The sequence below is a fragment of the Ptychodera flava genome, chromosome 20 (assembly GCF_041260155.1).
Source record: "Ptychodera flava strain L36383 chromosome 20, AS_Pfla_20210202, whole genome shotgun sequence".
Lineage (NCBI taxonomy): Eukaryota > Metazoa > Hemichordata > Enteropneusta > Ptychoderidae > Ptychodera > Ptychodera flava.
In genome coordinates this window covers 19,168,844-19,295,279 of record NC_091947.1, presented here as the reverse complement: position 1 = coordinate 19,295,279, position 126,436 = coordinate 19,168,844, and the positions used below count along the sequence as shown (strand labels likewise).

The 126,436-nt window shown below is 38.9% G+C and overlaps 5 protein-coding genes and 9 non-coding genes across 18 annotated transcripts; 5 read left to right on the top strand and 9 right to left on the bottom strand.

Annotated features, from left to right (window-relative positions):
• Positions 1-8,453: 8,453 nt before the first annotated feature.
• LOC139120235 (coiled-coil domain-containing protein 149-B-like) lies at positions 8,454-36,178 on the top strand. Its single transcript, XM_070684460.1, has 11 exons — positions 8,454-8,580; positions 10,845-11,009; positions 15,778-15,831; positions 18,821-18,925; positions 23,133-23,249; positions 24,669-24,841; positions 27,565-27,637; positions 28,142-28,226; positions 29,354-29,498; positions 32,071-32,162; positions 32,355-36,178. Exons 1-11 carry the CDS (start codon positions 8,524-8,526, stop codon positions 33,404-33,406), a joined length of 2,118 nt encoding a protein of 705 aa, XP_070540561.1. The 5' UTR covers positions 8,454-8,523; the 3' UTR covers positions 33,407-36,178.
• Positions 36,179-40,988: 4,810 nt separating this feature from the next.
• Trnah-gug (transfer RNA histidin (anticodon GUG)) lies at positions 40,989-41,060 on the bottom strand. Its single transcript has one exon. It is a non-coding gene; the product is annotated as a tRNA-His (tRNA).
• A 3,996-nt stretch (positions 41,061-45,056) lies between these two features.
• Trnah-gug (transfer RNA histidin (anticodon GUG)) lies at positions 45,057-45,128 on the top strand. Its single transcript has one exon. It is a non-coding gene; the product is annotated as a tRNA-His (tRNA).
• A 1,004-nt stretch (positions 45,129-46,132) lies between these two features.
• On the bottom strand, positions 46,133-46,204 carry Trnah-gug (transfer RNA histidin (anticodon GUG)). The gene has a single exon. It is a non-coding gene; the product is annotated as a tRNA-His (tRNA).
• Positions 46,205-47,740: 1,536 nt separating this feature from the next.
• Positions 47,741-47,812, bottom strand: Trnah-gug (transfer RNA histidin (anticodon GUG)). The gene has a single exon. It is a non-coding gene; the product is annotated as a tRNA-His (tRNA).
• A 1,353-nt stretch (positions 47,813-49,165) lies between these two features.
• Trnah-gug (transfer RNA histidin (anticodon GUG)) lies at positions 49,166-49,237 on the bottom strand. Its single transcript has one exon. It is a non-coding gene; the product is annotated as a tRNA-His (tRNA).
• Positions 49,238-55,980: 6,743 nt separating this feature from the next.
• Positions 55,981-58,328, top strand: LOC139120763 (uncharacterized). Its single transcript, XM_070685315.1, has 2 exons — positions 55,981-56,583; positions 58,245-58,328. The coding sequence occupies exons 1-2, from the start codon at positions 55,981-55,983 to the stop codon at positions 58,326-58,328; spliced, it is 687 nt and encodes a 228-aa protein (XP_070541416.1).
• A 1,915-nt stretch (positions 58,329-60,243) lies between these two features.
• Positions 60,244-61,308, top strand: LOC139120759 (uncharacterized). Its single transcript, XM_070685312.1, has one exon. The coding sequence runs from the start codon at positions 60,244-60,246 to the stop codon at positions 61,306-61,308; it is 1,065 nt and encodes a 354-aa protein (XP_070541413.1).
• Positions 61,309-63,773: 2,465 nt separating this feature from the next.
• Trnah-gug (transfer RNA histidin (anticodon GUG)) lies at positions 63,774-63,845 on the bottom strand. The gene has a single exon. It is a non-coding gene; the product is annotated as a tRNA-His (tRNA).
• A 1,591-nt stretch (positions 63,846-65,436) lies between these two features.
• Positions 65,437-65,508, bottom strand: Trnah-gug (transfer RNA histidin (anticodon GUG)). The gene has a single exon. It is a non-coding gene; the product is annotated as a tRNA-His (tRNA).
• A 1,667-nt stretch (positions 65,509-67,175) lies between these two features.
• On the bottom strand, positions 67,176-67,247 carry Trnah-gug (transfer RNA histidin (anticodon GUG)). Its single transcript has one exon. It is a non-coding gene; the product is annotated as a tRNA-His (tRNA).
• Positions 67,248-68,732: 1,485 nt separating this feature from the next.
• On the bottom strand, positions 68,733-68,804 carry Trnah-gug (transfer RNA histidin (anticodon GUG)). The gene has a single exon. It is a non-coding gene; the product is annotated as a tRNA-His (tRNA).
• A 27,820-nt stretch (positions 68,805-96,624) lies between these two features.
• On the top strand, positions 96,625-112,400 carry LOC139120234 (uncharacterized). Of its 5 annotated transcripts, XM_070684458.1 has the most exons (9): positions 96,625-96,744; positions 100,456-100,516; positions 102,851-103,004; positions 103,544-103,639; positions 104,471-104,544; positions 108,975-109,124; positions 109,634-109,832; positions 110,298-110,495; positions 111,097-112,400. In XM_070684458.1, the coding sequence occupies exons 2-9, from the start codon at positions 100,502-100,504 to the stop codon at positions 111,282-111,284; spliced, it is 1,074 nt and encodes a 357-aa protein (XP_070540559.1). In that variant the 5' UTR covers positions 96,625-96,744; positions 100,456-100,501; the 3' UTR covers positions 111,285-112,400. The 5 variants fall into 5 exon arrangements, with proteins under 5 accessions (XP_070540559.1, XP_070540558.1, XP_070540560.1 ...); XM_070684457.1 differs by lacking the exon at positions 96,625-96,744 and having other exon boundaries at positions 100,310-100,516; XM_070684459.1 differs by lacking the exon at positions 96,625-96,744 and having other exon boundaries at positions 100,317-100,516; positions 110,301-110,495.
• Positions 112,401-114,404: 2,004 nt separating this feature from the next.
• On the bottom strand, positions 114,405-125,994 carry LOC139120233 (dual specificity protein phosphatase 1-like). The gene is given in 4 exon segments (XM_070684454.1): positions 114,405-116,865; positions 117,320-117,388; positions 117,391-117,675; positions 125,389-125,994. Coding segments are annotated over 4 exon segments (1,170 nt in total). The 5' UTR covers positions 125,789-125,994; the 3' UTR covers positions 114,405-116,449.
• Between the last annotated feature and the right edge of the window lie 442 nt (positions 125,995-126,436).

The window sequence follows — 126,436 nt, the reverse complement described above, 5'->3', positions numbered from 1 at the left end:
TGGACAAAGGAAAAAATCATCAAGCCCACTTGAGACTGCTTAAAGACTCTTCAAAACGCTCTTTAAATTGTGTTACAAGAGGTGGCACTTTATCATGTCATGTACCATAAGTGGATGTAAACAAACATTTAAACACTGTTGTGTGTGTGAGAGAGTATTTAAAGGCCGGTAGAGCGTCGGTAGGGACGACCCGTCCATTCAGTCCAAATGTGGCCGAGCACACAGACTTAACCCCGCTCGTATGCCTTTTCATCCTCCCTATTTACCTACGTGTAACCATTCCCCCCCCCCGCCCCCGTCCATGAAACAAGTCTAATCTCATGGGAGGTAAAATTGCTGTATCTATTTTGCAACGATACCGCTCCCAGCGATGCGAAGTATAAGATGACGCTTGAACGCTACGCAGGTGTGCCCTGTCTGTCTATTTCAACAAGCCTGACACCGATTTTGCCCCAGCGGCTTTTAATGCAGGGGTCAGGCGGCGAGGATCGTACAACAACAAAACTTTTTTTTTATGGGCACACTCGAGTGGAACCCCTGAGTACGATGACAAAGAAAATTCAATCGAGGAGCATTGTATAACACATAGATCAACATGTTGAAAGGGCCCTACTAGCTTTGAAGTGAGTGCCGGACAAAAAAGACGCTGTGAATTAGTTTACATAGCGCTATTAGCGGCATTGTCAACTTGGTTTACATTGCTAATGAACTGCTATGGTCTTGCTTCCTCCGCCATTGTCCATATAATCACATTTAGACGGGGGATGTGTCCACTATTTTTTCCCGAGCGAACGAGATTTAAAAAAAAAATTCGGGGTTGACTTTGAAGTAGAGTAAGGCATTTGATCAATTGCCGCAATCTTCGATTGTCTATCTTTATTTGATGAAGGCTTAAGCCAACGATCCAACCACTTGACAACACCACCCACAGGTACTCGAAGTACTCAAGTATTAGTGTAATTGCTTGTTAAGTGTCGCACTTAAAAACCACAATCCCCAGCACAATAATCAACCCAATAAAATTAGTTGGTTACCCGTTGACAAGGACATTTGATCAAGGCATACGATCCCTCTCTCTCTCTCTCTCTCTCTCTCTCTCTCTCTCTCTCTCTCTCTCTCTCTCTCTCTCTCTCTCTCTCTCTCTCTCAAGGACATTTGATCAAGGCATACGATCCCCCCCCTCTCTCTCTCTCTCTCTCTCTCTCTCTCTCCTCTCTCTCTCTCTCTCTCTCTCTCTCCATCTCTCCTCTCTCTCTCTCTCTCTGGCTTTCTCTTTCACGTTAGAGCAAAATACAGCGGACAAATCGTATGGCGACCCCCCCATACCAACATACGTGTGAAAGAAACGGCTCAATATATCGCAGAAAATTAACTCTCAAATAATTTGCATAAAGATAGCTGTTGCTGATTTCAGTGTTTGTTAAGCTCTCATGGTTGTAACGATTGCCACCGATCACCAAGATCATTATCACCGTTTTGAATTCTAATCGGAAATTTTTATTGAAAAAGTTGCGATATAGATAAGAGGCACGATCAGGAACGTTTGCAGCATCCGAATTAATACATAGACTGCGACCATCTTTGGCGAAAAGAGAATGCCTCATGCAATCCATACCAAAAGTTTACGAGTTGATTTTGTCTCCATTTCCTTATATACGATGCATGTGGCCATCGAAGGACAGAAGAGGGAAGTTTTACTCGGGATCGTAGCCTCGGAGTTGACAAGGCCAATGATTAAAGGGGACCAAACATATAGATTTAGAAAGCACGCTGTTTGCTCTCGCTTTCTTAATCTTACAGAGGAAGCAACATCGGGTTTCTGCGTCTTGGTCTTGACTACATCAAGCAGAAAAAAATATATAATGCGTTTTTACAGGAAAATGTACGGCTTGGAGCTTCAACTCCAATGCATCTAATACAGTCTAAATGGTGACCTCTTCTGTATGCCAAAATGTAATCGTGCGTGTTCAGCTACTCGTGTCGACCTCTCCGTGGGCTAATGATGTTTAATATGGCCACGTTTTTATCGGATTTCACGTTTGTCTGACCACCGCAAGTTTTCGCCCAGAATGTGTGCCCCCCCCCCCCCCCAAACAACGGGCGTATAAGGAAGAGGGTTCGTTCGCCGGGACAGAAAAAGTACACCGTACCCCTTTTTGCGAATACCGCGCTGAAATTTACACGTACGTAATGAACAGATTGCATAGTTTCTCAGGATAATCGATACGGCATAATTGCCAGCAATTTTCGGATTTGGTGATTCAAACGCTCGGTGGGTGGGGTAAATTATAGACCAGGAACAATTTCAAATTCTCGCCGGATTTGTTACATTATACGTCAACGGGCAATGAGAAACGGCCACTGAACACCCCCGGCTTTTGCCCTCATTGTTCCTTCTAAGTGCTCCATGCATGTTTTGGGTTTCATCCATTGGGGCTTTTGCGAGGCAACGCGCTAAAAGGGCATCCGGTTTAACACCTGCCAGTCAAGGCTGTCGAATTTTTATCGACTGCGCTGCAAAGTTGCGAACAAAGCAAGACAAAACGCGAGATAAGCCGCCCGAAAGAAAAGATTCGTCCCAGAAGCCGCTGCAAGACTTCGTCGAAGTGTGAATAAAGATGACTTTCTCGGTGCTCATTAATCGGTAACCGATATAGAGTCGCCGTCTTCGTGGAGAGACAGCGACCCTCATCAGAGTGTCGTGAATGCGTATCGCTGTCGCTGAAAAATGGCAGAAAACGATGGACGCTCTGCAAAACCCAAGGAATCGATACTCCATCGCCGTATATGTTTACCCGGTGCACGTGCGCTAAAATGAAAATGGTGACTTAACAGTCTCCTTTCCGATAACATTCTCAGCGAACAATCTGGACAGTCCGTCAATCTAAGTAGTCCGTGCACCGCGCGGGGTAAATCGCCGCTGGACGCCATAGCAACGAAAACTTTCCTAATTGATTATTTTCTTGACATTCGATCTAAAACGTGACCTCCCAGAAGCCTTGATATTCCCGAAGTCTCGTCCTCACCAACGATCGGACAACGTTTACGATAGATTAGTCTATTATTACTGCACTTCCCCGGGCTAGAGAGAATCTAATACACCCCTTTGCAAATATTTGTATGAAGAATTACTATAAACAACCGCCGAGGTATGTGTGGCAGACTTTCAAATTTACACATATGTCCACAAAAGTCTGGAGTGAAACTGGATTTGGAGTTACTAAAATAAACATTGACACTGTATTTTTACAGTTAAGCTAATCGAATTAACACAAAAGCTGTAAGCGGGAAATAGCAACCAAATGAGGAACTTTGTGATATTTGTAGATGGCAAAATTATCTTAAGCAAATCTTTGTAAATTTGGCGCTCATTGTGCCCGAGTTGTTGCAGTGAAGTTAGTTCCCACTTGGCAAACTTCTTCATTTTACTCTAAGGGTTCAAACACACAAACTTCTGTCCAATACGCAAACATTACGAAGGCTCGCCAAGGGAACAATGTAATACATTCCTAGCAAAAATAAACAGGCATCGTGTTTTTGATAAAATCTTTATTTAAGAATATCAAATTGACATCTATGGAGAGCCTTAGGCCCAGCGTCTTAGAGTCTGCAGTTCTTTCCTTGATCGAATCATCTTCGAAATTCCGAGGTATAAATAGTAACTTCTCATCTTAATACAATTTCTCTTCCGCTCCTAATAGTCTAGATCAATTTATAATATGCCAAGATGAATTAAATCAAAGTTCCGTTTCGCATTCGCTGCTTGCGTGTTAATAACGCCCGGCTCGCGTAGACTCGAAGAGAACTTTGTTGTGAAATAGCCGTGCGACACGAGTGGTGAGAGCGCCCCCACCGGGTGTCCCATGTCACATAGTATGAAAGGAGAACAGCATGACCTCTGGCTTCAGTATCTGGGCGCAGTGCACTAGACGCCGGTCGCCAATCTATGCCCCATGTCCATGAACGGACTATTTAGTTCCAATACCATATAGATACGAGCCACTCATCTAGGAAATCTTTCCTCCCTATCGTCAATGTCCATCTGCTTCCCTTTGAAGAGCACGTTTGTGCCGGAGTTCTGCAATGGAAAGGCTGCAATGGATAAGAGCAAATGCCCTGGGAGCTGTCAAAGCATCAGTTACACTCAATAAGCTACCTGGACATTCGCCTCCGAATAACTCACTGGATGCCCGTAGCGTTGTTGTTTTATAGGAGAATGCACTGCCATTTGTGATGCCTAGTCGCAAACTTCCACTGCTCACACGAAGTGTATTTCAATGATGAAGTTTATCAACCATGACACTTTCTGGGTCTGCTTCCTTCAGAAAGAGAGGGGCTCGTCGGACCTGACCCCGTGCGACTTTCTTGTTCACAAACAATGCATTGCATGCTCGATATCTAGATGCATCACGTCGACATAGCAGTAACGTTTAAATTTAATGATGTGCATTATGAAAAACGTGGTTTGGCTTTTCATCAATCGCCAAAGTACCTTGGATGCAGTGCTCACACCACAGTCACTCGTGAGCTATTCAGCTCTTGGACTATTCGCCCCATAGACGGGTGTACATACGCGAGAAAAAAAAACTTATGTACACTCGTCTATTGGGCGAATAGTCCCAGAGCTGAATAGCTCACGAGTGACTGTGCTTACACTAGTCGTATGGGCCCCCAATGAAACCTTTGAGCGTAGTTCCGACGTTCCCCTGCCTTTAACTATGCATACCGAACTATCCAACAGCTGCTCAGAACTATTACTGTTGGCTATAGCATACTAGTACTTCTTGTTGATGATGCGATGATGATGGTAGTGGTTGTGGTCATGGTGATGATGATGATGATGACGATGACGATGACGACGACGATGATGATGGATGACGACGACGATGATGATGATGATGATGATGTTGCTGTTGTTGTTGTTTTTGTTGTTGTTGATTATGATGATGATGATGATGATGATGATGATGATGATGATGATAATGATGATGGTGACATATCATTTAAACTTCGGGCAGCAATGGGGTCTGTCAACTACACATACCAACGCTAGCGGTAAATCTCCGAGAATTTCAGCGCGACTTGAATAAACTGACTAGGTTTTGCATAGTAATTAATATAATAGAGCGAGAAAATGATGAACACACTCCGTGAACAAAATATAGTTACAAAGTATATTTGCAAGGTTTTGTACAAAGGTCTCAAGAACTATTTCCATTTATCCCGATCTTATATACATGCAAATATTAAATTTTGATAACTTTTTTGTTCTTAGAGTTATTCAAAGATATGTTTAAATGAACAATATGTGGTATAGCATTACGGTCTGCATATTAATTTAAAATCTTAAGTCTGGAATTAAACTTTGATCTATATCAGTGGTCATTATTGGTACATACTAGTACATATATATGCTGTTTTGACAATAGCATCGGTGCATGGACAAAAGCTTTTTGCCGAAAACCCTGCTTTTCTCCCAGAGCTAGTATATACAAAAGGGGACAATTATCATGTCCGTCCCCAGGGATTGGGTGGGGATAGGGGTGTCTTGGTCTCAGCACATTTCTTGTTGCTATTGTTAATTTTATACGTTGGAGTATGATATGTATTGCCAATAAAGATTTATACTATCAACCTAAAGTGTCTTGGTCTTATAGTACGGGTTTTGAAAGATTTCTTGTTAAAATTGTTCTCTTCACTGTATCATAGGCCCTATCACTGTGTTGCCTCTATTATCTGGTGTGTTTGATTGTCTAACGCTCCAAAGCAAGCAAGGGTAAATTACTAATCTGTGGAGGCAGTCACTAGATTATCACCGGATTAACTTTGACAAAGTCAACAGCGAACGCACCAGGAACGATATAACAGAGTACTGTTATACCCTTGCTGGTTTAGTTCGTTGTTGACTTTGTCAAAGTTAACACGGTGATAATCTGGTGACAGCGTCCACATATTAGTGATTTACACGTGCTTGCTTTGGCCACGGTCCCTCCACAGGGGAGGGAGTGGAGGGACCGTGCTTTGGCGCATTAGGCAATCACACTTATGATAAAACAGCATAAGATTATCGCAGTACAAATACATGACACTATGCATGCAGTCATAGCCCGTTAGAATAAGATTGCCAAGGGACAAATACATGACACAGTGAAGAAGAAAACAAAATCTTTGCAAAACCAGTGCTAACAAAAGACCAAGGCACCAAAAGATTGGCAGTATAAATCTTTATTGGCAGTGCATATCATACTCCAACGTATGAAACTAAACGAAAGCAACAAGAAACCCGTGCTGAGAAAAAGACACACCTACCCCCACCCCTGGGGACGGACATGACAAGTGTTCCCTCTGTATATGCAGTCAAGAACACTAGAGAACACGGGGTTTATGATACAGTGCACTATGTCTCAGAGGATTGTGCCCCTGCGAATTTCATCGATTACACCACCGTCTTCATTACACCACCGTCTTCATCAGAGTATATCTCTGGCTCTACGTCATGTTATTGTTCCTTGCAGTATCCAAATGATGCAAAATCTTTATCTCTTACCCTACTTTACTCTTCTTTCCTACGTGCATCCACTGATGAAACTGCTTTATCTCAACTTTTCTCTCCTCTCCGCACAGTTTGGGTGAGTTTTTGGTGTACCGAAACTAGGGAGAGGTCAAGACATCCTTCGGTCGACTGATTCGAACAATATTGTCTGTACTCTGGGTACTGTAGTTTCCCTTGGCAAAATAATGCATTTTAGAGTACTGTCCTCCACCAAAAGTGCCAGAATGTGAAGTCATGTAAAGGTCGCGTGAAAAGTGGCGATAGCACAGACCTAGTAATCCTTTTTTCGGGGCACGGCACGGAGAAACCAGAGAGAAAGAAAAGTGCCTTCCTTCAGGACACTACTACGGCCATGTCCCGAGTATCAAGCAAAAGTTTTCAATCAACATCACAGCTATCTAACAGCATAAGTTGAATCTTGAACAATGCCGGGTCTCTGCTCGACATCTAGCTTGCACGGTGGGCTTGTCTTACCTTAGCCAAAGTCGTGCCCACTCTTCCGCCTTTATACACGTAGACTCGCCAAGACACTTGTATTCAAACTGAAAAAGTGATAAAGAAAGAGCCCGGAGAATCACATATATTTTAACGAAATACTTTTGTACGCGAAAACACAGGTTTTTTTTGTACTTGTTAAATATGTTTTGAAAGTCAAGTAATTGCCTCCGATCCTCAATGATTAAAAAAAACCATGCCCCTCACAGATTTCTAAAATCAGATGAACCCCTTCCCGTTTTGCCAGCCTTCCCAATAAGTAACGCCTTCTCATATTATTCTCCTTGTCAAATTCGTTTGACGTGGACAAAACTGTTGTTCAGCGGAGCTCGACAGAGAAGTTAAGATCAAGTGCTCCCTTGCTAACCGCATGGCAACAGCTGTGAGTGGAAACTACATGTATACATCTGAAGACGTCTGACCTTCTTGTAAGATTGACTTCAGCAGCACAGGAACTTAAACCAACCGAAACCAAAACAATCAAATTTAAAAGAGATATACTAAATCCAGACATGTAGATCGACCATTGCTCTCCACAACTTTACGGTCAGACGTCACTTGGTCATGATCGACAGTAAATTTGCTGTGCATAAAGTGGAAAAAGTTTGTCCCTGCAAACTGCCATTTGACATGTATTCCTTATTAAAGGTAAAATGTCCGTCGGGGACAGACATTTTTAATCTCAATTTTTCCAATACATGCCCTTCTTCAGGTCTACCTCAGTGTGTCGGGCCCATTTTAAAGTTCCTGGAGTAAGAAAAAAATGTCACCGTTAGTTCTTTGAAAATCTCAAATTTTACTTCCCAATAGAGTTAGCACAGGTACGGTAGCCATTTTGAATATCAAATATCAGTAAAAGTTACGTAATGTGTTTATCAAATACAACATTTTCACGGTGACCCCTGACTTTTATTCTTGATTTCGTAAAGAGAATGGTTGAAAGTTTCATTGAGATAAGTTTGAGCAAAAGTTTGTCTTTCACTTTCGTGGTGCATACTACTTTAATGGCGGGATGTATCCTAAGGCAGACTTATAATAAGGAATTATATTAACGATTTTATGAACCTTTCTAGTTTATTCTGCCAACCCTTGGTGTATTCCGATCTGTCTTTCAGTTCTTCGAGACTGAGCAGCAGCATTGGAGTTGCTGTACGATAGGTATTATTGAATTGTGGGTAAAATGTCTGACCCTCCAAGTTGTTGTACTTTATAACCCTATTCACATTCACACGTACATCGAAATCACGAAACTTCGGGAAAAGCTTATCGAGGTGCTTGGAAAAGGAAGCGGGAACTGTCTTGATTAGAGGTCTTCAAGCAAATGTCTGTTGGAGTATGAATTTATCTAACAGCCAAGTGCATACACGAGTATGATTTATTTACTGATAACTTAAGTAGCCTTACCTGTCGGCCATCTTGATCGAATCATGTAGACGATTGCGAAGGCTTCAGGAGCGCTACAGACAAGCTTTAAAATGTCAAAACAGCTCAACGTAAGAAGTGACAGGGATTGGCAGACACTTTGCGCTGAGGTAATGTGGTCAGAAATCATCCACGAATTTATAAGTTAATGCCTTACGATAATTTCCTTTGATAATTTTGTCGAACTGTGTGTACATCTGCTACACTGCAGTCTGCACAGGTACCCTCATTGTGCTTATACGGTGTGTACAACTATGAATTGCTCTCGCATTTAAAGCCCTGGTACGTCGCTGCGGCGACTTTATGCGGCTATTTATTGTAAAGGGGGGTTTCTGGAAAACTGTGATTATTGGTACCAATATGTTAATTATCGAACATGTCTAGATTTTTTCATCTTTGGTTATCCGGCCAATATTTCATAACCCCCGTCTGGTTTTTGCGAGTGCCCAAAATATTTTATCCCATCCTGCAAAAGCACCAAGCAAGGGTGGGCATTGTTGTGGCGAGGTGAGGGCAATGTGGCCAACTAACTTAGGCCACTTTTTAATTAATGAAGGTGACAACCCTTATAGGTGGTGATTGAATCCGAGCATGGAGGTAAAAACAAGCCAGTGTATCGTGTATGATACTACATGTATTTGCGACATACACAGTACATACGGTGGTATTTTTAAGACTATCGATCTGAGGATAGAGGTAGCTCCATGATCTGAGCATGGAGCTAAAGGTCCACAGTGTACCTGTTTGCTTGTTGAAGTTCATTTTCTTCGGATGGAATAATCTACGTTAATTCAAGGTCACTTGACCAAACATAAGGTTTCCCCCAAAAGTAATAAATGGTAACCCTGAAAAATTGATAATTCAATAAGAATATACACATTTTATGTAAATTTGCATTCCACAATATAGATTTATCTTTCAATACAGTCCCACAATTTGACCCCCAAATGTGCAGTGGCTTCACTTTTCTCATTGAAACAGTCAAACCATAGCATTCCATGTTGTATAGTTGGTCACATAGAGGGACTGTGAGTTGGTGTATGAATTTGCACCTCACCCCACTTAAATTTTATTGATATTAATTTTATTAATGACAGTGAGTGAGCTGTTTCCTGCAGAATCAGATTAGTGATACTTGACAAATGCCAGAGTACAACCATAGACAGTAGAGAAACTCTACTGTCTATGGTACAACAGAATTGCAAATCATGAAGTGATAAAAAAGGAAGATTGGAACTTGACTAGTGAAGATGGAAAGGCTGACATCATGTAGTAAAGAATCAAGTGCATATGGTCACAGTCCCTCTGTTTGTTGTTCGTTAAATTTTAGACACAGATAATACATCGGTGTCACAGGTATTATTCTGATAATTTTTTTGTTAGTGGGCAAAAGCTTGATTTACAAGGAATTTTTAGCTGGTATAGAAGAATGATACTTTCACACTTGAGTAAAATATGCATACCCTTGAATGAAAGGAGTCCAGACACTTTGCACCAAAATCAGGTCACCCCGCACAAGGTATATCCAAAACCATCACATACCAAAACATCTTACCCATGTACTACTTCGTCCCTGCCCTGCGCCCAAGTACCACTTCATACCCAAAACTACTTTGCCCCAAGTAGCACCTCGTACAAAAACCACTTCAACCCAAGTATGAGTTCATCCCAAAACCACCACGGGTCATATTGTATGTGTTTACATGTAACTTGGATGCATTACTGTATGAAGGCATTTAGGTGGAATGGAAGACTGCTCGCTCAAGACAGATAGGGCTTGTAAAAGCTACAACTGCTGCCTCCAGGATCTCAGTTTCCCGAAATTTGTACAATTTCAAGACTTTGGTTGCAGGGCCTGGAACAGGTTGCTGATGAAATAATCTCAGACATTGGTGGTTTATCTGAAGCTTTACTGGTTGCTTACAGTTTGGGATGAAGTTGAGTTTGGGAACAAAATCGTTTTCGGAAAAAGTAACTCTTGGGGTATTCGGTAAAGAGATTTTTCTACGAGGTTGTTTTGGTACTACATGTTGCTGGTTTTGGTGCACATTGGTATGAGACGAGATGGTATAGACTGGTGCGACTTTGCTTTGGTGTGAAGTGTCTTGAAATAAGAATGAAATAACAATTGCCCAAAGAATTCATGTAAGTGTTTAATGCATCAAGTGGATACATATGAGCTGTGCTGACAACCCTATTTCCCTGTAAATGTGTCCGGGGAGACACAGAAAGTCTGTAGGAGTGGACAAGACAAACTAATCTAGAAGGTGATGAAGGGGATGCCTGGACTGACCAGATTCACCACAAAGTGCAGAATGAGATACTGACATGATGCACAATGACGTATTTATTTTGTCTGATTACTGTCTTCCAGTTCAACATATGCAAGAGGAGACTCAAGAGCAAAGAGGAGGGACTCCTTATTCTGTCGAAAGAGCTGGATACCATCAGGCGAGAACGAGATGAGTACAAACTGATGGCAGAGCAGCTAAGAGAGAAATACCATGGACAGAAAAGGAAATACGAAGAAAGAGAGAGGGTAGGTGGTCAAAGCAGTTCTCATGGATGTTCCATTCATATTCATTGTCTGCACATTTGTAGTGTTAGATTTGAATATGTTGAATCGAAAGGGTTTTTTGATTGTTCATTCGTACCAGCAAACTGAAAGAACAGTCAGTGAAATGGGCAAATCTAATATCATCAGCAATGATAAAAATGTTGTAAGATACAATTTCAATTTTTGCAAAAAAAAGTGCACTCAGATCCACTTTTGGCTCATTGTTTCTGCCCAACAACTATCGTGCATAAATTGATCAAAAATTCCCCTTCCAACATGTCCAATATTTTGAGTGTGTTTTATCACTGTACAGTAGTTTAAAGGCAGAGAAGATGGGACTAGAGTATAAAAGGGATATAAGGAGAGCAAATCGTACATCTTATGAGTCAGTCTAAGGCAATTTCTGCTTTCACAGTAAATGAAGTAATTTACATATGATGTTTACAGCTGTAAGATGTTTGGCTACCACAATACTACAAACAGCTGCATATCCATATGCTTCTGTAACATTAGAGATTCGATTTGCTGATAGACTTCAATTTCCCATTAAAATGTGAAGCATAACCATTGAGCTGAAAGTTTACATTTTCACAAAGAGAGAATCACAGTGACACCCACCCACACATGCCCACCCCCTACACAGACATACCTAAATTGAGCAGTGCTGTTTCAAAGGTTAATAAGGGACATAGGGCGATAATGGTTTTGAAACTTTCCCGTGTCCCAAATGTGATTCCTTTGAAATGATATAGTGTAGCTAGAGCAGGCCCCAAACAGGCAATCCTGGTTGCCTTTGTGGGTCGATCACAATTTATTATAAAAGCACCCCAGAGTGTTACATATTTTTTATACAAAAATTTTCATCCAGAACTATGTGGGTGAATTTGACCTTTTCAAGAGAAGCTGTTCTCTTTTGTTTTCGTTAGTGTGTTTGAAATCCTTTGCATGAAACTTTGGTTATAATGGCTGCAAATGTAACCTACCGGTATATTTTATGAGGGACGTTTTTCCTGTGAGAGTAATTGCAAAAGCACATTGAAAATTCTGAAGAATTTGCAGATGTATGCAATTTCAGTAAGGCACTCTGCATACTTTCTCGGTATTTTGTGTGTGAACCTTGTAATACCTGTTGAAAAGTGACGATACTGTTTTTAGCATTTTGTTCTAAACAAAATTCATTTTCACATCCTTTCTGTGAATAATGTTGAAAAATCATCATATTAGCCATGCCAGTGCAGTGTAGTGTGTGTATTCTGGTCTAGACTAAAATTTAGTTGTCAGCAATAAAATTGACATTGTGTACAAACATGCCGTAGTCATATGTTGAACACTGGACACTCTGATATGATTTTTTGAGTGAAAAACAATATTTCACAGATAAACAGTGCATCAAAAATTACGGTAGTTGTGCTTTAATCTTTAAACAGTGTCTGGTGAGACTTTTGCCAAATCGCTAGATGCTTCGTGTGGCCTGTTCCAATCTGAATAGAGGTCAACAGGAAATGAAGGATTACGTTCAATAGATTAAAATAAATTAAAACTCCTCTTCATTAATTGGAGTGAATTCTGCCAAAATTTTTGTGAAACCTTGATATTTTCGTAGCTAAACCTATTTATAACCAAAAAAAATATGAAATGATGTCATTGTGCAATGCATGAAAGATTAATGCATATAGCATCAATGTTAGAGCTTAGCAAATTCATGTGGTTCTTCACAAAACAAAATCAGACTTTTAGCAGATTTCGTACTTGGTTATTTAAAACAACAAAAAGAGCATATGGGCTCGGCAGGATGTTACAAAAACTTGAGTCGTTGGTGTGGCAGCAGAGTGCCAAGGAAAATTGAAGAAACAAAAAGATTTTTTGCCACACCATACCGACAAAGGAAATACAACCATGTATTAAGTTTTCTGTTTGCCCTTGTGGGGACTGAGTTACAGTCCTGCTGATTTCTGTGTGTGAAAACAGTACGGTATGTTTTTGAGACAATTTGTGCAGCTGTTGGCCCTGAAGATGCTGTGATCGGTCACTGACAAAAGGATATTAGGGGTCATGTAAGCTAGCCCTCATTGTGTATACAGTTCTTTCAGTGTTACCCTTGTGCGATGTTTCTTTAGGAGTACTGTTACAATAGTCATATTGATGCAAGTTAAAATACTCAGAGTTTATTGAATAGTCTGGGAAATGAAAAAAAATACTCTTGCCTGTCTGTAGGAATTTATTTTTATATCGCATATGAGATGCAGTTGTAAAATTTCTGTAAAAAAATATGAAACTCAGGTTTGTTTGTCAGTGATTAATTTATTTGATGATAATATATTTTCAAATCTTAGGGCGTAAACAATAACATTTGCACGATTGCATGGTTGCCGGTACGTACCCTGCTTCTAGATTTACAAGCCTTTCACATGCAGCTGTCAAAATGACTAATACGGAATATATTCACTGGAAAATAAAATTCAAACATGGAGAGATGTTGGATTTGAAACAAATTCCTTCGCTCATCATTCCAGCTCTCTGGATTTAATCCAGTCTGGAATTTGGAATGTTGATGACCATATCATTTGTTGAATTTTCGGCCAATCAGTTCTCAGCTCTGTAATATATTTCCATTGACTGAGAGATTTATAGACTCCAGTGAAGTGGCGACTCTTTTCACAGTTTCAATGAGTTTCCCAGTGAAGATGAATTTAAGAGGTGTGCATGGTTTCTCCATCATTCCATTGTTTTCTTAAATCAACTTTCGCCCAACTTTGACGTTTAGCAATATTGTGGAATGCCGCCTGACATGGGATGACTTTTTTTATCTCAAGCGTGCCTTCGTGGTTCCAGTGTGTTGAAAGTCGGTATTGTCTCTGAAGTATATTTTATTGTGAATCAATAGTATATGGTCATCAATTGTTGATTCGAGGGTGCATGTTTTTTTATCTCACCCATCTGTCAGCAAATTTACTTGGTAAACTTGAAGTTCAATGGAAAGCAAAAAGGTGCACCTCTGTAATCCTCTTGTCACCCAATGCAAACACCATCCCTGGGATATTTAAAAACATTCCTTCAATCCTTATCCTGCCAAGTTCGTCTGTCACTGTCAGGTCAAGTTAGTTGAAACCAGGGAGGCATTACTCGTCCCATGCGTTGCATTTTAACAAAAACTTGAAAATTTGAAGGCCCCTGAAAACACAGATACTGTAAGCATGATTTTTACTGACTTGACCCGCTATGACATGCATGGTACAACATACAGAATTTTGTTAGGTGTCAGAAATTTTTACATTTATCGATACATTAATATCCTGGTACATGTATTTGTACGAGGTTGTGTGGCTATCATCTTTAAATTTCTTCATTCATGCAGAAAAATTTCCTCAGTAACTACCATATTTTGAAAAATTTTTTTATCATGAAACAGTGAAACATTAAAAATGCCTTACATGTAAATATTTATACTTTCCTAACATGATTCGTCAGTCTAGTCTCTGTGTTGTAGTTAAGTTTGAGGAATGTAAATTGGGAATCATGGTTTGTCATTAGATTCCTCGTATAATTATTTAAAAAATTTACCATCTACAGGAGAGGGTAAAATTACTTTGCAAATGTCAGTCAGCTAGACAGTTATTTATAGAGCAAGCTGTTTAGGTTATACCGTGACGCGTACTCAAGCCGGTCGAAGGGCTGGGTATAGTTCATCACTCCGCATTCATAAATACTGCACTCAACAGATGTGGTCCACACAGCGCCAATAAAAGCAGTAGAGCTGGTGTTGATTGGGTTGGAATTGGTTCAGTTTATGGGAACGCCATTGATATACCATCTGTTTTTGGGTCTTGACTTACATTTCCGCTGATGTGCATTTTTATGTCAGATACTGGATACGGCCGTGTGAGTATGTTCAAATGACGTGCATGTAGTCAGTGTAATAGTGGTCAGCCAGTGGAGAAAAAAGTTCACAGATATGTGGCTTATTTTGATACCTCCAAATTTTTTTCAGAGCACTCCTCAAATGTCCCAGCAATAATTCCAGTGTTTTTTGTTTTCTTAAGTGAAATGCTGATCCTAAATGTATCGTGCATTTTTTGCACAGTGCTCAAGCATTAGATAGTCGTCCCCTTCATGACGTATTGCAAGACTGAAGAAGACAGTGTCCCCGTTGAACAATACCACAAATCAGCATAATGCTAGGGAGTTCACTTGTTACAAAAAGCTATGGGAGGGCCCCCTAAGAAAACTGTTCTCCCTACATGTTGTTAAAGTCAGTGTATCAGACATGTGATATAAGGGGAGAACCATTTGACTTGGGGGGGGGGCTTTTGAAAAAAGAACTTTGTCAACAGGTGAAGGAGAAAAAAAATAATTTGATCTTGTCAAAAAACATTGTTCTAGCAGATTTGCATTGCTGCTGTATACAGAGAAAAATAATTTAATGCAAGACTGACTGTAGGAAAAAAAACATTTAGTGTCACTGTGATTGAAAAAAAACTTAAATTTACTGCCATACCAATTTCTTTCACTCTAACCCCATCCCCCAATATCAAAGGGTTTCCCCCTAAGAAGACGATGTCCTACCCCATGATCCCATGGATGAATTGAGACATTGACAGAGAATTAAAAAAATTATTTATTTATTTATTTGATATTATAACCAGTGAGTACAGATTCTATGCGGATAAGTTGCATCAGAAACATTGTAGACAGAGCTAGAGGGATGACACCAGGAAGAAAAGGTTAATGAATTTAAATGCTTTCTCAACAGGCATTGGGCTTGTGGTCACCAGATAACGATCATGTAGCTGAAAGGAGAAGTCAGGTAGGTGAAGTTTCAAACCAGTGCATCTCTGTACAATTCATACCTAAATGCTTTCTTGCCAATCAAAGCTGTTTGTCATCATTTGTGAAAATCAGAACAGTGTGTAATCATGTGTTAAAACAAAAGGAAATAAAAAAAGAACTTTGTTTGTGTATTGCTGTACAATGTATATAAGAATTTGAAATAAAAACTTTTAGTTTCACTTGTAACTTCTAGCACATATAAAACTGTCACTTCTAAGGTGAATTTGAGTTTTCAAATTGACATCCTAAACATATTTTTAACCCTTTGACCGCTGTAATTTTTTGCCGCCAAAATTTTATTGCAACATTTTACCAATTTTTATGAATTTTTCTGTATTTTTTTTATAATTTTGGACCAAATGGACATCGCATTTTATTGGCTACAGTTTTTTCTCAAAATTTTGGCAAAAATCTGGGAAAAATTGGCTGGGGTTTATTTTATAATGGGGACAAAAATAAACTTTGGTGCTCAAAGGGTTTTAATCAAACATCGCTATGTAAGCCTACAGCTTGAAAGAAACCATCGTGACACAGAAAAAGACAAAATTTAAAACACAAGAAATGATTAATGAAAATGGCATTGCTTTAATTTCCTTCTTTGCTTGCAGTGAAAAACAAAATGTTAAAAGAATTACTACCAACACTAAATATATTGTCACTGGGTAGTTTTCATTACAGCAAAGGCCATCTGTTTTTAAAAAAAATATCAGATCACAAAAGGAAATTGAAAAATAGATTTATGTGTGTTAATTACTATCAACAATGAATGCTTTTTGTACAGAAAAAACATGCCATATTGAATAGTTGTATGGCACTAACAGTTTCTATTTTAAAACTGTGACAGGAGTCAGAGCCATATTAATCCTCTTTCTACCAGGCTCCACAGAACAGATCATAGAAATAAATACCACTTGGGGGAAAGAGGATTAAACAGCATTATGCATGTTTGATAAGTTTGCCAGTTGTCCTCGTCTTGTCAAATAGGACAAAATTGCACCGTGGCATGATGTCAGATCTGTATAATTTTCAGCACATGGAGACCAAAAACTGACAGAAATTATAAAACATCTTCGTTTAGATAAATTTTTTGTCAGAATTTTCAAACACATGCTTCGTAGGGCATTTCACTTGCATGAGCAAGTTTTCTTACATATATATCACCATGCTGAAAGTGCCAAGTGTTGGACTGTGATGAATTTATAAGAATACTCCCATGAATGGTTTTTACGATGATAAATGATAGCAAGAGATGAATGAAATGTTTCTCTGTGACGTCTTACATGCGTCTTGGCGACCAGTTTATCACCGTGCGTTGAGCCGTCATCCGTAAATGTAGTCTGTCTTCTGTGAATAAGTTAAATGTTATCGCCGGCAGAGCGTAGAGTAATTGGTCTGGCATACTCTTGATGTGGTAATGACTGGTATATTGTATCACTGTGGCTTCTCAGCCCTTTCCTCCCCTTGTTACTGAGTGTAGCGTTCCAACTCTGCTGTACAAAACAGTTGGGTTGTACCAAACTTTGGCAACAAAAAGGTATGAACCATATAACTTGATGATTTTTGTGTTATCAGGCTGAGGCAGTGTGCTATAACAGTCCTACTGACATTTAGCAATCAAATAAATTACCACCCAGACATGTCGACATCAACTCCAAACATCTCCTAGGCCTGTGAGCCAGTTTGCTCTGGTTGAGTGTTGTGCATAGAACAAAATTTAATGGTGAATTCTGAAGACTAAGACCCATTTTGTTTTTATGTACGGGACAAATGTGCCGTCTTTGCCAATATTTTACAAATTTTTTCTTCAATGTGGGGTTCTTTTATAATATTTGGCTAAGGAAACCATTTTTAAAATGTCAATCGACCAAAAAGCTCGCCTCCTCAATTTCCAAAATAGCAACTGTAATAGCTAATTGAATTTGTAAATATACAGTATGAATTTCTGTTACATTCCAAAAATTATTTCTCTACTGTACTCCGTCTATGGTGTGGAAACAGAGTTCTAGACTACCATTATACACCACAGTCTGTTTATTCAAAGATAAAATTAAAATATTCATGTGTTAATAAAATTACCAAAACGATGCCAACAGCTAATGTTGCATACGTTCCCATCAAAGCATATAACTACAAAAAATCTTGGAACACAGTAATGTTTCTGTAGATTTCTACACACAGTTATTTTTAATGTTATCGTGGATCAAACAAAAAAAATCATCTAATTGACAATTAAAGAAATTCCAAGATGCAAGTAAGTGACCTTTTGTGTCCATGTTTCACTGAATAACGGTAATTTTATCCGTTTGAATCCTGCAAGTGAAATGCTGATTCATGTATGTCAAGATAATTCCTAAAAATAGAGGTTTTCACAATTTTGAACAAACATGTTCAGGGTCAGAATATCATCACTTGCAAATATAACATTTTTGTGTCTTCTCTTTAGGTTTTTCTTTGAATATCATTACTACATCTATTTTTAACCATTTTAGATTATTTTTATATGCCATTCATTCTGCTTTCACTGCTTGGTAAAAACAAATCTATGTACAATTCACTTTTATATTTAATTATCTGAATTTAAACATACCCCTGTACAAAAATTTCATACCGATTTCCGTTCATCCAGGCCCAATCAACCATACAAAGATTAGTGGGTCAAGTGCCTTTGCAAATTTGATAGCTGAATATATTTAAATAAAATATATCCAAACAGAAATCACATATATGTACCCATCAGTATTGCCACTTGGTTAGTTATTATTTATCAATATGAAATCTTGATTATTTATTATTAAATTCATTTTTTTATATTTTTAGTTTATTATTTGTGAAACTTTGCCTTCTCATTCGCCTGGTATTGTAGGTTACCAAAAGCGACAACTTTCCCTTTTAGAATTTCAGAGCGAAGCAGTGGTTTTGATTCAGAGGTTACAAAATGGACAATTTTATTTTTTTTAACGTTTCAGAGCCTTGCGCAGTTACTTTGCGAAGCCAGAGAACGGAACAAGAAACTTCATCTGGAAGCTGATGAACTGAAACAGAGCTTGGCAGAGGCACACGGAGACATCAAGGTACATGTAAACCGTAAAACTGTATGTTGCACACAGCGTGTCTTTCAAGATTTGTAAAAATAGCAATTCCTGGAATAAAACCACAACACTGGTGGTTCTTATCTAAACACAAAAAGGTAATCATCAAATTAAATCTGGACAAACTCTGATACTGTGAACTTTTATGTTTCCTGTATTAGTTTGAACTCCATTAACAACTTTACAGTCGTGAGACTTACATGTAAGTACGTGCCTCGAAATTGAAAGACTTCAATGTTTGCTCAGACTTTCTGTAAGGAAACTTTAAATCGTTCTTTTTTGAAATCAAGAATGGAAATCAGTAGCAGATTTTGGTGCCAGAGAAATAAATTGCCCAATATTTACTGACTTGAGAAATTCAAAATGGCCACCATCCCTGTGTTAACCCTCTAGGGAAAAATTAAATTTTCTATTTTCGCGAAACTAAGTCAGTGAAAACTTTAGTCACTTCATGGGCTACAAAATGAGCCCCCACAAGTGGTAGGTCAAAAGAATGTTGTAAAAGTTTGAGAGTCGGAACATCTGTCCCAGAGGCACACTCTACCATAAACAATCCCAATTTATTCACTAATTTCCAGGAAAAGATATTTATTTACAGAAAACCATAAATCAGTAAGTTTTCTTCATTAGTCTGAACTCCATCAATAGCTTTACAGTCCTTAGATGTACATGTACATGTACATGTAAAAACAATCCCAACTTAGCCACTGATTTCCTGGAAAAGATATTTATGTGCTGGTCGCATACGGAAATTTTCATTTAACCCTTTTCCTCTCAAGTCCATATTTCACCACCAGGTCAAGAATGTTAAAATTAATGAAACAACATATTCCATATGGTGTATTTTAACATAATACTGTACATTTGAAGGCTGTTGATAACATAAATACTGTAAACTTGATTTTTTTGACTAAAGGTGCTATAACAGACCAAACCAAGTAGGTTAAAATACGTCATGTTTTGGCTCAATACCGCTTTTTACTGACTTGGCTAATGGGGAAGTGAGGAAAAGGGTTAAGGAGTTTCTCAACTGTTTCACAAAAGGGTTTGAGCAAACAAGGTATCGAGATTTGACATGAAATAATTTCACCCGATGCGTATCATATATCACTTTTGATCGATAAATCTGAAATCATTGCATGACAACAGACATGACCAAAAAATTTGGTGAAAGTTACCCAGAAATCAGGAGGCTTACTTGTGGTTTATACTGAAGTTCTAAGAGTTGGTGAAAGAGCACAAGTAGAGCTTGACTTATGAGAGGGTTGGCAGGGGCAGACAGCAGAATGTCAAAATATTGAAAAACAGGCAGGTCTTATTTGCGTGTCTGTACTACTTAACTCCAAGATAAATCCTGGATGTTGAACAAACATGGAGGAGATACAATTGAAAAAGATCGGAAACATCGGGCATCCATCGTCTATTTGTTTTTTATTTTAAAATATCAGTCAATAGGCAGGCCTTGTTATAATCCCTGGAATGCCAGTGCTGAGACAAGGACACGTCAAACCCTGCCTTGTCATTTGTCACTGTTTATTCCCCGATTCATGTTTGTTGAATGCGATTAATCGGTAGACCCCACTCTGTGTTGACATAATGACTTTATAGCATTGATTATTTGAGATTGAATAGTTTCCATTTGGGGACCCGGAGTCAGTGGACTGAACTGAATTAGATGTCAAAGACACAGGAGTCAATTAGTGTGCGTTGTCATTGTTAACTGAGAAAGATTGATTCCCGCTTGCGTTTACTGGTGACATCAGTCAATATTTGCGGTGCGGTTATTGGCAGGGGTATGAAAAGGATGTTTACTCCAGTAGTCTCAGTTACTGATGTGTTGTTTTTCGGGCAATTATGAATTAGGACCACTGAGTGGGATAATGAGGATGATGACAAACGCTGATTGTTTCAATTGTGGTATGTACACGTCAGAGAGATTGATTTTGGACGCTGGTGCTCAGTGACTAGCGAAGGCCTCCGATGACAAGGTTGCCCCTTCCCTGTTTATTATCTTTGAAGACGGTAATGGCAGCACTGTTGCAAACAGATTCTTAAGGTTCCCGATTGAATTACCTCCGGCCCGATTGGTTTTCAGCCGGCCATATGGTGTGAATCAGCCGTAACCGTGTTTGGCCTGCCATCTGGCCGTCGTGGCACAAACAAAATCCGGGGATATTTCTGTGAAGGGTTCATGGAGCTGCGATGTTGTAGTTTTCACAGCTGGCGTCACAGTTTACGCCCCTGCCGATGCTGTTGTCAACTGTTTTGTCTTTCTGTAATTGGATAAATAAATACAAGTGAAGTTGTCAATGTACTGGTCTGTGTACAAGTTCATGGAACATTCAACATGGCTTGCTGTGCTACAAATCTAATAATAATATTTATTTCTTTTTTTTAAAAATATGCCTTCTGTGTAAAAAGACATCTCAGGACACTTGCAATATAACCACAAAAGGTTAGAAGAAAGGAATCACTGTTAACCCTTTGAGTGCCAAAGTCAATTTTTGTCACCTTCATAAAATTTACCCCAGTCAATTTTTTTTAGAGTTTTGCCAAAATTTTGATAAAAAATGTAGCCAATGAAATTTAATGTCCATTTGGTCCAAAATTATCAAAAAATTACAGAAAAATTCATAAAAATTGGTAAAATGTTGCACTCAAATTTTAGTGGGAAAAAATTACAGCATTCAAAGGGTTAAAAATGGCAATAGACATGAATACTCTGAAAAAAGTTTGAGTTAAGACAAGACATTGAAATTATTTGAACTATTGAGTTTTTAGCAGAAGCCTATTCCACAGCCAGGGATCACAAATAGCAAAATCTAGATCCATATGAAATATGGCAAATGTAATGCAAACAGTTTGTGCAAACTGAATACACCCTTGATAGTCAATAAAAAGTGTGACTGGTAACATGAAAGCTTAAAATCTCCTTTAACCCTTTTCCTGCCAGACAGTATCACTTCCCTATCAGCCAAGTCAGTAAAAAGCGGTATTGAGCCAAAACATGACGTATTTTCACCCACTTGGCTTGGTCCGTTATAGCATCTTTAGTCCAGACAAATCAAGTTTACAGTATTTATGTTTTCAACAGCTTTCAAATGTACAGTATTATGTTAAAATACACCATATGGAATATGTTGTGTTTCATTAATTTTAACATTCTTGACCTTGTGGTGAAATATGGACTTGACAGGAAAAGGGTTAACCCTTTCGCTGCCATCACTTCTCCATCTGCCGAAACTGTCCTGTTTTCAGGGGCCTTCAAATATTCAAGTTTTTGTTAAAATGCACTATTTTGGACATGTTGTGCTCCACTTATTTTAACCAACTTGACCCGATGGTGAAATATGAACTTGACAGGACAAGGGTTAAGCAAGCAGCACCATGTCATCTAAAACCTTGTATGTTAAGAATACAATGGCGAACTCTGTTGATGTATGAAACTTAGAATATCAGAGAGACTATATTTAAATATATTGCATAATTTGCATTGACTTCAAATTATGCAATATATTTAAGTATAGTCTGATATTCTAAGTTTCGATAGAAGATAATATACAGTGTTGTGATTAAATTGCAATTTTTGTTGGCCAAAAAGTACACAATACACTACTGTCTACCAAACCAGGGTGTTGTTTATGTATCTGAACAGTTAAACACCTTGAATACTTAATTACTCAGTGTGGTGTTTAGTAGTGGTTATTTTAGGGTCATTTGTTAACAGATGTTACTAGCGACAAAAAAGGTGCAGTCGTGTCATTTCTATGATATTTGTATGTTCTTGGTCCTATTTTCCTGTCGTCAATTATCATTCAGTGACGATCTGACAAGGCTGGGTGACAGTGATAAACTTTATTGATTAATGGCCATGTTATTGATTGTAATAGTGGTGATGATTGTGGTTATGATGATGATGGCAATTATGATGATGATGGCAATTGTGATGAGGATAGTGGTTGCGTAATGACAGTGATGAGGATAGTGGTGGTGGTTATGTAATGATGATAATGGTTATCGTGATGAAGATGTTTATGTTTCTGTGATGATGATGATGCTGATGATGCTGATGATGCTGATGATGATGATGATGATGATGATGATGATGATGATGATGATGATGATGATGATGATAATGATAATGGCAACAATGATGCAATATTTCCCATGGCTATTTTCTCATGTTTAGTTACTGAGGGAGAACATCGCCAGACAAAGGGTTGGAGACGAGGGCATCGGAGGGAGAAACTTTCCAGCACACGAAAGAGCAGAGCTTGTCAAACAGATAGAAGAGTTAAGGCAACAGGTAACAATCATTCCTTTTTGTCCTCTCACCTGTCTACCCCCTTTCCTAGCCCTTTGTAGTGGTCCCACTTCACCAGACAAAAAAGAAAGAAATTGGATATTTTTGTTTATGAAACAGTTGCAGGCTGTTCTCCACACAAAGATGTTCCAATGTGAAACCAGTGGAGTTCTCTGTTTCAAAATAGTAAGGAAAGTAGAGGTCTGATAGTTTCTTCATCATATTTGTGAAAATGCAGCATCATCATAATTTGGTTTAATTTACTGAAATATTGTAGACGTGCCCAGTATTCCAGAACCTTACATCCAGTCACTTTTGTAAATAAGTTCATTTTGTGTCTCAAAATGTTGTCACAGTGAAAGTCAATGAAATTCAGTGATTAGGCATTGCAATACATCCATGTGTGTACATACGTGTTTTGCCAGTCAAATACTGGAGATGCCAGTATGAACAAAGAGGAGAGCAAGAAAATACATATTTGATACACAGCTCTCATCAGACTTAATGACAAAAGTCTCTCTTGCAATTTAGAAACTTAACTTGTTATCATGTGACAAGTCATCGCTGATCGATATCGCAAATTGAAAAGTTCAGTCAGTTTTATGTTTTATGTAAGTTTTGCACTGTAGAAATAAGAAAAATTCAACCTTCAGAGGTCTCTCTTTACTTATTTCATTTCCAAAATTTCTGTTCTCTGCTGATGATTATGATTGGATTGTGGCCAAAATTAAGGACATTTAAACAGATCGTATATGACGGTGTGATGATAACCATGGCAAGGGGTTTGTTCAACTCTGTGGTACAGTTGTGTTATTGTTCACTAATGGCAACATGCCAATAGAAGTACCAGTGCACCATTATCCAGGAAACACCTGAGCCAACACTAATCCTTCAACACACCTATATAAAAAGTTTTCCATTCCATAGCACCGCCCGCATTTCTTACCTCTCAATCACATAAGCAGTGTCTTTCATGACCTATAGTGCCCTCCTACTTTTGATTGCCATGTCCAACAGCCCCCCCCCCCCACCCATTTGCACCCCATGATGACATTGTCTACCAGCTGGTCGGCAACATGACCATACCTACTGGCCATAGCAGTTAGGTCAAGAGCACATCACATTGTCATCAATTCTTCTTCACTATGTAGACTATGATTATACATCTGTTTTTTACCCATCGTGCTTCCAAAAATATCAGAAACTCAACTCTATAATGAGTGCTAGATGCTACATTAACTGGGATTGAAGAATTAAATTGCCAAATCAAATGGGAATTAGCCCAAGACAAACTAGACCTACAAGTTCAAGGAAATTTGAGCACACAAGCACATTTATGATTCAGTGAAATTACAAGTAGAAAAGGTAACCTGATAGGAGTAAAGGAATACAACTTTTTTGATTTTGTAATTTTTTTTGAAGGCGGTATCATTAGAAAGAGAGCTCACTGGTAAACTAGATGATGAAGAAGAGATTCTGTTGGAGAAAGAGCATTTCCGACTGAAAGCAGAGAGACTCAACCAGGAACTCAATTACATTCTAGGCGGGGATGAGAAGAGGATTGTCGACATTGATGCTCTATCCATGGAAAAAGAGTGAGTCACTTTCTTGTAATCCCTTTCCTACTAGTTCATACTTCGTTATGAAGTCAAGATTTTATTCTGAAATCGGTTAAGCCTAACATGTCTTCAATAATGTACTACAACAAATGAGATTGACTTTAGACTCAGTGTTCGCGGTGACTTTTTTCTCATCGCGTACGGCATACGCATTAGTCTGCTAAAATTGCGTAATGGTTGGCTTTGAGTGCGTAATTTCACTTCCGCACTCGATTGATGAAAAAACTGACAGCAAAATACAATGTGCCGTTGAATAAACCTACACTACATATTCGGATTGTACGATGTAACATTATTTTAATGAAAACAGTTTAACGAACAACTTGAACAATGTTGAAACGTAACAGCGAAGGGTATACATGCGACCGTTCCGAAGAGCTCTACCGATGAATCATTTTTTTCACGGACTCGTAGAGCAAAGTTGAAAGAAAACAGATTTGTCTGCTTCGACGCCATGCTGCATATGTGCTTGATCAAAATTTGGGAACAGCGAGACGCGATGATCGTGCACGGTTGGTATTTTATATTTATATAATTTGTCGCAACATTTCTGTCAATCACTCACTTTGTGTCATAAGTTTCAGAAACTATCGCTCGCCTGAAAATTAGCAACGTAATTCATAGGCACAGCTCCGGGGCACAGCTGACATGATAACGTGCCTAACGTGATAACGTGTGAACTACGGCGCCGACTTTTCAGACAACGCCCAGAGAATCCGAAACTTTCCACACAAAATGAGTGATTGACAGAAATGTGTTGCAACAAATTTCGTCTGGTTATAGCCTAAGCTCAGTCGTGGGGAGCGCTTTCGGTGTTATCCTTTGCGTATAGAAAACGCATAACAATGAACTAAATGCGTAGAGAGTCAATTTCAATGCGTAAATACGCACGATTTTTGCGTAAACGCGAACTCTGAGACTTGTGTAAACCTACATAATGAGGATATTTGCGGCCTCATCCTGGAGAGACATGACTGAACAATGGTGATTTTTCTCGGCGTGATAGTTATGGTGTGGTATCACAGCAGTGTGCGTGGCTGTTATCACAAATACCATTGCCCTGCACTAATACATTTTAATTTCATACGAAAGATTTGACCTGGAAGGGGTTAAAACTTTTAACAATTTGACTGCAGAAATTTGACAGTTAAACTGCTGGCCACTACTTCTCAATTAATCAGTTCCAGAGACCAGCTCTGGAACTGTTAGTTTTTGCTCACTTTCCTTCTTTCTTTCTTTCTTTCTTTCTCTATTTCCGGTATTACTACCATAGAACATGCTATGTACACAAATTTTACCTTAAATACCCAGAATGCATTGCAACACGCTTCTGACGTCATCGCTCAGCTCGGACGGGTTTTACGGGCATTTCCTGTTTGTTTATTTATTTATTTTTATTTTGCATTGCTCAACTATCATATTGCGTTCAGCTATTAATAATTCTAGCTTTCTTTCACTTTGTTTTTTGTTACTTTTTGATTATATTTGATTATTATTATATTGATTATATATTTCTCTAAATACTCGCCGTACGTGGCTATACTGTTTCGCCCGAATGCTCATGGGTTGAATGAGATAACAATGGGAGCGGATACGATCGCTTCGCTCGCATAGAGAGAGAAAAGTAGGCTTTCCGTAAGTTTACAAGCGCGGCTGGGCACATCGTGTACCTAGGCGAGGTGGGTGTGCTCGAAAACGAAGATCAATGAAAAATTTGGATTCAAAATCGGCTGTTTTGGTGGAGAGACTGCCCGCCGTATTTCTGAGGAGCCACCAGCGGTTTTTCCTATATCAGTCTGCGGGGCTGTGGTGGGAGGCCGTTATACGCCGGTAACACAAAGCCCTGCCATGCAGAGCTAGGCATTCATAGTGAACTGTCTGTCACCGCACCGGCATGCGTTGGCTGCACGTAAAAGCAACTCAACTTTCCAAGATCAAACGGTCAGTGTCACCGCACCGGCATGTGTTGGCTGCACGTAAAAGCAACTCAACTTTCCAAGATCAAACGGTCAGTATCTTGTGAAAACAGCGACATAGCAATTCAAATTGTTTTAGTCTGTGCTTTTAATCAAATGAAAATGCATGTGGCCTCGGTTTTCAATTTCAACGGCCTAGGTCTAATGTTTCCTCTCGTCTAATCATCGTCGTAAACCACGCGCCTCTTTACGGCAACAACTCAGCGCTACCCGTCAAGCGATTGATTTTTGCGTAGGTCAGCGGAGCAAAAATTATTGCTCTGGCTCGCGAGAATGTCGTCTGATATACATTTCCGTGCGTTGTCGCCCCCGTATGTATCTGTTGCGTTTTTACCGTACATGTAGGCATTTGTAATCTGTGTACTGTAATTCCCCGGACTGCCTTGCTTTTAGTTGTATTATGGTGTTTACTGCTATCAGCCCTAACTATAGGTACGTGCTTGAATATTAAAATCCAAAGCACTCTTTCATTCTGCACCTATCTTTGTCACACATTCTCTTGTTTCTTCCGCTGCTCTGGTCTCTGGAACTTCGCTTTTGCTTGCAAATGCTTTCTAGTTTACAATCGAATTTTTACAGCAGTGTAAATTCAGTTGGTTTTTTGTGTGCAGAAAAAATGAGACCGTCGTTCACCTGCATAGTTTGACCATTTTGTAGCAATTTTGATTCAGAAAGGAGGACAAAATTGTGGTGCTGATTGCTATTGTTTTCCTCTCCTTGCAGATACTTGAAAGAAAGGCTCAAACAATGCCAAGAGGAAAGAGATCTTGCAAACCAAATGCTCACCAAATACAAGGTAAAAATATGTTAATGCATTTTGTAAACAAAAGTGTGTGTACAGATACCACAGAGGGCGCTGTTTATGACTGCCACTTTCGTGTTGAGATTGATGTTGTTCTCCAAATGTGTGGACGGGTAGCCGTATCATCATACAAAGTAAATCCTGCCTCAGAACCAACTGAGTAGCAGTGATATTGAATTGTGTAAGATAACTAGTCGGATTGTTCATGAAGTGTTGTTGATAATTTAGAGAACTTATCTTGATATTTTTAGGGCAAGTCAAAGACCTCATACTTAAAATTTCTTTGAAGAGGAGTTTTTTTATCAAAGCTCAGGACTCCCAGATTATAAAATTTTCAAATTTGCAATAACTGACTTTCTCTTATACTTTCAATAATGTCTTGATGATCTCATCTGCCGATGAAAACTGTCGCTGATATCTGCCAATTATGAAGAATGCCTTTGATGTACCCATAGTGTACCCATCACATTGTATGTCACCTCTCACTTTTCTTCCCAGAATGCACTAGACAAAAGACGAGGAAAGGGAACGTTGAAGTTGGGAGGAAACAGGACAGGCGGAGTGGTCATATCACAGAAACAAGGTATTCTTTGCAATCACCATGATTACATAGCCTTTCATAACCTCTTTCAAGTACAAAAAAACAGCCATATTCACTGGAGTAAAACCAAGCTGAAGTACACAGGGGGTGATATCCTCACTCTGTTAATAGTCCAACTATTGCTTTCAGTTGGAGTAAGATAATAGAAATGGGGTGGGGGTTGAGGGTTTATATGTTTCTCTACTTTCATCATCATCTAAACCCCTGTGTATAGGGGTATCTCTGGTAAGTTACCAGAAAGTTAGGCCTGAAAGGATGGAATGGTGTGATTGTAGGTCAATACCAACCTCTTCACAGTTACTTTACTTTTCTAGATATTCACAAATTTAGATTGTTAAGATACTCAGAGTATAGTTACCATTGACAACTTTCTTGATTTTTATTTGGACATTGAGTTCTTCTTGAACCTTTCTTTGGTCAAAGTTCATCTGTTGCAGCTGAGTCAACTTGGTTCAAACCTATAAAGCGTAGCATGTCCCATGAAACATATTTTACCAGACTTGACTATATGGAAATCCTCTAAAAACATGATATTTGCTGATTTATACTGCTTAAACATACACATTAATGATAATTGTCACTGACTGGACCTGGTAGTAATAGTATACATCACAGTGGTCTTCAGAGCACCTGGTTTTGTAAGCCAAGTTTGAACCCATTGACCTTGCAGCAGAGGCGGATTTATTCAGTACATCAAGTTAGGTAATTACTTAGCAACTTAGCTGAGCAGTTTGCTGTGTGCCCTGGCATTTACCTACAAAGTGAAAATAATTGTCTGAAGCTGCTCCTGATATGCGCATACTGGAACAGATCGTTTTCAACTAGCACCCTGTTCATGGAGAATTTTGAACGGGGAATAAAATATTGACGAGTGTTAAAACACAATTAGTTGTAGTCATAATTTAAATACCAAAAGTAAGACGGGACATAAAATGACTACAACCGATCAACAACAGGCTTATTAAGGTAAACTTCAGAGCATAAAGCAAACTGGTCAGCTAAGTTGCTAAGTAATTTCCTAATACGTCTCAGCTGTAAAGGGAACGATGATACACAGAAGACTTTCCAAGTTTTACCTTCACAATACTTGTCTTGTAATCCTCTCATAGTTCAGCAACTGTTGGCAGAGGGTAAAGGCACGGGCATTGCGGCAACTCCCTCCTCTGTGGCGGATTTACAAGCCTTGGCATCAGCTCTGCTTGAAACCATCAGTGACAAAACCTTGGCCTTGAATCATCAGAGAAACACCAACAAGTAAGTGAAGGAGTAATGCTTACCTGAAGGTAATATTGTTGATCTTTGAAATCTGCTGAATTAAATATGTTACTCAAGTGAGTGTGAAATTTACAAAAAGGTTTTAGTTTCCAAGCATGCTATTGGTGAGCCTTTGTCACATTTACTTGTCTCGTCACAAATTCTGCAACCCGGTTTGACAGTAGCCTAATTAATTAGTAACCGTTAGTTCTTTCCGTCATCTTTTCGTCGCATTATAAAGTCCTTCAGTGAGATGACTGTGAATAACCCCACGATGTCAACATTGCTCAATGAGGCTCCGAATGAAAATAAATGACTTTGAAGTCTGTCAGTATAACCTGACAATGAAATGCACAAACGTATGTTCTGTTTTTATATCACACTGTTTTTCAAAATATTTCAGAAATCAGTGGCTGATTGAATTTTGTCTTTGTATAAAATCTGTGACTTTATACTCATGAAATTGCAAAAAGATTTCAAAATTTGTAAAACATTAAATGTGTAGTTAGTCAAGCAACACATGTGAAGTGAAGTAGGGGGGGATAGAACAATACCAACTGAGTGTGTAATCACTGTTGAAGCAACTATATCATTGGTAACTGTTTAGTGATGTCAAATTCTCCACTGAAGAGTACTGGGTCTGTACTCCCCTGGAAAGTTATGGAAAGTCACTTAAATTGAAAGCCTCCTGGAAAGTCCTGGAAAACTCCTTCAAAATAAAGCTGAATCTTGGAAAGTCCTGGAAAATTGATATACTACCCTAATTTTATATTAAAACAATAATTTGTAAAATGATATATAAAATGACGCAATGCAAAAATGACATTAGGAAATAGTATTTTAGAGCTCACAAAATTGCTGAAAAGGTTCTTAAAAATCCTTAAATTTTTTGCTCACGTGTTGACACACGTGAGCATATGTCGCAGCGATGTCTGACTGTGTGTCTGTCTCTCCGTCTGTCTGTCTGTCTGTCTGTCTGTGTGCTCAATATCTCAAAACCGGCTCATCAGATCAGAATCAAATCTGGTACATAGATTCAGTTTGCAAATGGCAAGAACTGATTAGTTTTTGGTGGATGTGGCTTCCTTACTTTTTGCTCATTTGCATAATTAATGATTTTAGAAAAACGGGATATACATTGAGAACGACTGAACACAATATGATGAGATTTGCTACAAATGTTGATCACATCAAGATAAATCAGCTGTGAAAGTTATTAAGGGGTGACGTGAAAGATAGTTACTAATTTGCATATTTAATGAAATTTCCTAATTATGGGTATATATCTGAATTTACTCGATCAAAATTGACGAAACTTGGTATCCATATTGAAGATACTATGATTTAACATTATTGAAAGTCATTAAGCATTTTTACTTCATCCAAATCGTAATTTGCATATTGAATGGCCTTTCAAAATTAAGGATATATGTTTGAAGTTACATAACCAAAATTGATGAAACTTGCTATGTACATTAAAGATACTATGATAGATCATTATTAAATGTCATTAAGCATTTTTACTTTAACCAATTCCTAATTTGCATATTTAATGAACTTTCCTAATTAGGAGTATTTATCTGAATTTACAAGACCAAAGTTGACGAAACTGGTCATGTACAATAAAGATACTATGAAAGAACATCATTGAAAGTCATTAAGCATTTGAACTTTAGCCAATTCCTTATTTGCATATTTAATGAACTTTCATAATCAGGGATATTTATCTATATTGACTGGACCAAAGTTGATGAAACTTGCTATGTACATTAAAGATACTATGATACGACGTTATTGAAAGTCAGTAAGTATTTTTACTTCATGCAGCTCCTAATTTGCATAATTTAATGAATTTTTGAAATTAGGGATATATATTTGAATTTACATGACCAAAATTGATGAAACTTGCTATGTACATTAAATATACCATTATGTAGGCTAACCTTATTGAAAGGCATTAAGCATTTTTGCTTTGGCCAATTCCTAATTTGTGTATTTAATGAGCTTTCCTCATTAGGGATATATAATTGGATTTATTTGATCAAAGTTGGGATAACATGCTATGTACATTGATGATTATACCAGGTTATACCAATATTGGAAGTCATTTCGCACTTAAGTTTTCATGTCAGCTAATTTATAGTTTGCATATCTAATGAGCTTTCAAAGTTTGGAATATTTAGTTTGAAGGACTTGACAAGAGGCAATTACACTTGCTATATAAAGAGGTGATACAGTTACAGCAGTCAAAGAAATTAATTATTTCTATTTCAGGTAATTGCGTATTTGAATACTTAATGACCTATAGAGTTAATCTGTGGTGAATATTGTTCATTATGTTGATCATAATACTTTCAATGATGTGGCAAAGGTTCAAATTTACACATAACTGCAATATATAATGAAACACGTGAGCATTTACAGTTCATATCTGGTTAATGTCTTTGAGTTTATGAACCCTGAGAGTAGCTACATCAGCATTCAGTGTCTGCAGTTTCCTGACATTCAGGAGTTTGTTTGTTTGGGTTTGCATCCATTGCTGGTCTAATTTACCACTTCTTACCTTTGTCAGAATCCTTGGCAAGAGAGTGGCAGAGTTGGAGAAAAAGCTGAAAACTCTGGAAGTGTCTGGATTCTGGAATCTTCCACCAAATCTCTTAAGAGGTAAGGAGGAATTGAACAACGAGAGGAATGGGATCAATCTTCGTTGGCGTATTGCTGTAGAAGTCTGGAAATTACTATATATTTTCTGTTGATTGTGTCACCTTCATAATGCTGCACACAGATACAACATCTAACTGCATCTGTCAACTGCAGTGTCACAGTCACATTACATAATCTCCTTTTAATTTGCAGGCAAAGTGCTTGAATCTGTGATGGCAGAAGACGCTGAAATGAAATCTGGCATCAAAGCCCTGACTCCGAAGCAAGCACCGAGCTCAGATGACAACGCAACACCACCTAGTAGCACCCATGCCTCCCCAACCCATCAAACCAAGAGTAGTGACTCGGAGAGCCTGATTTCAGTCGACCTAGATCTCTTGTCTCCCCAAGACGACACTTCAAGCATGTCTGATGTTACAGACTCCCATCAGAGCGATAGGTCAGAGAAACAGCTGGCGTCAACCGACCTCGAGGAGCTTCTCCACGCTACTCTTTCGGAGACTCATCACCTTGAAGAACTCAACGGCTTCAAAAATGGCGTCCCAGAGAGTGTCCCTCTGAGAGATGGTGATATCACGGATGACCAGGGAAAAGGGCAGTCTGTGAGTGAGCCCTTGGGTGCTCACGATGATGGGGAAAGTGATACAGAACCAACAGGTGAATCTTCAGTGCAGGCATCTATGGAAGCCAGCGATCATGAAAGAAAAGAGGACACGTGTGTGATGAACGGACCAGATGATACTGACATTATAGTGGCAGAGGAAAGACCCGGATCAAATCCGTTTGAGGACGAGTCAGGTCCTAATCCATTTGAAGAAGAATCCGGATTGAATCCGTTTGATGAAGAGCCAGGATCGAATCCGTTTGAGGAGGAACCAGAGTCACTTGAGGTCACCCCGACCTCAAACCCATTTGAGGAGACCCCAGGTGCTAATCCTTTCGACGAACCACCAGGTTCAAATCCGTTTGACGAAGCACCGCAGTCGGACACTGATGGAGACACGGAGAGTGCAGAGCTACTTGGAGAAATCTGTGATGTGAGTGGAAGCCAAGAGAGTGATAAAGCAGTCAGTGAGTTCATCGAGGACATATTTGAGGACGTCGCCAGCAAGCTATCAGTGCATCAGGCCAATGCAGCAGCTTCCAGTTCAGTTGACAATAAAGAGCCATCAGGGCCCAGTTCTGCACTACTTAACAAAAAGGCCCCTCCACCTCCTCCTCCGCCACGAGATGTGGAGGTTTAGCTCTCAAAGAGCTTCCATTGGAATCAGCCGTACAGGACAAAGTACTGCCAAACAATCAGTAACCACAGATGTAATGAAAAATTTGTTTTCTGAAATATTTACACATCTGGGACTAATTGCAATAGACATAGGCCCTGAGGCTATGTGCAACCTGACATGCTCCAAAACCCAGGCTCCCATTGGCTGATGCTATCCAGACTCAATAGCTGATTGGCTATTAAGCAGGTGTACCCATTATATAAAATCCACTTATGCGGTTAGCCAGTGTGGTTTGTCTTTTGTAGCATGTTAAACCAGTATTTTGTTTTTAAAATGTTTTAAAAGTGATCTTTATCAAAATTCCTTTCAGAAAAGTACATTTCTTTTAAGCGATACCTTACATTCTTGTACAGTATGCCACATATTTTTAGCGCTGGTGATATTTATTATATTTATTGTCAAAATATTTATATTTTAATGACATCTCTATCGCAGGTTATGAAACAGCAAAGGTGTAGTGCCACTCAGAGGGAAAAGAGAAATTTGTAAATTTCAGAGTTATATCCAGATATATATTATTGTCATGAGATTCACTGATAAACTCTCTCCCAGGCCTGCTTTACAGCATGGCTTTTGATCTTTGGCGTACACTTTCACTATTGTACTCTCTATAGTCTGATTAAAGTAGATCGTGCCTCAGAGACAGATATTCGGACTCTCAAACTTTTACAATTCTTTTCTGATCTACCACTTGTGGGGGCTCATTTTGAAGCTCTTGGAGAAAGAAAAACTTTCATCAGCTCAGTTTTCGGAAAATTGAAAATTTTATTTTTCCTCCATAGAATTAACACAGGGATGGCGGCCATTTTGAATTTCAAATATCGGTAAATCTTGGGTAATTGCTTTCTCTAGTACTAAAATTTTCACGGTGACCCCTGATTTTTATTCTCAATTTTGAAAGAGAACAGTTGAAAGATTCCTTGAGGAAAGTTTGAGCAAAAGTTTAAGTATTTCACTTTTGAGGCGCATACTACCTTGAGCGAGACCCGCAGACAGTGCTCAGCAGAAAATGCTGGCTGTCAAGGCCAGCTCGCTGAGCCTCCATGTAAACCAAGCTCAAGGGCCATGTTGCATAGCCATACGCAAGGACTGTAAGAGAGTCTAGATATGATACTCTTGGGTTGTACTATCAGCACATTGAGTTTACTTTGTGTCAACTAGAAGTAAAGTCTTGCTCCTAAAACTTTTCAAATGTACTACCTTACATTCCAGGAGTCTGTTTTCCTTTGATGAATTTATCTCTATGTACCTTGGATTCTTCTATTACAAAAGTTGTTTATTCTATCCAAGCCTAAACTTTTTTTTAGGGAGGGGGTTAAAATCTTGTCATTCCTTCCTTGATGAAAAATAGTGGTCATGAGTTTTCATGTGAGAGACTTTGAATACTCTCAATTATTCATATGAACCAGGGTTACTGTCTATGTTAGCTTAGCTAGATGCATCACAAAACTATTTTTTTTAGATTTCGACTCCATGTAACTTCCCAAGGATGAAGTAACATGTAGAACCATCCGTAATCCACAGAGCTGTTCTCTGCAGGCTGTCTACTCAAAATCCAGTGTTCAGCCTGGTGTCTGCAGGGTGATGTACACCCTCAATAGACTTCCCGCTGCTGAGTACAGCATCTGTGTCAGTCCTTTTCGCTCCTTCGTGTTGCTGAGAATGTTCATTTTTTTAATAATTTTTTTTTTAATGTCAACCATAATTTCTTGTTCGACTCTCCAAAGCATGTTGAGATACACAGTATTCTGCTTGTTCATGTGTAGACAGCATTGTTATTGTTGACGAGTGAATTCTGGGCCGTACTAGAATCCAAACGTAAACAGGGACAGTTCATTTTACACATATAGATACCATGTTGACAAGCTAAATAGTGGACATATCAATATGCTTTGGGAAGAAGAACAAGAACTTGCAAGTGACATACGAAATAAAAATAATTAAATAAAAGTCATCAAAAGTTAGAGTTAATAGCCCTTTAAAGACTTACACATCAGCACAATTATTGCTAATGTTAAGTGCAACAAAGGAAATAGCTTAAAAATGGAAACTGGTATGGCAGATTACTGTAGTAGATATGGTGTAGTTCTCAAGTAGTGTACACTCCCATGCCAGTTTTCCAGCTTAAATGACTTCTAATGAAGACCATTCATGGCTGTAGTGAAGATGCTGCATGATACAGATTCATTGTGTTTCATTGTGTTAGACGCACATAGAGGGTTGTAATCTGCTTTTTTGAAGACCTTCAGTTAAGACCTTCAGTTGAGTTAAACTGTTCATTCATTCTAGGAAGTTAAAACAAAGCAAATACTGGTTTATAACGATACCTTTTTTAGTATCTAGCTCCCTGGAACAGGGTGAATTAAACTTGAATTCAGTACAACATTGTATGAAAGTACTTCCAAACTTTATGAGTTCAAAAGTATTTATAGATAAAGTAGAAAAGTATTTTTTTTTCAAAATGTCTAGAAAATGGTATTCAACATATAATCTGGACATTGTCAACAACAGTGTCAAGTCCATTGAACATGCATTTACTGAAACCGGTAGCATTAGCTGAAATTATAAGTAATATTTATTGGCAACTGAAACTAATATTTAATGTACAAGAAGTGTTATACTGTAGTTTCTAAGATACCCCAGAAACAAAAGAGCAAAGGTATAGGTAGAATGTAAGAAATCATTTATTTTTTTTTTCCAATTATTTTCCATATACTGGAATACATTAATTTTGTGTTTTATGATTTTAACCAATCTGCATATCCTCCATCATTGTTTTGTTTGACAGCATGAAAAATTATTTGATGTGGTATAGTTCTTATATCATTGATGGACAAACAGGTTGCTCCCAGAAGAAAAGTATTTTCCCTTTTTCAGCCTTTGCTTTTTTCTGTAACAGACAAGGTCACGTCCATGCTGTCAGATGTACCGAGGAAGCCACACAATTGCCTGCCCAAGGTTTTGTGTTCATGCTATAATTTTCATGGTCAACTTGATTCACCCAGCACCCCTTTACCATGGGGAGAGTGTTCAGGCAATGTACACCCTCCAGTCAGTTCACGGCTGAACTTTCCAGTGAGAAATGTCGCTGTGGTTTCCTTGTCCGAGATCTTTATCAGAGGTATAGCAATACTCATTGTTGTCAAACCAGTCCGGCTTGAATCTTAATCATGCAATTAAAAGAATGCAAAGTATGGAAAAAAAAGGGTTGAAGAAAGGAAACGCCTGTTGATACACAAGCATTTGAGGGTTAGTATAATGAAATAAATGTCATCTCTCGTGGGAGTTCGATTATTCCTAAATTACCATTTCATTGTAGGTTTGACATCAATGAATGACACAGTTCCTTCCCTGTGCATGCCCAACCAGTCAGTGTTCTGCACTTTTCCTCTTTAAAAAGTAGTAGAGGTAATAGCATACAGAAGAGTCATCATGATTGACTTGAATACATTTTCCAATCACTGTGTCTTGGAGATTTTGCAATAAGACCAGTATTGTTAGCTGTAATCGACAGGGTTTAAAAAAGAAATTGACACATTTGCCTCTTTTTTTTCTTTTCTCACAAGTCCATCGTACTAATGATAAACAGGTACCCACTGTAGAACATCCAATCTCCACTACATCATTAACTCTTTGAGCGCCAAAGTCAATTTTGGTCACCTTTATAAAATATAACCCAGTCAATTTTTTTCATATTTTTGCCAAAATTTTGATGAGAAACTGTAGCCAATGAAAAGTGATGTCCATTGGGTCTAAAATTAACAAAAAATTTCAGAAAAATTCATAAAAATTGGTAATATGTTGCATTAAAATTTGGTTGGAAAAATTACTGTCTCAAAGGGTTAAACACCTTGTGTAGCTGTCATGTATACTCATCAGAGTGCTTTGTCTCTAATAATGAAGTTTTAATCCCATCATTCATTTGCAGAAAATCTTGTATTTTAGCACTGTATTTTTTGATTGGTTGACAAGTCGTTATACATCATACTTAACCAATACCTTACAGGAGGAATACTGCAATACCTTACAGGAGGAATACTGCAATATTCAGAACTTTTTAAATCAGAAACAGTGAGGGGATTTTTGTTTAACAGTGCGCTACGGTAGTTCAGATGTACATTTCCCACATAAGAACTCCCCTTTAGCCTTCCTTTATCAATGCGGTAGCTGTTAGCCTTCAGGGTCAAAAATATGATGTACATAGATGTAAAGAAAAATGTCAGGGTCATAGTCTACTTTTCTGTTTCAGATAATTATGTACATAGATAATATAAGAGTCGTAGGTCAGAGGTTGGAGGTTACTGTGTCATAGATTTTAGTGTAGATAGACCTTCAACGTTTCTTTTGAAACATTTTTTAACTCCATGTGTGTTAGCTTTGTTGGTTCGATTGCTTGATAAAGAGTCATCTCAGTGCCTCCAGTGTGTGATCACAGGTACCCTGTGAGCCATATCACCCCTGTTTCTCTGTACAGAGTTCCAACTTTGTCAGAGACAACTCTACGGTTGTGCCAATATTTGGTGACTCGGAGGAAAGGGTGGTGAAAAGCATGCATAATCAAAGAGTTGAAGTGTCTTCTATTTGGATGAATTTACCTACCCTCATCACAACCCTTATGCTGCACCTTTTACCCTGTGTCCCCCCGACTTGACATCCCTACCGACATAGAGTGTGACCTTTGTACTTAGAAGTCAAGGGTCAGAGGTCAAATGCGATTACAGTCAATCTGTTCTACAGTCACTAGAACAACCAGAATGGGATATCAAAGGTTAAAAGAAGAAGTGTTCACAAAGAATTTACAATCGAAATTACAAAATTCATGGTGATTAAGTTCAGAGGAAGAGGGTACGTTGATGGTATGTCCATGCTTTGTAAGGGGCGACGTCAAAAGATCGATGTTTGAAAAAAAACTTAATTGCTTAAGTTTGGGGGTGGGGGGTTTTGGCCAAATTAATTTCTGTGCAGTCAAAAACGATTTAACGTCTTTATGGCAAATTTTACGATTTCAAGGCTGATTTCTGTACGCTAAACCGATCCAGTCACCTGTATTTTTGTTACTTTATAATGGTTTTCAATTTTTATTTAATTCAATGGTACATTGGTACGTCGTTTTGAAAGAATTAGTACAGGGTATGAGTCCGCAATGTTTTTCAATTTTAGGTCAGTTAAGTTAGAAGGGGGGGGGGGGGGGGTCTGAGCCAAACTTAAGCAATTAAGTTAGATTTATTATATTGAACTTTTGATGTTGCCCCTAACCCAGTCAGAAATGTAAAACTGGTATTTGAACAATGACATACTGAAAATCAATGTGCACCCGATATGGTGCAAACTTGAAAATAAATAACAATTTAAAAAAAATAATTATGTTAATGTTAGCTCATGTGTAACCATTGTTCAGAAACAATAATTGGGATATTCCCATGTAATTCCATTGTAACAGAGATCCACACCAGACACAGTGGAATAGTCTGTTGAGCAAATAAAACCATACAACAAATCATGCCTGCTTGTGCGTGTGTTTATGAAAGCCCCTGAAATCCGTACAATTTGAAATTTCCTGCTTAATAGCATGTGTACTCGTCTCTGACTCGTCAACGCAGCCTACAAGCCCTAAAGCCAGTGTTGTGGCTGTGGTCAAATGAATTCATGTCGCTGCCTACCTATTTGAGATGCAAGCTGAATGGCAGCTATTTAAACATGCTTCGCGGACTTGACCAAAGATAGTGTAGATGATACACAGAATCGTGAATGGAAGTGCTAGAGGAAAAATTGAGGGTGCAAGTTTTCAGTTTGAGAGAGTGACACGAAAGAACAAAACCAGAATGTAAATCGATCGGTTACATAAAGATTTATCATCCCTATATGCCGAACGTCAGTCAAGGATAACAAGTTTATACAGCAACTTAGCAAGGGAAGTGTGCCAGATTACTTAACACACTAAAGAACAGATTAATTTAATAATAGTTATTGTTTTCAAAGAAAACGAAATGATATTGCCACGTGGAATGGTCAATGTCAATGGAACTAATCCCAGCACCGATGGATTGAAAACTGGGTCGTTGTCGCAATACGATTTAAATTGCAATGATGTGTTGTTTTGATTTTCGTCACAAAATTACAAAAATAAAGCTTGAAAATCTTGTTTCATAGATAGAATCACAGCCGCTTGTGGTTCGATACACTGCGAAAGCCAGAAGTGTACATGTCTAATATTGATGACTCGTATGTTCTGTAGTGGCTGGGGCGCTATCATAAAATACACAACAGAGGTAGAATCAGGTGACGGTCCCTCCACCACAAATTGTTGACAGCAACGATAGACACAAGCAAAATGTAACATTAAGTATTTCTTATTCTCTGCATCGCTTTATCTCGATATGAAATACAAAACCTTGAATGTGAAATATGCAGGTAAGCTGTGATAAATGAAAGTTGTTCTTCCGACAAACCGTAGATATATATGTTATTGATGTTTCAGGTGACTTTGAAAATCGTAAAGTCCCTTTAAAGGTATACAGCCACCTGTAATCTAAATATGCCCATATATGGTCAAAGGGGCCTTCCTTGGTATTCAAAATGCCCATGTGAGGGCGCTGTTTTTAAAAAGCGGCCACCCGCTTAAAATCTGTGATTGTTTAGATTTTCTCTTTCCATGGTAACTGTGGCAAAATTGGAACAGGTGACAGTATACCTTTAATCTCCTGTTTCCGATATCTTGCGACAGGAAATGTATTAACTTTTGAGGATAAAAGAAAGAGACTTCAAAACACGTCGACGCAAACACTTTGAACGTTTCTGACACTGAAAGCCAAGCTGATGTCTCACTTCATGCTGACCTGACGCATGTCGATCTCAGGTTGTTTTAATAATTAATAACTATCCAAATTAAGCGTTTTAATTTCAAACACTTGATCTACTGAGTAGCTCACTCCCTTACCCACTCCCTAATCGTAGACTTCTGCAAAGAACTTTGAAAAGTTGGCAAGCCTTGCTTTAAGATCTAAAGACGAACGTCATCGATTCTGGATAATTGTCCAACAACGACTACCTGTAGACACGGAAGCTAATCTGAACCGTTCAGTTACGAGCACGATCTGAAATGGTTGTGAGCCAATTTAAAAGATTTTGTTTGCTCAATCAACTATCAAGTTTCAGAATCTTCGAAAATAATTGTCAACTTTTTGAATACCATACAGTCAATATAACGACTGTGCTCCGAGAGAGAGAGGGGGAGGGAGGGAGGGAGAAAGGAAGCGTCAAGTGCCTTTCCCGCCAATTAGTATTCATCGAGGAGAGTTTTAACGGCAACTTGAGTAGTTGCCCATGACTCATGTCGACATTACATTTCTGGAAGGGCATTCCTTGGAGAGAAACCATCAACTCTCCAGATTTAGAGAAAATGAAAAAAATGGAGGCAAACTGTTTATTACTGATAAAAACTGACCCGTTTATTTTTCTATATTCGTCAAATGGTAGCAATGTCCGTTCTTGACAAATGTGATATAAAAAGTCGTCAGCCTTGCCGTCCTATTACACCTGTTAATGCCGAGACCAGGATTCGAACCTGGGTTATTGCGGCCACAACGCAATGTCCTAACCACTAGACGATCATGGCGAGTTAACTGGCTGACTTACCGAATGAGAGTCTAATTATGTATTTTAACTACCGCTATAAATGTTGATACCTGAAGCACGATTGATTGCAACACACAACAACAGGATTTTTAACACATTCTCCCTAATTTTCTCCCTAAATTTCTCCCTAATTTTCCTAAAATCACATCCAAAATCGTCACAGGTCCTCAGTCGCTATTGATAAAATGGGTTTTGGCCGGAAATGGTGGTGAAGGGGTAAAGGATCGTCGATAGTCGTCAAAGTCTAAACGCATTCCCGTTGCTTTTTCTATGGAAACATAATCATGCAAACAAATCAAAAGGGACGCATTTCTTCAGCTTCTCAGTCAGTTTGATACTTTTTTGCCCAGTTGCAGTGGGTGTGATTTTCAGTACATTGCTTCACAGTCCCTCTATCCAAGAGGGACTGTGATTGCTATAACCTATTTCCCAAACCAAAAACTCCATCAAATTTAATTTTTATGCACTTTCAGTACTTTACATGGTAATATTCTGTGTGTGAAGTGCAGTCTCCTACATGTTCTAGATCGATTTGAAATGCCTAGCATTCAATTTGTCAACACAGACCTTATGCATGTAATGTTCTATGTTACTGTTGACAACTGAATAATTCATCTGTGCAAAGGACTTATTCACCCGGCTAATTGTACACAATGCTGTAAATGCGTCACGTTGGCTAGCTTGATACTCTCGATTTCGACAAAAAGAAGGAAAGAAAGAAAATGTACATGTTTTCTGATACAAAAATGACGAAAAAGTTATATAGCTTTTTGCCAGTATAACACGTCGATAATTCTCTGTGGGAGCGAAGGACAGTTGCCAAAGTTTGCATACTGCATCGTCGTTCCAGAGGTATCAACAACATAGGTCAAAGCTCACGCTCCCTTCGGTCATGTCAATATGATGTCATCATCAAGATGGATTCATCATCATGATTTATCGACAACTACTTGTAAGACGTTGACACGTGTGGGAACAGGCCTGAAGCGTCTACAATGGACTTTGTCCCATGTCCGATAAATATACACCTTCCAATAGGGAGTTATATCCTTTTGATGTACGCTATGAATACTAATTTTTTGCAGTTTATGTTATTGTTTTTTTGCCAGTTTTTATCTCGGATAAATGTTTCTGGAAACATGCCGTTTACAAAAACAAAGTGAATCCGCCTTTGATTCCCACAGTGATTGTAGGTGGTCCCCTTTCATTCGGCTCTGACATTCAAATTGAACAGAGCAGAACCTACCAGGAGTCAATTGTCTTTCCCAAACGATACTTTACTCATCACTCATGCCCTCTATCCACATTTCTTTCAAGGTGTCCGATTCTTTCAGACTCTAGGTTGTTTTAGGATATATGGCCAAGCGTTTTGCTGCAGATTGTTAGGCCTTACTACCAACTATAGAGGGGGAAATACCTTTAAAGGGGGGAACACACACACCCGGCCGTAAATTAACATTTTGAAAGTCTGACCGTCCTTTGCTCCAGGAAACTTTTAACTTTCCCCTCTCTAAGTCAAGAACTAAGTCACCATGTATTTTTCATAAAAAGGAATAATTTTACATTGATAGTTTAAATTCCTGAGCAAACCAAATTTTTGTCAGTTAGATTTAACGATTTCTACAGAAAACGAGGCGTTGAGAGACTCAATGTCTGTGGATTACTTCGTCGATCTGATTACAAAATAGGCTGGAAATTCAATATTGTCTACACATTCCAGAAGTCCACAAAATTTAATAGGTAAGGGGGCGTTCATTTTTAAAGAGGAAGGGGAAGTGGTGGAAATCAGGGGGGGGGTCACTTTTACAAAACATTGGGAGTCAAATTTCGACGGTTTGGCGGGGTCAAATTTTACAAGGGTTTGTACTGAATTAGGACAAAAACAACAGATTTGACCAAAAAGTATATATGAAACAGAACATGAAAATGACTTTATTTTGTCTGATCAGGATAACAAGTAGAAAAGAGCACTTTTGTTCACAAAAATAAAATTTTACAAGTTGACCAAATAAGTGTCATGGCAATGTTCACGATATAACTTTTATAATTAACACTTTGAAAAAATGGGAGGAAATAGCTCCATTTTTGAAAATATGGTGTTATATGGAGTGTTTGCAAAGATGTTTGGACTTTGTAATTACATCTGAACAAACAGGATTAACAAATATACACAACAACACCAATGGGACAAGGGCTTTCAGTTATTCTGATGAAACACTTTGACTGCCAAGTTCACTGAGGTAAACTGCATCTTTCGTACGACTCGGGTCTGATGAGTCACTTTGACTGATTGATGACAAGCCATTCTATTTTCTGTCAACTGTTCATTCACCGGTCGGAGGACAGTGGTGTAGCGCCTGTGTATCAGTGTGAGATCAATGGGACCTTGTAAATGCTCCTATTTGTTGTCTCCAAGTATAACGTTGGAGGGGAGGAGGGTGTATTACAAAATGTAAAAAAAGGGCTTCACACAAAATACTTTGAAAAAATATACTGCGGACGTTTTTCTTTTATTTTCTTTAGAGTAGCTTGTTTGATAGCAAAAATGCGAGTTAAGACAGAACGAGTTATATTGTATGTGATTGTAGTCGAGAAAACAAAATAGGAAAGTTAACCAGGTTTTACATACTGCACTTTGAAAACAACATACTGCAGACATTTCTATAATGATGCAGTTTCATCTGTGCAGACAATTATATTCTTGTAGCTTAATACTTTGTATTGCACCAGAGAATTATCTCTCTATCCAGAACTTTCAACAACTATCCAGCCGTCTTTTAAACGCATGCGCAGAGGTGATAATCAACACCATTGATAAGACGGTGCAGTACAAAGTATTTAGCCACAAGAATGCGGGCATTTCTGTTTCATTTTCTTCAGAGTAACTGTTATTAGATGTGTAGCGTCAGAAACCAATGGTTTGGTAATGGGAAATGATGAATTAATGAGGATCACCTATGAAAAAAGAAAATTAATGGAAGTGGAAAAAATACAAATTTTGATATGTTGGTGGCCATTTCGAATATTTAATGAGGCCACATGACCATAATCTGCATATTTTTGGGACAAGTGCTTTATGATGATTCTAAAAATATATAGTTATGGAGGACAGTTTGATTATTTCAGAAGTCAGACGTCATGCCACGTGGTAATTCCAAATGCCAACTCCGACCCAGCCGGGGTCTTGGGGTACTGAGGGTTAATCAATCTAATCAGATGAATGATTTTTTTTGGGGGGGGGGGCAAGTTTTACAGCTGATGAATTCGGGGAGGGTCATATTGTAGAAAAATAATTTTGGACGGAGGGATCGCTTTAAAAGTTTGCATTTCATTGATCGAACCCCCCCCCCCCCATCCCGCTCCCAAGTTGAAATTTTTAGATTTTGCGGGTCGAAATGTGTCGGGGTGTACCTTTAAACACAGACAACTATCAGCCTCTCTCTGCCCTCTTCTTTCAAGCCTGGACCTTCGGTTCCACCCTGACCCCATTCCGCGGGCCGCAGTATGGATCCAGTTGGTTAGTTGCCTGACCTTGGCTCCAGGTCTGCCCTTCACTTCTCTGCTTGACTGAGGGGGCGCTCTCCAATATAGTTATCACTGTAGTTATCACTGTGTTACAATGATGCAAGCAAGTAAAAGTGGACCACATCATTTCAGTCCAAACTTTACACACAGACCCTGCAGGGCTATTTCTTGCCGCTTCCTGTTAGGTTTCTACATTTTAAGTCTCACAAATGAAGCTCACGTGAGCAGAGGCCAAAGGTTATTTGGAATGGGTTCAAAATGAGGTCAATGATGATGCAATATTTAACTCTGCACATAAAAAGTGAAATTCGATAGAGTACCAGCACATTTTAAATCTATATTGTAATTTTCATTTTATTGTACAAATTATGAATTTTATTTAACCGTGCTTTTCTTAGTACTATATATATCCATATACTACGCGTGCCCTGCATGGTCAGCCAGGTATCTCGCCGTGATCGTCTAGTGGTTAGGACATTGCGTTGTGGCCGCAATAACCCAGGTTCGAATCCTGGTCTCGGCATTACCCCTCAGGAGTAATGGGACGGCAAGGCTGGCGTTTTTTTTGTTTCATCTTTTTTACCTACTAAATTGTACTGGAACGACAACAGCTGATATATTTTTAATTATCTGTTTCTTTTTTTGGTGATTACTGTTATCTAATTACATTACAAAAAGTAAGAACAATCGGTCGATTGCGAGGATTGAAAAACTCTCGGAGTATCTCACTCACAAAAATGTTGATACCAATAGCACCAGTAAAGATGTAGGCATAGAAACATTAAAGTTGCAATTCTCTTCACTTTATTTTCATTGTATTTTTGCATCATTTGCCCTAATTTTATCTGTCGGTTGCGAAATTATCGCCTGAGTATCAGAATCTCCTTCAGAAAGATATATATAACCAAAGAGAGTAGTAAAAAATGTAATCTGTGTAATTTAGAAACATCAGCCCAAATCTTCGAACTGCAGATAACTAAAACTGGTCCGATTTCACTGCATTGTAATCCTCAATTACAATGTATGAATACAGCATGGGCATAAGTACATAGATCTTAAATTTGAAAGCTAGGTAAATATATAAGTTTATTGCTGTTTCTTCATGAGCTTGCCGAAGAAGATTTGGTAACGATGTTAAATTTGTCATAATTTGCTAGACAGTGTGACTCGAGAACAACTATTTCTCGGCGAAATAGGTGGCCTAAAAGCATGAAACAAGAAACAGAAGAAGAGGCTTTTTTTCCCGACAAGATGTTAAAAAATTTAGAAGGCTTTAGATTTTCATATTTACAAAGATGACATATATGAATCTACAAAAGTTTGTGAGTTCGGTCAAAGTCAAGTCTACCTATCTTAAGGCGTGCATTAAATTTTGATCAGATATGATTTGTCTCAACAGGTCGCGGTGTCGTGCACGTCCTTCCCATTTTATGTTCTCGTCCGAACATCTACGAAAGATAGCGACCATATGTAATAAAAACTCAAATAAAAAGTCGACTTTGCCGTCCCATTACACCTGAGGGGTAATGCCGAGACCAGGATTCGAACCTGGGTTATTGCGGCCACAACGCAATGTCCTAACCACTAGACGATCACGGCGAGCTATTCAGCCGACGCGCTGAAAGACGTGCGCGCAAACATTAAGTACAAAATACAATAGAATTATTGATCGAATATTGACTTTCGGTTTCGCTTTATGCTCTCTGAAACACTGAACGGGACTGTCCCATTTCGGCATAGTTAGAAACGCTATTTTGTTTGGGTTTTTTGTCCTCTATGTTGCAACCTGTCGTTCCCGCCGAACTGCCGAATTGCGTTTGTAGTACTTTTTTTACGAAAATTTCAGTTTGTTGTTTTCTTTTCTTATATGTCAGTTTTCTAGGTTCCTTGTCGGCGATACGCCCATTCCTTTTCGTTTCCCTATAAAACTACTCAGTGAATCTGTACAATTCATTGGTACGTAAATCTTCCGACGCGTTGCAGGTCAACCCTCGACCTCCTTGTATAAGGAGTGTCTACATGTTCGGCACCGTTCGTATTGTGTGCTCTGTTCTCAGGCTGGAACAGCGTGACTCCAGCGGCTACGATCATATAAATGACGTAATTGTGAACGGTGCAAAAACAACTCGAAAACGAAACAGATTTGAAGATATCACTGTCAATCGGTGTAAAAGAATATATATATCTGCTTTCAAGGCCATTTGCGAAAGTCCTGTTTTATCCCAATCATATGAACTTTACCGTCTTGTGCGAGAGGTTAAGTGTCGTAAATGGCTACTTATTGGCAGCCCTCAAGTTTTGATTCTTCGTGAAATCAACGCACAATTTCAAAAAACACAAAACTAACCTTCCGCCCTTAAAAAACGACGTATTTGAATTGGTAAATTCAACGGAACTTTGCATAAATACATTGAATATTTTTAATTAGTCAACCTAATCATTCTTGGTCTACTCAGAGCATGTTGAAATATCTAGTATTTTGTTTGGAAATGCAGGGGATAAAAACGTTGAGAAATGGCGAAAGCATCGATTCTATATCCGCGCGGTTGCTGGGATGTTAGATACCCTGGACTATATAGTCATTCATCAAACGAAGTTCGCTGAATGTAGTATAAAATAAAAGTTAACATTACGAAGTGAAATTATATATAGGTTAAGGATGGTTATGTTCTACTCAGCAATACCTTTTTAAATGAAGAACGTATGTGTTTCAGATATTTTCAAGATTTTCAATCGGCAGGTATGATATAACTCACGATGCTGGTGCAAAGTCAAACTTCTTAGTCCATTTTAGGATAAAACGGCCAGTCAAAACTTTATCTGAATGTACGACATCTTCCCCCAAGCTAAACTACTTACGGTCAAAAGGAGACCGGCACCAGTCGCTTGGCATTTCTCGGTAGCAGTTACTGGATTGGCCATTGCGTTACCCCATCACGATCTACGCAAAGCAACATAATTCCGGATCCTTCAATTTACTACGTTTTGATATTTCTATGCCCAGATGAGGACTTGGAGCAAATCTAGGTCAAAAAATTAAACTGACATAGTTCGAGACAAATTTTTACTTGAATTTTGACCTGGGTGCGCGCGACGATACGACGAATTAGAATGTGTAGAAATGAAAATTTATAATGCCGAGACCAGGAACCGAACCTGGGTTATTGCGGCCACAACACAATGTCCTAACCACTAGACGATCTCGGCGTAGCTTAAATGACAGCAACCAACTTTTCCGTAGGTGAATTCGTCATAAAAGTACTTCACTGCGTACAGCTACACAAATTCACAAAAACAGTGTAATTTTACTTTCACTTTTAAAACCAATCGATGACGGAAGAAGCAGTGTACTTTTTAATGCCATGGTAACAGTGAACTCCATGATCACATCGACTCTGTCATGAACATATGACAGAGATACATTCAACTCCATTTTTTAGCTAACAGGTCGGGATCCGAAATTTTATTTGAACTCATTAATCGCACCGTTCAGTAATGGATAGAATTTCAGAACTTCCTTCCTTTATAACGAAAGCTGAACATTTCTACATTCAGTCCCTCTTAAAGTTTGCATTGAGAGATATCGATTGAAGATTTTTGGCATATAATTTACGCAAACTTACAAATAAAAAAAAGAAGAGTTTCAGTAGTGAGCTGCTGAAAGAGAAATAATTGAAAATTGTTCCCAGGTATACTAGAGAAATACTAGTTAGCGGGCGTTCAAACATGGTCGTCGAGGGTTTACCATACCGTGGAAATACAGAGATCGTTTCTGAAGCGAGTTCGAGGTAGAATGTTGCGGTGTTGCGAGTTCGTTAAACATATTTTGCTTTCATTAACATTTCTGTCCCGCAACTATTTTCAGAGCTTCTATTTATCTCAGATTTTTGCTGTAATTGACGGTACTTTATTTCAGGAAAATAAGATCGCTGCAGGCAAAATATTAAGAGTTTTGTAGTCCCATCAGGCCCCACACCTATTAGTACTATGCAGAGTAATTCAAACCTGGGTACGGCTTATTGTGGCCACAAAATAATGTCCTAAACACTGGGCGATCTTGGCGATATTATCCGCCAATTATATATATATAATAGTACTACCTTCTTTACTCTACGTAAAGCAAATCGCACAGCTTGTTTGTTTAAAGTTCACGTCTTCTGAGATTGCATCATCCTTCGCAGTGACTGATGCAACACCTATTGTACTTTCCCTTTGAACTCAGTTTGACTTTTGACCCTAGTGAGAACTGAGTACAAGACGGTCTGAGTCGACCTACTCCTAAACAAAACCTTGACCTTGTAGTGATAAACAAGGCATTAAGATAGGTGTAGCGATTTGATGTTTTTTCAGTATTTAAATGGTCCAATTTGTGTATACCGCCTTTCTACTGAAAATGTGCGTCCGTTTCTCATACACTGTATTCAAGTTGTCCAAAGTTTTTCATTTCTAAATTTTTCCTAGTCAACTGAAGTTCGGTCAAGAAATTAAGATCAAGAAATCCATTCGCACTAAAGTTCACACCAACAGTAACAGGTAAGAGAGGAGAAAAGAAACAAAATTTGCCAAGACCAGGATTCGAACCTGGGTAATTGCGGCCACAACGCAATGTCCTCGCCACTAGACGATCTCGGCGTACCAATGTGTTCCCTGTGCACTCATTGGAACTTCTAGTACTACTTAATCTGCAGTGCGCAGGTCATGTAATTTCACTCAAGTAGTATTGGAAATAGTGGTATTAGCACACTGTGGATTACCAAGCAATGTGTGAAACAATTTCAGCGTTTAAACTGTCATTACGTTCATTCCTAAGTTCGAGGATAGGAAATTCTGTTATCTCAGGGTTTCCATATGGCGAACGAGTTTTGTTTTTTATTCCCTTGTCGCTCTAAACTACCCCTACAATTAAGTTTTAGCTCCTGTTCCGATTCTATTCACGGACACGTCTGTAATCAGAAGAATCTCTTCTATCTAAATTGGCAAGTGTTTGACGACTTTGCTGCAATGCCATGCAGTCAAATAAATATTAGGGGTCAGACAAAGTATTAGATTTTTTCATTACCCGGCCTCAGCTAGTCAAGATTGGGTCACTTTTATCAGAGCCAATCATTTTAAATGCAGGTGCTCCGAACGGATGTGTCCTTTCTCGAATGTTGTACTCTCTCATGACACATTGACACGACTATTTCATCCAATGACAAAAGTACTCTGATTTTTAAGTTTGCAGATGACACGACTGTTACTGGTCTCACTTTTCAATAACGATGAAACTGCATACCTAAAACTGGCGGATATGCTTGCCCATTGGTGTACGCTCAATAACTAGGATTTGAATATTGACAAATTACAAGAGATGGTATTAGACTTTTGAAAGAATAGATCCGAGCACACTCCATCAAGTATCCATGACAAAGCTACAGAAATAGATCACCTTTCAAACTCCTGGGCACAGTTCGTTCACAAGACTTGAAGTGGGAAAATAATATTGACCACATTAACGAAGAAAACACAACGACGCTTTGACTTCCTTCGACGTTTTAAAAAAAAAATCTTTGGGGTCAACAAAAATGCCGATCTGTAATCTACAGCTTTCCAACATTTTCAATCGCGGTTTGGTATGGAAGCACTACTCAGAGAGATCACTCAACTATAAATTATGCAAAATGGTCAAGATTACATCGTATATCATTGACACTGAACTTCCATCTGTCGATTCACTTCTTAATTCAATTGTCACCAGAAAGTCAGACTCTATTATAAAGGATATGTAAAGCATCAAGCATGCGAATTCTTCAGTTGATCCCGTCTAGTAGCCGATATAAACACAAAAAGGAAAAAAAAAGCAATCGTCTCAAAGACTTTTTTATTTCCTTTTTCCCTTTATTTCTTATGGGCCTACATGAATATTACATATTGCAAGGTGTTGTCCATGCTTGTGTTCATAAAGACACCTCTTATGTACAGTCGTTATTTGCGGACAACGCAAATGTAAACTCATCATATAATCCTCTGTACAAGTGGAAATCATGAGTCATTAAAAATTCACACTGCTGCGTCAGTATCATTATCGATTTATGGTTTTGTTTATGATTTCTTGACCTATTGGTCACCATAGGCGAAAGGTAACAGGTATATGTATTACATATATAGAAATCTTAACGTCAAGGTGAATGGCCTTTGTAACAGTAGAATTTTTTGCATTTTTGGACACCGTGGTGCTAAGCACCAAAGGTGTCCTTTGTCGCCACAATGTCTGTGTCCGTCTGTCCGTCCGTCCGTCTGTCCGTCCGTCTGTCCGTCCGTCCGTCTGTCCGTCCGTCCGTAGACAGATTTTGTTCCACTCATAACTTAAGAACCCTTTGGTCCAATATCATGCAATTTGGTATTTGGTATTATCATGATGAGACTTAGATCTGATTAGATTTTGGTGGGTGTGGCTTATTAATTAATTGCTCATTTGCATATTTTAGTGTGGTCAGAACCAGTAAGGCCTTTCACGATGCTGAAGTTAGACACGGTTTCGGATTCAGTTTCGGATTCGAGAGACTGAAAGAAATTTTATATTTTCAGCCAATTGTTACACTGTGGAATACTGGATTTTCCTTACTTTCCCTGGACCTTTTTCAGCTAAAATAATATCTAATCACACTAGACGAAGTGAAAATAAGATCACAATAAAACAATGCATATATTTCATGGTATAAATTGTGTGCATATATTCACAAGTAAAATGGTTAAAAAATAGAAATTACAGAAAGCTTCAAAGCACTCTAATTTAAAATTTAAAGGAAGTGTCGAGCAAGGAAAACAATATTAACAAAAACATACTTTACATGTTGTATTAATTTGATGTTTTGATTGATGTTGTTTAACATAAATTGCATTTGGAATGTACCATACTAAACTCTCGGACTAAACTATCAGTTAATATGTTGCGTAATAAAGATAGCATTGAATGCATTTCTTTGAATTGTGCGTAGTACTGTTAGCTTGAATAGTCTGAACTGCATAATGCCCATAATTGAGATGGACAGCTCATAAGTTGTAACTTTTGACTGATTTTTCAGCAGTTTTGTCTTGTGTAGTCATGCATTACAGTTCCTTGCTCTACTGCCTAAAGTGTTTTGATTTTTTAAACTTTATAAATTATGATTATATATGAAACATTTATGTCATGAAATACATGCTACATTTATGTGATAAAATACATGCTATTTGTGCAGTAATTTCATCTAGTTTAAATATCTCCTTGTGTATCAGTAGTTATTATATTCTTCGAAAAAATAATAACATAAGCTGGAAATATAAAACAGTTATTCGAATCCGAAACCGAATCCGAAACCGAATCCGAAACTGAGTCCAACTTCAACATCGTTGGCTTTTCAACCTCGTGCATCGAGCAGCCATACTTTCTGTGTGTCGCTACGAGATTCAGTTCCTGCTACGTCTATCTACAGTCACACCACAGGCTACCCAGACAGAATGAATAAGCTTATTATTGAGTTTTTCTCACTGTTTTCTCTATCAGTTCCTCTCCTTTTCTTCATCACAGTCCCTCTATGGATATAGGGACTGTGTCTTTATGCTCTGAATGATCGGAGTAAATAAAATAAACGGTTATATAATCTAACCTAGCCTCTTATAAACCCTCTATTCATTTTACACCCATTACAAGGACGTTTATCTCTCATATACACATCTTGTAATTAATTAGTCAACACAACTTATTATGCTAATCCGTGGACTTATCAAGAGTTGGTCAACACCGCAAAGATAGAGATGTAAATGAAAAAGTACCTTTCCTATCTTTCGCGATGTTGACCAACCCGTAAAATCCCTGATAAGTCCACGGATTAGCATAATAAGTTGTGTTGACTAATTAATTACAAGATGTGTATATGAGAGATAAACGTCCTTGTAATGGGTGTAAAATGAATAAAGGGTTTATAAGAGGCTAGGTTAGATTATATAACCGTTTATTTTATTTACTCCAATCAGTCAAAGCATGAAGACACAGTCCCTATATCCATAGAGGGACTGTGATGAAGAAAAGGAGAGGAACTGATAGAGAAAACAGTGAGAAAAACTCAATAATCAGCTTATTAATACTGTCTGGGTAGCCTGTGGTACGACATTCGGTAAGAGGTTTATTTTTGTATCCGTATTTAGAGCATGTGTTAACTTTGCGTGTACCGATAATATCTGTGAGTGAATGAGAGGTGAGATTGTGAGAAGCTGTGTGCGGAAAGAAACGGCCTCGAAGGTTATCCAAAGCACGTCACTGATAAGTCGTGTTAAAACTGATAAGTCGTGTTAAAACGTGTGGCAACATCTCACCACACATCGAGTATACAGTATGGGCCCTAGTTATGGTCTAGTTTAAAAAGAGTATCTAAATTTACGAGGGATCGACTGTAACAGTGTTTTCAATATTCACGGAGTTCATTCGAAAAATGTTATTAGTCGCATGATGACGACGCCATTGTTTTACAATTAGGGCTTGGGCGTGCATTAAAAACAACCGTTCCCCTGATTTCTACCACACTTCGATTGAAATGATTCTTATAGTGGAAACTGAAAGTTCAACCCCGATTTGCGAGAATGTTTGGTTGTTTTTGGGCATCGTTACTTTTGTGGAGTACGAGTCGGGGGCCCCTGTAAGGTTGTGCCGTCACGGACATAGCGGAGTAAGCGAAATGTGGTGTTTACATGGTTCAAACTAGGATATATTTTCATTTTAACATACCGAGTCTGAAAACAAATGACCCTCCTGGTTTCACTTTAGTAGATAACTATATCTTGTATTTTCACTGATATCGTGAAACTTGCCAAAATGTCTCGATAGAACTTGTAGACCACGCTGTATTCCCGGCGTTTGTTATGCCCAATCAGATTGAGCGTTCTTCCGCACGCTTTCCAATACATTCGGCATTACATAGTACAAGATATCGTAAGACGTAATCGTTGCTATGATTGGCGGAAGCATTTTCATGCCCTTCGGCATGTCGATAGGGGCCATGAGGTAAATTTTCTCAGTAGAGGTCACGCAATATCAAGAGAAATACGAGCGTGCGGAAGTGGGGCAAAGAATATGTAAAGACATTTAACACTTCTAAATAAACAACAATTATCAAACGTTTATAACCCATGTGTTGCAAAATGTAACTGGCGCATTTTTCTTTCCGACCATTGTACGGCGGTGCACGGACAGTGGGCTATCGCCACCGGAAATATTCACAATATAGCAAGGCATTTCTGTGTTCAAGATATGACGGTCGATGAATTTCATTCGGTTGTAAAACGAATTTTAAAATTACCCCTCTGTGTCATAATGTGGCGTTCAAATTATGGCTAAACATTTCTGTTTAAAATGTTGAAAAATGAAGTGTAGTCCACAGTTTGTTTCAACATATGCATATTTATTACTGGTATGTTATTTCATTTCAATAATTTAGCCCATCTTTAGTGTGTATTTTTTTATTTCTTTAGTCCATATTTGTTTAGCAGTGTTCTAAAATTCTTGAACAATTTGCAAATTATTCTAATGATATTTCAGATGCATATATTTGTGGTGATGATAACATAGTTGGTACTTTGTAAAAAGATTGAGAATTTTGTGCAGTCCAGCTGCAATTGAAACAACTGATAATGGTGTATTAGTTTCCTATTGGATTTATATGTCAGAATTGCACAAATCTGTGCTGAATTAGAATAATGTCACTGATCAAGAATCGCATCTGATTTCAGTTTTACAGTGGCTATTAGGAGAATGGTGTTCGCAGAGGAAATGCATAATGTGCTTTGAATGTAAAATCAAAATATTTAATATGAAATTAAATCATTTTAGTGAATCATAGCTAGACAACCTATCTCTGACATATTTTTCTTTCTTTTGCAGTACTGGTATTCACTGTGTCTTTACTGCAGCTGCTAATTTAAAAAAAGAGCCAAAATAAATCAGAATACACACACTTAGTACACAGACATTTGACAACAACATCCAACAGTGACATTGACAATACATACTAACAAGCAGAGCTTGTTAGTTCTAGAATATACAAAATATTATCTCACATAGTGAGTGTCTGAATGTTATTCTGAATTGTATTCCAAAGCACATTCTGAAAGTACTCTTCTGAAATATCCAATAACAGTACCTTCTGAATACTTTCTAGAAATACTGAGCTTTTCATAGTTCACCTATGCACGTATTTTGAACTATCATTGATAGTGAAGGCATTGACAATAAACATTTAATATTTACGTGCATTATATATTTAATTGAACTTGACATTTTAGAAATACACTGACAAATATGAAAACAAAAAAGAAAAGTCAAAAAGCATCAAACCTTGCAAAGAAATTATACATGGAGAGCCGAAGGTCTTCCCCAAAAAGCCAATATGAGATTGTCTCAATCAGAGGTGATGGCAATTGTCTATATCGTGCTATAAGTTATGGGATCTACAATACTGAAGATTACCACATACAAATCAGACTTGGTGTTATTGATTATTTAACTACACATTGGGATGATTATAAAGATGTAATCAAAGTTGAATATGCAAGGTGGCATATCCAAACGAAAGAGGAATATGCACACTATATGAGCAGACATGAACCAGGTTTAGCTACATATTCAGGTCATATTGAGTTGACTGCAGCTGCTATTGTGTATAATGTATGTATGCAAGTACATCTTGACCCTGCAAATAACCCCATAGACACTGTTGGCAATATCAATGGACCATTAATTATCCATCTTGTTTATAGAAATGCCATGCCAGACAGTGGACATGATTTTCTGAAACCCATTTCAAGTTCCATCACAGTTCCTACATGTAGACAGCAGTGCAAGAGAGAATGGATTCAAAAAAGAGGGCTGATCCAAATTTCAAACAAAATGAGAAAGAAACCGATTTAATTAGAAAGAAAGAAAACGATGTGATGAAGAAAACAAAGCACAAGAGCAACAGGCAGATTTATTTCGAAAAAGAGCCAAGCGGATAGATGAAACTTACAAAGCTAATGAACAACAGAAAGACTTAATTCGAAAGAAAACAATTCGCAGAGATAAACAATGTAAAGCAAAAGAACAACAAAATCAGGCCATTTACAAGAAAACAATACGTTTGGATAAACAATATAAAGCAAAAGAACAACAGAAAGATGTAATTCGAAAGAAAGCAGTGCGTTTGGATAAACAATACAAAGCAACAGAACAACAGAAAGATGTAATTCGAAAGAAAGCAGTGCGTACAGATACACAATATAAAGCAACAGAACAACAGAGAGATGTAATTCGTAAGAAAACTGTGCGCTTAGATAAAAAATATAAAACAACAGAACAACAGAATCAGGCCATGTACAAGATAACAATGCGTTTGGATAAACAATACAAAGCAAAAGAACAACAGAAAGATGTAATTCGAAAGAAAGCAGTGCGTACAGATAAACAATACAAAGCAACAGAACAACAGAGAGATGTAATTCGTAAGAAAACTGTGCGCTTAGATAAAAAATATAAAACAACAGAACAACAGAATCAGGCCATGTACAAGATAACAATGCGTTTGGATAAACAATATAAAGCAACAGAACAACAGAAAGATATTATTCGAAAGAAAGCAGTGCGTAGAGATAAACAATACAAAGCAACAGAACAGCAGAAAGATGTAATTCGAAAGAGAGCAGTGCGTTTAGATAAAGGATATAAAACAAAAGAACAACAGAAAGACGTTATTCGAAAGAAAAACAGACGTTTAGATGAGGCATACATTTGTACAGAGAAAATCAGAAACGCTTTATTCAAGAAAGATAGACGAATTGATGCCCACTACAAACAAAAAGAAAGACTGAAAAATAAAATTTCAAAGTCAAAGAAGCGATTAAATGTATTTCATAGACTAAAAGAGAAAGCAGCAAATGCTACCACAATGAGAAAATCCAGACTGAACATTGCATATCGTGAAAAGGAAAAGGTAAGAAACACCATTGCTATGATGCAAAGACGGACCAATGAAAATTACAGAGCAAAAGAACGTTTACATGACAACAGGCAAAACAGAACCAAAGACACTGTACACAACTGAATGTGCAAGAACTTATAGAATATTTCCACAATAGTATTTCTGATGGACCTCACCATTAGTGTGCATGTTGTAGTCAGCTCTGGTACAGAAAAACTTTGATTAATCACAACAATATCAAAGACACTCTGCCACTTATAACTAGACTCAGGATAACACATGATGATAATGATGTGCAATGGCTTTGCTCAACATGTTATTCATATTTGAAAAAGGGCAACATTCCTCCATGTGCAGTGCATAACAACATGTCATTTCCAACTTTACCAAAAGAGCTTGCACTTCATCCATTAGAAGAAAGACTAGTTGCATTACGTATTCCATTTATGCAGTTGAGAGAGCTACCTCGAGGACAACAGACTTCATTACGAGGGAATGTTGTAAACGTACCATGTGATATATCTACAACTGTTAACACATTGCCACGCCCATTAGATGCATCACAAACAATACCACTAAAGCTAAAAAGAAAACGAAGTTACAAACATGCATATCAAGTGCAAAATATTAGACCACAGAAAGTTGTTGATGCTGCACAGTGGCTAGTACAAAATTCTTGTCTGTACAAGTCTGAAAATGTCACTATCTCACCCCACACAAATCATTTTGGTGTAGTTAAAGATAAACAGCAAGAATGGAAAGAATTTTTACCTCAAGACAACTCTGATAAACAAATTGCAACTGATGATACACAATGCACAGATGAATCTAACAGATCAGATAGTCATACAGGTATAAATCAAAATGACTCGGATCATTCAGTAACACATACTGCCACAACTGATAAGATTATCACATATACGACAGATAATGCTGACAGTGAACTGAACATAAACAAAGCACAAATTACAAGTAATAGGGATCAGAACCACCAGAATCTATTACATGTAACAACAAATACCGAAAATGACACAAATAAAACAAGTAACACAAAAGACTGTCCTAATTTGCCAGAGCAAACAAATGTAACATCTGACACAGAATCTGATGATGAGTGGACAGAAGTGACAAACATAGATGACCGTGCTACAGGAAATCTTGATACATTACTTACACCTGAAACAACTGATATTGACAATGATGGTGCATACTGCTATGCTCCAGGAGAACGCAATAAACCGATGGGTTTGTTTCAAGATAAATATTCTGAAGAGTTGTCATTTCCTACAATATTTGCTGGCCAACCTAGACCAAAGACAAAAGTACCTGTACATTACAGTACACTATGTAAATGGGAACTAAGACATTCAGACAGGAGAGTTGCTAAATCAGTGCCGAACATTTTCTTCAAACTTAAGAAATTACAAGTAAAGCAAATACAAGACAAAGCTACATTATCTCTACGTAAATGTAAATTTGAAGGCAAACAATTGAAAGCTGCTTCTTTCCAATCTCATGAGCAAGTACAAAATGTGTTGCATCTTGATGAAGGTTACAAAATTTTGAGAACTGTCCGAGGATCACCACCATATTGGGAAAAAGCAAAAGAGATTTATTTGCAATGATTCGTCAGCTAGGACTACCCACATTTTTCCTCTCATTTTCTGCTGCAGAAACTCGATGGCATCATTTACTACGAATACTTGGACAAACTGTGCATCACAAATTATACACTGATGAAGAGATTAGTCAAATGACTTGGAAAGACAAATGTGAATTGATTCAGTCTGATCCTGTGACTTGTGCAAGACATTTTGACTATTCTGTACAACGATTTCTTCATGATTTCTTAGAGAGTTCTCTTCATCCTATTGGTGAAATAGCAGATAGCTTTTATCGAGTTGAGTTTCAACAGAGAGGATTACCACATATTCACATGCTGGTATGGATCAAAGATGCTCCACAGTATGATAAAGATGATAATGATACAATCACTGACTTCATTGACAGATACATCTCTTGTCAAAATTTAATGAATTCTGATGATGAGACACTGCAAAATCTGATCAACCTGCAACTACATAGACATGCCAAAACCTGCAAAAAGAAGGGACAATGTGTCTGTAGATTTGGCTTCCCATTGCCACCAATGCCAAAAACAATGATACTGACTCCTCTTGAATCTGATTGTCCAGAGGAAACACAAAATCAACTGAAAGAGCACTATGTCAAAATAAAGGCGGAATTGGATAATATGTGTATGGGTGATGATATCACATTTGAGGAATTTCTGTCCAAACTCAAACTTGATGAGCAAACATACATTGATGCTATTCGCTCATCACTTGCAACTGACAAGGTTTTTCTCAAGAGAACACCAAATGATATCAGAATTAATAGTTACAATTTAACATTACTACAAGCTTGGAGAGCAAATATGGATATTCAGTTTATTCTAGACCCATATGCATGTGCGATGTACATTGTGTCATACATAAGTAAGGCTCAGCGAGGTATGAGTAACCTACTAGAGCGTGCCACCAAGGAAGCAAGAGAAGGTAATAAAGATATCAAAGACAGAGTTAGACATATTGGAAATAAGTTTCTTAACCATGTAGAAGTGAGTGCTCAAGAAGCTGTATATTTGGTACTTCAAATGTCACTGCGCCGTGCTACACGTGATTTGTGTTTATTAATACATCACCACCAGACAGTCGCACAATTTTGTTGAAACCACTCTGTGAAATTCAAGGAATGCCTCCAGAATCAACTGACATAGAAACTGACAGTCTCATTAAAAAGTACCAACGTCGCCCAAAACCTCTCTTGGCATGGTGCCTGGCAGATTTGCAGCTTGGTTTGACTTCCACAAAGATGACACAAAACATAATCAAACAAACCACTATGATGACAATGTTGATGATGAACTTGTACAACCATCATCTGAGTCACATGTTTCATACAAAGTTGGAGGACTGATCTACAAAAAACGTCAAAAATGTAAAGTAATTAGATATGTTAACTTCCACAAAGCAAAAGAACCTGAGAATCATTACAGAGAACTATTAATGCTGTTTCATCCTTGGAAATCTGAAAGTGAACTCATTGAGAATTGTGATTCATATCAAGAGAAATATATGCAGTTGAAGGCAGACATAGATGCAAAGAGATGTCAATACCAACATAATGCTGAAGTTCTCCAGCAAGCAATAGAGAATCTGCAGAATGAAAACGCTGAACAAAATAATGCTGTGAGTACAGTAGCACCTAATGCAATACACAATGATGAACAAGATGCTAACCAGGGCTCAATTGAAAACAATGGCTATGCATCTTTCAATGCCAGACAAACCTGAACATTCAAATTATGATATTGGTCAAGACCTAGGTATTGCTGTCAATAACCCATGCATTGAGGATTTACAGCAACCCAGAATGAACAAGCAGGATTTCCATAATCTTGTAAGGAAACTAAATGAGAAACAGAAAGAAATATTTTATCATATTCTCAACTGGGTAAAAACTAAAGATGCTCAGTTATGTCTGTTTCTGACAGGTGGAGCAGGAGTTGACAAATCTATGGTAGTCAAAGCAATATACCAAGCACTCTTACGATACCTTGGAAGTCTACCAGGTGAAAACCCTGACCTTATCATAATGATTCTTAGCTAAATGGCACCAACTGGAAAAGCTGCATACAATCTTGGTGGTACTACTATTCACAGTGCACTTCAAATACCTGCTAGTCAAGGTTTTCACTACAGAGCACTCTCAACAGATAAGCTCAATACATTGCAAGCAAAGTATCGAAACCTGAAAGTAATATTGATTGATGAAATCTCAATGGTTGGTAATGGCATGTTCAATTATGTGAATCTACGGCTGCAGCAAATAATGGGTAACAAGAAGTTGTTTGGTGGTGTCAGTATCATTAGTAGTGGTGATTTGTTTCAACTCAAACCTGTGTTTGATGGTTGGATTTTTCAAGATCTAAATGTGAACTATGGGCCTTTAGCAACAAATCTTTGGCAAGAATGTTTTACAATGTTTGAATTAACAGAAATAATGAGACAAAAAGATGATGCAAACTTTGCTCAGTTACTAAACCGACTTCGAGAAGGAAACCATACAGACAATGACATTAAATACCTTGAGACTCGTATTGTGCAATTGAACTATGAAGATGTAACTACAAAACATGTTACTGACATAGTCCACATTTTCTACAGCAATGCCAGTGTTGATTCACATAACATCCTAGCCTTTAACAAATTGACAGGATTTAAGACAACCACTGAAGCAGTAGACACAGTTATTGGTGATGTTGATCAAGCTGTTAAAACTAAAATCCTAAAGAGTGTTCCAAAAGCAGCTCAAAAGACAATGGGTTTACAACATACATTGCATATTGCCATTGGACAGAGAATTGACCTCTGCATAAATTTATCAGTTGAAGATGGCCTCATAAATGGTGCATCAGGAATAATCCGATTCATTGATATACTAGATAACAACAATGTCACCAATTTGTGGATTGAGTTTGATGATCAGTCTGTAGGCCGCAAAACACGTCATGACAAGAAACATCTACTGCACAGTGGTATCAAAGCTCAGTGGACTCCAATACAAAAAATACCAAGACAGTTCAAAGTAGGTCGTTATAAAATGCTGAAGTCTTACGAAAACAATTTGCTATTCGTCCAGCTAGTGCAAAACAATACACCGTTCACAAGGTGACACACTCCAACAGGTTGTTGTAGATCTGCCAAACAAAAACAGTATCATCTACATTATGTTGCACTGAGTCGTGTAACTCATCTAGAAGGTCTTCATATTCTGAATCTGCATCCAAAAAATATAACAGTCAGCAGTGATGTTCAAACAGAAATGAATCGTTTACGCACTGAAGCAATGTACAACCAAATTTACAATTTCCCTACAAATACAATGAGACCTATTTTGTAGTTGCACATCAAAATGTCAGATCATTACATGCCCATTATGAAGATGTTGCATGTGATTACAGTTTAACAGCTGCAGATGTGATAATTTGTACAGAGTCATAACTGTCTCCAAATGATAGTTCCAGTTATGACTTACCAGGCTATGTAACTTACAGACATGATGGGTCATCATCAGGAAATCAGAGATCAGCACATGGCACTGTTATTTACTCCAGACATGGCTATTTTGAAACACCACAAAGCATTGATTATGGTGGCATTGAATTCACACTATCAAAGTATCAAACACCTATTGGTATCTTGCAAATTATTGGTACATATTGTAATCCAAATACTGTAATTTCAACTTTTGAAAAGGCGATTTTTAACCTGCATCTTAAACTTCATCCCAATGACCCCATTGTCATAATCGGTGATTTTAATGTAGATATGCAAGACAATTCTGTCAGAAAACAGAAACTATTACAGTTAATGACAGAAACATATGATTACAAACAGCTGATACACTCTCCAACAACTGATTATAATTCATGCCTTGATCACATCTACACCAATATTGATCCTATTGAAGGTCATGTACTTGAATCTTATTTCAGTGATCATAAGCCAATATTTGCAGCCTTCAATTCACACACATAAATGTGACATTTGAATGGAAAAAAATAATTTTCAATACAAATAACACTCATTTCCAATAAGCAGAAATGCATGTTCATTTATCATTAGTAGACTATCGGTCATAAATTTAGTCATCCCCTTTCTCACCACTGTTAAGTGATGTTTTGCGCCAAAGACTGAGAATAATAAATGTTTACACAAATTGTCATGTGTGATACAGTTCTCCACTTCTCAGTACACTTTGTTCTCAGTTTTGAAAATGGTCAGTAAGCCTGCGATTTCTTATTCACATTAAATACCTACTCTATAATTTGTGTATGACAGTATTGACATTTCTTTGTCACTACTTACAGTCTGTACAGAGAGACTACTACTCTCTATGCTATTTATCAATGAAAATCCTCTTTTTAAATTACATTCTATGTCAGATTATTCCCACAAACTTGAGCACAATGAGGCTCGCTGTCTACCGGTACGATGATGATTTCAAGTAAATCAATAATGCATCCAAACAAATTCAAAATTTTTTGTATATCCAGTTTTTCTATAGAAATCTAAGCCTTACATTCTAAATTAGTGTGCACATTTAATGATCGCCTGTCTGATGAACATATGCTGTTCCATAATTAAATAATTACCAAACAAACAGCTAGACGCACTTAAGTACGCTTAACTCACAAAAATAATTTGTAAGCACACACCGCTACACAGGATATGGTGTTCAAGGAATTTAATAAGCAACAGTGGACAAATACAAAGCAGTGATAAGCTAACTATGGAAAATACAATGTCAAGCAAAACTACGAAGAAGTAAAATCTAGGCAAAAACCACTTCAAAACTAAGCACAAAATAAATCAAAGATTGGGTGAGGGTCTCCGCCAGTCTGCTTCCTGGGCAAAGGTTTGGGTTGCAAAGTTGTGATTGCAGACCTTTGGAAAGCCGAAAGTGAAAGTGGTTCCACCGGGCCGGTGGAGACCACCTTCTTGAGTGGGGGTACATGCAATGGACGGCCCACAGTGGGAAGCAGACTAGTGGAACCAAGGAGGAGATGGGGTTGGTGGCGGGATAGCTTGGCAGACAGCCTGATGGCCTAGAATGAATGAACTTGGACCAGAAGCTTGCAGTAAGGATTAGGTCAAGTGCAGTGCGCAAGAAAGATTGGTAGCAAGATAGCGGATGCTAAGGTGTCTACGTCAGCAGATGAGTAGTTAGATAGTCAGTAATAAGATGTCTACGTCAGCAATGCAAAGTGACTTCGGGACATGTTGTTCTGCAGGCGGCCTAGCTCCGTGGACTTACAAACTGGATTTGTGTTAACACACAATTCCTTATTTAATGTGCAATGGTCAAACACTATCCATGGAATATCTACACATCTCCCTAATACACTGATGACCCACGGTGTCCACTCAAGTCTCACTTTGATTACAGTCAGAACGCTACTAGAAAATACATCGCAATACACAGCTTTTGAGTAAGATAGAGAGAGTGTGATATGTTGTCTATAGAATAATGCTTTCTTTTATACAATATAGGGGCAATAATTAGTGAAGGAAGTTGGCGAGAAAGATTAAAAAATACAATCTAGCCTTGCCGTCCCATTACACCTGTAAGGATAATGCCGAGACCAGGATTCGAACCTGGGTTATTGCGGCCACAACGCAATGTCCTAACCACTAGACGATCACGGCGAGTTAACCGGCTAGCTGATATCGCATGAAGAGAGTTCACACTTTGATTGCTCATGTTCATTTTGGATCAGTGTCCAATCTATTTCCAGGAAAACATCGATTGCAGTTTCGTTTTCAGTTTTAGTGAATGTGAATTAAAATCTCCCAGTTTGCATACAAATGCGAGATCTTCCGCTCATTTTGATCAAGGTAATAATTAATCCAAACATATCCATTGCCGATGTAGTTTATCAGCAAATGTGATAAATATCCCACCTTCTGACAGAAGCTATGGATACTGTATACTGTTACTGTGCAGTATTTTAAGACAAATATTTGGTGTGGTCAGAAGAAAAGATCTCGTTTGAAGGACTTCGGTTTACATTTTGGCGATAACATCAAAGTCAGATAATGCATGGTGGGGGCAGGGGGGGACACGTTACAGGAAACAGTCCATGATGTGTGTATCTCTGTTCTATTGACACAAACTGATATGTTTACCTATTTGAGATAGAATTGTGTCCTCAGTGATAAAAGGACAACCGCGGCAATCTTTTCAGTCTTCTATTAAACAACTAAGGGCATTTTAATGTTTTAGATCAAACCAGAAAAAAGATGATTGAATCAGAATGATCAAGACATTTTATGAAAGGTAAGTTTCGCTGTGTGCATCAGAGCTGCGATAACTTTGTGAGACGTTGTCGCGACAACACGACGCGACAGGGTACTGTAAGGTCACACGCTACTGCTGCGCCACCAACGATGAAGAGTCAGGGTAGAGTGACAAATTATCGATAGTGTACTAACATTTTGAAATTCAAGATGGCTGCGTATTCACTATGATGTTAACCCATAGATCCTAATATTTAGGGTCTGTGATTAACTTTGTTGCGCATGTGAATTTTTGATTTTCACAAAAACAAGACAAAACTATCTTTACTTCCATAAGGCTTCGAAATCAGCAGCAGATTACAAGCAGCAGATCAAAAAAATTATTGAAAATAAGTGTACGTCCGAATATCTGTGTCCAAGTCGCATTCAACTTTAAGCCTACAATGAAGATCTTTCAAGTTCGTAAAAATGAGTTAAAACACCTCATAGCGGTTAAATAGAAACAACTTCCTTCCATCAGTGTAGGACACAGACCAAGGCTTGTACCCGTACCTTCTGTTTCGTATTGGTCCACATCTATCCCAATTTTCCGGTTTTGATGGTGAAAATTTGGTGTCTCTAGTGTAGGCTCGACTAAGCAAATAGTGTCAAATTAACAACGGTCAGATATCGATATACGCTGAGGTCTTGCTACACTAAAGAAATCGATAGATCGAGTAACTGCTCAAAGGGAAAGAAAACATAAAGTGATCGTGTTTAAAACATACATTCGGAGAAGAGAAAGGGGATACACGAAAAAACAAAAATTCGTCGAACAGAATACCTTCTTCGGCATTTTTAGCAGCGACGGCAAGATGGACACAAAGAAACTGATCTAACAAATTGCATCATCCAGGGCTCCAAGGAAGACAATTCTCCGTTCAAAGGGATGTTGCTGTAAGTTTACAAGAAAGACAAAAAAGGCACTAGCCTTGCCGTCCCATTACACCTGTAAGGGTAATGCCGAGACCAGGATTCGAACCTGGGTTATTGCGGCCACAACGCAATGTCCTAACCACTAGACGATCACGGCGAGTTAACTGGCTAGCTAATATCGCTCGAAGAGAGTTCTGATTATGCTTTGCCGTGCTCGTAGCCGATCCTTCAGCGTGCTTGACTTTCGCTTTCAATTTTCAATGGAAGTAAATGTGAAGTAAAAACAGCTTCCTCACAGTTTTATTTTAATCATAGCGATCATTGTTTCAAAATGTGCATTGCACTTCTGTCTATTTTAACTGTTTTAGGTTAACGTGACGTCGTGGCAGGTCACTGTACAGTCACAAAATGAGAAGCCCAAGTTTTAAGTAGCGCCGCCACTCGAAAAATTGCCAAAGTGTTGTTATCACCGTGTGTTACCTTACTATACAGATTTGGTGTTCAACGTTTTCTTTAGAGGTTCGTTAATCCCTTTTCATTTCTTTCAATGTTTTTATAATTAATAAAGATAATAAAATGACAGGGTGGTTTTGTTTGTTAGTATTCCGTTTTTCATATGAATGAGGAACTTTCTCCAAACAGAGCTTCGCTGTACAGCACACCTCCTGACGTAACAACTCCATGGTATATGCTCAATTCTTGTGTACTAGCTTTAATCATCAAATGTTCGTAAGTACTCATATAGGATTATCAGTGCCAAGCATGAGGGTTATTTTAAATAAATATTTGAATATTCTGGCTGTCAGACAAGCGACTTTTAATTACATGTAATGTTATTGCCCCTAGTCACATTTTAAGCTTTATTTTCCTCTCGTCATCATCAGGAAATCCTGGACATGTACTGCTTTGAATGAACGTCAAAATATCTTGTTTTCGAGATATGAGCAGGATTTGTTGATTATGCAATTATATGAATATCAGTGCATTGTTTTCACTCGAATGTGTCCCTCTGGTCTAGCTACGATTCTGGATTCTAACATAGTAATTCATGCCGCGGTTTATAAACCCGAAAATACGCTTTTCACCTTCAATAAAACCAGGGATTCTCTGAGCCTACTGCAATGATGTACATGCTACACCCCTATATGCGTTTAGCACAGAATCTAAGACAACTAAGTATATCCAGCCCTGCGCTGCATCAGTCGTTTTGAACGGGGATGCACCCCCTAAGTCTGTGTTTAAAAAATTGTCGACACAATTTAATCTTGACTTACAACGTCTGAAAGACTGAAATATATGTTTTAAAAATAAAGGCCTTCTTACAACTACATCGTGACGCAGTGAAAATGATAGATAGATGTGAGTCGACACAAATTGTAAAGTATACAGCTGCAGAAATCATGTACTTACTTTTTCTATACTGTTCAAAATAAGGACTCTTTTCCATACTTTAGTTCATTTTTGTTTTACTTGCGTTATATTATTTTCAAATCAACGCCCGTTATGGTTGCCGCTTGCAATAAGAAATTTGTAAATGCATAAAAAACATAAATAACATTTGACAATAAAACTAAAACTAATCATGCATTTCTAAAGTGAAAGCGAATGCGTAAAAACCTGAGAAATTTCTTCGATTTATTGGACATTTTCTCTTGTTTGACGCGGAACAATCATCTTGAGGAACGCATTCTTGACAGAGAACCCCCTGACCTATGTAATGCAAGTTCATGGTTGACCGAAATGCAATGAGCTTATATGATAAACGTTTATAAAAGAAAGAAAAAAGTCACTAGCCTTGCCGTCCCATTACACCTGTATGGGTAATGCCGAGACCAGGATTCGAACCTGGGTTATTGCGGCCACAACGCAATGTCCTAACCACTAGACGATCACGGCGAGTTAACTGGCTAGCTGTAATACCACGTTGGACATTTTGGATAAACATGTCGTGATTGAAGGCAGATCATTTTCAATATTCTTTTAAAAAGTCTTCTTTTACTTTCACTTTCAATGCAAGTAAATGTGAAGCGAGAAACAGCTTCTTTCACACGATTTAAAGATTTACTGTAATTTTAATAATAGCGATCATTTTTGAAAATATGTATTGCACTTTTAGTTTATCGGAAATTGTCAAAATGATATTACAGGTCCCTGAAACCACATACATGGTATGCCTGGCAACGGATGTATGTCCTGTGCATTTTGACAGGCCTTTATAATCAAAGAGCATAAACATCTTTTAAAGGGATGACTCATTTTCATTTTGACGGATAAATATAACTTTGGATAATGTGTGGGAAGAACCGTCCCAGATAAGGGTATATATCTGTTCAATTTACATATTTGATACGTGTGCAACAAGCCTTATACTGTATATCGTAGAATGGTGAGATGGGTAGGATTGACAATTAAGGGTAATTCTTGAAAACAGAGAGTTTTCAAATTATTTCAGTCAACTTGCATGCAGACAAAACAGTGGAGTGATCTCGGAATTCTAATTAAATATGACTTTTGGCCTGGTGCGATGGATACAAAATTAATTTTTAAATCGTTGCAGGTCACCGTGACGTCGTGACAGGTTACTCACTGTTCGGTCACAGAATCAAAAGCCAGAGTTTTGAGCAGCGCCACCACGCGATAAAGTGCCAAAGTGTTTTTATCACCATGTGTTACTACGCTGTATGGATTCATTTATCACATTATTGTAAGTACCATATAGTATTGTCAGTGCAAACCATGGGGTTGTTTTTAATAAATATTTTAATGTTGGAACTGTATAATTGCATTATAATTATATTCAAACCAACATAAACCGGACGAACGCCCAATTACAGGATGAGGTACCCATTACCCACTACCCAATAGAGCAAGCAATGAGGAGTAAAGTGCCTTGCTTAAGGGCACAACATCCTGTTAGAAACTCGAATTCACCGTCCTCCAACAGTGAATACGTTACTCTGGACTTAAATACCGGACCTCGAACTCACCATCCTCTCGATAGAGAGCCCGGTACCCAAACCATTGCGTTTTCAAATCAACGCTCATCGAATATTTACGGTAGCCGCTTGCGATAAGAAATTATGAATGCATAAGAAACATAAATAACATTTGACAAAAAAGCTACAATGAAAGAGAATGCGTAAAAACCTGAGAAATTTCATTGATTTTTTTCGACATTTCTCTTGTTTGTCCAGGCACAATCACCGTGAAGAACGAATACAATATCCAGACCTCTCGACAGGGACTTCTTGTCAGAAAATCCCTCACCAACGTGATGGAAATTCATGGTTGACCAAAATGCAGTGAGCTAATACGATAAACGTTTAACAAGAAAGACAAAAAAGCACTAGCCATGCCGTCCCATTACACGTGAGGGGGTAATGCCGAGACCAGGATTCGAACCTGGGTTATTGCGGCCACAACGCAATGTCCTAACCACTAGACGATCACGGCGAGATAACTGGCTAGCTAATATCGCTCGAAGAGAGTTCTGATTATGATTTGCTTGCTCGTAGCCGATCCTTCAATTCCACGAATTCAGCGTGCTTGACTTTCGATTTCAGACTAAGAGAGTAACTGTCACGTATCTAAAATCAAGCATGTATCTCTTGCAAAGTTTCTACGATATTATTAGTGGTCTTGCAACTCACAATAAATACACACATTCAATAAATGCACACATTTACACTTTACTTCAATATAAAAACATTTTTCAGTGTACTTTATTGTACTTGGGCCTCAGCCCAAGTACATTTGTTTTCATTCCGTGGGAAAAAACTGTAAGGTATAACCATTTCTGGCTGAGACCAGGGAGGGCAAAATGTATTGGCTTCATCTTTCTTGGCATAATAAATGGCGTAATGATGTTAACTGAATGGAAGTGCTGCTCTCAGCCAGTCTTGAATAAGTGAGATGTGAATATAAATGCTTCTCTATCTGAGTTCTGGCCACAAAATCTTCTGAATATAATCAAAATGTGCATCGAAATGCAACAATTAATGCACCCTCCGTTCCTAGGCGATGGCACGACCCTTGCTACACCACACTGGACGAGCCAAAGTGGGAGGGGTAATTTCGGTTTGGTCGAACAGGAGGGCTCGAGACCAGAATTTAACATTAAACTTGAAACATGTTTAATCACTGACAAGATGTGGATTAGTGTTAATCAAAGAGAAAGTTTGAAAAGGAAAGGTTTTATATCCCGGACACAATGAAAAACATTACGACTGGAAACTGTACCCCCGGTTGAGAATAGTAATGCCCACAGCGATGGAGAACACTTATCCTTGAGCTGAGAAAACCAGACCATCATTTCGAAATAGAGCTGCAGATTCGAGAAGCTCGTTAAAAATAGCTAGGTCCACCCCGTAAGGGGTGGTTTCGCGTCTTGAGGGCAAATTTCGCCTCCTTCATTTAGAAATCGTACGTTTGTTTTTCCAGGGGAACACATCATTTGATACAAAATTTGCATGAAAAGGGGTCGCCAGTAAGCACGTGGTCAAATCTGGCATAAGAAACAATATGAAATGTTGGGTAAAGCCAGTCCAAAATAAACTGATTTGAACTTTTGTTTTGTAATTTATACCACTGCAGTAACATGACTTTTTTTTGACAACATCACACAATGTAATACGTTTTGAAACTGAATACTCCGACGTATTCTGTGTCCCCTTTGCTAAAAAATACGGTATGCCGATTACCATGTAAGGAGATGATGACGTCAAGACAGATTTGTAGTGCGTTTGGTCTTGGATGGTGCACGAAGTTTTGTCGAGGTAGCTTGTGTATTTATTTCCTAAATGGGAGATATTAGGGTCGATCTAAAAGAAGGCCGAAAAATGTTATGATACTCAAAGCGAGCTGAACTCCAATGCGAATGGTTGGATAATTTGGAGGATGTCTAGACTGATCTCGTCTAATTAAGATTATTTGGCGGTCAGTATTGAATTTCAACTGCGTCACAAGTTTGCGTCGAACGGTCAATGAACGATATTTTAGAAATCTGGAGACATGGCACATCGCAGTTTTATTTTAGTATTTTATATTTTACAAAAGATGTAAGAAGCAATGATTTTGTTGAAAATTCTGAAAGAAATATAGGAAGATTTGATCGCGAACACATTTTCACTTGGGGGTCAACTAGCCGTGCGTACGATGCTGTGTGTTCCGCTACAGCTAACCGCCCCGCTCACCACAGCCCTGCAAAGACCCGTACGTTGGGTCGGTGACTTCAAATCCATTTTGGGACTTGACGTAAAAAGCCAAATTACTGCCGAAATTCAGCGTTCTTGGCCCAAGTCGTATCCCAGCCTACCTCAGCTACTCGATCGCTTCAAAAATGACAGTCTTTTATTCACTTCTCGTAAATAACCGTCGATGTCGGCAACTCTCTCGCTGGCCCTGCGTACGATGCTGTGTGTTAGCTGTAGCACATAGCATCGTACGCAGGGCTAGGGGTCAACATGGGGTCGCAGCCATGTTGCCTCAAAACTTATTTCTGTCTGCACTCAAAACTCAAAATGTCGCATATGAACCTGAAAAATCGATGTAATTTTGTCAAAATTCGGCGAAATTTCAGCCTATAGACAAAATTTCATCTAGGTAAGGTAAATTTACTGAAATTTGATCGACAAATAATCCTGAGCTTGAACGTGACAGCTCGCCTTCTCCGGGAAGTCATGCATCCGGCCAGCTGCCCATATGGCCGGGTGCATGAGATTGTTTTCAAGCGACGGCGGCAGACCGTACGGGGCTCTGGATATGAACCTACCGCCGGTGTAGCTGTAATAACTGTTGCGTTGTTTTTAATCACCACGGACGAAGTCCGTGGGGACTTATAGGTTTGGTCATGTCCGTGCGTCCGTTCACGCCTAGTACCCAACCCCATACAGATGCACGTCGATTTGTTTCACAATGCTTTCAAATTTGGCCGTGTTAGAGGACTTTTTAGTTTACACCTCCATAGACTCCCATGTATAAGGCAGTTCTCCATAGATTCGCATGTATGATGCCAAGAAAAATAAAATTTAGTTTCTCATCGTATTCATATTGCCTAAAGGATGCAGTGACACAGTTTTTTTGTCCCCACGGATAAAGTCCAGGGGGCTTATAGATTGGCTCACATCCGTCCGTGAGTCCATCAGTGAGTCCATCGGTTCACGCAGATATCTCAGACATTTTGACAAAATATCATGTGACCTTGGTGACCTTTGACCTCAAATATACATTATTGTCCATAACTCAGTAACCACAAGGGCTAAACCTTTCATATTTGGTATGATGGGACACCTTATGACGCCACATATTGTACCCCATTAATTATGTGCATATCTAATTGTGAGCGAGCCAATAGAGCAAGAGGTCTGATTTCTGGTATATAGGGATAAGTTAACAATATAATTTGTTTGACAAAACTTCACGTGACCTCAATGACCTTTGACCTCAAATATACATATTTGTCCACAACTCAGTAACCACAAGTGCTACAGCCTTCATATTTGTTATGAAAGGACACCTTATGACACCATATATTGTACCTCATTAATTATGTGCATATCTTATTTTGAGCGAGCCAATAGAGCTAGAGGTCTGATTTTGGTATATAGGAATAACTTAGCAATACAATTATTATGACAAAATGTGACGTGACCTCAATGACCTTTGACCTCAAATATATATATTTGTCCACAACTCAGTAACCACAAGTGCTACATCCTTCATATTTGGTATGATAAGACACCTTATGACACCACATATTGTACCTCATTAATTATGCGCATATATAATTTTGAGCGCGCCAATAGAGCTAGAGGTCTGATTTTTGGTATGTAGGAATAACTTAGCAATACAATTATTTTGACAAAATGTCACGTGACCTCGATGACCTTTGACCTCAAATATTATATTTGTCCACAACTCAGTAACCACAAGTGCTACACCCTTCATAAATGGTATGATGGGACACCTTATGACACCACATATTGTACCTCATTAATTATGCGCATATCTAATTCTGAGCAAGCCAATAGAGCTGGATGTCCGATTTTTGGTATATAGGGATAACTATAGGTTGAAATCTAAATATGCCCATCTAAATATTAGACATCTACCATCGAGAACAAAAGAAATTTGCTGTAATTTGAATATTTAAGGAGTTTAAGCAATTCCCGCTATAAATAAAGAACCCCTGCCTCAAACTCCACAAAAGTTGCTAGACATATTTTGCCGTTGTCATGCCATTGCTTCGTTTAATAACCAGTTAATCAAATGCCTCATTGACAGGAGGAAATTCAAGACCATATTTGAATAGTAGTATATATTGTCCTCAAAATTACTCTATCACGGCCCAAGTACTCATTGCCTTCAGCAATACTGCCTTGTTATCTATGAATTCGACACAAAAGAACAGGTCTATTTCTGAAGTCTTACTTTATGAACCACATTTTTACTCCCCCGAAGCCTTGCATCAAAACAAGTTGTTAAAATGTTGACAATGACGAACAAACAGTTGAAATCAATGTCCCCTCCAGCTTGAAAACGTTGAGTACTTACCGAGCTGACGTTATTGTTCCTGCATGAAGGAAGTGAGAATTTTTCTGAATTTTACTGGGAAATTTCTCCTCCTGTATCTCGGTTTTATATCCCCCGGGAAAGAAAGGAAAATCAGAAATGCCGAATAAGAAAAGGGGAAGACTTTATGCAGGCTGAATTTTCTATTATTTGAGTTGCAGTCGTTTGATGCTTGATGATGATTCTCGGTCGGGGCAGAGTTGATATGGCCTGCTCTCGTTATGGTTCAACCAATGGTATATATATCAAGATTTAAGATCGAAGTATTGCGAAGTATGTGCACTCTTCATACACGAAAGCATGTTCGAAAATCAGTCCATCCTATTTGATCCGAAACCAGAGCACAAAACTTCAGAAGACTGCTGCTATCAAAGAAATGGTCACACATGCGAGCAACTTTTTCGAAGACCCTCGGCATGCAGCGCCATCACTCATTTGAATGTGAATGTCGATCAGAAGCGTGACTGTACGGACGTATCGGCCCCCGCCCTCTAACATCTCTGCAACTTAACAATAATTTTCTTAGTTTGAATGTCACTGCAACAAGTGTGTTGAGGCTATCGCAAATACCCACGAAAATTATTTCAGTATTAAGAATAAAGAATAACAATTTTGATGAACACTTATGCATTGAATATCGTCGCATAAATGGTAAAGACATTAATTAGTGCCCATCTCTTGGTTAATTACGTGGCAAAATACACCAAGCCGTATGACAGAAACTCTGTGAAGGATATAAATCTGCTGTTGACAAAATTCTGACACAATATTCGTATCCCATTGGGGCAATGGCATTGGAAGGGTATACTATATAGATATGTACCTCGGTTTTCGCCCCTTTTTCGTCTCCTGTAGACCTTTTAACCAAGGACATTTGGACATTGATATAGACTTTTGATCCCTGTTCTTTGCCGCCAGCACAATTTTAAACCGTAATGTTGTAGAAATATAGAGTTTTGACTCAAGTATTTGGCCGATATGCAGACACACCCCTCCCCCGTTATTGTGGAAAATCGTAGAGTTTGTGCTTTGAAGTTGGAACTTCCACTGGTACATCTCGAAAAAATCGGCGATGACTGCCCTCTTCGGGATTCGTACATCAAAACTTATGAGTACGACATGTACTGATGCTATATCAGCGTTATACCTTGATCTGTGATTTGAAAGAAGACAAAATAAATTGCACACTAAGCTGTATGACAAAAGGGACGATTTTAATTTTGAAATCATTAACTTTCCCTACGTAAGCAGTAATATTCCATCGGGTCCAGCTTATTGTGTATACATTTCACAACCCCTGAGATATTGTAGAGCTTGTGATTCATATGAAGACTTTCAAGTGAGACACAACTTTCTAGTCTTAAAACTGGTGAGACAGGGATTTTCACAAACTAGGTTGGCTAGATCATTTAAGGAGTTCTACGGTAGATATGTCGATCTTATATCAAAATAAGACAAAGCTGTTACTCAGATGATGAGAGACAGTATTCCTGGCTTTGACTCACAACAATTGGCAACTGGTTGAATTACCGTACAACTACTTTGTAATTTTAGTTCAATCTTGACGGGTGTAGCACGCGAGCAGGGTACGATTACTCATTCCGAACACCTGGTATGACCACGTGCGTTGTGGTTCGAGATTTTCAGTGTGTTTTTTGTTGTTGTTTTGTTCGTTTGTTTCTTGGACTTGGTGATCTACTTGTCTTGAATGATAACGATTGCTGGACTTGATTTGATGTCATAGTTCCTGTATTTATAAACCTGCATCTTATACCTGAAAGTTTAGCATGTTCTGCTACCTGAAAGACAAAGAAATATGCGCCGGACCAAGAAAAACTCCATGACATTTATTGTACAACAAATTGTAGGTGATAGATGGGTTTTTTCACAATTTCAGATTTCCCTCGTATCATCGGTTTTAGTGTTTGATTGGACTTTTTCGACGTTGAAGAGAAACGCTGACCATAGTCCTTGCGTTTTCAAATGCGAACCCGTGGACGTGTTGGTCCACCACTTGAACAGACGACAATCTGTAGATAGGCAGTGTAGTAAACTACGACAGGCTACAAAAGGGTCGTCTGTCCACCTATAGATGTCTGTGAGCGAGGGGGTGGGGCGTTCAATACAATATTGCAAGCGTTGTGTCGTCGTCTTTTGGTTGAATTGCATCTTTTATATCATAGTCCTGTTGATTTTTTATTATATTTAAATGACAGAAAGAACTTTTCACCAAAAGTGAACTTGACTAGTTTTCCCAACTTTAGCAAGCTTAGCTCAAACCGAAAGGGGGTCACGATTTTTCAGTCTATTTTCACACCCAGAGTGTAACTTGCAACGATATACCACCATGCATAATATTTTAATTCGAAGCCATATAAAGGCATTCCGCGAACCAACCACGCATTCCTTCATGTGGGCCCGTTCTGGTCAAAATTATGTTTTATTAATTTTAGTATGTTAGAATTAATTTTATGTAGACTGGAATTAATTTACTAGCACCTCGAATTAATATTATGTTTCTTTTAATTAATTTTTATATGCTTTAATTAATTTTGTGTAGTCATACCGAATTAATTTTATGTGTTCCAATTAATTATTTCTGCTTATCTTTGCTGTAATTAATTTTATGTAGTCTAGAATTAATGTTGCTAACATTTCAAATTATTTATATGTTTTTTATGTGCCGGAATTAATTTTATGTAGTCTAGATTTAATATATTAATTCCTTCAATTGATTAATTGGGTTCAAAATGTTTTCACGTGCTGCAATTAATTTAATGTGTGCTAGAATTAATTTCTACCAGTGTCTTCAATTAATTTTGTGTTCGGTCGAAGTAATTATGTGTTTGAGCGAATTAATTATATGTGTTCGGTCGAATTAATTATATGTGTTCGCTCGAATTAATTATATGTGTTTGCTCGAATTAATTATATGTGTTTGCTCGAATTATTTCGGCCGATCCCACAGTCCTTTGCGCACACACTCTTAAATCAATATGGCGGCTCCCGACCGGAGTGGTATTATTCAGGCGCTCGAACCGTGATCTGTGAAAATGGAAATCAATAAACTGATCACAAAAACTTTGGTAGTGTCTCCTGTCTGAGGGATCGTGTATGTGATTGCTCATAGAGCGAAGCCCGACCAATTTTGTGTTTACGTCAGACACGAACGTTCACCCTTTCTATCGGGCTTTGCCAATCATCTCGTGTACTGTAGTTGTGTAGCCCTGCGTACGATGCTGTGTGTTCCGCTAAAGCTGATAGCCCCGCTCACCACAGCCCTGCAAAGACCCGTACGTAGAGTTGGTGACTTCAAATCCATTTTTGGACTTGACGTAAAAAGCCAAATTACTGCCGAATTCAGCGTTCTTGGGCCCAAGTCGTATCCCTGCCTACCTCAGCTACTCGATCGCTTCCAAAAATGCCAGTCTTTTATTCTTTTTTCGTAAATACCGTCGATGTCGGCAACTCTCTCGCTAGCCCTGCGTACGTACGCAGTGTACGCTGTGCATTCCCTGTGTGCGTTCCTAACACACAGCGTACACTGCGTACGTACGCAGGGCTAGCGAGAGAGTTGCCGACATCGACGGTTATTTACGAAAAAAGAATAAAAGACTGGCATTTTTGGAAGCGATCGAGTAGCTGAGGTAGGCAGGGATACGACTTGGGCCCAAGAACGCTGAATTTCGGCAGTAATTTGGCTTTTTACGTCAAGTCCAAAATGGTTTGAAGTCACCAACTCTACGTACGGGTCTTTGCAGGGCTGTGGTGAGCGGGGCTATTAGCTTTAGCGGAACACACAGCATCGTACGCAGGGCTATGCACTACACTACAGTACACGATGATTGGCAAAGCCCGATAGAAAGGGTGAACGTTCGCGTCTGACGTAAACACAAAATTGGTCGGCTTCGCTCTATGGGCAATCACATACACGATCCCTCAGACAGGAGACACTACCAAAGTTTTTGTGATCAGTTTATTGATTTCCATTTTCACAGATCACGTTTCGAGCGCCTGAATACTACCACTCCGGTCGGGAGTCGCCATATTGATTTAGAGTGTGTGCGCAAAGGACTGTGGGATCGGCCGAAAATAATTCGAGCAAACACATATAATTAATTCGAGCAAACACATATAATTAATTCGAGCGAACACATATAATTAATTCGCTCAAACACATAATTACTTCGACCGAACACAAAATTAATTCAAGACACTAGTAGAAATTAATTCTAGCACACATTAAATTAATTGCAGCACGTGAAAACATTTTGAACCCAAAATCAATTGAAGGAATTAATATATTAAATCTAGACTACATAAAATTAATTCCGGCACATAAAAAACATAAATAATTTGAAATGTTAGCAAAATTAATTCTAGACTACATAAAATTAATTACAGCAAAGATAAGCAGAAATAATTAATTGGAACACATAAAATTAATTTGGCATGACTGCACAAAATTAATTAAAGCATATAAAAATTAATTAAAAGAAACATAATATTAATTCGAGGTGCTAGTAAATTAATTCAGTCTACATAAGATTAATACTAACATACTAAAATTAATAAACATAATTTTGACCAGAACGGGCCCTCATATTCCTTCATGTGCGTCAAATTGTGGGGGTTTGCCGGAGGGACCAGGCAGAAGGTAGCGCAGTGACGTCACGTCAACGCTGCATTATCGCCCGACTTGTGACCATTTACAAGACCAAGACCGGTACCATAAACCTGCCACGGCTGCGTGCTCGATCAGTGACTCACCCGTCAGATCAAGCGAACCGACTTTTATGTTGCACGAGTATGTGCCAGGACTTTGAAGTATCTTGTTGCTTTAACCTTTCAAAGTGTCACAACACCGTGCATGTGTGAACCAGGTACATATTAAGCAATTGTGCACGTGACCCTCAAACAAGTAAATAGATAAACAGGCGATCATCGATAATTGGTACTAATTGTTGATGTTTTCTGTACACGATCCTGTTATATTTCCCCTTTGCTTCTATAGCCTGACAAATACGATTAAAAGTAAAGTTGCTCCAGCAGTCGCTTCGCTGTGAAGTTTAGAACACGCCTTCAAAATGACAATAGCGAAGTTTACTGAGTTCGGCAAGAGACCTATAGTGCCTATATGAACAAATAAATAAAATAAATAAACGAAAAATTTATATAGCGCCATATATCCAAAAAACTGCCCATGGGCGCTTTACAAAACAACAAAATTTTTACATGTATGATTTGTAAGCCTTAGTGTACAAATAAGTTTTCAGTTCTTTTTTAAAACTCTCAATTGACGTAGACTCTTTAAAGGGACATAAGCTGTAACTTGTGGCAAGTTTTTCAGTATATTGCACTTCTGTATATCAACTACCGTGTCTGACCCTAATCCGTTTGTCATGCTGAAATTTCGAGTATTTTTTTGGTCAATACAGCTTCTATGTGTGTAGTGATCATTATTCATTGTTTATAAATGAATTCCAGTCCGGACTTTAATACAATTTTCAACAGTAACAATGGAGATTATACTCATATAGGTTGTGTTGATATGCTAAATTACTTGGCATTAAATTACAGTTTAGGGATTCAATGCAGAAAGTGTAGGGAAACCACAAAACAAAAGTTCTGAAGAAATAGCCAAAAGATACAGCTTATGGAGCTTTAAGTTGCTGCGGAAGACCATTCCATAGCCCTGGTGCTATACAGCAAAATACACGATCTCCAAAAGTTTTAGAAGTGCATCTAGGAACGACCAACAGATATTTATTTCCAGATCGAAGATGTCGATTGGGTTGGTAGATGCTTAACAAGTCACTAATGTGTGACGGAGAATTACCGTGTAAGGCACGGAAAGTAAGCAGCAAAATTTTTTATTCAATCCGCTGACACACTGGTAACCAGTGCAGCTTGAACACTTCCATCATCACCTTTAATATGCCTGCATGATTATCCTCGAACATGTGAAACATTCGAAGGCAGGTCTTACTGCTTCGTTTACGTATACAGTTTAGACAACGTTTTACATTGAAGTATACAGACACATATACAGAACACTGTGTGTACATAATCATTTTTCATCATGCTTGTGATGCCCGGCATATACGTGTTGCAAAATGTTGCTACCACGCAGCCATGATTGCTCCGGTAATGTAATATCATAGGGATGCGTGGGTGTGTAAAGGGTTTTTTCTTTATTTTGAATTGTTTAAAGCACTGTAAATTAACCCGACCTACTTACAACAAGGCGACAGATCATTCCTTGTTTTGTTTTGTTTATTTGAGCATGTAAGAAAGGTATTGAACGCCCACATCGCCTAAGTTCACATGATAAACCTCATATGAAGTCTGTATTGGCTATACCAATGGGTGTGGCACGTTGGTGACAGTACGTTTGACGGACAGGTTTGTCCGTCACAAAGCCTTCAATGATTTGACTTGTTGAAATTTTCATCGTCGTAGCATCCAAGTGATATCTCAAGAACCAGACGATCAACATTTATCGAAAAGAGGCAGACGAAGAATATTATTGGGAGGGTATTTGAACCCATAAATTAAAAAAAAATAGATTGTCTCGATTTCTTTTTTTGAATACAGTTAAAAACAAATAGTTATATACGCTAGCATTGACATATCTCTTTTCCGTTATATTTTTGTGTATATTCACCCCACTTACCTGTCGTTTGGTCGTAAGATATATATGCGCGCGCCGAATTAGGGCAAAGTTGAAGACATCGTCTTGCCAAATCTAAAATGGATCGACATTCGTAAATATGGTGAGCTACATTTCTGAAAAGCGGCACCCGAAAACTGTGTGTTAATATTGTGTTTTCAGTTCATCTGTTCGACTTATATTTAGGTTTTATTACTATAAAAACAACAAAGGTCACAAAATGTAGGTTAGATCCCGGAACCAGTTAGGAAATCTATTTTTTAGTATTTACTATTTACTTGCGTACAGTACAGGCACTGATTTTTATTGACAAGAATCACAAGGAACGACAGATTTATGAACAGGCGTCAAGACGGCACATGGGCATTCATAGCAAACTTGACTGAAATACTCATCAATGATTTATACTGAATGATAACTCCTATTATTTCATATTTTGAAAATGGTAGAACAATTAATTTAATAATTAATTCTGATACGCATTGAAGCCTGACTCTGAAATATAAGAAGTTCACATATGCGAAATGTACCAAATGGTAACATATTTATAAATGGCGTTTGCAAGAATCAGAGCTCGACATATTGAATAGAAAAACGAATGTCGTCTTCTCAAGAAGACTGCCAGTAGAAATTCAAGATATGTCCTTAAACAAGTTCATTCAAAGTGTAGGAGAGTCGACATTTAAACTTTCCAAAGGTCCTTCGGGCTGTACAACATCGGAGAAATTGAACGTAAGTCCTCGTTTTATGTTACGCTAACAATTAAATGGGTTCACCACTATACCAGACAGTTGTATGGTCATGTAGTATTGAAACGATCTTTATCTTATATCCCCTGCGTACTTGTAAACTAAAACTTCTATGAGTTGACTTCAGATGCCCTGAAGCATGATGAATCATAGAAATAAAATCATATTCATACAATAGACATGCGTGTCATTGGAGTATTACCTATACCCCGATTAGACTTTGAAACCGGGAGTATAGTCCAAGTGCGCCAAGACCCTGACTGCACCGCCTTATAGGAACTGTGGTCAGGTGGTCAGCAGCACTCGTGGTCACCTGTATCACCGCCAGTTCAAACAGTAACCGATTCAGTCACGCGGAGCACTTTAGGAGGAGATAATTGTGTTATCTAATCAATATGTGCAATAACTGAAATATTGCCTGCACGAACTTGAAGCCGGGGAAACAAACCAAGGCATTGCATGCCAATGGCGATTGTTCATCGTGTCCCAGTAATGGTGCAAATTGTCTGGGTCTGTCAAATAATGAACGTTGGAAAGTTGTTTTTTTTAGTTTAAGAGAGATTATCAAGATATTATTGATAACAGCACAAGCTGGAAATCTTGACACCCACACCGTTGTGCGTATACTGTTACAGTATACCAGAATATAAATTGTGTAAGTTCACCAAGTATACCGCCGTCGAGTAGACTTTTAAAGCGAAATGTATCACGTGTGTGCAAAATATGTCTCGAGCGATAAAACAAAAATCCTGGAATAATTAGATTTGTTTTCAAGTGGAACACGCTAGGGAGAGATTCGCGAGGTCGGGTACCAATTTCATGAAAATTATACCTGCCGATTTGAGAAAACCTGTCCTATCTAAACTCGACGTGCGTAAAGCCAACTGGAGTTCTTTCGTTGTCTTATCGGCAGAACTCTGCCGAACGCAAAGAAGATGACGCGAAGTTTTGAACCAGTTGGAGTGACAGGACTTCGATGTGTCATATCAACTCATAGTAAGGAAGCCTTCAGTAATTGCGGAGGGTGGGCCTTAGGAATTCAGATCAAACCTGTTTAGTAAAATGCTGCCGTGCCCCATCCTACTCTCTAAAGTGTGACCCTCTCCTCTGTCCCATTTTCTAAAACTTGCTGACCCTCCCTGTCACTGTGTAGTAAGATTTTTTTAACTCCACGATATACATAAGTTGTTTACTAGTGTAATTAAGTGACGGAGAGATAGCAAAGATTATAATAAAGCTATACTTTTTTCTTATGATCAATGTATATGATCAAACTCACTATTCAATTCTTTGCCTGACCGTGTTACTTGAAATATGCAATGTCATGGTCATTTTTTGCATCACTGTAATTATGGTTAAAATTGTATAACTACATGTTACTCTCATTAATGCAGTCAGTGACATTTAATTATTACTACTGTTCAGTACATGTAGAATATCATCATCATCATCATCATCATCATCATCATCATCATCATCATCATCATCATCATCTTCCAAACTTTTACAGGTATTGACAGAAGGTCCATCATTATGGGGGCCCGTTCTGGTCAAAATTATGTTTTATTAATTTTAGTATGTTAGAATTAATTTTATGTAGACTGGAATTAATTTACTAGCACCTCGAATTAATTGTATGTTTCTTTTAATTAATTGTATATGCTTTGATTAATTTTGTGTAGTCATGCCGAATTAATTTTATGTGTTCCAATTAATTATTTCTGCTTATCTTTGCTGTAATTAATTTTATGTAGTCTAGAATTAATTTTGCTAACATTTCAAATTATTTATATGTTTTTTATGTGCCGCAATTAATTTTATGTAGTCTAGATTTAATATATTAATTCCTTCAATTGATTTTGGGTTCAAAATGTTTTCACGTGCTGCATTTAATTTAATGTGTGCTAGAATTAATTTCTACTAGTGTCTTGAATTAGTTTTGTGTTCGGTCGAAGTAATTGTGTGTGTTCGCTCGAATTAATTATATGTGTTTGCTCGAATTATTTTCGGCCGATCCCACAGTCCTTTGCACACGCTTTCTTAAATCAATATGGCGGCTCCCGATCGGAGTGGTATAGTTATTCAGGCGCTCGAACCGTGATCTGTGAAAATGGAAATCAATAAACTGATCACAAAAACTTTTGTAGTGTCTCCTGTCTGAGGGATCGTGTATGTGATTGCCCATAGAGCGAAGACCGACCAATTTTGTGTTTGCGTCAGACGCGAACGTTCACCTTTCTATCGGGGTTTGCATCGGTATTTTCCAATTAAGGAAATAGCACATGGATGATTCAAGGTAAGTTTTATAAAAATCAGCTTCAGTAAGTTTATAAAATATTCTGTAAAAGAGTGACCATCCCCAAGACAGGTTGGTGAAAAGTGACTTTCCCTAGAGGACAGTTTTTTTAAAAAGTGACCCTCTCCCTGTAATTACTCGAGACTCCCCCTAAATTGTATTTGGGCGTGATCGACACGGAATTCCATCTCTTTTGTGTCAGACCTATGAGTAATACCTGAGTCAACTTTGTCCGACTAGAGGGTCCGTCCTATAGGATAGATTTTCGCATTTGTAATTAACGGCCCGCATGAGGGACCTTATCAATGTGATTTGAACCACAAGCCCTCTGTTGAAATGGTTCGTGACGTCGCGTGGCCCTCCGGTGTCATGATCGGAAGTAATAACTCGATTGCCAACGACCTTTCGCCCAGTCAATGTCCTGATCGCGGTGTTTGCGTGACGTCACTTTGGCCTGAAATGGGGAATTGCAGGATTAATGGTTGGGAAGGGGGAAAAAGCACAAAAAATGTGTTATTTTTTATGATATAATTCCAAAAAAATCATAACCCGAAACTTTAAGCCCCTCTGTCCGATTTTCTCCTCGATCCCTTCCGTCAATTCGGCCCATTCCCTAATAGCACATGTTCTTCTGACAGGGACATTACCTGTAAGTTTTGATAATGTTGTCTTTGTCTTCCTTCAAAGAAATACAGATATGGTCCCCTACCAATAAGATATGTTGCAACATAGTGTATTAACCTAGCAAACACGACGCATTATGCGGACTAAAATTCAGTGTGTCGGCATTAACACAAAAACATAACATGTACAGACTGTTGACGAGATAAACATCAATCGTTTTGCAACAAGAATTTGGGAGTAAAACAAAAACATTCACTGAATAAGGCTTGTACTATCGACTCCCTACACGTAGGCAAGGGAGCTGAGAGAGAGAGAGAGAGAGAGAGAGAGAGAGAGAGAGAGAGAGAGAGAGAGAGAGAGAGAGAGAGAGCAAATGAAGAAATGGTCTCTATATTAATCAAGTTCAAGTTGTTGTTCCATTGCAAGAGGTTATGGGTGAAACATTCAAATCAGGCTTGTACACGACAAGTATTAAAGTATGAAAACAACACAGGAATTCCACGTACATTCAGATCATCTGCTCATCACACACCGTGTACTGCAGAGCACACGATGTGTACTGCAGTCCACTTTGAAACAATGGGGAATTCATCAAACTTCACAGAATATGCAATTATTCATGTAACAAAGATCGTTTTAGCGTAATATATTTTGTGCTGTAACAATTGGAAATTCATCAAGCTACAAAGTCAAAGGTCATACATGCAACGGGAGGTCACTGTACAAGTCTGGGCGTCAGTTTCCAGGCATTGAGTTCGTGCCTTTCTAATTGCCCGTCCATGACTATCATTGGCGTGGGTGTTTTGCAATAGAATGATAGAACCAACGGCATGGCGTTAGAAAACCTGCATTGCTTTGCGGCGCCCATAGCGGTTGTATGTGAAATCGCAAAAACAAGAAATAGATGTTCATATTACCGCACATGTAGTAGCCTCACCGCGACTTCAGATAAGAGCGTTGTATTCTCTCGACTGTTGGGTCGGCTGTGAGTTTCGCTGGGAGTGCAAACAGACTGCTAAAACTAGAGTTATACGATATCCGTAGACAAAGATAAATGTGATAATTTCATCGGGAGAGAGAATTGAACACACTGCGCGCGAAAGATGGAAATAATGCTGACCTGCTCAGCTCATATTTTTCGAATATTTTTCGTAATTCCTGGCAAAGAAATATTTCAACGCCATGTTGCTTGTTTTGCTTTTACACTGAAAGGTAGTTACTTCTATGTGTCAATTTAACATTTACTACGTGTTCCCAAATTGCATGATGTTGGACATGTCGACAGTTTTACATGGTTTTAGGGGTGGAACAAGATACATTTTTAAAGACAGAATAAAAATATTTGAAAATACAGTAAAAGTTCAAGTGATCGCCGATTCACCTTAAAAACTTTGGACATGGCTCGACACGTCGTACACATATCGGGACACATATCGATAAGCGATAACGGCGCCATCCATAGTGAGATGAGAGTATCCGTGCTGCAGTGACTGCAGTCTTCCAGTCACGTGACTGTGACGTTTCACGAGATGAGTGGACCGCAGTCGCTCAGGCGAAGGCCGCTGTACATTTTAGACAGATTGGAAGTTCGAAAACAAAATTACCGTGACACACACGAATTGCCGAGTTCTGAGACAGATTTCTCACAACAAGCCTAGAAACAATTTATTCAATAAATAAGCATCGATGGCTTCCTCTACATCTCTGAATTCATACCTGTTATCCTCTCTACGATAAAATCGATCCTCAGTGCATTTTGGGGTACGATTTCCGAGGGGATCTATCTTGTCTACATTAAACAACCGCTTTCGAGTAATAGATGCCGTACACTCATCGGCTCAATCGGCTTACCCGAATTAAAGTGTTTCAACAGATCGCGGACTGAGAGCAGATGGCAAATTACGGCACCGCTATCCTTTCAAATGTACAACAGTCGTTTCATATTGATGTCGCACGGGTCCTCTCGAAATCCATCGGATTGACTGTTTTGTACGGTGAATCACATGAACACCCGCACTGTAGTGGCTTATTAAAACAATTTGAGATGGTGTGACACTCTCTGCAAATATGATTGGACAGTAAAGTTCGGTTGGAAATACAATGCGTTTGAATGTTACAGCAGTGCCTGCCATCTGCATGATTTAAGTTGGAGCACCCCTCTAATGACAAACACTGCAAAGGCATGTCAAGATCAAGTTCGCACCTTGACCGCTCTTTCTTGAACAGATGGCCAAAAAAAAAATGCTTTGAAAACAATAACACGAAGGATTTGCCACACTAGTATCATTTCGATGAGCATTCTGTTTACCGAGGAGGATATCTCTATTTATGTAAACAGCCGGCAGTCGTACAATCTCGTAAATATCAATTTGCCGACAAAAATAGTAACACATTAGCAAGTTCAAGGTTATTGAAGCAGCCCGCTTGTTTGCTGATCTATTCTTGTCACAGTGATGCTCGGTCATTCAACGGTGAATGGTCCAGATGATGATGCGGCAACATCCGATTAGCATGACTTCAAAGTGACGATATTACTTCCAATGCGTCGTTTTATAGAGTAGATATGTTTTTTTATAGACAGTAACCCTCCCGATTGTTAATCCTGCCCTCAGCCCTAATTTTGTGTATTTTTTATCCAACTTGAAGTATTAAATTGCAGTTAAAATTACTTCGAAAATGTCCATACGACAACAAAAGCGTCCATTTGACGTTGGGTATTGCCTGACTTGATTGTAGCCCCTATCTTACCGGATATTTATCATGGGGACAACTTAACAATAGATGTCAACGGTTGGTATTTTAGCGGCACAGTGTAGAGGTGACAGTGTGCATGCTGGCCTACCTGGAACGTTGCATGATATCGCTGTAACGTATGTTGTCACCTTCGGGGAAGCAAAGTGTATGTTTGTTTGTGTGCAATTTAAGACGCCAAATCAACAGAATAATGACTTTCTGACCTCTTTTTTTAGCATCGAGTCCGCAAGGAATTGTATACGACTCCGCAAATTTGTCATAGACAGCACTGGTGTATTTATGCAATGTCTTTTACGAGTACAGTAAATGTAATAGCTAAACGGATAACAACGGGTGTGCTGTATGTACATGTGCAGCTTTGCCAGTCTGTGTGTCCGCAAAACAGAAGAGGAAATGGCCTCGTAGTGTGTATGTAGAAATGGGCGATTATGATTCTAAGTTAAATAGAAAGTGAATGGTTCGTCAATAACGGCAAAGTAACTGTGGGAAAAAATCAGTTAAGGCTATTTACCTCTTCATATCAAAATTTCTTTGCATTTCCACATCAAATCTTGAATTTTCGTGATTTGCCAGGAAAAGTAGCGATGTAAAACGAAGGAGCGCGTCCACGCGGGCGTGGGATATTTCATGTTTTCCATAGAAAACGCACAGTGTATCTGCATAGGACCTTGCCGCATATACCTTTAGTTTTCTACCTACAAATCTTCGTTTACAAACTTTGTAAAACACCTGTATGCTCGTGGATTATAACATTGTTGTGTAAATTAGGGACGTGAAAAGAGAAGTTTGTATGTCTACTAAAAATTATGTATTTTCGAATCGCTTCACTTTCAAAATCAGCAATTCGATTGCTCTAGCCTAACATTGACACAACAATCGATTGGGAAAATTTTCAAACAGATAAAGGTGAACGTACTTTAAACTTTGAAGATCATGCTAGCCCTGACAGACTTAAAGCGCGGTGAATGACCTAGTCTGATACGACATTTTGAAGTGGCTACTATGCTTATGGATAGGAGCTTGTGATAGCGGAAACCAAGAAAACCACAAACTTGCCATCAAAGCAGATAAATTGCCTCGTCTCAATCCATCGGGTCTATTTGTAGCCCAGACAACCCGTTTTCCGACGAGAACCGCCCGCCGATCAAGAATGACGGAGACAAAATGACTGCGAAGATGTCTCCAATGAATGAATTGGGGTACGGTAACCAACAGATGCATACATTGGGTGTTAGAACGAAGATTCCGTGCAGTCCGTGTCAAGGACGGCAATTTCGAATTGTTGACGAACAAGGTGTTGGTCTAAAGATAAGACCAAGTGTTTCCAATGCTTGTTCGTCTCTTAGTACTTTAGACATAAGTTCGCCTTGTCTTGTATTCCGAGCGATTAGATGCTTGATTTGACTGGAAACAAATGTTAATGCTCATAATGATCACAAAAAATTAAACAAAACAAGAACACCTCACAAGTTCATAAAGCATTTTCTCTATAAAGCTCGATAAAAATAATATAACTGAAAACTTCAACAGTTGTTTCTGCGTAATGGTGCCCAGAATTTCGACAGAAACGCATTAAAACACGACAAATGTCCTCGTTCTCGTTCTGCTCTTGTTTTTAGTCCCCGCGGACGCAGTCCGGCGGGGACTTATAGATTGGATCCCGTCCGTCCGTTCGTCCGTCCGCCCGTCAGCAGCCGTTTCTCTGTTATCCCTGAGTCGATTCTTTTCAAACTGTGTGCAAGGATAAAGTACTATGGCATACATATGCACGTCAATTTATTTCGCGATACGATCCAATATGGCCGCCTGGCGGCCATTTTGTTGCGATTTTTTCATGTTTTTGAGCCATAACTCAACTATCCCTGAACCTATTTCGTTCAATGTTGGTGCACAGATAAAGTACTATAGCATATATATGCTCATCAATTTAATTTGCGATACGATCCAATATGGTGGACGGGCGGCCATTTTGTTGCGATTTTTTCATGTTTTTGAACCATAACTCAACTATCCCTGAACAGATTCCATTCAAACTTGGCACACAGTGCATCACAATTAATGGTGCGAGCGGGGACTGTGTCATCAGCGATGACTTGTTTTAAAAGCGAATAAAATCCCGGACATAAACGATAGCAAAGACTTATCCCAGCCTTTGAAAGTGATGCAAATAGTGTCGCCATGTTCTTGGAGAAAGAATGTGCGGCAAAAAAAGTTGTGAAGTTGTGAAGCTGACCATGCGCGATTCAGTATTAGTCGTAAAACTTCTTAGTGTACGAGGAGATTGTTTGCTTCTCAATTAAGACTAATTTATATTTAAAAACATATTAACCAGAGTGTAACGCATGACTTAATCACTCATTCATGATTTTCTTCGTTTATGTTCTTGTAGTCATAAACCTCGAGCATACCCCCAACTCCTTGGTTGCAGCGCCTTTCGACATTAGATAAATTATGACAGAAAACATAATATGATAATGTTAGAAAGAATATAATTATGTCATCGAAACAAACTTGATAAATTTGTTGGGGAGGAAATCCGACAATTTAAGATATCAAAATGTTTTCAGAATTAATATCTTTTTGATAGACACTTAAGGAGGGCGTGAAATCTTGCTTTGAGCAGTGAGAGAGCAATAGAAGGGATTGCCAAATTTAATAGGCCCAAACTGTTTGTGGCGGTGCATCATGTCATGAACTTGTTAACGCTGTAGTCACAACAACAAGTACATTTAAGACAGCCGGAAACTGCATTGATTGGTCTCTGTTTCCATGAGACTAAGGGCCCTTCATAATTACTAATTTACTCATTAAAGCATTTTATGAGACGATCACGTATGCATGTGACCATTACGGCCGTTAACAGATAAAGGGGGGATAATCCCAGTCGATCGCCGTGAACGACAAATTAGTCTGTCCGGGATTTAACAGGAGATATCGCCACAACTTGGACAGTGACATGCTTCGGTATAAAACGTTAACTTTGGAGCGTAATAATGGTTTGTTTTGCCGCCATAGGCTCGTCGGAATGCGAATGAAACTGGGTCGCTAAGAACAACTGCCTAGTACCTGAAATGACAAGTTGCCGTGCTTCATTGCTGCCAGAATTTATTTTTTCGAATAGAAGCAAAATTGGAAATAAATACAACGCTTCTTCGCTACCAAAATATCAACTTAAGTTTTTGTCGCCGATGTTTTGAGTCAAACCGGGAGAAAATACCGACATCCCTTTGGCACGACGACCAATTAACATACCCGTGTTGTGGCAGACAGGCGGCTTGCACGAAGCGCTCCGGGACCTCATCAGGGGGGTATGACGACATTAGAGCACAAGCGCTCTCTGGTACCGGCGTTGAAAAAGTACTTAATGAACCATAAACGATGGAGTGGATTATACCCCATCGTTGAAGTGGGACGATATACAAATACTCTGATTAGAGACAGGTAGTTAAATGTTTTGAACGCGATCCCTGGCGTTCACGTGTTCGAGAACGGAATTCAGACTGCGTCGTTTCTCTGAGATGCTACTATGTATTAGAGGAAAATATGCTCTGATTTTTGCGCATTTATTAGTGTATACCACGTGATCCTTTGTTGTTGCCGAGCATATAATCCCATAAAACCTTTGCCATATTGTTATCATGCAAATTAATACACCATTACATTGTTATTCATATATAAATAGTAAAACCTAACAATTTTATAAATATACTTCATTACTATATAAAAGTCTTTGGTTCATAAATTTTAATGTGAATAAAAGTGAGGTGGTTTGCTTATCTGTATATGAATAAGTCATGCATCAAAATTGCGTTGAGACAGACAAGAATAACTTTTGCATCTTTATTTACATAACATTCACATGTTTATTTTTGAAAACCTGCTCGACAACATACACACACACACACACACAAATTGTCGATTCATCATTCGTCTTTCGAAATTTGCGACAAATGAGCTCAACCAAACCAACTCATTTTTACTCACTTGCTTCAGTAACAGCAGGCGTCCCAGTGTTCACATTTCACTACTTTTCCACTCCTGAATTAGTTATAGGTTGATTTCTGTTGCTATCCCAGGAATCCAATACAGTGTTGTCTCAAGCGATAGAATTAATTTCTAGTATTTCTTTGAACGTTGAATATCGGATCACTGGTTCAGTAAAACGTGACAGTTCTTGTGCTCTTGTAATTTAAAATCTTTCCGCAAGTCAATCAGGAAAACCGCTTTGATATTACAATTGACTTTATTCGTGGTGAATAAAGTCGGAAATGTCACTCGTTGTTATGCGTTTACAAGGGGAACCCCTCACTGTTGGTCACAAGCATGAAATCATCATCAAGCCAACGGCCTAGTGACCAAAAGTGTGAGGTTTACTTTATAAATCCATAACAACGAGTGGTATTTCTAATTTTATACTCGTCTCATTTGAAACATCGCTTTCTCAGTCTTTAGCAGTTCATAGCTTGCCCAATATTGAACGTCTACCTGTTACAGTAAAATGATTTGCCTCTTGATATGTGTGGCACCATTGCATCTACCTGGTTTGCCTGTTGCACTGCAATCTGTCGACTAGAAGATTTAATCATGTATAGGCCTCTGCCAACTCCGACCCATAGTTGGCTGAGACGCATGCATGAATGAATCTATTAGTCTATGACATCCGTAAAGTTTTGTGAAAACTACACATTGCAAGTTTCTGACTTCGTTCAAACAGTGACTTGCTGCATAGATGGCACCGATCAAAGTTTAAGTTAATGTGTCATATAAACAGTGAAAAACGATCACTTTAAGGTGGCATGCGCCTCATAACCGAAAAACTTAAACTTTTGCTCGAACTTTCGTCAAAGAATCTTTCAACCATTCATTCTCTTTCGAAATCAAGAATAAAAATCGAGGGTCACCGTGCAAATGTTGGTACTAGATAAACATCTTACAATAGAATTACTGATATTTGAAATTAAAAATGACCGCCATCTCTGTGTTAACCCTATAAGGAAAAACAAACAGTTTCGCTTTTCGAAAAACTAAGACAGTGAAAAGTTTTCTTACACGAAGAGCTTTAACATGAGTCCCCACAAGTGGTAGATCAGAAGAGAATTGTGAAAGTTTGAGAGTCAGAAAAGCTGTTGTCGAGACGCATACTACCTTAACATTTGACCACAGTTAAATGCTAATGACCTTTCCCTTATAGATTTCCACACTTCTACTTGTACTATAAGCTCCATGGATCACAGTGCGCTAAGCATTTTCATAGAGGATCATGATAAAAAAGTTATGCAGTATAAGTGACGCCTATCTCCTGCTCGAAATCATGATGCAGAGAAAAATAAACCACTCCAGCACATTTCTGTTGTTGATGTCGTGAACGGATATTCTTACGTTGTGACAAGGTCCTCAATAACAAATTACAGAACCAGGATTTTCAAAGGTATGTATGCTATGCTACTCAAGTTAATCAATCAAAGATCTCCATTTCAGATAGGAATAATTGCCTATTAAAAGAAACACAACAAGTAAAGAGACGAGTGCAAATTTTCTCATATGTAACCTGGAATTTGGCGCCAATTGATAAGTGAACGAACTATCGACGACGGTAATGAGTTAGTCGCCATTTTTCTGGCTCGTTTTCAAATCAAAGAGAACCTCTCAACTTTCTTCAGTGCATCATGCGACGAATTCCAAATATAGCCCCAAGGAACCATGTGCCGAGTTTTAGAGTTTATTAGGACAGTCAGTCGCTCATTAACATGAATGTCCTTCATACAAAAACATTATGGCATCGTTTGGTCGCTCTGTTTCGTCCAGGGTTGGATCCTCTCCTTCTCCCACTCCCTCAGTATGTTGTAAGATGTGTATGACAATGCAAATTTGACAAAAATAATGGCCGAAGAAAAAATCTTCGAAAAAGATATTCTAAAAAGTTACACCTGTATTCTGTAACCGACGGTCGTTTGCAACAACGATATCTGTAAGCGTCAATGCTACAGGGTCCGAATGCAACAACTTCGTTTCAAATCGTCCCTTTTAAGTGTTTGATGCCCATGATTTAGTTATTAACCCACTTTTCGGACTTGTAGTCTGTTTGAGTCTTAAATGAGCTTGTAAAAAAGTAATCAAGATCAGTACATGCCGTGCACGTTTGTCTTGCCATGTGGTTGTGGTTCGACGCTTATTGATGGGTATATTTTTGTCGTCTAGTACTTTTGTTTGTTTCATGAATTTCTCGAGTCCTCTTCGGGATCTTTACGAACAAAAAAATGGATGACCGACAAAATTGTCGAGAGATCCTTATAAAAGTAAAAATTCATGTGGTAGGAAAAAGGCGGGTATTTAAACTATCAAGAATGATGTCATAATTGTTGGGACTGGCTGGTTGACAGTAAGGCATGAAAAAGGTATATCTCTAGTCGGACCATAGCGGTCAAAGGTCATACTAAGTATGGTGTGAAAACAATTTTAATGATTCCTTATCGAAAACCGGTGTTATCCAACGATGTCACCAACTTTTAATTGTCGGGTAAGAGGGGTAAACATGTATCTTTTTTTTAATTTGAAAAGAAAAAAAACGAGAAAAGCAAAGGCAGGCAATAGCTGGAATTTCAGACGATTTTAGACAACTGGCATTGGTACACAGGGGGTCGCCATGTGCCGAATTATTTTGTTTGTGAAGTCGGGAAAATCAACGAAAACAGCAAGTTTGTAATTAAATGCCGAAAAACAAGATGGGTTTCGTCTCGGACGTTTTCCCGGTTGTTAATCTCTACAATTCCGCAATTTAAAATTTTGATTTTTACACAAGCAGTAATAATTAATAATCTATGAATACAGATAACTCGTTCTCTGTATAACGAACTGGTCTGATATATGGTTTCATAATCTAGGTATGGGGAAGATTAATTCGATTAGTTATTTTCCTAAACTGATGCAGTAACGGTTCGAAAATTAATCTTTTATGGGGGGTGCGTTAAGAATATTAAATTAACGTCGAGATAGACAGGTGTTTGGAGAAACGAAAATTCAACAATAGAGCGACATAATCGTGTCTGCCGATATATATTTTTGCCAAACGATCTGTTCAAGCAACTTCGTATACAATTTTCTAGCAATCTATTTCCCCCGTGTATTTGACGATCTTACATATTGACACCCATTTATCGTAATCAGACTCCTCTTAAGAGGGCTTTCAAATTATATTCCTGTTAGCTAAAAACCCAACCTCGGGAATTCAAGTTGCTCGCCCAACAAATTCTAAAATACTCGCCATGAGTTTACACACTAAAACCTACCCTTTCGTTATTTTCTAACTCTTCGATAGCCTCACAAATCCCAAAGTCTCTGTAAGGTAAAACATCTTGTATTTTCTGAACCAATTATTCCTCGTAACGGATGTTTGATATTGTAAGGTAATTTACAGCTCACAGTACCATTCCTGTTTGAGTTTTTTCTAGTTTTCGATTCTTCTTTTGTACATCAAGGAGCAGGTTGAGTACTTCATAAACACTTGGAACTTTTTTAAGGAGTCAAAGAATCAGGTTTTGTTCGCAAAAGAAGAACATTTCGATAAGTTTATGTACCTGGATGCAGTCTCTTTGTGCTGATATGGTGGAACAGGACAGCGTTGCGCATTAAACGGGTCATGCGCCCTGCACACTGCCGGCAGTAATGGCGAGTCCAGAGTTCGGTTTGTCCCGAGTTTCTGTAGCGGTAAGTAACTGACATGCGGAGAGAACGTTACCAATGGCCGATGAGTGTAAAAGACTTGTCCAAGTATATCAGAAAAATCACAGGTATAGATTTCAGAGTCTGAATACCTGCAGCTGACCACAGGAATCTATTCGGATAGTGCTGGCGACGATAGAACAAATACATGTCACAGCACATTCGTTGGCTTACAACATTGTGCTGTTGTTGGATTCTATTGAACAGACCACTTTAAACATTGACTGGCATTAGTTAGAATCGGTAATGTATCGCTCCCGGTCCCATCTGAAATAAGAGATCAACGGCAAGCTGACATACTAATGTCAAAATAAAAAAAGGAAGGTCGTGGGGAACGTCTAGGCAGATCTCTTGGTCGTCGGGGAATCTTACTCGCTTGGCTTAGCTTCGAGTACACGGGAACTTAAGCTGGGAAATACTGGGGAACATATACTCACACGGAGACGAAGATATGCGGTGGTTGGCAATTTTACTGCTAAGGGAGAGACACCAGGATGCCCCTAACTAAACTAAACAATAAACTAAGTCAAAAACTAAGACTACTCTAACTACGGGGTCATACCCAGATCTACACGCCAGCGTAGTGCCTCCCGGAATTGTCGTTCCAGTCTTTCTTTCACTCTTTTTAAACACTTTTTTGAATAATTTAGCTGATATTGAGAAATGTCTTGAATTCCGATCATAGGCTACTGGGTGTGTGAACGTGTAATACCCGGCTATCAAATCTTCATACTGGTATCTTTGTGCCGCATATGTGTCGACAGGTTTTTTGTTCTATTATTTTGGAGGTAAAGGAGGGGAATGTGAGGAATTTTTCTCACGTTCAAGGTTGCGGGCATTGGAAATGAGGGAAACATGAGAATGGCTTCATACCAGCATAAGGAAATGATAGAGATATGACATCGTTCTGTTTCACTAAGAAAGCTGTCCTCAGCTTTCAGATACATCCCGGTGTCTCTAAAAATGTGCAACAACATCAGAAAATGAAAATACAGTTTTCTTAAAGTGCAGTCTTCGCCCTGTACGTGGTGTCTTCTTTCCTTCGATTGGTGATGCGTTTTCACTCTTTTTAAACACTTTTTTGAATAATTTAGCTGATAGTTGAGAAATGTCTTGAATTCCGATCATAGGCTACTGGGTGTGTGAACGTGTAATACCCGGCTATCAAATCTTCATACGGTATCTTTGTGCCGCATATGTGTCGACAGGTTTTTTGTTCTATTATTTTGGAGGTAAAGGAGGGGAATGTGAGGAATTTTTCTCACGTTCAAGGTTGCGGGCATTGGAAATGAGGGAAACATGAGAATGGCTTCATACCAGCATAAGGAAATGATAGAGATATGACATCGTTCTGTTTCACTAAGAAAGCTGTCCTCAGCTTTCAGATACATCCCGGTGTCTCTAAAAATGTGCAACAACATCAGAAAATGAAAATACAGTTTTCTTAAAGTGCAGTCTTCGCCCTGTACGTGTGTCTTCTTTCCTTCGATTGGTGATGCGTTTCACTCTTTTTAAACACTTTTTTGAATAATTTAGCTGGTAGTTGAGAAATGTCTTGAATTCCGATCATAGGCTACTGGGTGTGTGAACGTGTAATACCCGGCTATCAAATCTTCATACTGGTATCTTTGTGCCGCATATGTGTCGACAGGTTTTTTGTTCTATTATTTTGGAGGTAAAGGAGGGGAATGTGAGGAATTTTTCTCACGTTCAAGGTTGCGGGCATTGGAAATGAGGGAAACATGAGAATGGCTTCATACCAGCATAAGGAAATGATAGAGATATGACATACTAAAATGCGGTTCGTGCCACATCTGAAAAGCATACTGGAACGGGTGGTGATAGATCTGTATGCGTTTAAATATCCGTGGCAATACTGATGACATCAAAGGCGAAATATTTCAGTAAAGCCTATTGATTTTGCAAGCAAGCAACTGATAATGTGCGACTGTCCTGTTGCAAATCTCAACAATTTTATACAGTTGTGCTTGACAATAAAAATTAACTTACTAGACGTCCGGTGAACGAGACATTGCAGACTTGCAGCCCTGACTTCTCAAAAACCCGCATACAACTTAATAAACGATTTTTTTACGAAACTATCACAAATCAAGAGCAAGAGAGATGCCATGTTATTGTCAGAACTACAGAAATAATATCTTTCTCACAAATCTAAACCACTTCAGCGGCATGGAGCCGGACTGAAATATTCCGTAGTGTGCGGGTGCCCCGACCAAAGTGCATGACTGAAATTTTAAGTCAGGAAATCTGTTTGGGGAGCCTGAAAAGTGGAGCAGCTAGCTGCAGAAATCGAATCTAGGATAAAGATGTACCTGTGTAATGTAGGTGACAACCGAACTGCAAGGAGGTATAACGGCATGGGGATGTCAGTGACAGAGACACGGGAAAGAGGAAAGAAGTAAGGGTTGTCGGTTTTTGTACACAAAGGGCACACTCTGGTCAATAGCAAATTTTACTGCAACAGCGAAAACTTGTCATATGTTTTTCATTTCTCATGTTTGTGAAAATGTATTTTATTATCTTCTCCCAAAATAATGCCGAAATAGCTTTTGACTTATCGACACATCCTGCGTGTGCGTGTAATGCTCAATATCGTTGTTGATAACTGAATTTCAGACTAAGTCCCGACAATAACCTATTTGACAATGACATGGAGCTTGTAAGGTTACGGTGGCAATTAACCTAAGAATTTTGTATTCAAACATATTCTAAAAAGTATGAGAAGAGCTCTCATTTGTTCGCCGGAACGCGAAAATAATTAGAATTTTATCAAAAACCCTAACATCGTCCCTTGACGAATTCATCTGAAACGGACAAAGTCTCGCTCTCTAAACATCTCTTTCGTAAATTTTGTATTTTCAAGAAATTGAAATTATGGTCAGAAGTTTAATATCGGCTGAAAGAGTGATGGACATGACATACCTTTAACAGCTCTTACAGACTGAACAGGCAAAGGAGAACGATTACATACCGTCTGGAATCTGCCAGGTACGTATGCAAATGTGGTGATGAGTGACGTCACAAACTGTCACCCTTCTGTTCAGTCAGCATGTTCAGGGTACAGTGACGTCACGACCAGCGACTATTCACTTCTCAAAGTTAAATGAGTTCATGGGGATTTTAAGAAGGTATTTAACGACTGATAAGTGCCAAAAAACCCCGACTTTGTCTCTTCAAAGCTCAATTACCAGTAACTTTTAAATGCAGGTACTTTTTCTTGTCCTAGTCCCAAAAAAATGGGAAAATTCCCGTTGTTAGAGCTGTTAAAATAGCCGGGAAAAAAGAACAGTGAAAAATGAAACTGCATTTAAAAGTTAATGCAATGAAGCTTTCAATTAGTACGAGTTTTAGACTAGTTTTCAATTTTGGACAAAATGAAGCATACGTAAACAATATTTTGTGCCCCTGTAATTGTCATATACTTTGTGTTTAAACTTCTCTTACAGGAGAAAAAAAACAAGGAACGAGTATTCTGGAACAAAAGAAACATGATCATTAAATACAGTAACCGGTTATTTGTCTCTTTAAGATATCTCAATAGAACTTAGAGCTGTATGACCGAAAGAACAATGAAGAATTTGAACGGAAAAAGTGAAGAATTTGAATGAAAAAAAGTCGTTTTTATTCGCTTAAAAATGAGAAATTCAAGAAAAACTAATAAAGGTCACCATTTTACTTATGAAAGAAAACATCTGAACAAATATCAAACGACTTACTGAGTAACTTCAGACACAATTGTTAATACTGATGCAATATTCCATCACCTGTTTCTTCGCTCTTGACATAGTGTTCTTAATGAGTGCTTCTACGATTGGTTTCTAGGTCTACCATGAACGATTTGACTTTTGGAAAGAACAAGTTGTTGTATTTTTGCTTCAACGGTTGGTATATCGGAAGTCAAAATATTTCACTCATTTTTATATGAACAAAACGAAATAAAATGAAATGAAATGAAACAGCACCTACCAGTTGCAACCAACAGGCAAATGTCTCGCCGTCTGGCGACGTGACGTTCATCAGGGCTTGCAAGTCAAAGTACCTCTCCGGTCGGGTGCTCCCCGTCAGACGTCCCACACTCGTAATCGTGTGAAATCTGTATCGGATCTGGTGACTCAAGTTTACAAAGAGGGTAGAAACGTGAAATACTCATGCCAGATGTTCGTACTTATTCCAGTACAAAAATAAAATGTCAGATCGTCTACATTGGCCACATCCTGGTAATAATTGAAGGCTTACACACGCGCGCGTATTGCACCGACTTTTGTGCACTTCCGGTTCCCATGCGACAAGACAATCCGCGTGCTCCATGGTCCAAGTCTGACGGGGCATCGTTTCTGCGGTAGCCCGTGCTATTCGTTTCCTTCTGCCGTGACGTGGAGCAAGTCCAGATCAACAGATGACCTTTCCCCTGTAGTCTGATAACTGGAAAATTTTCCTGAATATTTATATTTTTTTACTTAATGGGAAAATTAATGAAAAATTATCACTGGGTACAGTTACTGTCTCTCAGGTATAAGGCAAAAAAGCAAATTTCTCATCCTGGCACACGTCGACCTAAAGCGTCTATTTTTGACATTCTTTTTCTGAAAAAAAATGACAGCGCAAGGCAAAAAATGATAATTCGTATGTACTGTACGACACTGAACGGAGAACGTATTGCCGTCACCTCGTTGAGTGTCAGAGATACCAAGGCATGTACACATTTGTGGAATTATTATTTTCATATCGCGGTAGTTGGATTAGGGAAGTTGAAAATCGATCAAGTGAAAGAAACTTAACCGCATCATTTTCGTGAGAGACCTGTTACAATTTGGTTTTCATATCATGTAAATTGTTAATATCTTATACAGTCTTTTTGAAATACGATGACTGCTTTGACAAAATGGTCTTGTAAACAGTTTACAGGTATAACTCTGTAATATTTTGAGTTGAACTGAAATTAACTTTCATATTTATCAGCTGTTTTGTCAATGTCACGCATACAGATGTCCTTCGCTGACATAATTTGTTGTTTATAGATTCAAACTGCACAAAAAGCAGCGGAAATGACACTTTGGAACACTCACAGCTGCCAGATAGGCCGATTGTGGTCCCACTGATTGCCGGATGTTTTCTGATATAGACCAATACAGGAACAAGCCAGTGCGAACCTTGCGCAATCGTCTACTCCAAAGTCACCGCAAACATTTTCACCGGCGAAAACATGCAATAAATATTTCCGTATTCCGCAACTGTCTCGTTACAAACGCAGTGTCCTTTGGCGCATTACACAGGATGGGGGGGGGGGGGGGGGGGGAGTGCGGGCACGAGGTCTGGCCTAGGCATTTCAAGACAAACGTGACTACATACTCTTAAAATTCAGGGGAACTTTCCCCTGGAAAGTGATAAAGCGATCCCTTGTACGGTAACTCGAATTCAGCATCTTTTCTAAATCTTACTTGCCTTTTTTTCGGGTAGTCATTCATTTATTTACTTTTACATTTACCTGTTTATATATCAGTTACACTTTTAAACATTCAAATGTCATTGCTACCATAACATGTGTTTCTCTCCATTTCACATTTCAAAGCTCACAGTTGGTCTTGATATATTTCGATCGACTCAAATCACCAGATTGTCAAGGTCAATCGTCACTACTGTAACTTGTACTGTATTGTCTATGCATTTCTTTAAGATATAGTTCCTGCTCTCTTATGCCCAAACCCCACCACTTACACCCGAATCCGTGTCGAAATGCCCAGTTTTCATTTTGTAAACACAGTCCGATGCGATTCACGTCCAGCATTCACATTAATTTCAGTCTTAACTAAAATCCACCAGTGGATAACAACATCGCGTGTTGCACACGGTGAGATGCGTTAACATAAATACATAAACGTTAAAACTATGCAGTTCAACATTAAGGAGAAGAAGAAAAACATTTTCTCGTTTCGTAGAACAAAAATTATGAAAATTTTGTCAGTAGTTTTTCGTCACTATAATAAAACAAGGCCCTACATTGTGCCGCAATAACCGCATAGTATAGTTTCCACGCACATTAAATGAAATCGTCACAGCCTTGGGCTAGTTTAATCTGATTTTTTTTATTTACCTTGTGACTAAACGCAGTACCATCACTCCTGAACTTTAGCATTTTGTGATGAATTCATTTTATTTGTTTTTGATGTACGATGAATATAAATATATTTCTAAACCTTTATTTTCTCTGGTTAGTGTCAATAGTTATGCCAGGTTCGACGGCTAACGAAACATGACGGGGCCAGGGTACGAACCGGAAGATATTACCTCAGAAGGCCTCTGTTTTGAAAAGAGGTGGAGGCTTTTGATTTTATGGGTCGTTACTACTTTGATGCGGTTCTGGAAGCGTCAAAATATAATTTTATTGGCAATGTGTTTTACGTTGTTGGTTTTTTCCCACTATGGGTACGCAGTGTTCGTCGACTCTTGAAAGACGTGCGTTCCGCGCGATTGCCTGGCACCGGGCGATGATGACGATATTTGCGTGACCTTTCAGCGGAAGTTAATCCAAATTGCAAACAATCGCCGAATCGTCATCCGACGGGGTGTGTCGGGCGCGACGCTATATTAAGCTACCCTCTGGCGGTGGTGTCTATGGTCTCGCTTTTTTCTGCAATCGAACTTTAAAACCACCGATACGTCCACATTTTCCCATCAAGAACACTGCCTTCTATTTTTTAGCATTGGTCCGAAGAATCAAGTCTGACGAACGAGTCAACAGAACACGATGATTGGAAAAAAGGTAAGTTAGCAGGCTTTGTTCCTAACAGTCGACATGGCCGCACAAGGTCGCTTGCTGCTGCTATTTTCGCTAGTCGGGTGTCACGTTGGTAAACTTTGCATATTGCTGAACTTGAACTTTCACCCCAAACGTGATAAACCCTTGCCGAGGTTCTTTGTTAGTGCTCTACCACGGTCCATTCATAATTGTGGGATAAAGACGTGATACAGGTTTCAAAAAAGCGTTTTATGCAGGGGAGTTTCGTCATTTTTATGTCCTCGTTTCGAAAAGTTACGAATGGTCTCTGCTTATCTGAAGATATTACGCTTCAACTTCAACATTTAATGTACGATGTTTAAATTTTCATGTGTAAGCAAGAGTAATCTGAAAGATTTAGTACTGTGTGCGGGTCTCCACAAACTCTAACCCAGGTGGTTCGGATTTGTAGTTGCACCGCGGGAACCCGCACACAACTGAATCATTCAGTTTAGAGTAAGAGGCAGCCGGTAGGTTTAAAAGTGAAACCAATATTAGATAAGACATCAACAGTAATAATCATCGAAATAACACTGCAGCTGTCTGTATAGAAGTTGTTTAAAAACTCCATCACATGTGAACAGAAACAAAGACACAAGGCATGTAGGCCAATGTATATATGTATGTATGTATGTATGTATGTATGTATGTATGTATGTATGTATGTATGTATGTATGTATGTATGTATGTATGTATGTATGTATGTATGTATGTATCCATCTATCTATCTATCTATCTATCTATCTATCTATCTATCTATCTATCTATCTATCTATCTATCTATCTATCTATCTATCTAAGTGTGTGGATGGTTAGATGGACGTATCGACAGAGAGACGGACAGGTATAAGGACGGAAAAATGGAATGTCTGGAACCTCTTCGGTTTTATCACACCAAAACTATTGAGATATTCTTAACAAGAAGCAAACGGATAAGTGGATGGATATGTGGATGAGTGGATGGATGTTTCATATAACAATTTAACACATATTGTTACCTGAATCAAAAGAACCATGTGCCATAGTTAGGCAGACTGGTTTGAATCTCGTTGCTTGATTTAGTAATCAACACTTCAAATCAAACTGCAATATTTTTTCGCACATTCAAATTTCGTGAACTTTATTTACTTCAGGTCTCGGCTGTTGCATGGTGCAATCGCGTGACCGCTTGGAGAGACAGACATCGTCGACAAACTAGGTTTTGATTACATATTAAGACCGAAGAAAAATCTAAAACATCACAAAATAAATGAAATACGTGTTCATCACGTGACATAAAACAGCAAAGACTATACAGATACAAGCATAGAAGCACTCCATTTCCGTTGTTTCACAATGGCTTCACAGTTTCAAAATTCTGTTTTGAATCAAACCGTTGTCATACTCATCCTCGCGTTCTGTCGCGATGGATTCGCTTCATTTTGTCCGCCGTTCTTTTATCGTGTCGGACTAAAAGATAAATATTTGCCTAAATGCTGACTCACCTGACAGTACTGCACTAATCTCTCGAAAGATGATGATTTTTTATTACAAATGATTGTCCATAATTTCGACTCAAAGTCCAATTATGATTGATCGGTACGACTCAAAGTCCACACAGGTGATATTTTGACGCCAAAACAGGCGTTCCTTTGTTTCTTCAAGGCAGGGATTCGGTTTGAGAAGTTGACTGACGATGGTAACCCAATAGGCGGGGAATCGGCCGTGGCCGATAAGACAAAATCACCGAGAAGCTAGGTTAAAGTCCTAACTCATTCAACAACTGTGCCAGACACACCATGTCATTTCGAGTATGTTCGAAATTGACATGTTTAGCATTATACCACTTCGCATTTGGTACATTTCAGCTCATCGAATAAAGATGACTATTGCGAGAGTGTCCGCAAACAATGCGTTGGTGAGACAGCGAATGCATCGCAATTGAACCAGTTATGGCGGAAGGAAACACCAAATGTATTTACGAAGTAAATTGGAAATGCGATAAAATTAAGATGTGTAACAATACAAGGGAGCTAATGAAGGAACTGCACGGTTGTAAAGACTTGGACAGACTCCATAAATATTCACTAATAGAACTATTGTACATCAGACTGCTGTTTAACTGGCAAGGAAATCTGTTGCCATGTTAAGGTCCATCTTCCTCATATTGCTCGCGCCCTCAATTGTTAAGTCAAGGTTATGGCATAGACAATACAGAAACTGTCTATGGTTATGGGGAACTTCAAACTGCCAGTCACGGTTGTCAATAGGTCTCTGATTTTACCGATATCCATTGATTCAGCTTTGTTCTAGCTCTTCTCTCTGTCTCACCCTGCCAGGTATTTGCTATCTCCGTCGTCCTTGGAGTGGTGATCTCCCTGATCCTGGTCTCGTCCAATACCAGCAGCCACGAAGAGCAAGATACCAGAGATAGCACTATAATTGACCAGGATTGCCAGGTTACCATGACACCAGCTGGGATCGTCACAGGAGGTAATTTGTGTAGAGTTCTTCGGGTCCTGGCACTGTGTCTGCGGGCGAGATAGACTACGGTTATCGCTCGAGTTCCACTTACCTTGTTCCCTGGCAACAAACTGATCCAGTTTGAACAAACTGGCGCGGTTTAGGTTTTAGATTTTATTACCGTTTTTTTTCTTTGTCTCAATTTTTGTGAATGAATGAATGAAGGTTATATTCATTTATTAATAATGCAAAATATCGTATCTGATGTGATATCATGTAGTACTAGAAACGTACTCACATGTGACGTGACGAATATGGCAAATGACAATTCAATGCAGAAATTCCATATTTCCAGCATTAAGGCAATTTCTTTGTAAGCTTTTTAGTGGGTAAAAATCGAAGTCAGTATTGTATTCTAGCCTTCTGTTCAAATTTCCTTGATCAAGTTGTAGCTACAATATATGTTTGCAGTAATCATTTCAACGTTTCGCCAAAAAAATAAACAGAACGATTATGTTCTTACTTGTTGAGCATTCCTCAAAAACAATGTTCTTGGATTCATCCGGCAGACTCTTGTACAGCAGACGGAGATCCCGACCATAGTGATGGACTCTGCCGCGTCGAGGACAGCGCCGAACCCACCGAAGCAGGCCCTGAGAGTGAAGGTAAAGAAACTCAAGTTTTGCAGATATATCAAAACCGACGCTGAAACTGCCGCTGACTTTTGGCAAGGTGTGCTTAAATCGTCACCAGTGCTATACGGTCTCCCCCTCAAAAGATGTCTTCATCTTTCAATGCATTATGGGCTTAAAATCAGCAGTGGCTGTCTATATACTGGAGACCGTGTCTTTAGCAGATCTGAAATCTCAGAATGGGATAAGTTACTCTCACCTGAAAGATTTCCGTGTCATGGATCAATGACGTGGCAGTATGAAACGAGCTTTCCTTGATAGTTTGTAAATGTTCGAATTATATTTACACTTTGCGAATGTTTTGTTTTTCTAAAGAATTTAAATGCGTTGAAACACTAGTTTTCTGTTCAAATCTCACCAGAAATGTTTCCTTGTAGTGGAAAGCAATCACTTTCAACCACAGACGAGTTCAAAATTCGACATGAAAAAAGGACATTGGAACTTGTCGATCAGAAACATACATGTGCATATGACAAGAGATCTTAAAAATGGAAACTATTTTAAAGACCTTTATGCGACCGCCTTATCTTCATTAGACTTTCACCGCTTTCAACGTTTCTGCCGTGAATCAACTTTCAACTTCATGAACCTCGTCCAATGAAAAACTTTGACAGCAGGAGGCCATACACTATGCCAAGCGAAGCAATATTGACCCATGACATGAAGTTTGTCTGTTTTTGTCTGTATCTGATGAGGTCTTGCATTTGTTTTGGTCGTACCTTTCAGGGGTTTCTCTAAATGCTGTAATTACTTGACTTTTCATGCATGTCTCCGTATTTAACCTGCGTTATCTTATCTTTGCAGCTGATAACAATGATCCGGATGAGATCGTCTTCAACGATGATGAGCAAGGGACGACGCCAACAGTGTTCTTGGTCGTGAGTACCCGAACTGCTGTATCAGCAAGTTGTCAAATTAAAACCCGTGCCATCTTTATCTCTTCTGTCGGGTTCATAACAAACATGTTGGGCGAGCTTTACTGTTTGTGTAATCACTAGATACCATACCTGGCTACCATTCAAGGCCGAGAAACATTTTTTTCGTTATGTCCAACATTTTGGCGCAAAATATGTACCATCTCAATGTTCTAATTTCGACGCGATAAGTTGACCTGTCTTCACTAAGCCATCACTGTCCTACATTCTTACAATCCATATTTAGCGGAAGAAAAATGTAGTGGCTCGCGTGGAGAGTGAAAATCGAGATCAGTATGGTGCTGCACTTTTGCTCTGCATCGCAACAGTCTAAATGTGTGCACCCACTATTGTTAAATAAAGTGGTTATACGAGCTAGAGTATCGCTTAAATTAAGTAAGAAATGTCGGCTCGGAGCCATGCCTTAAAAGTGTACTTTTACCAGGTTATTACTCATATTTGCAGCGCGACAGTTTTGTTGAAGCTGCTAAATTCTCGCTTGATATGACCGTACGTACCATTTTGCGGAGTTGTTAATCTCGAAATAGTAGCGCGTTCAACCGTGTGTAAATGAACATGGTGCTTAAAATGTTCACACACCGGTTCTGTTTTGGCGCCTTACTACCGAGCCCTGATGCTTTACGCTGGCATCAACCATGGGACAAATGATCACCCACGGAGATGTTCACAGAGACGCAGAGACAGATGTGAAGCTGGACTGGTCTGACTGGTTGACTGCCAAACAGATGGAGAGGCAGGAGGGAACAGACGTACAGAGAGACGTGTAACATGGAGACAGAGACAGATAGCATGTAACAAATGCTTAAAAAGGATGAACGAGAGGCTATATATCTAGATCTGATGCAGAATGGCCATTGATACAAAAGTCATGAGGGTTTTCACTTTCTGTGAAACAAACAAAAAAAACAACAAAACAAAAAATCGATCGGTATGTCTTTGAAAACTCACCGATATTTGTTTCAATCTCGACACATACAAATGAATCAGTCAGAGTGTGTTGAACTTGTTAAGATATTTAGACATGCGCTGTTTCTATTTCAATTGACACAGTTTGCAGAATTATGGGACTATAGTACCTCAGAGAGACATCTCAATAGGACAGATATTCTATCACCAAATGCACAAACCAATCACTCGACCTTTGAAGGGACAGGGGCTGTAAAAATCTAGAGAAAGAGATTCGGTTGAAACGGGTGTCGCTACTCGCATGGTGGGAGGAAACTAACATTATACACTGAAATTGGACAATTAGATTGACCCGTGACCTCTAAGGGCATCCGTCTTAATCGCCTGTCGAGGGAGTGCAGCCGAGTTGAGTTGGACGTGGTGCCAATGTTTGCTGTACACTCAGGTGGATCTAAGATTGTTCCGAGGAGAGCTGTTGTCAGCAAACACATTATATTGCCGTTGGCCGGCTTCTCTCACTTCTACCATGGACAGATATGTCCATACTTTGTACCTGTGGCTCGGATCTAGATGACCGAACTTCGAAACGAAGAGCTCACGCACACATCACCTGTATTTGGAAAAGCTAGTCCAGAATCCTTACAACCTGACTGTTTCACCGCTCGCCTGTCTCAAGTCCACGTCGGATTGCGAACGTTTATCTTTCAATAACATCGAACAAAATCTTTAAAATGTCAGGGAAATTTTCGCATTATCATTGAGAACAAAGCCATCACCTCTCTAACAGTGCATAACGGGCCATCATTGCCTCACAACCGAGATGAGAAATTCGTCGATCTCCATTTACACAGCGAGGAGAGCGGCGTCGATAGTGAGTGTCCGTTACGTCACTGTGTTTGGGCATTCCCGCCCACGGAAAGTGGCAATTGAGCGAAGGTTCACTGACACTTGGACAGCCACACCGTGTGATTCAAATACTCGCAGCTTTGCCGTTGTCAAGAAACCGGCAACTCGCAAGTTTTGTGAGCAAACATCAATCAATGCAAGTTTGTGCGACACGACTATTCTTAAACGCCAAGTGCAGCCCTGAGGAGTGGTATGCGAGAGCCAACAGCAGCCACATCCCTGAGTACAAATCCGATCTGACCTGATCGTCACTCAGTCATATACACTCTTCACTGGCCTTTCTTCAACTCCGAGCCTCCATAGTAGTCAGATGTTCCAGTAAATTGTCCTGTTTTGCCTCTGTAGTAGTTGGGCCGGCACTTCGTACATTCCTTGATGAAATGATGGCTATAACGATTATGGTGTTTACGCTGATATCATGGCAAGATATCTTCCTCTGTGTTTCTGTTGTCTCTTTTCAGACGCTTGTATTACGGATATCTCGCAATATATACAAAGAATAAATATAAAACAGGCCGAAGATTTAAATTTATTTCAGTCTCGGATCAAGCACTGTTATTTTTTTGTATGCAGATATCAGGACAGTCACTTTTCAGTAGCGTTGTAACTTGGAGTCGGTTTACACTTGAAAAAACACTGCTGTACAAAAATAAATCTATATACATAAGTTTAATCGCCTCGTGGATATAGTCTGAGAGACAAGATAGGCAGCTCTACCGCAAAGAAATTTCAATGGATGTTTTAAATTTGGAATTCTGTCGTTGTTCAAAGCCTACATTTTCAGTTGTGTCCCTACAAAAACATGTTCATGGAAAACTTTCAGACAAAAGTGTCCTAAAAATTGGGTCAACTATACCGATATGGAAGGGAGCACGGGTGGACAAACGCAACAAGTTGTACATTTCGCTTGAAATGGACACAGAAAATCGTTCCAAACGGAAATATATACGTTCCGTAACTGATGATGATAATGCCAACGCTTCCTGCGTGGGAATTATTATACTAATTATGTTTTCTCACCTGCTTGGGAAAATTCAGCCTCCCTCCCTTAAATATTCATGGCTCACTTCTTTTGCAAGCCTATTATACTAAGTATCCTTAACAAATAGTACATGCATGCGTAGATTCTTTCTGTTTAACTTGAATATTGTGGCGGCAGCCTGCATCGACGTCAGAGGGTCGACTCGACTGACGTGGGAGGAGGCAGCGGCACACGAATCCCTGCTGCAGTACATGTCAACGCCTACTGTCGATAAAAAATGCATAACTCATATTTTCGTATGATTGAGTCATATTAATATTTCATGACAGACCTTAGGAGCGTGTGGAAGTGTCGAAAGCACGTGAAATATGCGTAATCGATTTCTGCTGATAAAAGTTGTGGACCTCGACCGACCATTTTTGCTCTCTTTTGTGAACGTGTGCGGAGTCAATATCGAAAGAGAAGAACAAGATTGTAGATTCCCTTCTATATTTATAATATGACATTGAATGTGCGCAACTCTGAGGAGATTCTTTGACCAGGAACCTTGAATCACAAATGTATCTCGAAACTGTCCATATATCACCACGAAACTTTGATGATCATATCACAATATGCAAAATCTGTTAAAATGGAGTAAATTTATTCAAAGTAACTGCATTTAGAAAAACAAAACTGTTTACAGATCAGAATTTGACATAGCGGGATTCCCACTCCTGAAATTTTAAAAGGTGCGATTGTAGCCTGGTACGACATGGTTTTCCGGTATTTGATCGGCTGTCCACAAAATATGTGAGGTGCATCTTTTGTGGGGAGCCGATCGCAGCTATAATCGTACCTGTAATGTCAAAAGGGTAACATGTTCTACAAATAACAACTTTTAATGCTGTATGTACACGTGTTTGCGCTAAAATGCAAAGAATGCTGGTCCTCTGTTGAAAAAAAAAGTTGAGACTCCATTCTGGGTGAAGGGTCACACCGTCAACCCGGCAAAATAACTGTAGGGGTTCATAAATTGTACATTACGGGCAATCTAAATATTTGGCTCTTCGTATCAATGAGTTACTAACCTTGATGCGTCGGTTGGCAGCTTGCAACTGGGGAGTGGGCAAAACAGCGCTTGATAAAAAGTCGAATGCTCGGTTCACCAACCAACATTCTGTACTAAGCACCGGCTCCCCCTGCTCGTCCAAAGCCATCCAGCAATTACTATACAGCGATACGAGCGTGCATAATCACAGTCACATGGCTTGGAGAAATACGGCTTGCCGAGTGTTTGACACTTGCCTCCACCAAACCTCAGCGATTCTCCACAGCATTCCAAGAAAGTCGTCACTCCTATCCATATTTTTCGCCTACCTCATACTCAGCGCGCTTTCTCTCGTCGACGGAAAGCCGATCTCCTGGTTCAGACTCTGCGGCAGGTCGCGGACGGAGAGAAACGTGGTGAGCGCCGTTATGACATCACTGAGCACAGACCTGCCCGAACAGGAATGACTTCATTAGTCGTATCAACCATTTTCGAGCAAAATTGCCCCAAACTGGTTCTAACCGCCTTTGTCCTTTTTTTTCCTGACAGAGAGAAGATAGCACGGAAGGCAGTCCCTGCCAGCCCAAAACTGAGGCTCAACTATACGACCAGCTTCGAAACCTTGGTGAATTCAACAACCGCTACATGGGAATAACACCCGATAACTTTCCTGACATTCTGGAAATTTCCAAAGTCAAGGTAACATTTTGTCATAATCATGTAGGCTGCAAGTACATTAAACTGAAAGAATATGATAAATCTTCCATTCCACTTTTTAGCAATACCTTACACGAACTATGTCATAGATTTTCTCAGAATGTTCACAGTATTACACGTGTGATTAAGAAAATGAATTCTGACAGTATACTGCTTTATCACAGACACCATGATGCACATCACAAATTTGACTTGACGCGCAGTGAAACAAAACTTCTGTAATTGCATCAAGAATTTCATATTTATCTTTGACGTATACAGTCATCGGTTATCTCGTCATAAATTAATTTATATGATATGTCAATCAACAGATTGATTGACCGGTTGATCGACTTCAAACTTCAAAGTGTCGTTTGCAGTGTCATGCCATACCAAAGTCTGCTCTTATTTTGAGTTTTTTTTCCTGTTTCGATCAACCACCATCAAAGTAAAAATGAAAATTCCAATACTATTAGGTCATAACGTCTTTCTGAATATGTGTTTCCATGTAGAATGACACGTACGAACCGGAAAGATTCAATCCGCAACGAGCAAACAAAGTCCTCAAACACCAGATCGAACAACTGATGAAGACTTACGATTGGTCAAAAGAAGAGGCCACTGCGCAGGCGCAGAAGCTAGGGCTTCAGGACATCAAAACCCCGGAAGAATTGAACATCTCGCGACGAATGACAAGAGATGTCGACGGAGGTTAGTTTAACGCCGCAAGCACTTTCCAACAAGTTTCAGTGATACACGCTCTTCGTAGGCTATTTATTTAAACTTCCGATCAAAAATCACCGATTAGAAGACTTGAAACTGATATGCACCATTCAGCGTTTAGTGAGCCAGCTAACACGACGGATTTCCTCTCCGCAATTTGCTATTAACGCACGAGGCTAATCAAAAGCAAATTTCAGGTAGCTTTAATTATTTACATAGCTAACCAGAGTCCAGGCAACGCAACTATTGTGAGATTTTTTTGACGTTTGAAAATCAACCTTTGTACTCCCATAACCTTACGTCATACCGTCCTGCTATGCGAACAAATTACAACAAAATTTTGCTGTAGACATACACAATGTCTACAGGAGGTACTCGTATACTGAGAGGATGTATTCGTATACTAAGAGGAGAAAATGCAAATGATACTAAAGCTCTGTTATTTTTTTGAAGTAGGCGAAGGTACCACCACGATAAACTATTGTCTGCCACGAGGCTCTGAAACGGAAGATCGCTTCATTCGACTCTGCACTGTCTGCGCTGCGACGACAGAACTGCCAGAAAATTATTTCCCCAGGTACATCAACGAGGCCATTTGCGACCCTGATGGTTCTGGAAGGGCTTGCTTCCCATTCGAAGGCACCACAGAAGGTATGTAACGTGAAATGTCCATACATGGACTTATTCCACTGAAATATCCTTCAGAGATTGTAGTGTTGCGTAGGGATTTTTGCCTGAATTATTTTACTTTTGGCGTGGTCCGTTATCTGTTCCGACATTTTAGCTCATGGGGCGTCAGGTAGTACGTCCTGGTACTCAATGCTGAGTAGGTCATGAGAAGATTTTCAAAAGACGATTTGTACGTCAATTGACATTTACCTACCCAGCCCTAGTGACCCCACAGTTCAAAGGGGTCGGCTCATTTTCATCACACATTTAAATATCACCTTTGCTGCGCATCACTTTTAACACACAATATGTAAACACACGTGTTGTTAGTATGTATGTATGTATGTATGTATGTATGTATGTATGTATGTATGTATGTATGTATGTATGTATGTATGTATGTATGTATGTATGTATGTATGTATGTATGTATGTGTGTGTGTATATATATGTATGTATGTATGTATGTATGTATAACATCAGTTCAATATGCTCATTCATGATTACGCTTAACAGGAGATCGTTAATATTGAAACTTGATTTTCTCTAATTCGATATCTATATCCGCATCCTATCTATCTAGGGCATGGAATGTGCAAACAACGAGTGTTCAATCTGAGCATGCTCAAACGTACTGGGAACTGTGTTCCGACGCAAGGAGACGGGGAAGTACTCTACCTTGAGGAATGGGAGGTTTACACGCAACCGATCCGCGTCTGGTGCGATTGTGAACTCTATAGACAATCTTTTTTGGCAGAAATGACAAAATAGAACAATATAAATCATTTATTGGGTATATGACTCTTTTACGGACGTCTTAACCTCCGGGGTCACCGTCTCCCAATAGAAGACCTACACCAACATGTGCTGTCCGACGCGACGAAGTCCCACATTCACGTCTAGTATCCCAGTCGAGGAGTGCCCGAATGAAAAAAAAAACTAGGTCAGGTTATTACGGAGGTAGGGAAGCTAGTAGATTTTGTGTACCTCTCCATGGTTACAAACAGACCGACATGTCGAGCACGTTGCTAAGGGTAGATTGTGCCTCGAGGATAGATGTTCTTACTCTCAGACTTTTTACAATGTCTCGTTTGGCCTACCACTTGTGGGGCTCACTTTTTGAAGTTTATGCAGTAAATACAGTTCAACTGCTTAATTTTGTGAAAATCGGTTATGTTATTTATTCCCATAGAGATGGCATTTTGAATTTCAAATATCGGTAAATGTTTAATAATTAGTTTCTCTAGTGCCAAAATTTGCCATTCTCTGTTTTTTATTCTTGATTTTGAAAGTTAATGGTTGAAAGTTTGAACAAAAGTCCAAGTCTTTCATTTTCGAGGCGCGAACTACCTTAAGGAGTAGGCAAGTACGATTTTCGTGACAGTATATTTTCAAGCTAAATATACCACAGAACTCCGCTGGCTTTACACGCTGGGGGAAAAAAACAAAAGCAAATATTGCTTTAGAAACAGGGGCGCTATCATAACTTTGGGAACCGTTGTCAACAGGAACCCCCTCAACCCTTTCTGTGTTTTGTACTAATAATGATAAGAAATTAACTATATTTTGAGACATTATTTATTTCAAAGACCTTTAGAAAGCAAAAGTAGCTCATAGAAATCGACGCGTGTAAGGTATAGTGGGTGCGGCCCTTCCACTGCAACAGCCAAGCTGCATTCAAGATCCGCAAGTTTATTCTCAAGGTCGTCCTTATACCCTTACACTAGACTTTCCCGACATTCCTCTCCTTTCGTTGATGTTGTTTTTATTTTGTATGGTCTCGTAATTTCAAAACTATACATTTTAGGCTATCATAGTTTTGTTTCAGAATTGTTTTACATCATGCGCCAGTTTTTTTGCATTAAATTTTGTAAATACTACCGAAAAGGGTGAGTGTGTCGTCTTGTTTATTCGCCTTTCTCTGACGAAAACTCGAAAAAGAGAAAATTCGGGCTGGTTTCATAATAAATGTAATAAATACGTGTACGTTTAGACGTGAAAGTCTGAAGTGGACTATGTTACCAAGCCAATTTACACACAGGAACATACTAGTAATCAACTGATGAACATGCGAAGCAAAAGATCCGTCATAAAATTGTAAGATTTGAATTTTATCCCATTGGCGTAGACTTCCATTCTGGATGTCAAAAGTCCAGTTTGCTCACTGTCACGTATCTCTTTTTGTGAACAGAAACACGTTTAGTAGTAGCACACAAGGTTGTTGATGCTAAGTATGGAAGTCGCCGCCAGCAGGTTAAAGTTGAAATCTTTATCGAATGAATTTATTCGACATTGTTCATGAAGCATGCAACATAATCAAAGACGATGTTCATTCTCTTTTAAATGAAATTCCTTTTTTAAAAAAAATGGAAGGGGGCGCTATTTGTTCAACTGAACAGCGTGTTTTACAGTGGTTCAGTTACCATCGCTGCCGATGTGCGACGGCTCAGTGTGTCATGTTGATTGCCAGACTTTAATCATTTACACCAACTTGGGGAGTCTGAAATTGCGTCTATTTTGTAGCTGGTCGGCTTTTGGAAACGCTTTAGTTATGATAATGATATTCAACCGACAAATAAGGCACAATCTTCGAAGACGCTGCATAGTTACCCCTAAGTTGTGACCCGCGATGAACGAAGATTTGTCTCACTGTTATCACTTGTAATTTTATTCTACCGTGATAGAAGGCAATAGAGAACCATTTAAGCTGATAGCTTTATTTAAATTTTGCCGAACGTGCCGGGTTTTCAATATTAAAGTTCGGACGTTGACAAGTTCATTCCCCTATACGAATGTGGTAGTTTTGTTTTAACAAGAGTGGGTAGCCTTCCATCTCCTCACTGCAGCTCTCCGAAACCAAATTCGTGTAACATTTCGTTGTCGTCCAAGCTCTTCTGAGCTTTCTCGTCTAGGTTTAGCGTTTGTTTAAGAATATATTCCACCGTATAGTTTAAAATTTTGATACAGGGGACTTTATTAACGAAGTCTACTGTTATAAATTTTCCGCTACAAAGAAGCAAAATAGCGCACAGTGTTTCTCTGTTCTCTGACAGCAAATTTTCGTTTTCTGATATAGTGGAACAATTTACTTATCTTTTGACAAACTATTTCTAAAAAGAATTGTTGAAAAGTAAGCCCAGTCATAAATGTCAATGTCCTCCCTTCACTGCGTTGAAAGGCGCTGACAATCGAGATGGCGCCACCAAGCGACAGCATTTCCACTGCAGTCGTATTTACTTTATTAAAATGTGGATTGGCATTTCCAGTCGTATTGAGTATATTGAAATGTGGATCTTGTACCGCGTAACTAACAAACGAATACATACATACGTACATACATAGGAGAATACATACATACATACATACATACATACATACATACATACATAGGAGAATACATACATACATACATACATACATAGTATTATAAATATATACATAGATGCGTAGCTACATACATTATTAAATCATACCAGTATACTGATGGCGCAAATTCAATAATGTAATTGGTCTCGAGTGAGAATAGCCGTGCTACATTAACGATATAGCACGGCTGGAACACGCGCGAGCTCACAGCCGGAGAAATCCTCATTTTGAAATCGAAATTTCCCATCAGAATTTCAATATATACTGTTATGACGTAATAATAGCAATAAACCACCTCAACAATAGGTATACCACTCAGTTTTACCATGGAGGTAGAAAGAGAGTCTCTCCTTCTACCTCCATGGTTTTACCAGTTACTCAAAAGACGCACTCGCTAATTCTCGTGCATATGTGTTGTGATCTGGTCAAATCTCGTGGAATACCGACCGTCACTGGGTGTGGTTTTTTTTTTTGCGTGTGATTAGCCTACAAGTAGAAAGGAACGGACACAAGTATCGCCAGAAGTCCTGTACACACAATGAATGGCAATGATTTATTGAAGGCTGTGATAAAACCACTTCGTACAAATTCAAATCTATGGTTCAACAACTCTGAATACTAAATTACAAAAACCTGAAAAATCTTTTGAGTGGTAAAAAATGCGATGATGTGACGATATCGATTTCAGACATGGCCTTGGTTGTCTTAGAGAAGGGGAAAACAATCAAATTCTGACATCAAGATATAATCATTAAACTGGTAAAGCAAGTAAACTTTAAAATGTCAGGAAACAACAAACACATGAAAAAACGATATTGAAGAATAATGAGTTGAAAAATTTGGTAACTTACTGATTGGCACTTATTGGCGAGAATTATTGGCACTTCAAAGCGGTGTGTCTAACGTTGAGGGGGTAAACTGTATCATGTGGTAGATGGCATACGCCCATGAGTTTTGTTTCCCCACAACGTGACACAAAACGAGACCAAATTACTTCAGAACAATAAATGAAGTACTCGGATATATTATTTTCGAACAAAACGGGGAAAATTGTGACCAAAAAGCACAGCCGCACAAATGTGTGTATGCATAGTCTATGCTTTATGTGCGGTATATATGCGTACAGTATTTGGATTTACTTTACTATAAGGTTACTCACTTTTAGAAATAGTGCGTTTGTATCTCAAGGATATATTGACGCAAACGTAAAGGTGTTCTTCGGAGCCTTAATACGCCGATCTGGCAGATGTACATCCGCATTTTGAAAAGGATTCTTTCACGTACCGATGACACTCTGATCAATGAAAGCCAGGAGAATGGTTGGAAACATTTTTACGTGAAAATTTCGATTTTCACCTGCATAGATGTTAAAAAACCTAAAATTCATGTTCAGAAAGCTCTAGCTTTCCAATAAACGTAAAATTAGATTTTTTTTTCAGTTTTGAATGCATTTTACACTTTGAAGAGGTGTAGGGCTAAGGCACCTAATTGCGTCAGGACTGTCCGTCCCAAGATATGTCGCACAGATTTCAAGACAAAAGAACAGATAAACTGTAAAGGAAAATGATAAATCTAAAGTGGAAAATGCAATAAATACATCACTGTATAAAACAGAATCTAAGAGTGGATAGCCTGTGAAAATACACATACTTCCAAATATAACAGTGTGTATTCTACGGTACATCGCAAAAAATAATATTTCAGAACTTTTAAGGTGTCCGCTGTTCTTGATAAAATGTGACATATTTCAAACTATGGCCATACAAAAGTACAATAAGCTCATTATTATCCGTCGATTTGTATGCTTATTGCGTCGGCAAGACGGGCCGGATATGTATGTAAGCCCACACTAATACGACGGAAGGCACGTCATGGGTGTTGTAAGTTCGGTGTACCGCAACTGTTGGGGCACAGCGCCGCCAAGTTTTAATTTTCTAAAGCATATTAAATACTGTGACCCTTTTTGGTTCGATGACCAAGTTTTCAAAATATTTCAAGTTGGGATCGTCACATATATATGGATGCTTCTGACATGACAGACGTAACTCCTTGCTATATGCATTTTTTGCGGAAATTTCATATCTTACCATCACCTTCAAAAATTCCAATTCCAAAAACAATTTGACAGTACTCTGAACAGACGTACAAGTTTACTCGGTATTACTGAGTCATTTCAGGTGTCAAGTTAAATATTAATTTACAAGGATTTTTTTCAGTAAAATAAATTATAAATATATAAATAAATAAAGAAATAAATAGATAAATACATGTGTACAACTTAACAACTGTACACTCGGTTTAAAATCTCAAACAGTTGTGTCGCAAGATGCTCTGTGAAGCCTTATAATAATGGTCAAGTCAACCACACGGCTGTGTACCAGAACACACTTTTCCTGATCTTGACGGACGTCCCCGGTTCTTTATGGCAAACCGTAAGTGTTGGTGTTGTCTTCGTGGCGACGTTTAAACGTTGCTAAACCATCGAACACGGTCAAAGGTCAAATGCCCTCGAACGTATTCATAAGTGATGAGAATCTCTGTCAGGTGAATACCATCCGAACGCTTGGGCGTCATGTCGACAAATTCTCCTTGTTCTCGGTCGACTTTCGTCTGGATTTCTTGGCGGGCACGAGACCTAGACCCGGGCCCGAGGTGCTGCTTGAACCGGCGACGGAGTGTCTGCGCATAGGACCGATGGCCGACGGCGACGCGAGTTTATGCGGCGAGCGGGGGAACTTCTCCATGGGAGCACTCAGCATGGCGTTCGGTGTTCTCGGCGACAGTACCTCCGATTCGAATTTTAGCAGCTGGTTCATGAAATTGAAATTTGGCGAAATCAGGCTTCTGCGACTTTTGACAAACTCGAAGGCTTCGTCGAGGCGGTAGTGAAGCGCCCTCATGAGATAGGCAAGGCATATTGTAGCGGACCGGCTGACTCCGGCATGACAGTGGACCAGCACGCGTCCATCGCGGACTTTCATCGAATCTGAAACGAGAAATTTTCCGGTTAAGTGGGTACAGTACGTTCACGATATGGTTTTTGTTAGAAACAGTCTAATAGTTACCTTGCGAGTAAGTTAATTCGCATATACAGTACTGTGTACATGCAAAAAAAAATACACAAAAATTACGCTGCAGTATCCAACATCACCGAAAAAATTTGGTCTGTTTCTAATTGAAATTTCTAATCTCGAAGGGAATATATTTCCCTTGAGTATGCATTCTATTAAATTTGGACCAATGAGAACTTTTAACGACAAATATGAGAAGCAGCTTGTAACACACATATTGTTGTAAATGTGACGTCATCGTCTTTGAAAGTGAAATATTGATCAGGGAATGTAGTTCGGGGATGACTTACATACACTACGATTAAAATTTTTAAATTCCCTTTGTTGCTATGAACCACAGCTTTAAAGAACCTGGTGATGTACACCTACCTATAAATTCGATGGCGTCCAGGAACCAAACGCTGATATTTGCGTTGTTGTTGTCGTCAACTGGTATACATTGTAGATGTAGTCTTCGGGAAAATAGTTCGGACAGTGGGTCGAGACGTTCAACAGGGCCGTTATCCCCAGCGCATCCAACATATCCTTTCGCGAGGAGTGGTACGAGCTTCCTAGGTACAGGAAAGGCAGGATCTCCACCGGCTGTCCCTGATCGCAGACGGGGGCGCTGTAACAGTCCGCCGTCAGCGCCGATGTTGGCGGCGACTGGATGAAGAACTGGGGGACTTTGTGTTCCTGAGATGCGCAGAGAGTCGGATACTCGATCGAAAATGATTCAAAGCCGCCTGGAAGAGAGTCACGATGACGTTAATTGACGCGAAAACATACAAAATCGAAAATGGCAAAAAACCTACTGCTACAATGACAACAGAATTGCAAAACAACAACAACAACGGCATTGTACTCAATGACCTTGAAACCACTTCAGTTACTTATATGGAATTTATTGAAGCAGGGGCTTAGGGTTTGCGTCTCCGCTGAAGACAAAACATAGCGTGTCTATATCTGACGTCTACAAAAACTGTCGATGACGCGCACGAATATGGTCAATAAAATCACTTCCTTTCTTTCAAAATAATATTTCAACATCCTTAAGTTTACTTTCTGCCACTATCGATCATGCAGCACGTCAGCGAAATTCCGATACACCTTATTTGTAAGTTGGGTAGCCGGGAGTGGCTTAATCGAAGCCCGAAAACAAACACACGCATCTTCAACAGCCTTGGGCTGGTCCTTTCGTGCTCTTTAAGAACTTGTTTATTACGTCACCACAACGCGTGATTTGCTGGATTTTGGTGTCTAGCGGAATTTGTCACGACCGAGGATCGAGTTGAGCCGGAAATGACAAAAGAGTCAGCCAGCTATAATTTCGGTGATGACACTAGTTGCGTGACGAATGACTGTATCTTAGAATTTGGATCGCTGCCAAGCTGTCACGTATAGTAATTGGTACAATCACAAACAGGATGCGAAGTACCGCGGGGATAATCCCTTTTTATGGGAGTAGGGGGAGTTCCAACTGTTGTTTTTAACATAGGATGATAAATCTTTTAAACCCTTTTCCTCATTCAATTTCAAGAAATCATCTCTTTTATATACAAAACCTGGTTCGATTGTATCTTTATTCCCCATCGTGGAACTTCCTTTTACAGTGGATTTCTGGACAAATCGTCTTCTTTTTTTTACCTACATGGTTTAATTAGTGTGTCTGTTTGATTTAGCTGTACTCATATACTAGTTCTTATGGCTATGACATCACGCCACGAATTAATATAATACGTCGTCGGTTTAAACAAAGTGCTTGTCTTCTTTCCAATGGGCCATTTCGAATCTATGCACCTTCGTGCAGGGCAAGCATGAGACCCAGCTGAACCGGACACAGAGTGTGTGGAGAACACAGAGACGCTAGAAAAACCTGCGAATTTTGACTACAATATCAAGTGGGCTGACAAGAGTGAATTTAGGATAAGATGCAGTCATCGATAATTACAAACTCTTCATTTTCGATTTTAGACTTCGAATGGGGATCTCATGGTACATTATTATAAAACTTTAATGACGCTCTCAGAACATATTGATTTCGTTCCGACTGACGAAATTCGACGGATGGTCGACTTTAGACAATGCCGACCTTGGCGGGGAGCAGTAATGTGTGTTTTTATTGGTAGCTGTGACGGAAATCGATAAGTACAAAAAAAACAGTTAACAACCTTCCCTTTCCTCGACAGGATTAACGATTTCTGCCATAAAACAAACTGCCACGATAAATAACGAAATAAAATTGAAACAAATGGCTCTTTCCCGCTTGTGTTCTGGATATCACCCGTTTGTTTAGACGAATAAAAATATCAATTTCTAGTAGTGATCAAAGCTGCCAGAGAGAGAGAGAGAGAGAGAGAGAGAGAGAGAGAGAGAGAGAGAGTACAAATACGGTAGGGTGCCCTTTGAAGATCACTTAAACCATATAAACATGCTCACTATTCAATAGATCATCATAGGGACAGATGTATAGTACCGAAAACCCCAGACGCGTAAAGTGGTAATTTTCAGAACAACGAACATCGTCGACCACCATTGAGTCACAATCATGTTATGATTAAAGCAAATTATGATGTCATACATTAAGTAGGCCTACATGACGCTAAAATTAAAACTGCGTGTACCCCTATTCTGTATTTTAGTTGTTGGGTTTGTTCACAGGCATATCACAACAGAAAATTTAACCCCATCAGATGGGTTTGACATTTTTACATGCATGCAATATGATTTATTACGTTTGCGACCATCGTTCCCATGTACCGAGAAAACAGCTATGGTAGTACGAATTTATTTATGATGCCAGAAAACCCATTCGCGCGGGGAGAGAGAGAGAGAGAGAGAGAGAGAGAGAGAGAGAGAGAGAGAGAGAGAGAGAGAGAGAGAGGGGGGGGGGTCGGGAGAGAGGAGTCAATCCACATGTTCATCTCTTGGCAAGTGCCTAATAATGCGACGGTGTACCACATATGTTGCAATTCGTGACTAATAGCCAAGTCATGGGCGCATTAAAAATGCGCCTACAGCCACACGGTGACGAATGGGGGTAATTTCCACCAAAATGAACCCGCCCTTATTAGGGATTTTCACCTGTGTCACACATGGTAGCACTGCTCTATCGCTACGCACAGCGTGTCTCTGCCACGCCACACTGCACTGACTCAAGTATTGTTGGTCACGTGAGGCTGTGCCCCGCGCACAGCGTAACGTGGCAAGATGTAGATCGCTATTGTGGTATAAGTGGGCACAGACTGCCCTGAATCGAAGACAAATTGTAGGAAAACATCTAAACTCAACGTATGATAACTGGTGATGTTTTTCTAGGCGTGAGCCGATCGATTATCGTTTTCCGTTGTCTAAAATGAATAAATACCCATCGTTCTGTATGAGTTAGCTGCGAAGTGCAATAGAACGGGCGAGGCAGATAGATCGACCTGTTATTAAATTTTAAAATGGGGGAGGGGAGAGGGGTAAGGGAGAAATTGAAGGAAGGAATTAAAGAGAGAAAGGCAGAGTTGTGAGCAAATTGAGAAAAATTGAGTACCAAAAGTCGTAATGGGACAGGATGAAAGATCTATCGTGACAATGTGGCTCGCGCAAACACAATAGGATTCAACGCTGCACTGCGGAACTATACATCAAACAGTGCAAATTGTATATCGACACACACGCACGCACAGACGGCATGGAAACGTACACGGCTCGCGATCTACTGCAGTTTTAATTGGCAATTAACGGACCATTTGGAATACCTCTCTGCCTTCGAGACCGGAAGAAATTTCTATAGGTCTCTTTTTTTTCAAATCGCTAATGATTTATGCGTAAAACCCTTCTGTTCCGATGTCGGCTCGTTCAGTAATTTATGTGCCCTTACTTCTATATTTCAGCAAAATCGACATATATTTTTTTTTCTTTTGTTTTCACGTGAACAGTCATCCTCACAGACACAGAAGAGTTCGTCTGCGCTAGTTTTATTGTAAGGTATCAGTGGCGCAGCTGACAACACTTCGAATCTAACCAATTACGAATAACACCAACCGGAGCTATTCCAATACCGAAAACAAACACAGGAAATATGTTTCTACGCTGAGTAGTAGAAAGCGGTCAATTTGCCAAAAGGTTACGGAGTTAATAATTTAAAATAAATCGAGGGATACTCCTTCCACGGGACTTGCCACGACAACCAGCAAATATTTGTGCGTCGTCGCGGAGGAGACGTCTAACCACCATTAATGAGAAGCGCCACGAATTTCTCAGCGCTACACACTCATTCAAACAAATTCGTCATTACATGACATATTTCTCTCCTTCCGGGGTAGTAATGACACTAAAGCCACCTCATTATGGAATAATCTAACAACCATTCAGTCCTTTTGTTAAAAGAAATAATTTGCATCCTGATTTGACCAAGGGCATGTATATATATATATATATATATATATATATATATATATATATATATATATATATATATATATATTATTTGTGTGTGTTGTATGATAGCAAGATAGTTTTGCGTTTGTTTAAGTCACCAATATCTCTGAAACTTTCTTTACAGTTTTTGTTTTGGACATATATATCTGTGTACGAAGTGACAAGTTCACTTTGCTCTGATCCGTTGGGAATGCCCCCTGGCGTCGGCATTATTTCTTCGCTTTTCTCCCTTCTAATCATTTCCCGGTGATTGAGGAGATGGAGACTGATTATAACCTCGCGACCTCACGTTCCCGCAGGAAAATCGAAAAAAAATATGAAAAAAACAAATATCATTTTCCTTCACCCTGAGCACGCAGCAGCATCGGATCTTGACCGTGACCGGTTATTGCAAACAGAGTCATACCATGTCATATCCGCCGACACGGTGTTCAGAGCTCGAGTACGTATACACGTAAAGGGGCTGATTCAAATACGACCTACGTATACTCGTATTACGGTGTTGTTTGATCACTTCGAATAAATTGACAGTACATTTGATACACACAATATCCCTTCCCCTCCCTGAATTCCGATAGAAATCGACGGATGTGTAAAAACAGTGGATAGAAATATTAATCAAGTTGACGACTAAAACAAAATAATCTTGAACCGTTCGGGAAAACTGTTACGGAAGCTAAGAAGGCAAAACATGGTTTAAACAACCACTTAAAGGCTTCAAAGTCAACCTTGACCGAAGTCCTTCTCAAACCCTATCCACAGGAATAATAGTCATGTAGCATATGAGATTTCATCGAGATGCCGCGTGGGCGGATCACGTGACGCAGACTGAACAGTATACGCTATTAAATTTGAGTTTCAGTGTTCATAAAATTGTATGGTCGGCATTGTGGTCAGTTGTACCAGTTATTAAACCGTATTCCTAAATCGATTATATTTTTTACCAAATAATCCATAATACATATGTGAAACTTAAATAACATATTATTACTTTGTACTTGAAGTAATTTGCATCACACAAACAGGCACACACTGACACACACAGACACAGACACACAGACACACACATATATATATATATATATATATATATATATATATATATATATATATATATATATATATATATTTATAACGCTCTGCTTTTTGCATTGAGCACTGTAATTTCCCTCGAGGACATCTGTATACTTCGAGATATATATATATATATATATATATATATATATATATATATATATATATATATTATATATATGTATGTACGTATGTATGTATGTATGTGTATCTGTGAGTGTGTCTGTGTGTGTATATTGATTGATTGATAGGGTGATCGATATATATATGAATAGATATGCCAAGTTCAAATTATTACTCGTACCAAATGTTGAGACTGTACAAGGGCGCTCTTCCATACGGTGATAATATAAAGAGTTAAGACTTCAGTGTTAGAGATAGAGAAAAGTAGTAACAGAGTGTTTGAATGTCGTTCGCTTTGTATAATACAAGGTAATAATTTGGATAATTACCAGTGATTGCAATTATCGTTCTTGGCCGCAAACAGGCAACGTGCAAGAACACAACCATCAGAAATGTTAAAAATTGGCGATCGACTATGGGATATACTTGAAACCCTCACAATGTATACCCGGAAATACAAGCAACTTATGCGGCGACACTCTTGTGCCAGCATTTCTGAACTATGCGGGTATGGGCCCCGCGCCGCGTGTTTGTTCGTTCACTCACCAGTTGCACGAGCGGGATTATGGAAGCGGCTGTGGAAAATACACCGTGTTCCTTGCAATCGGCTGACGAACACAGGAAACGGCGACTCGCTGGAAATGTCTAGGCGTGGATCATGTCTCGGTTGTAAAACCGTTCATGTCATTTTGTGCCTTAAACGACTCGAGGAAGTGAACCAGCTTTCATGGTGGAAATTATGAAAAGCGTTGCGCGACCAAACGTACGCTTGTTAAAATGGAAAAGTAATTAGCGATAAAAAAGCAGTGATTATGAACGAGACGAGGTTTTGTTTATTTCAGTATAACGTTTATTTCACTCGTCCATTTCTAAAAGTGACAATGTTGCGATGAATTTTACCGCCCCTAACTCAGACTGCTTCTGTGTTATCGGGTAATTTACATACAGTTGCAAATACCGACGATCTACTGAAATAACAAAATTATGAAAAGGAAAAAGCCGCATCGTCACACTGATTAAAACTGATGTGCACAATATTATGTTACAAACTACCGATAATTGCATTGGTTCCCCCCCCCCCGTGTATTCTGATCAATTTAATGAATTACAACAAAAATGGCATGATCTCACATAAAAAAACAAGCAAAAAGGAAGCCACGGCATATGAACGGAAATAAAACACGCCACGTGCTTTGTTTAAACCATGGGGCATTAGTTGAGAATTTTGATATAAAAATTAACACCGGAACAACAGACTTCCGATAGCCGTTGAGTGTAGTGTGAATGGACGGAGATTAACACGTATCAGCAGGCAGGGAGTCAATTCATCTTCGATATACGACACAGGTTTTTTTGTCACCCATTGTCAGCGACAACTTTCGATAAGTACTGATGTGTAGACGATGGAAAGCCCAACTCGACTGTGAAATATGCAAATTAGTTAAAATTGATATAATGTCCAGTTTGCTTGTGAATTTTTTTGTTGAAATGCTTGATATAGTTAATCTGACGGTACAATTATTCTCCGTTTGATAAACTTGAACTATCTTTACTCTTTATTTGATCCATTTCAATGCCAAGTCATTTAATCCTATTTTCAAAGTATAAATACAAGAATGTTCATTTTATTTTTGGAGTTTTTTTGCCCCCCCCCCCCCCAAAAAAAAAAGCTGAGAAAACTATTTGTTTGAAATATACATGTCAGTGAGACTTGGGAAACTGACATAGCGACTTACTTGCTTGCATGTTGATATCAAATATTGGACTTGTCAGAAGGTAAAAAATAATACTCTCTCGTCTATGGAATCAAATGTTATTGTCACGTGGTGGACGCATTTAGACCTACAAACAGTAACGAGCCACTGTTCAAATAGAAAATGCCTGACACAGGGGAGTGGCCTAATCACTGAGTTTTCCACAATATGTGCAATATGGAAGAAGCACAACGTAAATTAAACGTTTTTGCGGACGTTTTCACTATCACAAAAAAACACACGCCATTTTAGAATACACAAAGACAAAAAAATATATATTAAATGTTATTGTCTTCTTGATATTTTATACACATCAAAGAGTGAAATTGCTAGTCTCCGCGCAGTAAATATAACATATTAGACACGTGTCCGTCAGCGACGAAAAATCGCAAACGATGATTGGACGACATAATACGAGATTCCGTCACACCATGTTTCCATATTTTTCTTTCAGTGGCGCTTTCTCTAATTGGCACTTGGTGCGGAATGAATAGTTTTGGTTCAAATGTGTACATGAAACCAATTAAAGATTCTTGCGTGCATCAACGCTTGGCCGGTTACAGCCTAGCCCCGCACTCTGAGAACGGTTGTTATGGGTACACATCATGGTGGTGGTATGGTGATACGCCCCAATTTGAATACAAATCAGACTGCGTCGTACGCGCGCTCTCTCTCTCTCTGTTCATGTGTCATATTTTCATAAAACGCGGGAGAGTCTACACCATTGTTTTACGGGAGACAAGACATCGCGTGTAGTACTCAATACCAAGTCCGCTAGACATCTACTTTCCGTCGGTTCATGAGCTTCCGCGGGGAAGTGAAACACTTTAGTGTAGTGGCAACATCCGCAGAATCGAGAATGACACACTTTTAAAATCCAAGAAAAAAATGCTGGTGGGCTGATGAACAGCCTCGACTATTATGATAGCAATGCGACCTAATTCCGAGTTGACGATTAATCTCGCATACTTCCTGAAACTATAACAAATGTATGTAGTGAGCACATCATCTTGGGAAAGGCCCTGAGTGTATTTGCGTGGTCAGTCAAATATTTAAAAAACATATTTACCCTAGACTTACCTTGGAGGTAATAAAGGTCGGTCGAGAGCGATTCTTCGTGGAGAAGACTAGTTAAAATTAATTTTAAATTGCAGTCGCTGCCAAGCTGATCCCAGTCGTTCGTATCGTGGTCGTACGCAACTACCATCGAATAATCTCCGTTGATGAGTTTTTGGCGACTGTCCTTACAAGGTACAATATTTTCCAGAGCGACCGTTCCCTTGGCTCGGCGTTTCAGTATTGTAGGGCAGAGGACATTCTGTGCGCTGTCGATGTGATGCGCGTTGTAAACGAGAAACGATCGGCAATCAAGTAGTAAAACTGTGTCGATATTTTGCTGTAGAGCACTGGCGAGCGAAACGTTTGTTAGAGGATAAACAGTTTTTGTGTCGTTACTCATATCGGTGAATACCTGCCTCATAATGCAGTGGTCGCTGCACTTTTTTTGTTTTTAACTCCGACAGTCGAGGTAGTAAGATGCTAAAAATATTTCGCTTTTTCAACTAGTGACTAAGCCAATAAGTACTCCGTTCTCGATTCACGCGATCCCGTTACTCGTCAAATCATCGAACAAAGGTTCCCGCCTGACACCGCGAGTTGTGAATGAATGAAACAGTATGAATGGGCTTATCTGCTGCGCCTATAAATATTCATTTTCAGCCTTCCCACGCATCATCGGAAGTAATGACATTCCTCACTGACATAAAATAGTTCTTCTGAGAAGAGACATATGCTAGTTTCCTCGCTTTTTCTCACTCTAATTACTGGTATTCATCACTAATTTTATAACAACATCACAAAAAATAGTACAAAGGTATTTTTTTCGACGACTTATGCAGCACTGGCCACATAATCGTTCTGGCGTATTGATTTCTCATAATAACTGCCGTACGGCTTACTTCTTATACACGCATGACGTCACAAAGGAGGCTACTCACAACGTTATTCATATTTAAATTATTCGTCATCCGATTCATTCACAAAATGCTGTCAACGCATTAGCTGCAATAATTGTAGCCCTTGGTTGGTGGGGATGGGCTTCTGTCGTGCGGCTCGCGCCTTGCCCCAA

Bases quoted from the DNA above. Each gene is read 5' to 3' on its own strand.
- LOC139120235 (XM_070684460.1), top strand. From the start codon at position 8,524: ATGTCAAAACAGCTCAACGTAAGAAGTGACAGGGATTGGCAGACACTT. The intron at 27,638-28,141 runs GTAAAAATATGT...TTTTCTTCCCAG, and splicing joins AAATGCTCACCAAATACAAG to AATGCACTAGACAAAAGACG. The intron at 28,227-29,353 runs GTATTCTTTGCA...ATCCTCTCATAG, and splicing joins GGTCATATCACAGAAACAAG to TTCAGCAACTGTTGGCAGAG.
- LOC139120763 (XM_070685315.1), top strand. From the start codon at position 55,981: ATGCGTTTGGATAAACAATACAAAGCAAAAGAACAACAGAAAGATGTA. The intron at 56,584-58,244 runs GTAAGAAACACC...TTTCTGCTGCAG, and splicing joins CATATCGTGAAAAGGAAAAG to AAACTCGATGGCATCATTTA.
- LOC139120759 (XM_070685312.1), top strand. From the start codon at position 60,244: ATGGCACCAACTGGAAAAGCTGCATACAATCTTGGTGGTACTACTATT.
- LOC139120234 (XM_070684455.1), top strand. From the start codon at position 108,470: ATGCGTCGGTTGGCAGCTTGCAACTGGGGAGTGGGCAAAACAGCGCTT. The intron at 109,833-110,297 runs GTTAGTTTAACG...ATTTTTTTGAAG, and splicing joins GACAAGAGATGTCGACGGAG to TAGGCGAAGGTACCACCACG. The intron at 110,496-111,096 runs GTATGTAACGTG...CTATCTATCTAG, and splicing joins ATTCGAAGGCACCACAGAAG to GGCATGGAATGTGCAAACAA.